At 27.6% G+C, this 131,400-nt stretch overlaps 14 protein-coding genes and 1 non-coding gene across 15 annotated transcripts; 7 read left to right on the plus strand and 8 right to left on the minus strand.

Moving 5' to 3' along the window:
- Positions 1-7,554: 7,554 nt before the first annotated feature.
- LOC133320724 (histone H2A-beta, sperm-like) lies at positions 7,555-8,061 on the minus strand. Its single transcript, XM_061529322.1, has one exon. It carries the CDS (start codon positions 8,059-8,061, stop codon positions 7,555-7,557), a length of 507 nt encoding a protein of 168 aa, XP_061385306.1.
- A 536-nt stretch (positions 8,062-8,597) lies between these two features.
- On the minus strand, positions 8,598-13,066 carry LOC133320725 (probable cyclin-dependent serine/threonine-protein kinase DDB_G0292550). Its single transcript, XM_061529323.1, has 5 exons — positions 13,027-13,066; positions 12,601-12,747; positions 12,002-12,126; positions 9,929-11,756; positions 8,598-9,427 (listed from the first exon to the last, which is right to left on the minus strand). The coding sequence occupies exons 1-5, from the start codon at positions 13,064-13,066 to the stop codon at positions 8,598-8,600; spliced, it is 2,970 nt and encodes a 989-aa protein (XP_061385307.1).
- A 6,651-nt stretch (positions 13,067-19,717) lies between these two features.
- Positions 19,718-22,005, plus strand: LOC133320726 (signal recognition particle protein-like). The gene is made up of 6 exons (XM_061529324.1): positions 19,718-19,846; positions 19,891-20,164; positions 20,792-20,916; positions 21,299-21,661; positions 21,697-21,756; positions 21,907-22,005. Exons 1-6 carry the CDS (start codon positions 19,718-19,720, stop codon positions 22,003-22,005), a joined length of 1,050 nt encoding a protein of 349 aa, XP_061385308.1.
- Positions 22,006-23,845: 1,840 nt separating this feature from the next.
- On the minus strand, positions 23,846-25,678 carry LOC133320727 (tRNA-dihydrouridine(16/17) synthase [NAD(P)(+)]-like). The gene is made up of 3 exons (XM_061529325.1): positions 25,530-25,678; positions 25,154-25,322; positions 23,846-23,977 (listed from the first exon to the last, which is right to left on the minus strand). The coding sequence occupies exons 1-3, from the start codon at positions 25,676-25,678 to the stop codon at positions 23,846-23,848; spliced, it is 450 nt and encodes a 149-aa protein (XP_061385309.1).
- Positions 25,679-27,493: 1,815 nt separating this feature from the next.
- Trnae-uuc (transfer RNA glutamic acid (anticodon UUC)) lies at positions 27,494-27,566 on the plus strand. Its single transcript has one exon. It is a non-coding gene; the product is annotated as a tRNA-Glu (tRNA).
- An 18,988-nt stretch (positions 27,567-46,554) lies between these two features.
- Positions 46,555-48,753, plus strand: LOC133320728 (uncharacterized). The gene is made up of 5 exons (XM_061529326.1): positions 46,555-46,953; positions 46,985-47,635; positions 47,669-48,007; positions 48,153-48,305; positions 48,423-48,753. Exons 1-5 carry the CDS (start codon positions 46,555-46,557, stop codon positions 48,510-48,512), a joined length of 1,632 nt encoding a protein of 543 aa, XP_061385310.1. The 3' UTR covers positions 48,513-48,753.
- A 6,252-nt stretch (positions 48,754-55,005) lies between these two features.
- On the minus strand, positions 55,006-56,427 carry LOC133320737 (uncharacterized). Its single transcript, XM_061529335.1, has 5 exons — positions 56,297-56,427; positions 56,079-56,261; positions 55,446-55,947; positions 55,175-55,412; positions 55,006-55,141 (listed from the first exon to the last, which is right to left on the minus strand). Exons 2-5 carry the CDS (start codon positions 56,232-56,234, stop codon positions 55,048-55,050), a joined length of 990 nt encoding a protein of 329 aa, XP_061385319.1. The 5' UTR covers positions 56,235-56,261; positions 56,297-56,427; the 3' UTR covers positions 55,006-55,047.
- Positions 56,428-59,495: 3,068 nt separating this feature from the next.
- Positions 59,496-60,414, plus strand: LOC133320729 (uncharacterized). The gene is made up of 4 exons (XM_061529327.1): positions 59,496-59,609; positions 59,734-59,958; positions 60,070-60,183; positions 60,235-60,414. The coding sequence occupies exons 1-4, from the start codon at positions 59,496-59,498 to the stop codon at positions 60,412-60,414; spliced, it is 633 nt and encodes a 210-aa protein (XP_061385311.1).
- Positions 60,415-63,734: 3,320 nt separating this feature from the next.
- Positions 63,735-64,919, minus strand: LOC133320736 (uncharacterized). Its single transcript, XM_061529334.1, has 3 exons — positions 64,133-64,919; positions 63,862-64,099; positions 63,735-63,828 (listed from the first exon to the last, which is right to left on the minus strand). The coding sequence occupies exons 1-3, from the start codon at positions 64,818-64,820 to the stop codon at positions 63,735-63,737; spliced, it is 1,020 nt and encodes a 339-aa protein (XP_061385318.1). The 5' UTR covers positions 64,821-64,919.
- Positions 64,920-68,547: 3,628 nt separating this feature from the next.
- LOC133320730 (uncharacterized) lies at positions 68,548-69,466 on the plus strand. The gene is made up of 4 exons (XM_061529328.1): positions 68,548-68,661; positions 68,786-69,010; positions 69,122-69,235; positions 69,287-69,466. Exons 1-4 carry the CDS (start codon positions 68,548-68,550, stop codon positions 69,464-69,466), a joined length of 633 nt encoding a protein of 210 aa, XP_061385312.1.
- A 3,351-nt stretch (positions 69,467-72,817) lies between these two features.
- Positions 72,818-87,076, minus strand: LOC133320731 (mucin-2-like). Its single transcript, XM_061529329.1, has 8 exons — positions 87,068-87,076; positions 84,974-85,107; positions 84,495-84,583; positions 75,240-75,382; positions 75,022-75,204; positions 73,256-74,888; positions 72,981-73,221; positions 72,818-72,947 (listed from the first exon to the last, which is right to left on the minus strand). The coding sequence occupies exons 1-8, from the start codon at positions 87,074-87,076 to the stop codon at positions 72,845-72,847; spliced, it is 2,535 nt and encodes an 844-aa protein (XP_061385313.1). The 3' UTR covers positions 72,818-72,844.
- Positions 87,077-103,791: 16,715 nt separating this feature from the next.
- Positions 103,792-105,724, minus strand: LOC133320732 (uncharacterized). Its single transcript, XM_061529330.1, has 8 exons — positions 105,653-105,724; positions 105,581-105,621; positions 105,481-105,546; positions 105,055-105,182; positions 104,839-105,022; positions 104,639-104,747; positions 103,943-104,018; positions 103,792-103,853 (listed from the first exon to the last, which is right to left on the minus strand). Exons 1-8 carry the CDS (start codon positions 105,722-105,724, stop codon positions 103,792-103,794), a joined length of 738 nt encoding a protein of 245 aa, XP_061385314.1.
- A 7,032-nt stretch (positions 105,725-112,756) lies between these two features.
- Positions 112,757-114,013, plus strand: LOC133320733 (pre-mRNA-splicing factor 38A-like). Its single transcript, XM_061529331.1, has 3 exons — positions 112,757-112,908; positions 113,499-113,650; positions 113,820-114,013. The coding sequence occupies exons 1-3, from the start codon at positions 112,757-112,759 to the stop codon at positions 114,011-114,013; spliced, it is 498 nt and encodes a 165-aa protein (XP_061385315.1).
- Positions 114,014-116,470: 2,457 nt separating this feature from the next.
- On the plus strand, positions 116,471-118,104 carry LOC133320734 (uncharacterized). Its single transcript, XM_061529332.1, has 5 exons — positions 116,471-116,605; positions 116,679-116,764; positions 116,892-116,946; positions 117,340-117,459; positions 117,913-118,104. Exons 1-5 carry the CDS (start codon positions 116,471-116,473, stop codon positions 118,102-118,104), a joined length of 588 nt encoding a protein of 195 aa, XP_061385316.1.
- Positions 118,105-118,447: 343 nt separating this feature from the next.
- Positions 118,448-120,273, minus strand: LOC133320735 (DNA-directed RNA polymerase II subunit RPB1-like). Its single transcript, XM_061529333.1, has 2 exons — positions 120,152-120,273; positions 118,448-119,519 (listed from the first exon to the last, which is right to left on the minus strand). The coding sequence occupies exons 1-2, from the start codon at positions 120,271-120,273 to the stop codon at positions 118,448-118,450; spliced, it is 1,194 nt and encodes a 397-aa protein (XP_061385317.1).
- Between the last annotated feature and the right edge of the window lie 11,127 nt (positions 120,274-131,400).

Genomic DNA, 131,400 nt, shown 5'->3' on the forward strand with positions numbered 1-131,400 from the left:
TGTTGGGTGTGTGATAGTATAAATATAATTTAATTAATTCTATTAAAATAAGTTTTACTAATAAAATATTATAATATAAGACCATTAAGATTTGACTAAATGTATAATTTTTATGATATATTAACTTTTTTTTTGTTACTTGACATAATCTGCTTAGCTTTACACATCTATTTTGCTATATAAGTTTATGCTTGTGGATATAAAAAACAACATATCTAACTGATATTACAAAAATAGACTATTTGTGACATCTTTCATATATATATATATGTATTCATAAATATGCTTGTTAAAAGTATTTACTTTTTATATATATATATTTATTTCTATTTTATAGTGTCTTTCTCCAAATTACCGTCCATCAAATTACACTGAGACTTCAAATGACTTAATACAATGGAGCTGTCCTGTGTGTCTTTATTTTCACGTTCATGAAAATTTAGACAAACGACGCGGTGTTCTGTTGAAGCTCAATTATATATATCCAGTTCCAGCAAAAGATTCTGACCCATACTTTGAAACCACTGGATCTATTAAGTAATTTATACACCAAATATATCAGAGACTAAAAAGAAATATATTTTACATATTTTTAGAAAAATGCTAGCCATCTCCTCTAATGTTAAAACAGCTATTATTAATAAACAAAAATCCAAAGAATTCAACCATCGCGATTTGTATAGAGAATCACACCACCACTATCTGTTTAAAGATATATCAAAGACACAAAATAACCACATTTTAGACGATATAAATAAGAAGAAACCTCAAGAAAAGAAGGATTTGCCACTAACGTCACAGGGATGCATGAACGTTGGCCCATCCTATCAAATACCCCAATTACCTATGTCATTTCTAGAGATTCAAGACAGTGAGCGCATAATCAATAAATATTATAATCAATAATTTTATTACTAATTTCAATAAATAAATGAATACTAATAAGTACCCGTAATATTTCTCATTTAAAGTATTAGAATATATTAAATATATATATATTTTTATGTTTTATAATATATATAAATAAATGTAAATTAATAATATATTATAATAAATATAAATCGATATTTATCAAACACTTGCTCAAGTATTATATGTAAAAGAACATGAATCATATATAAATTTTTTGAATATTTTTTACTGAATATATTATATAATATAAATTTATGTAATAATGTTTTAGTGGGACGTAGTTATCATCAATTAAATGATCGCTACTTGTCTGCTACACTTGATTCAAGAATAGTTTATTCTGCTACCGAGTGGAAACGTCTTGCTAACCAATATAAAAAATTTGCTCCATTTGAGACTTCCCAACAAGTTAATCAAAGCGATCAAAATGATTTATCTTTATTATTTATTTCTAATGAGACATCTCGTAAGTATTACTTCTTCAAATAACCAAAAGAATTACTAATCATTGAATACTTATGAATGTATATGCTCTTTGGTCTTTTAACTATAATGCTTTATTATATGATATATATATATATATATATATATATATGTATATATATATATATGTATATATCTATAAACGCGTATTAGTATATTTGCATATATGAACATAATAAAAATAAAAATATGTCTTTATTAATATCTGTGTTCGCTAAAACTTTTTTGCAGCTATTATTTTAGCTGATATTGTATATTTATTTAAATATTTTTTGTCATTTTATATATAAACTGCTTTGTAAATATATGCATACACATTATTCTGACTTGTTCTTAAATTATTATACGAATTTCATAGAATAGTTTTGTTTGGATTTGTATGTATATATATATGAGGTTTTTTTTTATGCATAAGCTAGTCAATCTAAATATTTCAATCTATAAATAGTACTTTATAATGCTTTTTCAGTTACAAAATTTTGTCAAGCTTTGTTAACCAAATGGTCTGCACGATGTCTTTGGCCATACTCGTCTGAATTTGCTTATAAAGTATTCAATCAATACGTTTTATTGTTTTAGATATTATATCACTACAAATTTAATGGTTTAGCTGCTCTTAATTGTTTTGATGATCCATCTTTTGATTTTTTCAGTAAGAGAAGATAATATAACAAATTCAGTTTACAAAATCTTTACTGAAATAATTTTTTTACAGAAGTGTGTGATCCTCCCGTCAAACCTTATTTGAATAAATGGAAACCAAAAGACAGAAGAAGTTATTTTCCAGGTAAATCTATCATTATTATATAGATCTGACATTAGCAACACCTTTTCCTCCTCCCCAACATTATCGATCAATTTATTCTGGTATTCGCACACACTAGAATAATTTTTTTTTGTTTGCATTAATAGTGTAATTTAAAATTTCAATGAATTGAAACAATCTGAAAAAAATTGAAGTTAAATTTGTTCAAAAAAGATATTTGCTTATAATAATTCTCCATAGCAAAAGGTTTATCTTTGTTATAAAAAAAAATTGAGTGTAATTATTTTCAATTTAATTTTATAAAATGTATACCTAGTTGACGGAGTAATGAACTGAATATTGATGAAACAGTTGTTAGTTTATATATTAAGACCCACTTTTTATATTTTTAAATTTATTCCCTTGAGCATCGTATTATCCATAATAGCTGGCGTTGCTCCAATATGCGTTGGGTACAATCTTTCGGTAGTGAATACGTCTTTTAATATTATATCTGGTGATTTACGCTGGTGCGGAACACCTAATGAATATATATTAGCCCAAAAATCCACCATTCGAGTACCTGTTTATTGCGATAAATACAATACTTACCAATTTCTCGTAGTCAGCACATTTTTCTTATGGGCAGGTAATCTTAATATTATTAATATACGTAATTTGATTAATCCTTAGTATATGTTTTTTTATTCATAAACTTTATATAATTTTAATTGTGAAAAATGCTTATAAACTATTCAATAATGGCTTCAATCTCTATTTACTAATAAATTAATTAATAAAATAATTATTTTTTTCATTCTTTATATATGTAAAGCTTTATTGAAGAAACTATTTCAAACTTAATAATATATAATAATTTGCTGTTTTAAGCTGCTGGGAGTTTGTTGTCGAAATATTTTTTGGCTAAATACGGTCGAAGGAAAAGTTTGATGTATATAAACGTTTTTTTTATGATTTCGTCTTTGATGGGAGCTTTTTCTAACAACTTAATCACATTATACGCTTACAGGGCTGTAACTGGGATACTTTCAGGGTTAGCCACAGTTATTCCAGCTATTTTTATGACAGAAATGGCCATAGCAGAACATCGTAATATAGTCAGGTAATAACAACACTTTATTCAAATAATTTAATAAAGCTTTATACCTCAAATCGCTACTACATTTGGAGTTTTACTTGGAATTATTGCTGGTTATCCATTAAGAAACCCTTTTTCAAGTATTTCTGCTGAAGAGTTTGTTTATTTGATCCCTGATTGGGAGTTTAATCAGTAAGATAATTCACACCTTTTTATAGAATCCTCAAAGATCTTTATTTAAAGAGGAATTATATTCATTTTTAACTTATATATATATATATATTGATATATATATATATATATATGTTTATTGATATGTATATATGTTTTTATATATGTGTCTATATGATTATATATATGTATATATATATGTGTATATATGCGTGTATATATATGTGTATATACATGTGTATATATATGTGTATATACATGTGTATATATATGTGTATATATACGTGTATATATATGTGTGTATTTATGTGTATATATATGTGTATATATATGTGTATATATATGTGTATATATATGTGTATATATATGTGTATATATATGTGTATATATGTGTATATATATGTGTATATATATGTGTATATATATGTGTATATATATGTGTATATATATGTGTATATATACGTGTATATATACGTGTATATATATGTATGTATATATCAATTAATATTTTTATTAATTAATATTTATATTTAATTTTAAATTATTTTTATTTAAAAAGTGTATAAGTCAATGAAAGGCGCAATAATGATAGTGTATAACAATTTATTGCATACTTTTAGTGTACATACTAGATGTAGGGTATGTACACTAATAAAATAATTGCTATTTAAATGTTATAGAAATACAATATTTTCATTATTTAACTCATTTATGCAGGCTTTGGTGGCGCATAATGATTGGGTTAATGGCGCCTGTTTCAGGATTAAGCGCATTACTGCTAATAGAACCGTTCTCATTTGAGACTCCAGTTTATCTAAAAGCTACTGGAAGACACTACGAAGCTTTTCGAGCGGAAAAAATAATTAGACAGCCGTATAATTTGCTAAACCAAGAGTCGACAGATATATCAAACGACGATTCGTTACCGTCAGTCGCACCTAACAAAGGGGAGATCGAGTTATCAGATTTAAACGTACCCCGATACAGTTTACCTGAAGACAGTAAGTTGTCTTCAACTTCTTTCATGCCCATAAAAATCGCTTTAAAAAAACATGACACATTACGCAGCAAGCTGTTGATAGGGTGGGTTTTTGCTATGCTGCAACAATTTACTGGAATTATGGCTTTTTATTCATCCAGTAATTATTTATTTGAAAAAGTCGGGTTGGCGCAAGACGATTTGACTAAAGCAAGTGTTATAATGGCTGTGTTAAGTTTGCTTTGTTCCATTGTTTCTCCCTTTATACTCAAAAATCTTAAGAGACGCAAGATGTTAATTTTTGGCAGCTTTGGTATATCCCTTTCGCTCTATGCTGTAGTTGTCGTAACCTCTTTTCAGTTTGACAATGCCAATGAACTAGCATTAATGTCTGTGTTTAGTGCTATTATTCTTTATGGATTGACGCTTGGTCCAGGGCTATTCATTTATTTGAATGAGTTATTAATAACCGAGATCAAAGTAATATCAATATACTGTTATAATTACTAATAATTTAAGAAAACATTATTTATTTTATAACAATACTATTTAAAAATGTTTGAATTTGATTTACTCATATGTGAATTATATTTATTAATATATATATATATATATAAATGTATGTAAATTTATATATAAATGTTCTTATTATATAAATATCTTTATATAACAGCATAATGAAGTATTTTCGCTTTCAAATTTTAACTTTTATAGACATTTATTAAATAAAAGTTTTAATTTTATATGCAACATGTTTGTACACCCTACTTATAGTTTTATTTAAATGAAAAAAAAACATAGAATATTGACTGTATTTGGCTAGTTTATTACATAGATTGTTAAAATAGTGTAATTTTTTTTAATTTGTGCGCTTTAAATAATTTAATAGATTATACAATTTATTTAATGAATTTCTTCCAATCAAATTATTTTATTATATGGATTGATTTTCATTTTTAGGATGCTGGTTTATCTATTGCGTATGCTCTAAATTGGACAGCATCTTTCATCGTATTAGCTATGACACCTTTAATGGAGTACGACTATTTTTATGTGTTCTTTTCAAGTAATAAAAAACCAAAAAATATGTCTATAGGTATTTGTTTCGCAACAACTTTGATTGCATTCAAATTCGCTCCTGAAACATATTTCGAAGCAAGATAATCTTAAAATTGCATATATTTGATATTGCTGCTTTCTTGAGGCAATTTATGATCTTTTACATTTGCTTGACTTTCGTAAACTGTAACAACTGAAGTTCTCACGCTACCCGAGACTATTCCAAATAATCCTAATTGAAAAGTGTTTTACTTTGTGTATTTAAAATTAATTTAAAATAATTTGTACTGTTTCATATTGCAATTTTTCATTTCGCTTCACTAAATATATTCAAATGAAGTTATATGTGTATTTTAATGATTACACGAAGTTTTTATACAGTTATAAAATTTATACTTGAGTTTAATCATTTTTTTACATATTGATATTCAGTTTGTACTAGCATATGAACATGTTGAAATTTAATGTATAAAAATATTTTACATATAATATTAATTGTATAAATTCATATTTTTCTACATCAATATAATTATAAGAGAATGCTTAACAAATATATTTTATATAAATGATGGTAAAATAAAATTGTTTACCAAGATAGTGCAAGCGAAATCTTGAGTTGCTATCATTAAGGACACCAGTAAATCGAAATGTTATTGTAGAAGCATTAGTAAATCCCTATAAGTAATATTACTTATACTTAGTTTTTTATATACTTGAATGGGATAAAATAAAGTACCACATGGGTCTTCAACTAAATCAAGTTTTTGTGCAGCTTTATAGCTATCGACACTAAAAAACATTAAAACACTAGGATTTTACTTGGAAAAGTCAATTTCATCACAAGTATTATACATATAAGCAGTTTTTGGTATCATCCCATTTTCTCCTCCAATAATTCTTACACTAGTTATTCTACAAGGGTTAGTTAAAGGAACTCGAATAATCTGATAGTATATATCTGATGAATTTTTTTATTTTATTTAAATAATATTTAAATAATATTATTAGTAATTTCTCAGACACGTTTAATATACACATAAAGTATATATATATATATATATATATATGTATATATATATATACTTTATAGATATAAAATTATATATATACTTTATAGATATAAATTTATATATATACTTTATATATATATATATATATACATATGATTATATTTGGTTATATATTTTGTGCAGTAATAATTTTATAATATTTTTTATATAATGTTTATAATACTGGTAAACGACATACACTGGTATATAATTTTTTTAAATATGTATAAATCTAATTAATTATCCAAATAAAGAGACTTTTTGAGTCTTACTAAATCTGGGTCATCATCCTCAGATTCACAAAACAATTCAAAGTTGGTAAACCTATTTTTAAAAGACTTGAATATATAGACAGCCGTATTTTCTTTTTTTTCATTAAGAGCTTGGATTCCATTTCTAGTTATATACGAAAATAAACAAGTAGAATTAACCGCTAAAGCGGCATCTTGCTCACATGCGCAATTGGGTCCATGACCAGAAGACATTATATACAATTTAATTGTGAGACTAATAAAATCTGGTTGATTATGCGTTAATAATGAACTTATAAAGAACTTTTAATTATTTATGCATTTTTATTACATATTTTTGTACATATATATGTGCATGTATAAGAAATCACTATTTACATATATGTACAGTCGAAACTTAAGAAAATTATATCTTATTTCTTAGGGCACACCTCTTATAGTTACACATACTTATACTAAAATATATCAACTTTATTTCAAATATACAGAAATATTTATATATATATATATTATATACAAGTATACTTGAATTATTGTAATCGAATAATATTTGGTATATATACTATTAAGAAAAATGTGTTGTATGTTTAATAAAGAAAAAGTTGATGTAATCAGATGTATATAGCATCAGAACTCATTAGGTATTTTATAAATTTTATTTATTAGTCATAGGGTAAAGTATCATTACCTTTAATATACATATATATTGTTAAGTGCATATGCAAATAGTTTAATAAAAATATATTAAATTATTAGCTTATTTAAATTATGTTATGAAAAATAAAACACACAGATGATAATGATTTTTATTCTTCTGCATCTTCTTGGTCATTGTCCATTTCATCATATTTATCAGTTTCATCGGGTCCTCCGGATTTAGAAGCTTTACTAGATTTTTCGCCACTGGCTCTTTTGACTTTAGCAGCCATTAATTCGTCGTGTATGCGTGGTAACACACCTCCATTTGCTATAGTTACACCCCCTAAAAATTGATTAAGTTCTTCGTCATTTCTCACGGCAAGTTGTATGTGACGTGGGGTGATACGAGTTTTTTGATGATCACGAGCTGCGTCACCAGACAATTCTAACACTTCCGCGCATAAATATTCTAATACTGCTGCAAGGTAAACTGCAGAACCTGCACTTATACGATTTGAATAACGTCCCCGTTTTAGATAACGAAATATACGTCCTACTGGGAAAGATAATCCTGCACGATCAGACTTTGATAAGGTTTTTGTTCTCTTTCGACTAATAGAACTTGCTGGCGCTTGTGGCGCTGGAACATTTTTTCCTGAGCTTTTAGAAGCCATATTATCTTATTTTATTGTTTAATATTCAACAGGATCTGTGCACCTGATAAATATAAACCAGTATTGTCTATAACATAATAATTGTGGGATGAATTTTCAAAAATGTCATAAAATCAAAAAAATACAAATTATAAAGCTAATCGGTTTTCAATTTAACTTTCAGATTTTAGAAAAAATAGTTTATTTTAAGATTAAAATAAGCTGCCTTAACTTCTTTACCAGATGAATTTACTTTACAAATCAAAATCAAAAACTGAGGTAAGTATAAGCGGCAAAAATAAATAATATGTATTGTTCATCTTGTATTAATTGCTTGAAAAATTAATTATATTTATTTATAAAAACATTTTATTTACAAATACTAACTACGTTGTACTATGATATACAAACAAAAATTATAAAATTTACAAAATTACATCAAAGCAATCTGTAAAAATATTAGACAAAAATTAGAATTATAAGTCAAATAATAATTAAAGATATATATTGTTATATGCGATAAAAAATAGTTTTTGCAAAAAAATAGTTTGATGCAACTACATAAATAATGGTCTTAATGGAGGTATCATCAGATTTGTATTTTTGATTTCAATTTTTGACTGTAAATCTCCTAGAAAATTAGAACCCAATTGAATGTTTTTTTTGTGACTGTATTTTGTATGTTGATTGTTATTAATAGATTCTCGTGTGATATCAATTTCTGAAAAATTATATGGCCGTTTGATCGAATTGGAATTTTGACTGGAAATTTGATGGGTGTTTTCTTTGGCTGAATCAGAATTACTTCTTTCTTTCTTTGGTATACAGGTGGTAGATTTATGTGAATTTTCATTGATACTTAAAGTTTCTGTTGTGCCTGCAAAATTTTGTGAGTTGTTATCCTCGGAATAATACGGTAAATTGAGAGAGATATTATTTTCGGTGTGATCGCTTTTTCCGTGTGAATAAAAACTATTTTCTGGAGAAATGTTAGTATTAATTTGTTCTCGGGTATCGTAGTTTACAGAATGGTCGACGGTCTGTTTATCTGAGTATGTAGCGCTGTGGTTATTACTATTTTTTTCGTGGTTTGGTGGAGCATCATTATTATTTGAACTATTTGAGTATTCACTCTCAATTAGAGGACAAACATCGTTTTGTTTGTGTGGAAAGTATTTTTGTGGATTTTCATAACTTATGCTTCGTTGTTCCATATAAACCCACGGTCTATCTGTTTTATTTACTATGTCTAGTTTATATGCAGGTTGTTGCACATTAACATAACTTTTTTTCGGTAAATCTACTATGTGGTAAGGAATAAGGCTACTTTTATATTGACGGAACTGTTTTTTATCAATATAACAATTTTTCTTGTACTTGGAAGTGTCTTTGACAGGAAAATATAATTTTTTATTAGAAAGGCCATTTTTACTATTGTCAATTGTCTTACAAAATTGTTTTTTTATTGTACCATTTAAATACATTTTATTACTTAAGCTTTTATTTTGGCGACCGTGATTGATATTAGCAGCTTTTGTATAATTTGATGAATGGTAATTTGCACTTTTAACTATTTCATTTCTACGCATTGTGTCAAGGTCATGTAAACAGCTCTTTTTCACGGGTACGAAAAACATTCCTCTATTTCTTGTGTTTTTAAGTAGAGGGTTAAATTTTGTGGATACGTTATTATATTTCGATATGTATTTGCCTTCCAATCTACCACTGTATTTGAAAGATTCTTGTTTATAGGGCGCTTTCACCTTATTTGGAAACTTCCTTTGCAAATTTTCATGAGAAATATTACAAACTACTTTGTGAAGGAGTTCGGGTTGTTTAAAAAAATAATTTTTTTTATATGAAGGTTTCATCAAATGAGGTATTTTACTGGTTTCTGTTTTATTGTACAAGTTTGTAAATTGTTTGGGTTTTATTTCATCATTATTGTGCGTATGACAAAGTTCTTTATAAGAGGGCTGAGTAAGCTGTTGTTCACGCTGTGTTTTGCCGTAGTCAAAATTGTTATTAGTCGACTTTTCATTGTGGTTTTTGAAATTATTTACATTTTCGGAGCTAATTTCTGATTCTTTGTCAGAATAATAAGGTACCGGTAATTCTTTCAGATAAGAGGAAGCTTTGCTGTAATAATACTTGTCTTCCTTTGATGGTAAATTTTCAGCTACTCTTTTGCCCCCTTGATTCAAATAATTTTCAGTATCTAAATCAGGATATACATCATTGTTTTGACGGTGATCTAAATTTTCCACACGGTTGTTTTGGGGGTACTTATAGACGTAGTCATATTGATTGTTGATTTTTTTCTTGACCATATTTCTATCGGCATTCTTTTTATCGCCTTTAATTTGAATAGGATGATTGTTATGGTTATAATTATATTTGTTTTTCTTATATTCGCTTTCATTATACTTGACATTATTGTGGGTATCACATCTATATTTATTAGTGTCATAGTTGGCGTCATTATAGTTGGCGTCATTATAGTTGGCGTCATCATAGTTGGCGTCATCATAGTTGGCGTCATCATAGTTGGCGTCATCATAGTTGGCGTCATTATAGTTGGCGTCATCATAGTTGGCGTCATTATAGTTGGCCTCATGATAGCTGGAGTCATTATAAATGGCGGCATTATAGTTGGCGTCATCATAGTTGGCGTCATTGTAGTTGGCGTCGTTGTAGTTGGCGTCATTATAATTGGCGTCATTATAATTAGCGTCATTATAGTTGGCGTCATTGTAGTTGGCGTCATTATAAGTAGCGTCATTATAATTGGCGTCATTATAAGTAGCGTCATTATAATTGGCGTCATTATAAGTAGCGTCATTATAATTGGCGTCATTATAAGTAGCGTCATTATAATTAGCGTCATTATAATTAGCGTCATTGTAATTAGCGTCATCATAATTAGCGTCATTGTAATTAGCGTCATCATAATTGGCGTCATTATAATTGGCGTCATTATAATTGGTGTTATTATAATCGGCGCCATTGTAGTTGGCATCATTGTAATAAGCGTCATTGTAGTTAGCATCATTGTAGTTAGCATCATTGTAGTTGGCATCATTGTAGTTGGCATCATTGTAGTTGGCATCATTGTAGTTGGCATCATTGTAGTTGGCATCATTGTAGTTGGCATCATTGTAGTTGGCATCATTGTAATCGGCGTCATTGTATTTGGCTCGATTATAGTTGACGTCATTATCGTAAGCTTGATTATAATTAGCATTATCGTAGTTAGAGTTTTCTGAGTAATTAATTTGGTTGTGGTTGGGTTGGTCTTCTCCATAATAATCTGGCTCATTATAATCATATTGAACTGGTTCAGGATAATCATAGTAATTTTGTTGATTATTCTGACCGTTTCTTAAGTATTTGTCTTGATAATCATTAGGATATTTCTCAGTATGATGGCTGTATCTCTTGCTACCTTTGTCCGAAAAATACATTTCATATACAGGGTTTTGTTCTTGATTATAGGAGTCATTAAGTAGCTCTGAATTTAATAAATTTGAATCACGATTGTAAGATGGTTTTTCTTTCTCATTCTTTTGAGAGGTTTTATTGTTTTTTTGTTTTATCTCAATCTGATCTTTTTGAGATAAAGACTCTGATGTACTAGTTCCGTTTATTTCTATACAACGTTCGACAACAAATTCCTTTGAATTTTCACTTTTTACTTTAGTTTTTACATTTTTATCCTAAAAATAAACCCAAACAATGAATACAAAATTAACAATTAGTTGAACTCATATATGTTAATTGGAATAGATATATAGAAGAAATCATTTTGATGATATTTGTTTATACACTCATATGCAATTAATAATAAATACCCCTTATTTATATTTTATGCTTTTCAACTCAAAATATAACTACCATGTATAATATTATTTAAATATATGGTAATCACATGATATAATTCACCTCAAGCAATGTAATTTACCTTAGTGTTTTGGGTAAACTCAAATTCAAGTTCTACAGGTTTGGCATCTTTATTTGGATGAACTGTTGTTAATATACATGGCATATCAGCTTTTTCTTTTTGTTTAGTTTCAATTTCAACATGAACTAAAGGATTTTTTTTTTTATCACATAATACATATTTTTCTAGACCATGAGATACATCATTGTCAAAAGGAAGCTGAACATTTAGACGATATTTTTGTGAAGAAATTCTTTTCTTCTTTATGTCGTTCAATAAAGGACGGTGTTTGACAAAAATAGCTCCAGGTGGACGCCAAAGTTCAGTTCCATCCGGTAAATGTAATTTTGTAGGCCATAAATCACAATTTTTGTTTTTGTTAACACGTAAGGGGTTTCTTCGAAAAACATGAGGTTTTCTAGATATGTTTTGTGCCCGAAAAGTTTTATTTACATCAAAGTATTCAAACGTATTTTCTGTTGATCTCGGTGCTTGGAAACATGTATAACGCGGTTTCTGTATATACAGATATGACTAAAAAAATGGTTTTACTTGATGAATTATCGCTGGTGCAGGTAATGGATTAAGGTTTGTTTTTAGTAAGGAACAAAAATCATTACATAATCCTAAAGTCTGAAAACACGCTTCTCTTGAATTTGATGCATAATTTTTTCTTGAAATTAAATTTTTTTCTTCATCTACTTTCTCCTCTTTTTCCTCTTTCTTAGTTTCTTTTGCGATAGAGCTTATACCGTTTTTATTCTCTTCTGAAGTATCAAAGTATAATTTACATTTTGATGAACTTAACTCTTGCTTATACGGCGACTTAATACATTTCACGTACTTGTATGAATCAAAACATGTCGTACATTAAAATACATTATATGTAGTTTAATATTTTCATATATATATATATATGTATATATACATATATAATTTCTATCTACGGATAACTGTTCCGTATAATAGAATTTTGCTAAGGATATATATTAATCTATATAATACAGTCTATAATACAAATATTCTCAAGAAAATTAAACTGATACCTTTCTCTTCTGGAAGAACTTCAACATGTTGTGCATTCATAACCCAGCCATAAAATTTATTTTTTTGTAGCAATTGGGATAAAACACTAATTGTAAAAATAGAATATTTAAGCAATACCTCCAACGATAGTAATCAGATTCTCTGGAGTATTCTAATTCATTAACTAACTCTTTTTGAGATACGCTTTCCAAATAGCGAGCACATATCATGAGTTGAATCTGCCAAATTAGTTATTGAAATTATATACAGAAAATTTTATATTACGTATTTAAACAGATTATACAAAAAATATTGCAATGCATCAGTATATAAATACTTAATGTTGATATATATATATATATATATATATATAAATTATCATGCATGAATAGTGTATTTAAAAACTTAGTACCAGATAATTATTAGTTTTGTATTTTTAAAAATTATTTAATTTATATGCAATATTTCTCATACAGTTTAACTAAGCTTTGGTATACTCTGATGTTCGTATTTACTTACTGATAGATTTCAGGTTGATTTTATATATTAATTATAGATAAGTAGTTTTGTAATATATATTGAAAATAAATCAATTAATATGATGCTTAGTTAAGTTTTACTTGTCTTAGCCGGTGAACAAAAGCTCGCATCCACATATATCCAGTGTCTTTTCGCGATATAGCAAAACAATTAGCAATAATGGCCCTAGCAAATGTAAAAATTTAAAGGTAATACTTTAAAAAAGTTGCATAAACAGTACTGTCCGGAAGCCTGATTAAATTATTAAAACTCAATCGAAAATGATTACGCGACATCATTTGAGGCTACAGTGAAAAAAGCGTATAAATTCATCCAGCACCCAGCGAATAATCTAAATGCAAGCGACTCTAGAAGTTCTTTCACTTTAGATTCAATCCAATTTTCTTTATTTACTTCGGCCACATTTAGCTCCTAAAAAGTAATTGATTTATAAATTTGCATACCTCCGCTAAACCATAAAAATATTCATATACAAAATACTCTATAATTTGCTGGCCTTCTGACGCTGCAGTCTGAAGCCATGTATACACTATACAATGCTATACTTGCTGATTAAAAGGATCATCCAATAGTTGTTGAATACGAGGAATAATTTTATTGTCTATAACACATGTTCAATGTACAACGTTTTATTAGGTTGTAAATTAGATTTAAACTACATATATGTATATATATGTAAAACACTTTTTTATATGATATTTCCATTATTATTAAAACATACAGAAATAAATTTCCTATAGTAAAAATAAATTATTTTTTGCTGTCCAATATATTTACATATACTAAGCGTTATAATTTACTAGATAAACCTATGCAATTAAATGATAAATATATTATCTGAATAATATACTTTCTTTTGTTTATGCTTATTTGAAGCATGTACGTTAAATAATATATATATATATATACATGTAAGAAATAAAGTAAATTAAAATTCTTTAGGTTGAAATAATAATTATAATTTATATAACTATGGATATTATCAATCCTTTTTCTAAATTATCAGTATAATCATACTATTACGTTAATGTATAATATTATACAATTTTTTTTATGCTAAAATTTTCAGCATAATTTGGTTTAACTTCATTGACTCTAACATTATGTCAATTTTATTACCCTAGATTGCTTAATGTTTAAGAGAATTTTTTATCAGGCAGTATTATTGAAACTTACGCTCATAACTAAAATAATTCTGCAAGTCTAATATGAGATCACTGTTTTCATGAACGTCTGTAAGTTCAAGCCTTTCCGACCAGTATAAATGTTCTACAAGAGAAGGCATCCATTCAAATATTTTCATAGATTCTTGATGTTTTAATTGAATGCCATAACCAACGCAAGCTTTTATATATTGAACACAAGCAGACCGATTTTGTAAAGACTGAAAAAAGTAAACTTTTGTTTATAAATTTATGATTCAATTCATTTAAAATAAAGAAATACTTGAACAATTTTTAAAATAATAAATCTAGACATTAAAACAAACTTCATATAATTTATGACAAAGTGCTATATATACTTATATGCTTGTATTATGTAGAAGATATTTATTCCTGATATAAATTAAAAAAATATTATGACTCTGTCATAATGTTAGTAAAATTTTCTTATTTTGTGTTAATATTGTTCTATTTTATATTCATAATTGATATCAAATAGCTCAACTATCATTTTACATTAATTATATTAGAAAAAAAAATTATAAACGTTTAATATTACGACATATTTATTTACATATATACATTTATAATACAATACTAGACCATATATAAAACCATATATACCATATATAATATTGATTAATAAATCCATTTTAATCAATTTGGTTGAAGTTTTGAAGTTATATACCTGAACAGGAGACAAATAGTATTTTCCGAATATATATAGCGCTTTAGGAGACATTATGCGCTCTATTTTTTTTTGCACCCAAATGTAACTTGTTAAATCTTCAGGTAATAAACGGTTATTTAATAGATCATAAGGAATTCCAGTAGGATCAAAATGTTCATTTACATAAACGTATGAAAAAAGTTCTATGCTTCTTGCCCCTAATACTACAAGCTTTTCATACATTCCACTCCCTCCATGAGCAATGTCTACAGTTCATATATTGATACGAATTTTATAATTATTTGAAGTTTTATGTAATATGTAGTTTAGCTATTGATTGAATGCATATGTTCCATATATATATACATTAATATACAAATTTAAGCTTTGTATACATAGACATAACGTGTATCCAATTGTAACATTATATTATTTTATGCTAATACATGTGAATACATATAACACATGTATATATATGATTAAACTGAGATGCCACTATTTCACAAATGAACGTGTACTCTAAAAATTTAATTTATGATTGTCCACACATGCAATAAAAAAATTATCGTAAAGTTATAGTTATATAGTAGATGCACCTGTAAAATAAGTTTTGAATTCCTCGGGCGGTAATTCGAGAGGTGAGTATCCGAACCAATTATGCAAATCACACCATAAAGAACAACGGCGGTCTGGGCATACAGAAAAATCTGAATACACTCATTAGAATGATCAAATAGTCACCATTGATAACATCGACAGATTTATACGGGCATCCTGATTGATGCTCTATGTTTTTAATTTTATCCATTTTTACAATATCCACATACTTCAACTATAAAAAAAATATAACTTTATATATTGTATCGATTCTCAGTGAGGTTTCTGTATAATAATTTGTTAAAAAGGCTGAATAACGTTTCGTTTCTGTTATTAGAAAAAAATTAATGGCATTATAAAAACTGCTGAATGCATTAAAACTATAAGGACTTTGAATAATCTTCATCACATTCCAAACATCTCGTTATTGATTCAGATAAATTATACCTATTTATAGATGTTTTAGTTACTGTCTTACGCATTAATAGCGCAGAATAAACAAACTGTTTGATTACAGTTGTAACATACAGACGTTTTAGTAGCGCACGATTTGCACATGTTTCGAGCACATCGTTCGCATTCATTTGTTAAGCAATCTAATTCTATATTTTATTTACTTAATTACCTAGTTTAGATGGACATATTTGGCAAATCTGTGATTTTTTATAGATCTTAGAATTGTGCAATATATTTTTTGAATGTGTAGCTCTCTCATTACGCTTATTTTTACAAAATAGATCGATAGTTATAGGCTGCTGCCGCTTCGTCATACAGTAATGTTGAGTTATTTCATTGAATTTTTTTTTCCAGTCAAGTTAGAAATATATCAGAATTTGCTTCATGTAAATTTTGCATTTAATACACATACTTTATTATATAATGTGTCATTTTACTGAAATTTGTTCGTTGATCTTCATTTAAAATAAAGTTAATTAGCTCGAATTTGTTGCATAAAGTTTAAAAAAAATGTAAAATAGTCATATTTGCTAGATTTTTTTTATTTTATTTAAGAAATTTTGAATACAAATGGAAACAAATTATACAGTTTTTCAAACACCTATAAAATCTATATTTAGTAACATAAGTGGAAGCAAAATATTGATATTAGACCTAGAAACGACAGGGATCTTAAGTGTATTGATTACGCAAACAGAGCTGCTGGAATTGGCTGTGATTAGTGTGCTAAATATATCTGATGTAACAAATACTGGAAAAGAACAATTAGATAACACAACAAAGTTTTTACCGGCTATTTGTATTTTAAGGCCAACAAAGGAAAGTTTTAAGCTATTGGAAAAACTTTTACAATTGCAGTTATTTTTCAGCTATTATATATATTTCACTTCTCCGTTAACTGAACGGCAAATAGATAAAATAGCTCAATTCGACACGCTTCAGCGCATACGTCATTTGTCATCTATTACATGTGATTTCCTTCTGTTGTCTCCTCAACTTTTTTCCCTTGAGTTACAGTCATGCCATGGATTATTGTTTCCGACGCATATAAATCATTCAACTTATGAATCATATTGCTTTGAAAGAATATTATCTGGTTTAGTATCCGCTTTGTGTACTTTCTGTAATTCCTCTTTCGCAGGTATCTGCTACTCAAAGAACTCTCAGCTCTGTCACATTTTTGCAAATAATATTGTAGCATATCTTCACACGTATGGAAAAACTTTGAAGCCTAGTATTTTTGAAGTCGATACTTCTGGTATATTTGCTATATATATATATATATATATATATATATATGTACAACTAAAACAGTAAATCGATAACCATTAATATGCATTTGAGTAATATTTATATAGAAAGTCTTATTCTTATCTACAAATTTCTCATATGATTTCATTATAACTATTTCTAAATTATTCAACATTATATGTCTAGATATGTCTCTACATAATTAAAATTGTAGCCATCAAAAATCCATAGTAGTTTAAATGTGAATATGCATGTTAAGTCATATTTATACATATACAAATATTATTCCTCGTTCGTGTACATAGAATAGAAATATTTGTTTTCAATTGAGTAAAGAATTATAGATTGTCCATATACACTATAAAAGATACAAATATACTTAGACATATAGTCATTGTAAACCTTTTAGTGAGTCAATAAATTTATATAATAACAGTATACAACGAAGATAATTTAAGCATTTTTGTACATTGTATAGAAAAATAATTATTATTATGCATCAAAATTAAGATTTACCCAGGTAAAAAAGAATCCAGCGTATTATGTATAATTGATCGCCGAGAAGACGTTATTACACCATTGATACTTCCATGGACATATGAAGCTATGATTCATGAATTTTTTACAATAGACCGCAATGTAGTCAACATCAAGCCTTCCTCCCATTCCCGCGAACAAAAAAAAATAGAATCAATTATTCTAAATTCAAATTCCGACAACTTTTTCAAAGAAAATCGTTATACATTATTTGGAGCTTTAAGTGACGTAATTAATGAGAAAGTAAGCGAAGTACAGCAAATAAGAAACGAAATGTTAAAATGGAATCAAGATTCAACTGATAACATTCAGAATTTAAAGAATATTATACATTTTTTTCCCGAAAAACAACAGTACAATACATTAATAGCAAAACACGTACAGCTTATTCACGAATTATCCGATTATGTTCAAAAAAAAAACTTGATACAAATAGGAAGAATGCAGCAAGAAATAATATCGTCTCCATCTTTGAAAAATTCGATATATGAAGAAATAGTTCAATTATTTAACGATAAGGAAAATAAATTAGCAAATAAAAGTATCAGTAATGAATTAGTTATACTTTGCATACTCTACATATTGCAGTATAGGAAGGATTTTAATAAAACTAATTATCTCATGACTCTGTTACAAAGTTCTGGGGTTGATACTTTCATAGTTCATCAATTATTATCTTATATTGGCCCTAATTTCGACACACATAATGAGTTTTCAACTTTTGATGTTGCAAAAGATGTGGTGTCTAGGAATTTACAAAGCAATAAGTCGAACATATTTTTATCGCACAAGAGTTTATTAGTAAATTTAGTAGATGTTCTCACAAAAAAAGGAACAAAATATATACAGAAACACAATTTTGATTTTATGTTTTACAAAGAATCGAATAAAAGTTACAATTATGCTCCTAAAAATATTATTATTTTTATTATTGGGGGAGCTACATATAAAGAAATTTATGATTTGCACCAATTTCAAACAGATTCAACATCCATTGTTCTAGGTGGCACAACCATACATAATTCAATTAGTTTCTTATCTGAAATAGCATTGGTAAATTCAGATTCAATTTTTTCTCCGTCTTCTTCTGAATTTGAACGAAAGCCGGCTGTTTTATCAAAAGTCACTGAAGAGAGTTCTACCAAACTTAAAAAATCATTTATAGATAGTTCGTGGTAATCAGTAAATATATATGTATTTAATCATGTTGTGCATATGTATTTAACTCGTTGATCATAGAGCACATATGAAATTATATTTTAATGTAAACCGAGACTCAATTAATTTTCAAAGTGACTTTACACGTTAAAAAGTTAACATAATTTATAGCGTAATGAACTATAATATATTTAATTATAACATATACTCCTGATATAACTATTTAAGGTATTTTGTTTATTTATCCAACCTCTGACCAGGTATTTTATGTATACAGGTACAATTTATATATATGTGTATATACATTAATTAAGCTTGAGTGTCAAATAATAAATAAAAATGATAGAAACAGCTGCAATTATAACAAAAGGCGGGGTTCTTCTTTGGTATTATACATTTAATATATTAGATGGAGTAGAAAAACAGCGTGACACTCTTCAGAAATTTATAGAAAAATATATTGTGGAAGTAAGTCATAATATTATTTATATAAAATTACATTTTTTCTATAGGAAAATACAGATTTTTTAGCTAAAGTAGACTACCTTTCAGTTGAATGGACTTCTATAAATAACATATCTGCCGCTATTATCGTTCTTTATGATACTTTTGATGAAATCAAAACTTTCGTTGAAAAATTGAAAACTGAATTCTTGGCTTCCATATCAGATGATTCAATTGCATCTTTGACAGACCCTACAGACATTGAAACTAAGCTTATAGATCTGTTTCAAAAGAAGAATTTTAATCAAAACTTTTTTAATGTATTAGATCAGTGCGAAAAAGGTATTACACTCAAATTCTATTTTCAATCTAGATAGTGAGTTATCTCAAAATCAGCAAACTTCCAAGAAAAGCGGTAGCTATCTTATTTGAGTATATCATGTTGATAGGAAGAATAAAAAAAAATTCAAGCAAATCTTTGCAAAAAGTAATGATAAATAAATATATACACAACTTTATCTCGTGTAAACATAATATCTTTCATAATCTTGCTTTAAATATGTGTTCTCATCCAAGTAGCTGGAAAAATAAGTATTTATAATATAATTATACAATTCAACAAAATATACTACTGTTTGTTTGTAATAAATATTTATTTCAAGCTCATAATAGGTTTTATATACACGTGTAAAATATTATATATAATTTGAGAAAAGTTTATTACACATTTATTTAGGATTCTGGAAGGAATAATGAGAAAAAAAAAAAAATGCATCTGAAACTTTAGACTATTCAATCGACACAAGAACTGAACGGGCAAACCCGAAAAGAGATGGTACTATGCCTCTAGATATGATGCAGTCAATATCTACCACTGTAAAAAAAAACACTTCTAAATTCTTTAATAGTAAGAGTATTATTTTTTTTTGAAGAATGATCAAGATATCGTTACTCGGATACACCAAACAGTGACTTCAGTAACTGGCAATCAATTGATTGATACAGAACTTTTGAATCCTGTTCTTGAAGAGCTCAAAGATCATTTAATAGGCAAAAATGTTGCTACAGACGTAGCAATTCAGATAACAGACTCTGTGGGGAAATCGATTATTGGTACAAAAACTGCATCTTTTACTTCAATAAAAAATGCAACAACTGACGCATTATCCAATACAATAAAAAAAATTCTTTGTCCATCTACGTAGGGTGTACGGTCTTTAAAACTTTTTTCAGTCAGGTAGATATTATCAAATCTATTCACGATGCCAAACAACATGGAAAGGTTTACTCTATTTGTTTCTTGGTATCAATTCGTTAGTATATGCAAGCATTTTAGGGAATTAATGGTGTTGGGAAAAGTACCAATTTAGCGAAAATAGCATATTATTTGAAAACGGTAATAAAAATATTTATATACAAAATATTGAAATATATTATGCTTTATGTGAAAAATTTGAGATATATGTTAACATTTAGAAAGGAAAGCTAAATGTAATGATAGCCGCTTGTGACACTTTTCGTTCTGGTGCAATTGAACAATTGAAGACTCATGCAGAAAATCTCGATATCAAATTATTTCAGCAAGGATATGGAAAAGACCCTGCTATTACGTGCAAATTAGCGTTAAAACATGCACAAGAAACCAACATGGATGTTGTACTTATTGATACGGCGGGTCGCATGCAAGATAATGAGCCACTTATGCGTGCTTTGGTCAAACTAATCACTATCAACAATCCAGATCTTATTCTTTTTATAGGAGAAGCTTTGTTTGGAAATGATTCTGTTGACCAGCTTAAGAAATTTCACAAATGCTTGATAAATTATGCTCCTTATAGTGTTTGTAATTTCTCATTAAATTTATTTTATAGGAGAAAGAACCTAGAAGTATAGATGGCCTTATAATAACTAAAATGGATACCGTAGACGAAAAGGTAGTTTACTATATTTTATGATTTAAATTCAAATGTACATACTAATGAGTACTTTGAAGTAAATCATGTCATTATATATTTGACGTACTGCAATTATTGTGAGGTGCACAGCAACGAAAAAGATTCTTTACTTTAATTTTCAATTCTTAGATTGGAACAGCATTGACGATGGCTTATGTTTCTGGAAAGCCTATTGTATTCATAGGAACTGGACAAAAATATCCGGACTTACAGCCTCTTCATGTATGAATAAAGTATCAATTTGATCATTTTATAGGTAGAAAACGTCATTGATTCACTGCTGAGTTGAATCATCTTTTTTTATAAAGACATGGTTTCAATAGCTTCCAATCTATTTTTTTCTTCTTGTGAAATTCGTAAACATTGAATTCAAGTATTGTAAAATAACTTTTCAAATCCATCTATAAAAATCGCAATATCAAATGCATCAATTTTATTTATGTTTGTCCGGGAGGAGTATTTATCATAAATTTAATTTATTTTTTATTCAAAAAATTTTATTTTAGTACTCTGAAGCTAATTATTTAAATATGCAAATATTATTTCAATCTGAGTATCTTTTATGACACCATAAAATGTATATGGTGTCATACAAAGAATATATAAATAATGATTCGGTTATAAGATTATAATAAAACTTAAAGTCAAAAGTTTACCTCTGATGTGCATTTAGACCCCAAAGATTCTATTGATTTTTTGAACTTTGGTATACTAATAAACCTTGAACTTATTTCTGCTATTTTTAACTTTCCTCTATTATGTTGATAAATATAATCATAATATTTTACGGTTTTTTTAATATGCGAAAAGCTTCATATATAAATTGAGGCCAATCTGAACCCATTATACTTAAAGAAAATATAGCAACATTAACCAGGCTACTTTCAAGAGGCAATTTGGCAAGATTTGCAGCAATTACGTTATTTTCTGGATTAGCTATCATGTCTACGCTGTATATTTTTCTATCAGGAAATGTTTTAGCTATAAGAGCATTTCCACACCCTAGATCTGCAATACTAAGTAGTAATATTAATAAATATTCTGTGGCTCCCACTCGTCAAAGATTAAATTATATTAATTACACTTATATATAATTGTAATTTATGATATTATTTTAAAATTATAAGAATTACATGTGATCTTTAGGGACAGACTTCTCAATCCAACTAATTATTTCTAAAGTAGGATTTTTTATCCACGTAGCAGCTTGCAAATCATATCCTTCATGATATTGCTTAAATAAAGTGGGTTCACTTTGAAATTTTTTAAACATCGCATCACTTGTTTGTGTGTAAAGCATTTCATTTAATTGACGAAACCTTCCGCCAATTAATTTTGTCCTCATAAGTTCTTGTGATTTGGTGAATCGTTTCTTACTTGGCTCCTAAAATATAATAAAAAATGAGTATGTATTTGTTTGAGCTATATATACGTGAATTTAGAGTTTATTCATATGTTTGTTCATAAAGTATAGAGATAATTTGTTATTAATGTTTGAGAGATAAATTTACGCATATTATATTCAGCTATTATATAAGTGTGAAGTAAAGATGTGTTTGAAGTATAAAAATTTACATTTTAAGTGAAAATAGGGTTTATTTTATCACATAAAATATTTAAAAAGCATATTATTCGTAATCTAGATAATAATAACTTTAGAAATATATACGTATAAGATATTTAAAAAGATTTTTCACGTATAAAATATCATAACTATCAATTGATTAATTAATATTACATTTTCTTGTTTCGGATGATTTCTTTTCATCGTCAGACTTCAGGACCTTATGAGCGGAAGAAAAACGCGGTCACGAAAAAATCATTATAAATGGCTTTTACAAACTGAAAAAGAAGAAGAAGAAAAAAGACAGAAAAATAAGACAGCTCAAAAAAATGATACTTGTTCTGTCAAGAACAAAACTTCCAATGTAACATAAAAAAATAAGCACCCTAAATTTTTCTTCAGGATAAAATAAGCTCAATGAGTAGAAAAATATTTAAAAAAAAAAGACATTTTGACAAAAAAACAATGCGCCGCTTACGTTGTAAAGGTAAAACAAAAATGATGTCAATAAACGGTTTCAGATGTCAATATGGGTCGATAGCGATTATACCACCCTAACTTCTTGTAGTAAGGCTCACCCTTCCGTCTATCCTGTAACTTTAAAACCACTTTTCTAGCTTTATATTGTGATATTGTCTACGAAAATTTACTTAAATAATTAGCATAGATATTGCATATACATAAATATATATATATATATGCATATTCATAATACTAATTCATTATAAATTGAGTTTATTTGGAATAATTGATCTTTAATATTACTTTGCTCAAATCAGTGCGCAAATCAGTATGAACTTGGAGACCAGTGTATAACATGTTGAACAAATGGGATTTAACGCATAAATAACTTGCTTTATATCTTAGTATATTTATGAAGTGCAAAATGTTTTTACTTCTCAGCGTAATCCAAATACTCCAAAGCTAATTCATCGATGTCTATATTTTTTCCTGTAAATCAACTTTAAAATACATATTGACATATAAACATTTAAAGTTTTTACGTTAAAATAAACTGAGACTAAATAATATACTTTCTTCAAATTGATTATAAATTTTTTTCTTACCCGAAAATAAAGCAGGATTCTCTAAAACAGCTTCAGCGGACATTACAGCATCGGCACTATTATCATTTATTAAACAATCGTATTAAGATACCCGGTTTGCTCTAAACATTTATTCGCGTCTGTTAAATTTGCAATTCCCCCGTTGGCAATCACTGAGAAACTTAATATTAATATAATTATTAATATTATCATTATTATTATTATTATTATAATTATAAATATAATTATTTTTATTAGAATAATTATAATTATTATTATAAGTATTATTACTACTATTATAATAATGATGATATTACTTTACCCGGTATAGATATAGATCTTTTAATATATGATATCAATTCCCAATCACATTTTCCTACTAAATCTTTTTTTTGCTCCTATACTACTCTTTCGTCACATATCATAACAAACTTTAGTACGACCATGTATACAAACGGCGGTACAGCCTCTAGCTTCAATTGCTTTGCAAAAATTTAAGGTAGGTTGATAATCAGTTTCATTTATTTTCCTTATTTTGCAAAATAAAGGATACTTTATACGTTTTACAAGTTCTCCAATCAAATTTCTGCATATATTTACATAGATTACATGAATTACATGGCATAATCAGTATCATGTAATAAAAATGCTCCATAGCGTCCCTTTTTTGCTATTCCCTAATTGTTTATATTCAACTTTGTTTTGATTAAGTTGCATGTGTATATATATAGGTATGCTTAGTGAATAGTCGTTCATAAGTACTTACTTGGGGACAGCCCAAGTTTATATCTACTGCGGCGACTGAACTATCCAAATAATCTACAGCTCTCGTTATGGTATCGACCTCATTTCCGCAAAATTGAGCTACAAGTGGCAAATCCTCATTACAAGTTTGAAAACTCGTTTGGCGGTATGAAGAATCAGTTGAAAATATTCTAATATAACGTAATAACTAAGATTAGTACTATTATTATTCAGACAGATATATTATTAATGAATATTATAAAAAAAATAAACTACTTGACATGGAAGTGGAAACATACATATGTCTGTGCAAATTACAACTAATTAATATATGTATATATATATAAATATATAATTTATTAATGCTATATTATAGTAAGTTTTATAGGAGACCGTACCTGCTATGTAGCATAGGTGTGTATGCAAGCTGTACACCATATTTCCGACAAAGCATTCTGAATGCTAGTTCGCTTTGATTCACCATAGGAGCAAGTACGTATTTTGGTGAATTGATACTTGTCCAAAACTCCCATGGATCTGTTACCATGATATTGTGCCTGTAAAACCGATTGTGTATATATATAATGTGATGTTAAAAAACCGCAAATAGTTTCCTTATTATGACAATTCACTATTTAAAAATTAGTTTGAGATAATTATCTATTAGTTCCATGGTGGTTCATCTCCTAAATAACTCAATTTATTGAGTTTATTGTTATGAAGCTGTTCTATCAACGGTTTCAAAAATTCCAAAATAGATTTTGTTATTTCATCAGCAGTGATTGTAGTATCTTTTATATCTATAACTTTCCAAATAGACATTTGATGGAACTTTTTGAATTCTTCATGTACACTATTCAAAACGTTCACTTTCTCATATTTTTCTGAACCTAGAACATATTCAAAATAATGTCAAAACTTGCTGTGGTATAATATATAATTAGTATAATAATTAATCTGGGTATTTTTACTGAAGAAAAAATCTATAGATACAATTATGCATATACTCATTTATACAGTGAAATAACATGAAATCTATCTAATTACAGAATTGTATTTAGATAAGATTGAATTATATAATCACGTAAGGCATACGTTGCTTTATATACATTGCTTACCGTAATTTGAGCGCTTAGATGCATCTCCAGGGGAAATTTGAAGTTGAATCACTAAATCTGGCTTAGGCAAGCCGCGATCTGCGCTCAGGCACCAATGAAAATCTAATTTCTGTCATATATTAGTAGCTATTTATATATTACCTCTGCACCAGCGGAATATGCACTTCCTGAAAACGCATATCTATCACAAATAATAGAAACTCCATCTTCCAATAAACATTTGATTTCATTACTGCAATACATTATTTATTTTGCTTATCCTCTTCACAATGGTTTTAGCATAATTTAATTATGAATATAAGTATGAATAATATATTTTATTTAATAGCATTATATTATTGTTCTTTATTGGAAAATACAAATATTAATTATGATATTTTAGTAAAAATATACAAGTTTTAAAAATCAAATTTAAGTGCTTACGCCCGTTCCCATCTATTTCCACTAAATAATAAATGTAATGAATTTGGAGATATTGCGTTTTTATGCTTCAGATAATCATCTATGAGGTTTCCAATCAAAGTTTTCCTATCTACAGGGAAACAATCATGTCAGTAATTTTATATTCAAGTTTTATAATTTGTGAATGGAATAATATAAAACTTCAATGCAAATATAAGATAAGAACTTTTATAAAAAAAATATTTTTTTATAATATACTGTGGAAAATAATAATAATATATGAGAATCAGTGTGCTTCGATTATTTTAATATAACAGAAATAAATTTATAATAAGCAATTGTGAACATTGAAAAAATTGTTTGTCTAAATTTTCTATAAATAAATTATATTCAAGCTATGTAATATAATATAAAATTATGTGTTTACTGATGTATCGTATGAATTACAAACCAGGAAATGATATAGAAACGCAGCTAATTTGTTGCTCATTAAAAAAATCCAGAATTCGGCTTATTTGTGTAGATTTACCGGATCTATCAAACAAAATTGATGCACGTAGTAAATTTACCTATCTATACCTTCCAACACAATAAAAATTCCACGGCGCATTTTTCAAATTATTTTAATTTTAAAAATATTTATTCAAGATACTATAAACTTATGAAAGATGCACTTTGTTTTTACTCGTTTTCAATTATATAAGCGTCAGAAAATAGTTAAAATTACGAAAAATATATTTTACAATAACAAATTATTATTAAAACAAGTTTAACCTTAAAATTAGGTTCTTAACTCAACAAAATTTAAGTGTTATCACAGTCAAAAATATTTCTTGTTATATTCCCATGTAGTCTAGTCGGCTAGGATACTCGGCTTTCACCCGAGAGACCCGGGTTCGATTCCCGGCGTGGGAGTTATTTTGTTGTAGATCTTTATATTATACAAGAAATATTTTATTTTGTATAGTCAATTCATTACAGGGTTTTAGTAGATTATCAATAAAATAAAATATTTGAGTAAAAAAACTCATGGAGTATCTAGGGATTTTTATACTTTATCAAAAATTTGGAAAAATCAAACCAGTATAAGGGTTTTCGTAAGCGTTCATTTACAGCATTATGAATGTTGACTGTCCATTTACAATAATGGTAACGGCTAGTTAAATTAGGCTTATTTTTTTGTATTTCAATGAGTATATTTCGACTACAATCCATACAAGGATATAAATGAAATAAACTGTTTAGCCAATTAGTCATTCTTTTTTTCTCCTCTTCATTCGGGAACTCAGGAAAGTTTACTGCAGCAGAATGAATAGTTAACCAGCTTGCACGCCCCAAAATCTCTTTGCTAGGGGCTTGATTTGGTAAAGCGTTGTTACTAGGATTACAAAAGTGGCTTGGGCACTTATTTAATTTCTTCGAAAAATTTTCAATATACTTTATCATCAAGAAAAATATAATTTTTGTATGTCACAATTTTGAAATCTTTGATTACACTGGGGACATTTGCGGTTTCGAGAAGTCAGCGTATCTTTCAAACACTCTAAGACACAGTTTTTCAATTTCATTTGCTTTCACGCTTCAAAGAGCATGTAATAAATTATATATGAATATTTGATGTGGTTATGTTTGTATCAAATATATATAACTTTTTTTTACATATATGTATATATACGGGTGCTAATAATATTGATCTGTATATAATTTGTATAATTATAACGCTATTTAAACCATGATTTTTATAGCTAAATACCTTCACAGAAGACATGGCCGCATTTACGAACACAACTGTCACGAAAACGTTCATTACACAGAGCACAAATGTAACATTTCTACGGGATTATATTAAATTAATTAATTTTACTCTTAATGCTTCAAGTTCTTGCAAAAGCAAATCATTTTTTTCTTGTTTCTCGTTTGTATTTGGGGTATGAACTAACTCAGAGAAAAAACTTATTTCTGGGACCTGTTTGATTTCAGGTTCATTCAGCAAATCTTTTAACATCTGAAATATGTGCACTTTAAAATATAAACAACATTTAAGTAAACTATCATTTTATCGCATTTACCCACACAGTGTAATTTAATAAAAACGCTTTTTGAAAAAATTACCTCACAATGGAAAGATTCATAAAGTTTTTTTATTAAAAGAATTAATTTTTGGATTTTTTGTTCAGCAATTTCCAATTTTAAGCTAGTCTCAACATCCTAATAATTACATAGCTATACAAACAAATTACGTTTTCAATATTTGCGCACTTCATTCCCTCACTCTGCATGTTAGTTACAATTTCCTTCTGACGGAATAACTATCATATAGTTCATCTAGAAATCTGTTTTATCTATTATAATAAATATAAGTATTCGTTTATATATATACATGTATATGTGTACAATTGTTTATATACTCAATATGTTTGGATTGAGATTCAGTTCATTTTTGTTAATACATTATTAAATTTATGTTCGTATTACCAGTTCCTGTAATTGCTTGACATGAAGACTTGTTATAGACTCATTAAATTGCGATTGTGATTTTAAATTTTCTAAATCTTCTTTAACTTCTGCAAGCTAAACATATGTTTTTTCAGAACAATACTACACTATATATATTATACCATATAATAAATATTTTCAATTTTGAAGAAAAACCCAATAAACAAATGTACTATATAAAAATATTGATTATTACATAAAAATAATATTGTAAATTAATACAAAGACTAATGTTGAATATATCATTAATTCAATATTAATTTAATATATAATTCATGGATGAGCGTTAAATTATATTTGTATACTTGTAGTGATAGAATTTCATTCTTCGATTTATGTTGTACAATTTCTCGAGTGTATGATAAAGATTCTGATGCCAACTTTGATAGTAACTGGGATCTGTAAAGAATTGCAGTTAATGTTGGACAATTTTAAAATTATGTCATTATTTAAATATTTATAGTATGACTTTTCTTCTGCACGGTTTTCAAGTTTCGATATCTCATCCATTTTCACATTAAGTAACATTTCGTAATCATCTAAATCTGCTGCCAAGCGATTACGTTGATTTATAAGAGATTGAATATCTTTTGTTTCATTTATGACCTATTTCATGAAAGTGTAGTTAATGCAGTTATATAAAAATAATGGAAATTATATATAAATACACGTAAAACCAATTAAACTGTTTATCATAGAGCAAATATAACTATATTTATTAACACATACATATATGTGTACTCACACATACACATATGTGTAATTTATTAAGTAAAAATAGTAATGCAATAAGTTTTATGTCTGGTATTGTATTTTGAAAAAAAATTTACATTATTATTTTTATCACATAAAATATAATATATATATATAAAAATATATTAAAATTATCTTTAATCTAATTTAATTTAATTAGTAAATTAAAGTAATTTTGTATGTTATATACAATTTTTTTTTTTTAATAAAAAAAACTTACTTCTTTTGCACTATTACTTTTTTCTTTTACGAGTTCTTTCTCTAAATTTTTAGCAAATTCTAAGGATTCTTGTGCTTTTGCTAAATCACTTTTCAGAGATTCCACTTGAAATTCAAAATGATTATTCTTTAATTGAATGGGTTCAAATATATATATATGTTACTTGATTTTTAAGTTGTTGCAAGTTTTCGAGTGTTTCTTCAAGTTTTCCTTTCAGATCCATTTTTTCATTTTTTAATGAATCACATTCAAGTCGTAAACTGTTAAGAATTTGCTGGTATCGATCACTAAGTTGTCTGAGTTGGTTTGTAAATTGAGTTTGCTGTAGATTAAGTTGATTCAAAAGGCTTTGCTAACAAAAAACATCTTTTACATGAGTAATAAAAGCATTTACAATTAAACTTAAAGTATAATTAAGAGTTGCAAATAGTTCTTAACCATAAACATTATATTTTAATGGTATATATGTATATATATGAACTCACTGCAATATAAATAGTATAACAATGCAATTAAATCTTATTTCTAATATTACACGCATTAGTTTTGGACAATATAACTAATATATGAACATAGTAATAATCATATACCTTCCCTTTCTGGTATTCTTCTAAAGTGGAATTATCCAAAATTTTTTCCAAGCTTTTTTCAAAAAAATTTCCTTGTTTGATTTTATCAGCAACATTTTTAAGTTTTTCCAACCAATTCACCCGGCAATTATATAAGTGCTTGTTATCACGAATCAAACGAGAAAGCTTAATTAACACATATTCAAAGTAGGAACTTTCATAACGATTTTCTAAGAAATAAATAAATCGAAACAGCTCCCGTATTATACATAATTTATAAGCTAAAATAAAAATTGTTAATTTTACAATTTTATGTAATACGTATTAAGCAATTATTTACAATATTAAATTATTGTTGAATCTGAACAGTTTCCAACATTTTTCTAGAAAAATAAAACAACATCTTATAAGAGTTTAACTAATAATACTAATATTTTAATTATGATCATTTACTTCGAAAAATTTATCAATAAATCCAACTTAGATTACCTGCGTATGAATTAATAGTACACCATATATTAGAGTCACGAGATAAATAAGCTGTCATCTAAAAATATTATGTGACAGTATTCTTACTTTGTTACGAAGTTGATCAATATCACATTTGAGTTGATTGTTGATTTCTTTATATAAATTTACATCATCAACATTTGATGTATTTTCATGCGGAAAAGAAGACAGTTCTAATATCCGACTGCATTCTTTACTTACTAGCTCTTCAGAATTTTGAGAAAGCTGAATTAATTTAAACACAATTTTCGGATCCAAACATAGTTTTTTTGTTACGAGAAATTTTATTATCAAATCTTTTGTATCAACTTTTTTTTTTAACTCTTCGCACTCATTTTCCAATGATTTCAGTGTAATATGTAAGCGAACAAATAATTCACGTCGAAAAAGAGGAGTCTAAAATGATTCATTATATAACAGCTATATAATTTTAAAATATTTTGAGTTATGTTCTTTAAACTCTGTTCAGTTAAAACACAAAAAGGCATTAATTTAAGCTACTATAATAGTTTTTTTTCAATAAATAACCAACTTCAATTATAGTTCATATGTATATATGTATATATATGTATATATATGTATATATATGTATATATATGTATGTATATGTATATATATGTATATATATGTATAAATGTATAAATGTATAACTGTATATATATCTTTATACATATATATGTATAAATATATGAATAAATTTGGATAATTTATTTATATGAATAAATAAAATAAATAAATAAATATTTACATATATGTATAGATATATGTATACATATGTATATATGTGTATATATGTATATATATGTATAAATATATAAATAAATTTGAATAATTTATTTATATGAATAATGTAAAATAAATATTTACATATATGTATAGATATATGTATACATATGTATATATATATATATATATATATATATATATATATATATGTATATTGGTGTAATTATGTATATCTATGTTTATAGATGTATATACATACACATATATGTATATATATGTAAGTATATATATTTACATATATGTAAATATATATATTTACATATATGTATCTATATATTCATATATAGATGGATATATTTTTAAGGTTAAAGTCAACACATGTATTAACCATACATCTAAAGGTAAAATATTCTCTTGCACAACTGTGTCCAAACTACTTTTACATTCTTTGATCATTTGAACAAAAAGATCATCAATAAAAGATGCATTTAGTCGTCGTTTCTTTTCATGTATCATGAAAATAAATTACCAAAAAAAAAAAATTATACGGGGACTGGAATGCAGTGCATCGTTTCAAATGTTTTTAAAGCTTCGTTATAATGCGTTTGTAATAAATTCTAAAACAAAAAAAAGAGTAATGATATATATACAACATCAAATTATATTCTTGTTTTTACAAGAATAACATATATTTAAATATTTGAACATTATAAAAATACAGTAACATATACAACTATCATTTATTATCAATAGGTATATATATATATATATATATATATATATATATATATATATATATTGATTGGTTATTAATCACAAACATTGTTGTGAAGAATTTCATGTATCAGAATTTAGCATATATAATATATCTATTTAAAGTATTTTACCGTAATTGGCTGGGATAATTTGGAGTGAGCTTTTAAGTAGTACAAGTTTTGAATGATTTTTATATGGCAGTTAGTGGTAAATTGCAGCTTGTTCTCAATCGCTGTAAATAATTCTTGAATAAGAGACACATCTTGTCCGTCTTCTTTTAGCATATTTTCGAAAATCAACACTGTTCATTATATATAAATAATATAATATTACATTGTTTCAATGTATAAAATCCTTCTTCTGTGTTTTGAGAATACATCATCATTTTTGTCCATAAAGATGTTACAGGATTTGATTTTTCTATTTTAAAAGCTGCTTCGTCAAACATTTTATCTATAACTCCATCTAAAACAGTTTGAACGGGCTTCGGATAATAAGTGGATTGATAGTCTAAAAATTGAATAGGTATAATAACAATAAGTAATTCTATATAACCTTAATTAGTGATTAACAGTCACAAGTTTAATTTTTTTATATGATTTAATTATGTATAACCATTCAATAATAATTTTAAGTACGATAGTAAGGAATCGAATAAACACTTGAAAGGTTATTTCAGTACTATTAGGTTATATATCTAGCTTAATGAGTTAACTTACATCTTAATAGGTAAAAAGTTAAATATGGAAAAAGATCTAGATCGATGATTCCAAACCTTGCAATTTTGAACAATCTGTATAAAGCTTGTATCATTAAAAAAGGTTGTTCTATGTTCACAAAAATAGTCTTAATAGATCTATACCTTGTTTTTTGTAGTACTCAAAAGCAATTTGGTGAGATTTTATCCATAAAGGAACTTTATTTGATAATTTTTCAACAATCTCTTTAACCTTAGCCTATTTGTCATAAATCAGTTAACTATATTATATACTTCAGATATCAATGAACAATGTTTTGAACACTCATACAATCTGGCATTTGTTAGATAATTATACCTAAAATTAAGATGAAAATTTAGAAAATTAAATACTATGGAGTATTTAACAAATTTGTGCTCTTGAAATTGAAGATATAGTTTTATTATTATATACTCAAGAATATGCAAATTAAACTCACTCTAACAGCAAACTATTAGACTTTCAGTGAGAACTATTCAGTGATTAAAATATTGCAACATTTTCAGAGTAAAGGTAATATTTCAAGCAAAAACCATTACAAAGGTATGGTTTTTAGCTCAAGTATCCGTATTAAGATATGTAGCTTACTTATGGTTGCATGATCGTTCCAACATTTTAATATTTTCATACTCAATTCTTAATTTAAAATTTCGTATATTGTATACATGAAAATCTGAAAACCCATCACATATTGTTTGCAGTTGTTCCTGAATTTTGTTGTAATAAAACACAGCCAATTCGTAGTTACATAACCGCATTTGCGCATCTCCCATACGAAGCTCATATCTGAATTATAATAATTTATGTTTTTGTTGATTACTCCATGATCTGATATTCGAAAAACTGTTCTCTAGTACGTTTTCCCGCTAGTTCAGCAAAATTGCGAACACTCTAAAAGTAATTATTAGTAGACATAAGCACTTAATAAATTATATGAAATTATATAAAAAACACAATTTAATATAATAGTAAAAACAAATGAATAAATTAATTAAGTAATCAATAAATTACCTCGTCGGCTTCATTAGCTTCTAAAGTATATTTTAGCCACTGTGAACCAATATTGAGATCATTTTTTTCTTGCATAGCCATATGAGAATATTTTTTTGCTTCTAAGAATAAACCACAACGATGGAAAACTTTCGCAGAAAGTAATAGAACATCAACATTGATAAAGTTCTCATCTGCAAACTGAAGCAAATTAAAATTCAATTTAAAAATTTACTAATTATCATTGTTATACACAGATTTACGGGAAAATAAACAAGAAGTGATACATTATATTATTTGTTTCAATAATTTACTTTTTTAGTATATTCTAATAACGGACTACGCATGTTAAGATAGTAAAGTAATTGGATACATGTGAATTTGATTTCGTCAACAATAAAAATTGAAGGTTTGTTTAACATCTTTTCTATTGTGGAGAATATTGATTTTAATTTCAATTTAAATACCAATTAAAGGTACAAGTTTCTCGACATAAGCAATAGGTAAATATTCTTTGCATATGTTGATTATGGAAGCTACTGATTTGTCCTTAGATGTGTTAAGATGCGCTCCTATTTTTGATACTATATCTAAAATTAATTTTCCCTAAAAAAAAAATAAATAAATAAATAAATTAAATTGTTATATATAGCAACATTTTTAAATTATTAATTGTAGCTACATAATTACAAGCTTTGGCTTTGTTTTGATAGATTCCTTAATCCATTTTATTATATAGAAAGCCCCTGACCCCAATTTAGAAAATAGTAATCGTAGAAATAGATATAAAGGGCTTATATTATCTTCCAACAAATAGATTCCAAAACTCAACATTAAATAATTTGTTGTTTTTTCGGTCAATTCTAAAAATTATAAATAAACTTATAATCACAATAAACGATCTTTCAAACTGATTGGTATAAATATAAAACGTCTTTTTCAATGGAGAATTTGAAGCTATAAATTATTACTTTTTGCTACTCAATGATCGTTCTGGTTTTATTATAGTATTTTGCTATTACTATTTTTTTCAGTTAATGTGATTGTTACTAAAAGAACAACATCTCAAATAAATAAATGCTCTAGTGACGGTAGATGCTTAAGTGTAGTATAAGTAATACAATTGTTTAAATGAACCAAAGTTACCATTTGATATATATTGTAATAAATCATCGGATTCTTTCTCCGTAAAATCTCTAGTTTTATAAAAAATGCGCTGGTATACAGAGTACGATTTTGAAGAATATTTGAATTCTGGATAACGTTGAAAATATAAATGCGGGGGATGAGATAGCCATCCATCACTTTCGTTTCTATTATAATCACTATGACTTAAAGCGTATGGTGAAATCAGAAACAGTTGAGAGTTTTGAGTAGGTTTTTCTTCGAAAGTAACTAGTTCCAAAGAATTTTGAAATACGGGACTGGTTAGCACAGAGCACACCATTGCTTGGCGATCGTAAATATTTATGGAGTATAAAGTTTTATAAATCTCATGTGCAAGAGAATAGTTTTTCTGGTACATTGCTATTCTAGCCATTGTCTTCCATAAATATTGTGATCTGAATGTTATTTTCTAAATAAGTGCTTTACCGAATTTCTACAGGTATTTGTAATATTTGTTGAACAGTTAAATCGTACTCTTTTTGCGATTCAAACAATAAAACTAAATATTCATAAATCTGTGCTAATGTTGGCATTTTCAAATTTTGTTACATTTATCAACGGTTTAATATTATTTTTCTTTAAATTTTCAAAGTGAAATAATTCTAACATACGAACGATGAGAAGTCCAGCCTTTTTACAATCTCCAACCTAATCATTATACAGTAACTTTAAACATATTGCATTAAAACGTGAAGCAGTAGAAGTAGTATAAATGAATTGTTCAAAATGTTCAGCTAATTATAATAATTATATAAATATATATATATATATATATATATATATATATATATATATATATATATATATATTTATATATAATACTAACAATAATAATAGTGGTAATTGCATATAACGCTAAAAAAAATTTTCTAATTACTCATTAATTAAAGATATATAAATGAGAACTCATGTTATTTATCAAAAACTTACAAGATGTTGAGATAATGCGTATGCTAACCAATTTAATTTGAGCAAAGGAAAATTATTAAATATTTGACGGTAGGATTCACGGAAAGCTTGCTTGAACAAAAAATTACGGTATTATAAAACTTACAAACTCAAAAAAGTTCAGCTGTAAATAAGCAAGCTCTTCCAAAGCTGGAACTGAAGCTCCCAACTTAACGCAGGCAGAGAAGCAGCTTTTCGCTTTAGCTAAATTCCTGTGATTTAAAAATATTTACATTCAAACGAATGAATTGCATTTATGCATTTTTGAAGTGCATGGAAAAATTTTTTTTTTGGATTTCAACTTTACCTTGATTGCTTAAAAACAGATCCCAGCACATACCAACAATAATGGTTTTTCACGTCATAATTCAAAGCCTAAACATTGATTAATGGGCAACATATAAAAACAGAACTTCTCACACGAAATATCTTGACTTTTAGAAACTTCAATTATATATTTATAATCTTTTAATGTATTTTCAGTATATATGTAAAAATTGCAATTACCAACAAAAATAAATATGTAACTTATTAAAACTAATCATTGGTTACAATGGCTACAAAAGCTTACTATAACTTTAATAATAGTATTGACATTTTAGCCTATTGTAAGAATTACCAAGTATATAGATAAATATAGATATTATGAATAATATTACACATAAACAAATAAATATACCAGCTTATATCAAGAAGTATACTTGTAAATTTTATTGATTGAGCGTTAAAATTTTTCTTTTTATTATCATTCACTTAAATGTATGTATAGATTAGTCAATTTGTAAAATTATAATTTTTTTTTTTTTATTCTACAATTTTACTAATATCATGAGCTGCTAAATAAAAAAAAATTAAATTAAATGCATATATAATATTAACATCATTATTTACAGATGTGTAAACATTTATAACTTTAACCTTATTAGCGACTTCTGTAGCTTCGGTTAACTTGTCTTTCAGATCAAGTAGTATAAGAGCTTTTAAAGAATATAAACCTCCTATAGTGTTATATTGAGATATCAACTGGTCAATTAGTTTAAGAGCTTTTTTAAATTGTTTGGACTCATAAAATTTCTAAGCATATATAGATAATAAAATTTACTCTTACTTTCAAAGTAGCTAAAGAGCTAGCGTCTTTTACTTGTAAAGGTTCACTGGTACTTTGAATAAGTCCATTAAACATCATTCTGTAACACGTATGCATAACAAATCTTTCAAAGTATATAATAAGTATATGTTTTTTAAACATGTATCATACATGCATATTTATGTCTCAATGACACTGAAATTAAGAGTAGTGTAAACCTCTGTAGATATACGTATTATTGTTACTTTATTTCTTATCCAAACTTTAAAATGCTCAATTTAATTTTTTTTATGAATCTTACTTATAAAACCGATATGTTTCAGGACAGTTATTAATATTTGTAGTTTAATAGTCCATGGCGTACGCTATAGCACATTTTAAGACAACATTTCATAAATTTTAATCAACGATGCATTCAATATTTTTATTTTGTAATATAATTAATCGAACTCATTTGTTATTGAGTGATTGACAATATTTAACGATATTTTTACACCAGCTGAATGCGTGAGTTATTTGAAATTACAAATGTAGGTAGTATGTCAAAAAATAACAAATATTTTAAATTAATTTATTTCACTTGTTTCATATGTTTTTTTAAATCTATATATGGTATTTGCTTCAATAAAACTGATGACCTATCTCATGTTTTAAACTTTGATGAAAAATTCAATACATCTATTCAAGTAATGTGAATCATCTCAAATAATAAAGTTTTATTTAAATTTTATTTGAAAAAAATAGATACACTTTAAAAATTTTTATCAAAAATACAGATGATTAAGCTTTATATACTTATCTAATTTAATTTCTCATGTTTTAGGAGTCTAATTTGATATTTGAAACGTAATACAAAAAAACTAATACATGTTTAGTAAATTTAATGATTTGACGTCATGGCGAGAAATAAGTATTGACAGAAGTGAAATGAAAACGGACTGGAGGATAAACGAAACTATAATAAATGAAATAGAAGCAAGTACAATTATACCGTTGAATTCGAACAAACCCTCGGTAGCAATAGATCTCATACAAAGCAACAAAAATTACATTTCTTCTCAAGAAATACCTCAATCATTTCTAATACAACAAAAATTTATGCTTCCGTAATGCACAAACATACGAAATAAATTTCTATACTTATATAAACTTTGATATTATTTTATTTAATTGCAGATCTGGTTTTATTGCTACTTATATAAAATTTCTGAATTCCCAAGGTTCGGCAGGGGTACAGCATATGGTTTCTCATCTTTTTTAGGTAGTTTTCAAATTCCAAAATTACACCGGTAACTATAAGTTATATTTGTCAGCAATTTTAGAATATGGGTTTCTGCTTTTACGGAAAAACGCTTCAATGTCTCCCGATATCTTTACTGTTTATTCTGGTCATGTCAATAATAACGTCTTGATAAGTTTTCCTACTGTCACGGTTTATGCTAATACAACAGGGTATGTATACATATAAATGGAATATATCAAAAATTTATTAAAATATAATCACATTATCATTGTAAAACCATTACATAAGGTTAATCAGATTTAATTTATTGGGAGTTCAGTACAGCTTATCAGCACTCAAGTAAAACAAATTTATTTCAAACCTGTCTAAGTATCTATTTAAATGGGCTTCAAGTTATAAATTATCATTTTAAGGATACATGGGAAGGAGTTGGCTCGTTTGGACTCACATGCTTAGAAAGTAGTGTTTCATTTCGTAATCTCATTGGCGGGTACATGCAAAGCCCTTTATATCCTACATCTATGAAAGCATTTGAAAATGCAAGTGACACTATTGCTAAAGTATTTTAAAATTTCAAGAAATTGATTTTAGAATATATCACAAGAATCTGAATCTAAAACAATGAAAACTTCAAAAGTTTCAAAAAACCAAATCGCTAAACAGCTCGAAACTGCTCAAAAAATAAAAAATGATTCATGTTCAAATTATGCTAAGACTACTCCTGATTTAGGGTAATAAGAAACAATAATGTTGAAAAAAAAATAATTAGAGATTGGCTAAATGCTAGATCCTGGGTAATTTTGAGAGATAAATACGAAAAAACATTACGGATTGCACCTACACAAAGGCAAACATCTGAAACAATATATCCTTTAGTTTTGAAAGTATACAATCAATAAATTTCTGTCACAAATCAAACAGGGTTTCAATTGTAGTAAAGCTGCATTGTCAGTTCAGTTGATATTCGCAGTTGATTCAGAAGGAGGTTTTGTTGTCTTTTATAAAAACCCAGAAGAATTTTATTCGGTTACAATTGACACAGCGCGGAAAGCTGCTCGCATTCGGCAGCATATTAAAGTAATTCATCTAGCAAAAACCAAAGTTGCAAAGCTTATCTAATCTATTAATTTATCTAATAACATAAGTTATTAATCGAATCTTTGTATACACAAAACTGATTAAATTACAGAAACTTGTAATAATATATTGTAATTACGAAAGCACATTAAAGTTGTATATGTTTATATATAAGCGTCAAAGATTATTATTCTGATCGTTATTAATATATTCATCAGGGTTTCGGAAAATTATTAGCATTGATAAACCTTCCGAATGCATGGGAAAACGAAAAACATTTATTGGAAGCGACTTATGACAATAAATCATATCTTCTTACGGTATAACTCAATATATTATATTATTTGTTAAGGTGTCTTTTAATAAGCAAAAAGTTTTAGAATATAACTATGGCAAATTCATAAAACACTTAAACTATAACGTAGGGTTATGGTCTTCAATAGGGTCTGTACAATTTGCAAATTTGACCGTGTCATCTATTACGCACTAAATTTTCAATATTTTTATTAAAATTTTAAATATGCACGTCTGAAAAAAATTTAGATCGAATCATCTGTAAAATTGATATTACCAACTTTAGACTGAACTGCTAGATTTAATTATAGCTTTATATGTGACTACATAAACAGCCAAAATTATTTCGATTAAACGTAAGCTTATATACTTGTGAAAACGTTTCTGCACTCACATTTCTATTTTTTTTGTATCAAAAAATAGAGGGTTTTTTTTGTATAAAAAAATGTTATATCACACAAGAAATACAGATTTTACCATTCATAATAGGAAATCTAATGAGGAGGCATTGTTGAATAGCAGTAATATCAAAATTCCTACGTTCGCTGAAATTTCTGAAAGAAGATCTTTGGTTCTAAATTTAGAGAAATGTACCCAATTTATTAAACACTCTGTAAGCGAGTGCGTCCCCAATACAGCATTTGAGAATAATTTTCAGGATTATGCTGCTGATTCTAAATATAGAAGATACACTGCAGCAGTAGATTTGATACCGTACAATGACGCACAAGAATTTTCGATTTCTGATGGTTCTATACCCTCAACTATAAATAACAAATTTTCTTTGCCGTCAAATGGTCGCTTAAGTTTTCCAGGTTACACCAGTAGTACATATCCCTTTAAAGATGATCGCAAAATTATTGAAAATAACGATGTATACATTTCGGCTCCTTTCTATTTCATACTTAAAACAAACTATGGTGATTCGGATAAAACAGATTATGAAAAAATTTTGACGTGCAAGTGTATCCCAATAGATAATATATGGCAAATTATGGACGCCAATGTGTAATTAAATATCTGTTTAATCAGTATATATTAAATTGAAGTTTTTTATATAGATGAAGTTTTATTGTGTCAAAAGATCATACACACGAATAAGATAATAAATATTTTGAATTATATAAAAGGTACCTGAAATATGCTTGTTCTTATATGCAATTTTATATATCAATCCCAAATGATAATAAATTCTGTGTGATTAAAAGTTTATTGCATGAGAGGAAGTACTCATTCAAGTTACAGGGTTCATACTCTATTGATACTGATCAAATATGGAAAGACATATTACGATGTAAAACATACATATCAAGTCCTACTATACAAAAACTGCACATAGTGCACTATCTTATATGTGATGTTTTTGAAAGAAACAAAAATTTTGGTATTGTTTATACTCAAGGAATTCATGAACTTTTTGCTGTAATAGTTCAACTTTTTATATTTAAGCGTACTTCTATTATTAAGTTGAAAAATACAGATTCAGGTAATATTTTAATTCATGTAACCCATAATCTAGATGTGCATTTTGTACGTGTGAATATAGATAAGGTTGGTAACGTGGAAATCGACATCATACTTTTGAAAAACTGGCTATTAAAACAAGGCAGTAAAAAACAGAATATTAAAAATAATATATTGATATCTAAAGTGAAATGTAAACAAAGATCTATATATAAACAATGTTTACTCAAGCATCCTGTCTCTTTGTTCAATTACGTTTTGAAATATCCTTTATTACCTATAGTTTCATTATTTATTGAAAAATTATTACTTAAGTACTTAATCAATTTCATTAAAGGTTCTTTATATGAAGAAATAAATTTTCGGTTATCATGTATTGGTTTAGTACTATGGGTAATCGATCGCTCATTTTTCTGTTTATTAACGCTTTCATCAAATGAGACTTTAGGATTTGATAAGAAAAAAATTCGTAAATCACTAACAAAAAAAAAATTGCAATGCGTTTGCAGAAATAAATCTTGCTATGGCCCAGTTTACACGACGGACTATTCTGAACTAAAATACTTCAATTGCTTATTAACATTTCAATATTGTATTCCTTGGTTGATCACTCTTTTCTGCCATTCTGTATGTGATTCCAAAGTATTTAATGTAATCCTTCAATTGATTATAAAATCTTCTCCCATGTACTCTGTATATTTTATAGCAGCGATTTTACAGCAGCAACGAAATGAACTTTTTCAGATAGCTTCAAAGTATGGAATCAATGAGTGTTTTGAGAACAAAGAGATGACGCCAATAATGTTATCTCCGAAACTTGCAAATAATAATAGAATTCTATATCAGCGTAAAATAAATTTGAAAAGCACAAATTTTAAGTTGTATTACGAAAATTTGTATGATTCTTTGAGTAACGAATTGACAAAACATATGCAAGAAATTTTCAAGAATAAAGATCCAGATACTCTAATAAAGTTATTTATTGAAGCTAGTAGTGTTGCGAATTCATACATGTATGGATACTATACAACACGAATACATAAAAGAACATTTTCTATTCCTTGTAAAAAATATAATAATTTACCGAAAATTTCTTGCAACGATGATTTTATGTTTTCCCAATTTCATATTTGTACAAGTTGCTTAGTGCTAAGTTTACATGTTAAACAATTTTCTGAAAATCCTGCCTTTCAGTCATTTACTGATTGCAAGGTATGGCGTGCAACTCTACATGGTGATTTTCATTTGACGCATTTTCACAGAAATGCCAAATTGGATTATAATATTAATAAATTACTTACAAAAATCAGTCGAATTTCTTGTAGCAAAAATTTAAACGGATTAATTCATTCAAAAATTACTAGTTATAGTTTATTGCTTCAATATATTTTTATAAATAATAAACTATGGTTTGTTTTCTTATTTATTTTTTATACGTTGATCATGAATTCATAAAGATTTTTATTTGGTATTATTATTTTCTATTAATAAAATTTTTATAATTAAAATGAGGAAGCGAAAATCAAACAAAAATGTGCGCTAATAATTTTGGTTATTATGGTATATTTTTTTCTAATATGCATGAAAGAAGTTATTAATCAAGAAGATACTATTATTCATCTAATAATATTCAATAAGATTTTTTGCATATGAACATTTAGTATAAACTTTCAAAATATCAAATGAGTTCGAATTCCCCTACACACAAATTAAATCCAAAACAAAAAAATTAACTTTTTTTTTTTATATAAATGCTTTATTGTTTTAGTCTGCTGTATATAGTTTTAATTATAGGTATACATATATAAAGCAAGTTTTTATGTATAGGTTATGATTGCGCGTTCGCACCAAGCTTGAGTAGATCACCATTAAATAACGCGTTATATATGACGCCGTTTATGAATCCATGTACTGGTGATATGTGCAAAGCCCATAAAACCCATTCATTTGATAACAAATTCGTTGATAATAGCAAGCCTAAAGGAAAACATTCCTATGAAATAGTTAATGAAGAAACATTTTACGAAACCCTGGATGATGAAAATACAATAGAGTCACCAATGGATGAATTCAAACCTCCTCAAAACTTAAGCAGCTTGAGAGATGTCAAAAGTGCAAATCCCAAAAAACACAGAGCGGCTTTTTTTATTGCTAATAGAAAAAAATTTCGGACGGATGACAATTCAGATGAGTCGTTAACAAGTAAATTAAAAACTTTAATTTAACGTTCAAATCAACAAGTAAACATCATAGATCAGAGATTTTGCATACGTATATTTATTTATAAATTTATAAAAATACATCTGGATGTTTGTAAATATATTAATATATATATATAGTTTGCAATAAATAGACTTTGTCATTTTACTGATTTTATTATCACCGTATACAAACCTTTATAAATTTTTTCAAGGAAGGGAAAAAAAGCAGATGAAGAAATCTTCTAAAAAAGATAAAGAAAAATTTCTATTTGGAGAATCTGAGAGCTTTCCTTATTATCCAGCTGTAAACAATTCAAAGAGAAACTATGCAAGGTTAAATTTATTTTCGGTTTTTCTAAGTTTATTCAAGACAGGTTACTTATGGAAACCAATAATGACTCACAATGCTTTTGGGCATATGTTCTTTCAGGAATTGATTGTCTTCACAAAAGTATGTGACTGCATAAAAAATTTTAAGGGTTAATGAAAAATATTTGCATAGTTGCAAATAATAATTTCAAAAGATATTACTTACCAGTACAATAAGTTGTGATGTATTGTATTCAATAAATAGAAAAATTATTACAGACGTAATAATTTATAATCTTTGAAGGAAAATATTTTATATTTTTGTTTGAATAATAGTTTAGATGAGTTGAAGCACCGTTTAAGTTTTAAAAACTCTGAGATAAAAGTTGGATTCACAGGGAATAAAAATTTAAACTTAAATACAAGCCGTGACTCTGATTAACGTTTTTTACTGTAAAAAAAAAAAATCCATGAATTTGCCAAAATGTTTTGACATTATACGGATTGTAACAAAACAAGCCGCATGATTTGATTAATAGACACCAGAATTTATAATTTTCACCGAAAGTTAACGGAATTAGTTTTAATGATAATCAACACCGTTAATTCACAAAAATGCGTATTCCAACTTTTTGCAAAGCAGATTAGAGTTTTTAGTTTTTTAAGTGACTTAATGAAAGTTTTTTTTCAAATGGTACAATAACCTATCAGATTACATACAGGAATTAAAGTTACATAACAATTTTGAAATAAAGCTTAAATTCTTCCATTTAAAAATTATACAAATAAACCCCCATCAAGTGTTTTTTTCATATCTGGCGTCTGTTTGAATGAAAGATCCTGAAAACCTGATTTATATTAACAAAAACGATAAAGAATTGGAGGTATGCACCTTGATTGACGTTAAAAAAGAAAAAAAAAAGTATGAGTATTTAAGCTCTCAAACATCTATTTTTTATCAAACATGTGTTCTTCCGGTATGCAATTTAATCATATCACTGTTTATTCCTCGATGCATACCTCCAACTGCTATAACTATATTAGGATTAATATTCGCTACGGCAGCTTATGTCTTATTGGTGTTTTATGAATATCATTTAACGGCAATTTTATTATGGATATTGTATGCCACTTTTGATAACTTAGATGGTAATTGTTTTTCGGGGATACTACATGCAACTTTGTGAATATTTAATTTCAAAAAATTGTCTTAGGTTTACAAGCTCGAAAAACAAGAACATCAAGTTATGCTGGAGAATTTCTGGATCACACAGTGGATTGTATAGCTTCAATTTACGTAACTTACATTTTTTTGCACGCCATGGACGTTAAAGACGAAACTCCATTATCAGTTTCAATTCATGTATTGTTTTTTATCGCATGCTGGGCGAATCATTCTGTAGGGAAACATTTGATAGGTGGAAATTTAATGAAGAAATCATTATTAACCGTAAGATAACTTCAATTAAATTTTTAAATTCCATATATATTGTCATGTAAAACAAAAGAAATTTACATATATATAAAAAATTGTATACATGCAAATTTCCATGTATATGAATATTAATATCATTGTAATGCTCAAATTTGAATTTGATAAAAAAATTAATTATAGTTACACGATTGTAAATACGTGTCTTTTTTTGGATAGGTTGATGAAGTAAATTACATATTCGTTCCATCAGCGATATTATTAAGGAAATATTGTAGAACTCTTGTGAATCGTAGTTGCGGAAGTTATCTTTCAATATCTATTGGTTCATTAATCATTGCTATAATAACAGTGTCTCTATATGTATATTCGTTTCTGTAAGATTATAAACTTCAAGTTGTTTGCACAGACTTTTAGTCAACTTGTGCCCTTTTAAAGCAAAAAGGCTACTAAGCATCGGACTAGCTGTAGAATTACTTGTAAGTTAAAATTATTAACGTAGGAAAAAATACTGTACTTAAAATACCTGAAAAACCATAGAACTTTTCTAATGAATCAAAATATTCAATTATGTTTATATAATCAATTTCAGGGTTTGACGATAAATTCAAATATAAAAGTCATGCATGTATCGTACTGCTTACTTTGTTTTACAATATTGTATACACATATATACAAAAAAGCTAATAATCGAAAATCTCGTTTAATATGGCTATTAATAATTCCAATTATTCTTAATATTATAGGAACAAAACAAAATCACTTATTTAATAAATATGGAATCCATATAGAAAAAGCATATATAGGATTTTTAGTTGTTGTATATTTATTTCAATATGTAGTTTTGTTTCAAATTTCCAATAAAACTTTGTTAACGGTATAGCATAAACTTTAAGCACATTACATGTTCATACCTGGTATTTAATGAAGTCTTCAAAAAAAAGAAAAATTTCGGAAGAACGTGAACATAGTGATACTAGAGATACGAAAACAGAAAATTCATCTATAATAATTAATGACAAGGACAGCAGTTTTATTGAAACTTCAATCAGCTCTACTTCAAAGTCCTCTTCTAATTTCTTCAGTGATTTTAAATTTGTTGATCTTCCGATATGTGACCCTATAAAAAATGCTATAACTGAAAATTTGAAGCTGGAAACACTAACAGCGATACAAGCAAAATCAATTCCATATATACTTAAAAATAAAGATATTTTAGGTTCAGCAAAAACGGGCTCAGGAAAAACATTAAGTTTTTTGATACCAGCTTTAGATCTTATGTATAAAGTAAAATTTTTGCCCAGAAACGGCACTGGTTGTCTTGTAAGCATTTTGAATATATACATGTACAAAGGTTATCACGCCAACAAGAGAGTTAGCTTTACAAATCTATGATGTTGCTGTAGAGCTTAGTGCTTTCTTACCTCAAACACATGGCTTAATCATGGGAGGTGTTAATAGAAAGCAAGAAGCACAAAAATTACAAAAAGGAGTTAATTTATTAATTGCTACTCCAGGCCGGTTACTTGATCATTTGCAAACAGCAGCTGGGTTTATATACAGAAATTTACTGATGCTTATTATTGATGAAGCTGATCGTATATTAGAAATTGGTTTTGAAGAAGATATGACTGCAATTTTGAAGCTATTACCAGCTAAAAGACAAACTTTGTTATTTTCTGCTACACAGACGTCTAAAGTTTCTGATTTAGCACGTTTATCCCTCAATTCTCCCGTATTAGTAGAAGTTAAGAATGAAGTGGCTACTGTTGAAGGATTAGAACAAGGTTATGTAATCTGTGCAGCAAAAGACAGATTTCAATTATTGTTTACATTTCTTAGAAAAAATCGAACGAAAAAAATTATGGTATTTTTCAGTAGCTGTATGTCAGTGAAGTTTCATAATGAATTATTCAATTACATTGATTTACCTAATTTATGCATTCATGGTAAAAAAAAACAAGCCGCCCGAATGAGTACATACTACGAGTTTTGTCAGCAAGAGGTAATTTTGATTTATTTACATTTTATGCATCAGTCTGGAATATTACTTTGCACAGATGTTGCCGCTAGAGGATTAGATATTCCCAATGTCGATTGGATTGTTCAATATGATCCTCCAGATGACCCCAAAGAATATATTCATCGTGTAGGAAGAACAGCTCGTGGAGCAAATGGCAAAGGTCAAGGTCTTCTTTTTCTAATGCCCGAAGAAATTCTATTTTTACAGTTTCTTAAACAAGCAAATATACCTCTAACTGAATACACATTTGATATAAAAAGGTTTTCTGGCATAAAAGATCAACTTGAAAAATTGATTGAAAAAAATTACCATCTTCACAGAGGATCTAGAGAAGCTTATCGTAGTTACTTACATGTAAAATACATACATACAAAATAGGAAGTATTTACTAATATACCCACTAAGATAACTACACGCATAAAATGAAAATGAAGATACATATTGCTCATGTATTGTATATTATTGCAGTTGTAAACATAACTCATTGGTGTTATTTTAGGCCTACATCTCTCATGGATTAAAAGATATTTTTAATGTTCACCATTTAGATCTAAACCACGTCGCTGCATCCTTTGGATTTGCAAACCCTCCAAAAATAGAGTTAAATTTGCGAACCGTTTCTTCAAATAGAAACAATACGATGAAAAAACATGTAAATTAAATAAGTACATGTAAAATGCTATATATCATTATCTTATGCATAAATTCCTATTATGTATATAAACTTCTTGTAATATACTAAATTTAAAAAACAACTTCTGTGTTTTAGAAAAGGTATCAAACGTCTGGTTTGAAATTTTCGGCGAATAATCCTCATCGAATCCGACAGGAAAATAATAACCGACAATTTTGTTATTAAAATATATTTTACATGGAAAATTACTGTAATCTATGCTAACGTTTGAAAGAAAATTGAGATACATGGTTAAAGAAACGTTATACATAAAAAACTCCAAAAAAACTCATCTAAGACCCTGGTTTAAAAACATGGTATACAGAGTATCTGAACTCTATCCAAAAAACAAAGTTTCTAAACAACTTTATTAAATACAATTTTTTCTTTCTTTCAAAATAAATCATTTACAAAGTTTCTTGTTTAACTTCTATGTTTTCCCCGCTTGATTCTTTTAATTGGTTGTCTCCTACTGTATCTGCGGCACACCAATTATAAGTTATCCCAATTTAACATATCATATAAATTATTCGGTAAGTATTCGTAAATGTATGTGATTTCATACTACAAACACGCAATCAATAAACTGAGAAATGAATAATACAAAGTCAATATATGATATTAATTTGACAAGATTCAATAGTGTACATATAAATTAAAATTATCATTTTATTTACCCGACGCTGTAGTTGTTTGATGAGGATCTTTGACGTTAGAAGAAGGAAATGGACCCCAGTTCTTTATAATATTATTATTATTATTATAAGAAAAATCATTGTTAAGATTTTTAGGCGCATTTGAATAAGAGGTTGCTCCTGAAGATGTTGTGGTGCCAGTATACTGCATACCAGGCAAAAAAATACCGGCGTTTGCATCAAAAACACAAGAAGATTTTGTATCTTTTACGTCAGCTTGCTCTAGGTAACTTTTTCCAAGCACTGCCTTCTGATTGTTCCCAGAATATTTTAAATATTCAAACCGGTTGTTATGTAAAATTGGTTGCTGTTGATGGTTGGGGTCCATATTCCAACCTTTGACATTAGAATAGTTTTTTGCATAAATATTATCTGGATGGTATAAATTAAACGTATTTTGGCTGCATGGTGTTTGTTGTTGCTGTTGTTGAGATGAACGCATACTAGAATAATTAATTTGATTTGCTGAGGGTGGTGGCATGGAAGATTCTGCTGTCAATCTTCGAGATGTATTATTATAAGAATTATTTGTTTGGTATGCTGGGCTTGCTTGCGGATTGGACAGCTGCTGATAATACAATAATAACTGTTGCGCGGCAGCTTTTTGTTGTGCAGGAGGTAAATTAGCTATTTGCAGTAATATATCAGTATTTATTATTTTTTGGGATGGATTTATCTTATTATTAGATTTCAATCGAATATCTAATTGCTTTAAAAGTAATTGTAATGCATTAGATTGGTAACGCTGTTGCTGATATGGTACTCCTTGAGGAGATGCAGCAGGATTTTCATTATAGTGTTTCATATAAGGTGAACTATTACTAGGGTTTTGTTGATGTTGATGTTGGGCTTTTAATCGATATAAATGCTCTGGTGTCAATATATTATGCGCATTATTATTAGAGGATAGTTGTAAAAGTAATTTTTGTATATTTTGATAACGTAATGCATTATTTGTACTTGGATTATTTGTGTTAATATAGGGATGAGAAGAAGGCTGTTGTTTATTATAAGAAGATGCATCATACAAATATTTAAGAGGGTAATTATACTTACTTGGTCCAGATTGCTGTTGTTGGTCATTAGAGCACTCTGTATACATTTGCTTTTGGAGAGCGTTGATTATTGATTGCTGCGATGATCTTGAATGATCATAATGGTTACATTTCATATAATATCTATCTGGAATCTGCTGGTCTAAATTATAACGTTGTTGCGCCGCTGGCGGTGCTTGTTGCTGTTGTTGAGGAGGTATGCCACTTGTTTTAGATTGTTCCAAGTTTTGAAACGCCTGCAATAGAGCAGCTATAGCAAGATTTTGATTATTATATTGAACGCTTCCATTATTATATTGCAAATAAGCCTTTTCATATTTATTAAAATTCATAGGTATTACCTGAGGAGGGGGCATTTGAGGAAAACTACTTTTCTCAAATCCTCTTCGCATATTTAAAGGATACATATGAGTTTTACCCATATCGTGATGTGGGTGAACATACATTTGGCGTTGACCTAAAAATTACATGAAATCATAATCTTATTAGCAGTTATCTAATACGATACTCAAATAAATCATCTACGTAGCTACGAATTTGCAGTGAATCATTGAAATCATATTGCATAAGAAAAAGTGTTTGTGTGTACATATATGTATATTTAAATTTGTACCTTCGATTGACGTCCCGCTATAAGAAGATTTAGAGTCTGCAACTTGAACTATGGCAGGATCAACCAAAGGTAAAGCATTATAATTTTCATTAAGGTCAATACCATGCTGAGCGGCTAACGCTAATAGTCTTGCACCAAATACTTTTTGCTGATCAGAACTTAAACTTTCAAAAGCGGGAATCTATATAATGAGTTGACAAGTAAAAATTGCTACCATTTTTGAAGGTTCTTGTTTAGCAGTTAATTTCTGATTCGGAAATATACGACTGTGAGAATTTTCGGAAATTGGCTGCTTAAATATTTGTTTTAAAAAGGTTGATTCTTGAGATGAGTCAATTTCATTATCATCAAAATCGTCTCCAAAAAAAAGATTTGATTGGTCTTTTCCAAGATATTGTTCGTTTACTTTACTCAATTTATTAGACAATGCATCAAAGTGTGTTTCTAGACTTTCTTTTTGGATTTTTTCTGATTTTTCAAACGCTTGTTTAGTATCAGATTCTTTGTAATTAGTTTCTCTTTGTGGTGTTGTACTTTTAGTTTTTGAACACAACTTATCTTCCATTTCTGCTTTAAAAGAAATACCAAATCGACTATTTTCTGAGTCACGTATACTACCAAGGCTGAAAATTCCTTCAACGTTACCCCTTACATAAAAATTTAAGTCATGGCAAGTATACTTGAACTATCTAGGAGTGTTATTCGATATTCATACATGATACAAATGTGACAATTCATAATTATATTAATTACCAAAAAAACAAGTCATTAACATGATATAGACAAAAAGGCTTACTTTTGATAAGGGCCATTTAATGGATCATCCCATAAATCGCTAGCTTTAATGTCATTTTTGCTAACATAATCTGAACTTTCCATTCCGTAGTGTCGTCTTGGTTCATCATACAAACTACGTTGATATGCAAGTTTAGATTTTTGATGCATTAGATCTAATTCGTTATCTTGTACCGATTTTCGTACTGAATATCCATATTCATTTAAATTTTGACGAAATTCTAAAGAAAATGTTTTATACACAACTCAATAAAAAACAAATATTATTAAACCCTATTATTTTTTTAAGTACGGAATCTGTATATATTATACAAAAATGATATATATATATATATATATAGAGACAGATAGAGTGACACATAAAATTCTTACGTAGATTGCTGATATTATTAGGATGTTGTGACCTGTATATCAAATAAACGTTTGTTATTATAAAATTACCCTATATCAAACTTATTGCTCAACTGATTGAACTGAGTCTGCTCGACATTTTTTCGAGTACTTTCATAAGATTCTGATATCGCCTGAGGTTGTTTTTTCAAACTATTATTTTGGTTATTTTCCCTGTAGTTGTCAGGTGAAACACCCATATCTGATTTTGCTTCAACTTTTCTAGGCATCAAAACAAGTCCCTCATAGCTGCTAAATACTTTTTCCCCACTAAAAAATGAATTATATTTTGTAAATTATATTATGCTAAATAGCTATGTATTAACAATTATAATTGTGTACCTTCCAACTGATGAAACATTGTTATTATGAGGATTAGGAATTTGACGGAATCGCTGTAACTGTTCAACAGTATAACGTTTTCTTTGCTCAACATTTCCAGTGTCCCAAACGGACTTTTTAAAACTTTTTGTACAAACAGCTTTTTCTTCTGATCTCCAAATGCGTTGATTATTTGATTTTTGCAATAGTAAATTATTGCAATTTCGTTTAGAATAAGCATTAGAATCTTCAGAAGAAAGTACAACTGAAGATACAGGTAATGCAACAGACAGTTGTTTTTTGGCTGAAGCATTATTATAAACGGCTAAGCTTTTATTACGTAAGCAATGTGATAAACCCCAACTTTGTGCACTTTTCTGCCGCATATTATCTGATGTATTGGGCGTGGCAGAAGGGGGCGGTCCGGCAGCAAATGCAGATGGCGAAGAACTACTAGAAGAGGAAGAAGATGATGATTTTATTGCTGTTTTAACCTTGTTGTCCTCCAATGCAGTAAGTAAAGGAGAAATACTGTTTTTTTCATTGCTATTACTAGTTGTGACGCCAGGCGTTTTCATGTATATTTGATGAATAATAAAACCAATAAAGTCAATAAGCTAAAAAAAACTCGCTAAATTACTAAACTTATATAAACTTCAATTTTTTGAATCACTAGATTAAGAAGAAAGAAAAAATAAGGGGATCAAAATGTTTGTTAATCTAAAATTACTATGAACTAAAACCGACTATCAACAAACTTCGTACAAAGCGTTGTAAATTGTGTGATATTATCACATACACATAAAAAAAAATATAAATAATTAAAGTTTTTATGTGTCTAACATAAAAAAGTCCCAATATATATACAAATCTGTCCCATATGGAAAATTTGATATTTTCTTTGTTAAAAGAGCTTTTTTTGAAAGCTTTGTATATTGTCTTTGCAGAATTTTCGTCTATGACTTTATCTTTATAATATATTTTTTTATAATTATTTTTTATGTGTTATTTTTATATTTAAACTAAATTTTTTAATAGTTTGTCTCGAATACAATGAGACTTTTACTGGTATTGAAGCATATCATCATAATATACATGTCTGTTTGTATTCTAACATTGCATGCTATGAATTGGCTCACAACTAAGCCTTACAGCATTTTATATTGAAAGTCTGTTTACAGAATCGTAAGTATTCCTTGCAAAAATATGATTTTATTGAAAGCATACAAAACTATAAAATGAAGATTATTATAGTGCATCATGATCGTAGCTCTGAAAAATATGAAATAATCTGGTGAATAAAAACATGAATTTACTAGCATGCAACATAATTTGAATAATGTTTATTAAAATGACAATTATAGAGAAACAAATTATTGATAAATATGAAATCATTTTTCAAAAAATTCAAATCATATGAAAACCATGTTGTTGACAATTTAAAAATTAAGATATTAAAAACAATGGATTTGAGTTTATTTAATATAATATAAATAATAAATATCAAAAATACGATTTGATTAGGAGAAAGCGACTTAATTATATTTTGCTTACATAAACTAATTGAAATTGTTTGAAATTAAAGCCTATTGAAAAAATGTCAATAGTTTAGTTCGTTCATACGTAAATTTCAAACATAAGTTTATTTGACGCGATCAGAAAAGCAACTGAAGTATAATGTCTTTTGAACACAAACTGACATAAGTCGCGTCTAAGTAATTAAATTGGTTTTTAATATTAAAAATAATTATACAAATCTATGTAAAAACTGTTATAAATTATATGACCGCATTTTAGCTATGAATAGTTGTGTATTACTGAATTAGGTACTTTTTGTTATATACAGAAAATTAATAGTTTTTACCTAACAAATCCTTATAAATAAAAACTAAACTGCTTGCGAGTAAAAGCTTATTACTAGAAACTTCTAGTTTGGTACCATGACATATAAATGCTCTTTAATAGGTAAAATTTAAATAAGGTAGCGATTTAATTTAGACTATATTATATATAATAAAAAACAAGGTTGGTAAATATATTTCCTTATTTTTTTTTCATTATTGATTTTAGTGTAACATTGCTAATAATTATTATTTCGATAAATTGAAGTTGGATATTATAAAATTTTACTATAACTAGCAAACAATTTTGTGATTGTGATTTTGAGCGATATCTACATTTTCTGTGACATTTGACTTATAACAATTATTTTTGAATGTTCCTTACTGTGAGCTTATGGTTTCTCTTTCTGTGATGCGCAATACTTTGACACCAATACGGTGATTTTCTGGGTCATATAAAACCAGCCGATCTCCTTTATAAGAAACTATTTGGTACTTGGGAGCCAAATCAAATTTAGAATCACCTAATAAACCATGACGTTAAGTTCTTAAGCAAAATTTTTACAAAATGATTGGTTTAAATTGAATGAGCACAAGTTGTTTCCATTTCTTGCAATAAATTCTTTTCTAAAAAATTTTTACTGATTAGTCCATGGAACGTATCGAGCAGTGTGGCTGTGGGGCAAGTTTGGTTCGTATACCATTAATTGAAATAAATTTTGATCGACATTGCCGTCATTCTGTGTAATGATTTCTTCTCTAATATTAGGACATATTCTTAAACTCAAATAGTGACTCTCATCTGTATTACTACTTAAATTGTTGTTCTCCATCTAGTATTATAATTATTTATTATGTATAATTATTTACGATTCCAAAATCTAAAAAACGTTTCTTGTATTCATATCGATTAATGTATGTTATAAGTAATTAAATTTGAAATTAGTTTGTCTAAATTTGAATGTTTTGAAAAATAATTGATACACTTGTAAAAAAACGGTTTTTATAAGATCAGAGAAATGCTTCTGCGTCAATTTTAGCTGTTTGCTCAACGTTATTTTCATTTAAATCGTTGTCAGCAAAATCTTCTTCTCTTGCAGTTACACTAAAAATTGTAAAGAAGTTTGTGAAATGCTACCTAGGACTTGCGAACGAATATGCTGAGTATCCAGCAAAAGCTAATGCTGCTGCTCCTCCTGTTGCAGATAAAATAGGTACTACAATGCCTGGTATCTTTTCTTCTTTTTCTTCATTCGGATTTACAGGCTCATCAGGAATATCCGGAGATGGTGGTATTTCAGGGTTATCGGGAAATGTTTCTTCAGGTGTACTTTGTGTAGGTTCTACTGGAACCGGTTTTGGTGTTAAAGTTGTATCTATAATAAATTAAATAAATGAAAAGATTTTACTTGGATCAGGTGTAGTTGTCGGCGTAGTGGTTGTAGTTGTCGGCGTAGTGGTTGTAGTTGTCGGCGTAGTGGTTGTAATTGTAGTTGTCGGCGTAGTGGTTGTGGTTGTAGTTGTCGGGGTAGTGGTTGTAGTTGTCGGGGTAGTGGTTGTAGTCGTCGGGGTAGTGGTTTTATAAGTATAATCACATAGATTGAATTTACCTGTAGAAGGGCAAATTTTTGGACCACTAAACTCATCATCACTTTCACGATATGCACAGCGCAATCTTTCACTACATCTCAAACAACTCAATCGTTGCGTCATACACAACGAAAATACGGCTGCGTTGCAATATTGATAGTCATAGCCACTTGCGTGATAGATACCTGGTTCTGGAACCATTGCATTCATTGTAATCTCTATCTGATTTTTTGTATAAAGTAGGCAATTTGTATCTTTTGGATTGTTAATATATAAGAAATTATTCTTCCAAGCAAAAATGAAATAAACGCAATCTTCTGTCTAAAATACATTGTGATAATAAATATTAAATGCAACTGCTTAAAATCACATGTTACTAGTAAAATAATATATATTAAAAACAGTAAGAACTCTATAGTTAATTTATATTATATTCTTTGATTGAAACATACCTTCTGGCACAACAATTGACACGCTCCAATATCTTTAACACGCACAAAATTAGGTCTCATAGGATAAAGAAAATTAGACGCTACAATCCATCGAGAAAAACATGACTCAGGTGAATCTAAAAAAGCTTTCGACCGTAAAGTTTCGTATCTACACATCTTCGATAGTAAATGCCTTTTATTACTCTAATTTTCAGCATATTTTTTAGGATTTCTTTTACCAGACATAAATTAATACAGTCTTCATTTGTGAGATTTTCATTTACTGAAAGATAATATCCGCAAAAACCCAAGTGGGCATGTACAATCCGATTAAAACAAAAGTAAGATATAATCCAAAAAATAATGAACATAATATAATTCACTCAATTTTATTATGCATGCATATTCATTTTTATATATTATATTATTTATAATAATATATAAAAAATAAGATTTTCTTGATTTAAAATATTTTATTTATTAACTAACAATTTAAAAAGTTATATATCAACTATTTGGCTGACGATGGTAGTTATATATTATTGATGCCTAGATTTATAAATTTATTCTTGAAAAAGTATATTACAGATGAATTTTAAACGAAGCTCTTATTTATAAATAAGTATTTTTTGAATTTCAATTATAGATTAAGACTGTAATACTGAGAATTATATCATGGATTCAACATAACAAATTTAAAAAGATTATATATAAGAATTTTAGCAAATCACGCATTGCATGTTTATACAAATATGACCAAATTATACACAAAAAAATAATGATTTTACAAAGTAAAAGAGTTTAAAATGTTAATTTAAATCGAAGCAGTTTTTTATTTTTTCTGTAAAATAGAACAAAACCTTTACAAAGACATGGTAAATAATTTTGAAATCGTGAATTTCGAGCGATATTCACATTTTCTGTGATTGCTAATCATTTCATCGATTAAAATGAATAGAACCGTGAATTTCGAGCGATATTTACATTTTCTGTGATTGATAATCATTTCATCGATTAAAATGAGTAGAACCGTGAATTTCGAGCGATATTTACATTTTCTGTGATTGATAATCATTTCATCGATTAAAATGAGTAGAACCGTGAATTTCGAGCGATATTTACATTTTCTGTGATTGCTAATCATTTCATCGATTAAAATGAATAGAACCGTGAATTTCGAGCGATATTTACATTTTCTGTGATTGATAATCATTTCATCGATTAAAATGAGTAGAACCGGGAATTTCGAGCGATATTTACATTTTCTGTGATTAATAATCATTTCATCGATTAAAATGAGTAGAACCGTGAATTTCGAGCGATATTTACATTTTCTGTGATTGCTAATCATTTCATCGATTAAAATGAGTAGAACCGGGAATTTCGAGCGATATTTACATTTTCTGTGATTGCTAATCATTTCATCGATTAAAATGAATAGAACCGTGAATTTCGAGCGATATTTACATTTTCTGTGATTAATAATCATTTCATCGATTAAAATGAGTAGAACCGTGAATTTCGAGCGATATTTACATTTTCTGTGATTGCTAATCATTTCATCGATTAAAATGAATAGAACCGTAAATTTCGAGCGATATTTACATTTTCTGTGATTGATAATCATTTCATCGATTAAAATGAGTAGAACCGGGAATTTCGAGCGATATTTACATTTTCTGTGATTGCTAATCATTTCATCGATTAAAATGAATAGAACCGTGAATTTCGAGCGATATTTACATTTTCTGTGATTAATAATCATTTCATCGATTAAAATGAGTAGAACCGTGAATTTCGAGCGATATTTACATTTTCTGTGATTGCTAATCATTTTTAGTATACCTTTTTGTTTTACATTTGCAATAGAGCAAAAATACAGTTTGTGCAATTTTTTTTGAAGTCATTTTACATTATTAAACCCCGAATATATTCCCCAAAAGCTTGAACTGCTTTAAAACGATGAGACATTTTATTTTTAACGGATGAATTCATTTCGCCGTATGTCAAATCTTGACCGATCGGTACAAAGATTGGATCCCTACAATTTTGTTTAAAAATACACGTATAAATATACCACCCAAAACTTTCTCCTCTAGGAGGACTAACGATTTTTCCCTATTTCACACATAAGTATTGCATGCAACTATACCCGACTGCATCCTGTGATTACTACTGGTTCGTCAGTTTCATTCCAGTAACCCAAATGCGTATACGCTTTGGCACTTTGACACTATAAACTAATATTTATTTGTTGTAATTATGGCAACCGATTCAGAATCTAAAATTTTAGACAGCTTTTCTAGTCCAAGAGATTCAACAAAATATTTTCTGCAAAATTTATAAAAATATTTATATTATTACATGTAAGGCCCGGGTAAGTCGTTCCATGCATCAAAGCTTAAAGATGTATCTTCGACTAAAACAGGTTTTTTTACGATACTATATGCTTGTTTGCATTTTTCTTTACAGATTAATACTGCATCTCCTTGAATTTCAGTCACTAAAATTTATAAACTGCTATATACATATATAAATAAAATTCAAAAGAATCAGTGTTTATTTAAGTACAAACTACTTACGCTCTAAATTTACCCGATTGAAATGAACTGTTTCGATCAAATCAGGAAATAAGTCTGTAAATATGCTTATTAATTCCTCGTATTTATGATCGTTAGTAGAACAAAAATTAATTAACATAATTGATTTTCGTGAAGATTTGTTCCAGTTGACTATTTATTTATTCCAATAGGTGTAAGAATTAATTATTAGTTTTTTTAAGAAATATCAATTAATGAAGTAGTTTGAACGCAAAAGATAATAAAAAAATAGGGTGATTCATAAATAATTAATTTGTGTCATCATCATTATTTTAAGCGATTTAATTACAAAAGCATCGTATATTATCTTCACAATACAAAATTGGTTCATAAAAAATAGATAGTAACATTTGTGTAGTTTTGTTTGACTTGCACTTTTGATTTATATAATTAAATAATCAATATGTTATTAATTTCGCACTTTACTTATTTAAAATGCTGAAAAACAAAAAAAAACTATGTTGTGATCATAAAACAGAAGGTAAATTATCTAGTATTTACATTCTTAAAATTAAGGAATTGATGATGTGCTGTATTCGCTTATGCATGAAGTATTATGTGTACGACGACAAAAAGATCAACTCAATACAGCAGCTATAATTCAACAGCCTTTCAACATTAAAACATTTAAATACTGGAAAAAATCTTCTCTCAAAGAATATACTCCATGCTTCACGGAACAGCATCATTTTAAAGTAAATAAATAATGCATATATATTTAAAGGAATCCTCTAAAATATTTAATATCCCTTTTATACAAGATGACTTTTATCTTAAATTATTGGACTGGTCTTCTCTATCTGACTTCATTGCGATAGGAGCTAATGAATCCGTAATAATGTGGAAGCCAGATTTGAATAGTCAAAACACAATTTCGAGTATTCCTATGAATGCACTATATATAAAAACGATAAACGAAGATAAAGTTTCTTCAGTCACATGGAATAATCAGGTGATAATTTATACATTATTTTAGCTTATGTAAAAAAGCTAAACTAATGCATTATAGCGTATAATTCAGCAATTGATTTTGCAACACGTTATTGTATTGCTCAATTGATTTGTATTACCTAAAGGTTGCTTCTACTCTGGCTGTTGGTTATAATTCTGGAGAAATAATTATCTGGGATGTTGAAGTTCAAAAACCTATTCGGACTTATACAAATCATGAACAACGCGTGGGAAGTTTAGATTGGTTAGGACCTCTTCTTACATCTGGAAGCCGAGATAAATCTATAATTTCAAGAGACTTACGTTGTCCTTGTCAGACCATTTTTAAATGGGAATACCATAAACAAGAAGTAATTTGTAATACTACTTTGAAACAGTTAATAAAAAATGTTGCTATCTATTTATTAATCTATTTAATCCATAACATTGTTTATATATATATCAATATTTTTTTGTTAAAGGTATGCGGAGTATCATGGAGTCCAGAAGGTTGTGGAATGGATGGTCTTCTAGCTTCAGGAGGCAACGATAATTTGCTTTTGATATGGCGATTGGGTTATGATCAGCCTATTTTAGTACTTAAAGAACATATTGTAATTGATTGTTAGTAAAATGTGTTATTTCAGGCAGCTGTAAAAGCAATAGCATGGAGTCCGTTTCATGCTGGTATTCTTGCTACAGGAGGTGGTACAAATGATAGATCTGTTCGATTATGGGATATTAAAACTAACAATTTCACTAAAAATATAGATGCAGCAACATCAAATGTGAAAGCATTTACTGATACTGGGAGCCAAGTAATTTAATAAATAAATTTAAAAAGCTACTGATAGATTTGTAATATACTATGGTCAAAAACTACCCAGCAATTGTTAACAACACATGGGTTCACATATAATCAAATAAATTTATGGAATGTTTCATATCCAAAATGTACCCCTTATAATCTTGAAGATTTTGATTTAACCAAAGTCTGTTTTCGCACACATTAACATTAATTTATTTAGGCTGGCGTATTTGAAGGTCATACAGCACGAGTTTTGTACTTATCAATAAATTATAGTGGAAACGTAAATATGAATAAATCTATAAAATATTCAGTATGTCGCGACTGCTGCGGGTGACGAGAGTCTGCGGTTTTGGAATATTTTTCCATCTTTAAATACAGAAATGGATGAAAATAATCAACTTTTTGGTAATTATAATCTTTTATGGAATTTTATGTAAACATCAAAACTTTGAATAAAAAAAATGGTTTTAATTAAAACAATGTTTTTTGTATATTTGCTTTTTTCGAATCCAAGGGATTTTTGGTTGAAACTGCTGTAAGCTTTTTCATAGAAAACACGCATGACTTATCGCAACACTCTTTTTTTTTGCTATGTTTAGCTGAACGTTGACAGCTCAAATTATATGTGATTTGAAATCCAGCATCTTCTCATGATATAAAGTTAATAAATTTACCTTCGTAAATTTTGTTCGTTATTTGCATTCTTATACGAGGATGACTTAGCAAAGTGTTCAAACTTGGTCGATCAGCGGGATTCTGTTTATTTCACAATCAAAATTGCTATAGCTATATACAAATGCTTAAAGCAATAACGTCACTTAATTATAGTTAGTTTATTGATATCATAAAACTTATATAATTCAAAATTATTACCTTTTGAAGTAAAGCTTCTATGAGAAATTCAAACGTTTCACTTCTTTGGGAGATGACAGAATTATCGTTTTTGGGTCTGTATAATTAAGTATGTGTTGTCTACACTGCTTCGGATCATTTTCTGCACTTATAAATGGCATTTTCCCGTATCCCATCAAATATAAAATTATTCCCAAGCTCCAGATATCACTTTTTTCATCATAGTCTAATCTAAGATAACCCTAAAAAATAGATTTGAATTTATCTATTAAGTTTATAATTTACCGTGTCATCCGTTTCAAACAACTCAGGAGCTGTAAACTCAACGGTCCTTGTTAACTTGATGGTATTGGAAAACTTACCCTGTAAAGCCCATGCGTCCCTTATTTTTTTCAAAAATTAACTGATTTAATCAATCCAATTACATTGAATTTACTTCTGATGTTCCAAAATCAGACAAGAGTGCATTAGTTGTCTAAAATAGATATTTAAAGTTTTAATATAACGATAGTAGTTATTAATAAAAAATAATGCTTACAGGTTGACCAATTAAAGTGTCTAATGTGCATTGCAAAAGAATATTTTGAGGTTTTCTGAAAAATATGTGAATAGGTTTTCAATTATACAGATCTCGATGTAAAACCCCTTTATGATGTAAATGCTTTAGTCCATTTGTTATGTCACAGAATAACTTCCTACAAATAATGATTGGATTTAGAGCTACCAAATATGACTTTCTGGCATTATTTCAGGATCCACTTCATTTTCTACATATTTAAAAGTTTAAGAGAATCAAAACATTCAATAAAATATTTATTTAAGACAATATATGAATATTCAAAGTAATAAAGTTAAACAAAACCTGGATTGTAAAGGTAGTTTTGTGACTGAAGATATTTTTCAAGATCGCCACCGTTGCAATACTCCATGAGTACGAACAACCAAGGTATTATAGGCATAGTGATTGACGGGCGATACATCTACTGTCAAAAAAAAAATATTGAATATCTCACCTCGAGCCAGCTATGTTTATATTGGACAATATTAGTATTATGTAAACATTCTCGAATTCTTACTTCACGTAAAATCTGAGAGTTTAAGATAGTAAATTATTTTGAATTTTACTTTTTGTAACCAGGATCGATCATCACCTACAGGAACTTTCTTAACCGCGTACTCTCCCTATTAATTTTTGATACTATACAATTTTTACTAAATATACGTTATCTAATAAATGGTGACACAAATATACTTGTCCAAAACTGCCACTTCCTGTTTTCATATTTATTTTTAATTTGAAGATACCAATTTTTTTTATTTGTCGAAAAAAGTTTCTATAATATCCAGTAATAAAAAGACCCGGTGGTAAATTCTATTTAAATATCTATATTATTGATTACCCGCCATAAAATTGTCTGTAATTACTGTACTCAAACTATTCATTAAAATCACTTTTTTATACAGATTGTGAAATTCACACGCATTTATATAGCATATGATTGATTGATATGTTACACTTTAATTAATACTTTAGGAACTTCAAATTCATCATATTTAATATTCTTTTTGTCAACAAAGGGGTTTGAATTAGGTGATTCAGATTCTATATTTTCAGATGAAATGGACCAAGTTAGTTCGTTATGATGCGTTTTTTGAAAGGTAGTTTTAGGAATATTCCCAATATACATTGAATTCATTATGACGTCCTTTATTAAAATTAATCTAACACAAATTATCACCTGTAATATAAGAAAGTAGGATTGAGCTTCAAAGGAAAAAACGTCTACGTCAATTGGTTGACCACACATCGGGCATACAGACATTTGACTTATAGCAATCATTTTTGAAAGTTTCTTACTGTGACCTTATGGTTTCTCTTTCTGTGATGCGCAATACTTTGACACCAATACGGTGATTTTCTGGGTCATATAAAACCAGCCGATCTCCTTTATAAGAAACTATTTGGTACTTGGGAGCCAAATCAAATTTAGAATCACCTAATAAACCATGACGTTAAGTTCTTAAGCAAAATTTTTACAAAATGATTGGTTTAAATTGAATGAGCACAAGTTGTTTCCATTTCTTGCAATAAATTCTTTTCTAAAAAATTTTTACTGATTAGTCCATGGAACGTATCGAGCAGTGTGGCTGTGGGGCAAGTTTGGTTCGTATACCATTAATTGAAATAAATTTTGATCGACATTGCCGTCATTCTGTGTAATGATTTCTTCTCTAATATTAGGACATATTCTTAAACTCAAATAGTGACTCTCATCTGTATTACTACTTAAATTGTTGTTCTCCATCTAGTATTATAATTATTTATTATGTATAATTATTTACGATTCCAAAATCTAAAAAACGTTTCTTGTATTCATATCGATTAATGTATGTTATAAGTAATTAAATTTGAAATTAGTTTGTCTAAATTTGAATGTTTTGAAAAATAATTGATACACTTGTAAAAAAACGGTTTTTATAAGATCAGAGAAATGCTTCTGCGTCAATTTTAGCTGTTTGCTCAACGTTATTTTCATTTAAATCGTTGTCAGCAAAATCTTCTTCTCTTGCAGTTACACTAAAAATTGTAAAGAAGTTTGTGAAATGCTACCTAGGACTTGCGAACGAATATGCTGAGTATCCAACAAAAGCTAATGCTGCTGCTCCTCCTGTTGCAGATAAAATAGGTACTACAATGCCTGGTATCTTTTCTTCTTTTTCTTCATTCGGATTTACAGGCTCATCAGGAATATCCGGAGATGGTGGTATTTCAGGGTTATCGGGAAATGTTTCTTCAGGTGTACTTTGTGTAGGTTCTACTGGAACCGGTTTTGGTGTTAAAGTTGTATCTATAATAAATTAAATAAATGAAAAGATTTTACTTGGATCAGGTGTAGTTGCCGGCGTGGTGGTTGTGGTTGTAGTTGTCGGCGTAGTGGTTGTGGTTGTAGTTGTCGGCGTAGTGGTTGTGGTTGTAGTTGTCGGCGTGGTGGTTGTAGTCGTCGGGGTAGTGGTTGTAGTTGTCGGCGTGGTGGTTGTAGTCGTCGGGGTAGTGGTTGTAGTCGTCGGGGTAGTGGTTGTAGTCGTCGGGGTAGTGGTTGTAGTCGTCGGGGTAGTGGTTGTAGTCGTCGGGGTAGTGGTTGTAGTTGTCGGGGTAGTGTTTGTAGTTGTCGGCGTAGTGGTTGTGGTTGTAGTTGTCGGCGTAGTGGTTGTGGTTGTAGTTGTCGGCGTAGTGGTTGTGGTTGTAGTTGTCGGGGTAGTGGTTGTAGTTGTCGGGGTAGTGGTTGTAGTTGTCGGGGTAGTGGTTGTAGTCGTCGGGGTAGTGGTTGTAGTCGTCGGGGTAGTGGTTTTATAAGTATAATCACATAGATTGAATTTACCTGTAGAAGGGCAAATTTTTGGACCACTAAACTCATCATCACTTTCACGATATGCACAGCGCAATCTTTCACTACATCTCAAACAACTCAATCGTTGCGTCATACACATCGAAGATACGGCTGCGTTGCAATACAGATAGTCATCGCCACTTGCGTGATAGATACCTGGTTCTGGAACCATTGCATTCATTGTAATCTCTATATGATTTTTTGTAAAAAGTAGGCAATTTGTATCTTTTGGATTGTTAATATATAAGAAACTATTCTTCCAAGCAAAAATGAAATAAACGCAATCTTCTGTCTAAAATACATTGTGATAATAAATATTAAATGCAACTGCTTAAAATCACATGTTACTAGTAAAATAATATATATTAAAAACAGTAAGAACTCTATAGTTAATTTATATTATATTCTTTGATTGAAACATACCTTCTGGCACAACAATTGACACGCTCCAATATCTTTAACACGCACAAAATTAGGTCTCATAGGATAAAGAAAATTAGACGCTACAATCCATCGAGAAAAACATGAATCAGGTGAATCTAAAAAAGCTTTCGACCGTAAACTTTCGTATCTACACATCTTCGATAGTAAATGCCTTTTATTACTCTAATTTTCAGCATATTTTTTAGGATTTCTTTTACCAGACATAAATTAATACAGTCTTCATTTGTGAGATTTTCATTTACTGAAACATAATATCCGCAAAAACCCAAGTGGGCATGTACAATCCGATTAAAACAAAAGTAAGATATAATCCAAAAAATAATGAACATAATATAATTCACTCAATTTTATTAAGCATGCATATTCATTTTTATATATTATATTATTTATAGTAATATATAAAAAATAAGATTTTCTTGATTTAAAATATTTTATTTATTAACTAACAATTTTAAAAGTTATATATCAACTATTTGGCTGACGATGGTAGTTATATATTATTGATGCCTAGATTTATAAATTTATTCTTGAAAAAGTATATTACAGATGAATTTTAAACGAAGCTCTTATTTATAAATAAGTATTTTTTGAATTTCAATTATAGATTAAGACTGTAATACTGAGAATTATATCATGGATTCAACATAACAAATTTAAAAAGATTATATATAAGAATTTTAGCAAATCACGCATTGCATGTTTATACAAATATGACCAAATTATACACAAAAAAATAATGATTTTACAAAGTAAAAGAGTTTAAAATGTTAATTTAAATCGAAGCAGTTTTTTATTTTTTCTGTAAAATAGAACAAAACCTTTACAAAGACATGGTAAATAATTTTGAAATCGTGAATTTCGAGCGATATTCACATTTTCTGTGATTGCTAATCATTTCATCGATTAAAATGAATAGAACCGTGAATTTCGAGCGATATTTACATTTTCTGTGATTGATAATCATTTCATCGATTAAAATGAGTAGAACCGTGAATTTCGAGCGATATTTACATTTTCTGTGATTGATAATCATTTCATCGATTAAAATGAGTAGAACCGTGAATTTCGAGCGATATTTACATTTTCTGTGATTGCTAATCATTTCATCGATTAAAATGAATAGAACCGTGAATTTCGAGCGATATTTACATTTTCTGTGATTAATAATCATTTCATCGATTAAAATGAGTAGAACCGTGAATTTCGAGCGATATTTACATTTTCTGTGATTGCTAATCATTTCATCGATTAAAATGAATAGAACCGTAAATTTCGAGCGATATTTACATTTTCTGTGATTGATAATCATTTCATCGATTAAAATGAGTAGAACCGGGAATTTCGAGCGATATTTACATTTTCTGTGATTGCTAATCATTTCATCGATTAAAATGAATAGAACCGTGAATTTCGAGCGATATTTACATTTTCTGTGATTGCTAATCATTTCATCGATTAAAATGAATAGAACCGTGAATTTCGAGCGATATTTACATTTTCTGTGATTAATAATCATTTCATCGATTAAAATGAGTAGAACCGTGAATTTCGAGCGATATTTACATTTTCTGTGATTGCTAATCATTTCATCGATTAAAATGAATAGAACCGTAAATTTCGAGCGATATTTACATTTTCTGTGATTGATAATCATTTCATCGATTAAAATGAGTAGAACCGGGAATTTCGAGCGATATTTACATTTTATGTGATTGCTAATCATTTCATCGATTAAAATGAATAGAACCGTGAATTTCGAGCGATATTTACATTTTCTGTGATTAATAATCATTTCATCGATTAAAATGAGTAGAACCGTGAATTTCGAGCGATATTTACATTTTCTGTGATTGCTAATCATTTTTAGTATACCTTTTTGTTTTACATTTGCAATAGAGCAAAAATACAGTTTGTGCAATTTTTTTTGAAGTCATTTTACATTATTAAACCCCGAATATATTCCCCAAAAGCTTGAACTGCTTTAAAACGATGAGACATTTTATTTTTAACGGATGAATTCATTTCGCCGTATGTCAAATCTTGACCGATCGGTACAAAGATTGGATCCCTACAATTTTGTTTAAAAATACACGTATAAATATACCACCCAAAACTTTCTCCTCTAGGAGGACTAACGATTTTTCCCTATTTCACACATAAGTATTGCATGCAACTATACCCGACTGCATCCTGTGATTACTACTGGTTCGTCAGTTTCATTCCAGTAACCCAAATGCGTATACGCTTTGGCACTTTGACACTATAAACTAATATTTATTTGTTGTAATTATGGCAACCGATTCAGAATCTAAAATTTTAGACAGCTTTTCTAGTCCAAGAGATTCAACAAAATATTTTCTGCAAAATTTATAAAAATATTTATATTATTACATGTAAGGCCCGGGTAAGTCGTTCCATGCATCAAAGCTTAAAGATGTATCTTCGACTAAAACAGGTTTTTTTACGATACTATATGCTTGTTTGCATTTTTCTTTACAGATTAATACTGCATCTCCTTGAATTTCAGTCACTAAAATTTATAAACTGCTATATACATATATAAATAAAATTCAAAAGAATCAGTGTTTATTTAAGTACAAACTACTTACGCTCTAAATTTACCCGATTGAAATGAACTGTTTCGATCAAATCAGGAAATAAGTCTGTAAATATGCTTATTAATTCCTCGTATTTATGATCGTTAGTAGAACAAAAATTAATTAACATAATTGATTTTCGTGAAGATTTGTTCCAGTTGACTATTTATTTATTCCAATAGGTGTAAGAATTAATTATTAGTTTTTTTAAGAAATATCAATTAATGAAGTAGTTTGAACGCAAAAGATAATAAAAAAATAGGGTGATTCATAAATAATTAATTTGTGTCATCATCATTATTTTAAGCGATTTAATTACAAAAGCATCGTATATTATCTTCACAATACAAAATTGGTTCATAAAAAATAGATAGTAACATTTGTGTAGTTTTGTTTGACTTGCACTTTTGATTTATATAATTAAATAATCAATATGTTATTAATTTCGCACTTTACTTATTTAAAATGCTGAAAAACAAAAAAAAACTATGTTGTGATCATAAAACAGAAGGTAAATTATCTAGTATTTACATTCTTAAAATTAAGGAATTTATGATGTGCTGTATTCGCTTATGCATGAAGTATTATGTGTACGACGACAAAAAGATCAACTCAATACAGCAGCTATAATTCAACAGCCTTTCAACATTAAAACATTTAAATACTGGAAAAAATCTTCTCTCAAAGAATATACTCCATGCTTCACGGAACAGCATCATTTTAAAGTAAATAAATAATGCATATATATTTAAAGGAATCCTCTAAAATATTTAATATCCCTTTATACAAGATGACTTTTATCTTAAATTATTGGACTGGTCTTCTCTATCTGACTTCATTGCGATAGGAGCTAATGAATCCGTAATAATGTGGAAGCCAGATTTGAATAGTCAAAACACAATTTCGAGTATTCCTATGAATGCACTATATATAAAAACGATAAACGAAGATAAAGTTTCTTCAGTCACATGGAATAATCAGGTGATAATTTATACATTATTTTAGCTTATGTAAAAAAGCTAAACTAATGCATTATAGCGTATAATTCAGCAATTGATTTTGCAACACGTTATTGTATTGCTCAATTGATTTGTATTACCTAAAGGTTGCTTCTACTCTGGCTGTTGGTTATAATTCTGGAGAAATAATTATCTGGGATGTTGAAGTTCAAAAACCTATTCGGACTTATACAAATCATGAACAACGCGTGGGAAGTTTAGATTGGTTAGGACCTCTTCTTACATCTGGAAGCCGAGATAAATCTATAATTTCAAGAGACTTACGTTGTCCTTGTCAGACCATTTTTAAATGGGAATACCATAAACAAGAAGTAATTTGTAATACTACTTTGAAACAGTTAATAAAAAATGTTGCTATCTATTTATTAATCTATTTAATCCATAACATTGTTTATATATATATCAATATTTTTTTGTTAAAGGTATGCGGAGTATCATGGAGTCCAGAAGGTTGTGGAATGGATGGTCTTCTAGCTTCAGGAGGCAACGATAATTTGCTTTTGATATGGCGATTGGGTTATGATCAGCCTATTTTAGTACTTAAAGAACATATTGTAATTGATTGTTAGTAAAATGTGTTATTTCAGGCAGCTGTAAAAGCAATAGCATGGAGTCCGTTTCATGCTGGTATTCTTGCTACAGGAGGTGGTACAAATGATAGATCTGTTCGATTATGGGATATTAAAACTAACAATTTCACTAAAAATATAGATGCAGCAACATCAAATGTGAAAGCATTTACTGATACTGGGAGCCAAGTAATTTAATAAATAAATTTAAAAAGCTACTGATAGATTTGTAATATACTATGGTCAAAAACTACCCAGCAATTGTTAACAACACATGGGTTCACATATAATCAAATAAATTTATGGAATGTTTCATATCCAAAATGTACCCCTTATAATCTTGAAGATTTTGATTTAACCAAAGTCTGTTTTCGCACACATTAACATTAATTTATTTAGGCTGGCGTATTTGAAGGTCATACAGCACGAGTTTTGTACTTATCAATAAATTATAGTGGAAACGTAAATATGAATAAATCTATAAAATATTCAGTATGTCGCGACTGCTGCGGGTGACGAGAGTCTGCGGTTTTGGAATATTTTTCCATCTTTAAATACAGAAATGGATGAAAATAATCAACTTTTTGGTAATTATAATCTTTTATGGAATTTTATGTAAACATCAAAACTTTGAATAAAAAAAATGGTTTTAATTAAAACAATGTTTTTTGTATATTTGCTTTTTTCGAATCCAAGGGATTTTTGGTTGAAACTGCTGTAAGCTTTTTCATAGAAAACACGCATGACTTATCGCAACACTCTTTTTTTTTGCTATGTTTAGCTGAACGTTGACAGCTCAAATTATATGTGATTTGAAATCCAGCATCTTCTCATGATATAAAGTTAATAAATTTACCTTCGTAAATTTTGTTCGTTATTTGCATTCTTATACGAGGATGACTTAGCAAAGTGTTCAAACTTGGTCGATCAGCGGGATTCTGTTTATTTCACAATCAAAATTGCTATAGCTATATACAAATGCTTAAAGCAATAACGTCACTTAATTATAGTTAGTTTATTGATATCATAAAACTTATATAATTCAAAATTATTACCTTTTGAAGTAAAGCTTCTATGAGAAATTCAAACGTTTCACTTCTTTTGGGAGATGACAGAATTATCGTTTTTGGGTCTGTATAATTAAGTATGTGTTGTCTACACTGCTTCGGATCATTTTCTGCACTTATAAATGGCATTTTCCCGTATCCCATCAAATATAAAATTATTCCCAAGCTCCAGATATCACTTTTTTCATCATAGTCTAATCTAAGATAACCCTAAAAAATAGATTTGAATTTATCTATTAAGTTTATAATTTACCGTGTCATCCGTTTCAAACAACTCAGGAGCTGTAAACTCAACGGTCCTTGTTAACTTGATGGTATTGGAAAACTTACCCTGTAAAGCCCATGCGTCCCTTATTTTTTTCAAAAATTAACTGATTTAATCAATCCAATTACATTGAATTTACTTCTGATGTTCCAAAATCAGACAAGAGTGCATTAGTTGTCTAAAATAGATATTTAAAGTTTTAATATAACGATAGTAGTTATTAATAAAAAATAATGCTTACAGGTTGACCAATTAAAGTGTCTAATGTGCATTGCAAAAGAATATTTTGAGGTTTTCTGAAAAATATGTGAATAGGTTTTCAATTATACAGATCTCGATGTAAAACCCCTTTATGATGTAAATGGTTTAGTCCATTTGTTATGTCACAGAATAACTTCCTACAAATAATGATTGGATTTAGAGCTACCAAATATGACTTTCTGGCATTATTTCAGGATCCACTTCATTTTCTACATATTTAAAAGTTTAAGAGAATCAAAACATTCAATAAAATATTTATTTAAGACAATATATGAATATTCAAAGTAATAAAGTTAAACAAAACCTGGATTGTAAAGGTAGTTTTGTGACTGAAGATATTTTTCAAGATCGCCACCGTTGCAATACTCCATGAGTACGAACAACCAAGGTATTATAGGCATAGTGATTGACGGGCGATACATCTACTGTCAAAAAAAAAATATTGAATATCTCACCTCGAGCCAGCTATGTTTATATTGGACAATATTAGTATTATGTAAACATTCTCGAATTCTTACTTCACGTAAAATCTGAGAGTTTAAGATAGTAAATTATTTTGAATTTTACTTTTTGTAACCAGGATCGATCATCACCTACAGGAACTTTCTTAACCGCGTACTCTCCCTATTAATTTTTGATACTATACAATTTTTACTAAATATACGTTATCTAATAAATGGTGACACAAATATACTTGTCCAAAACTGCCACTTCCTGTTTTCATATTTATTTTTAATTTGAAGATACCAATTTTTTTTATTTGTCGAAAAAAGTTTCTATAATATCCAGTAATAAAAAGACCCGGTGGTAAATTCTATTTAAATATCTATATTATTGATTACCCGCCATAAAATTGTCTGTAATTACTGTACTCAAACTATTCATTAAAATCACTTTTTTATACAGATTGTGAAATTCACACGCATTTATATAGCATATGATTGATTGATATGTTACACTTTGCCAATAAAATTGTATATGTATTTTTAATTAATACTTTAGGAACTTCAAATTCATCATATTTAATATTCTTTTTGTCAACAAAGGGGTTTGAATTAGGTGATTCAGATTCTATATTTTCAGATGAAATGGACCAAGTTAGTTCGTTATGATGCGTTTTTTGAAAGGTAGTTTTAGGAATATTCCCAATATACATTGAATTCATTATGACGTCCTTTATTAAAATTAATCTAACACAAATTATCACCTGTAATATAAGAAAGTAGGATTGAGCTTCAAAGGAAAAAACGTCTACGTCAATTGGTTGACCACACATCGGGCATACAGACATTTGACTTATAGCAATCATTTTTGAAAGTTTCTTACTGTGACCTTATGGTTTCTCTTTCTGTGATGCGCAATACTTTGACACCAATACGGTGATTTTCTGGGTCATATAAAACCAGCCGATCTCCTTTATAAGAAACTATTTGGTACTTGGGAGCCAAATCAAATTTAGAATCACCTAATAAACCATGACGTTAAGTTCTTAAGCAAAATTTTTACAAAATGATTGGTTTAAATTGAATGAGCACAAGTTGTTTCCATTTCTTGCAATAAATTCTTTTCTAAAAAATTTTTACTGATTAGTCCATGGAACGTATCGAGCAGTGTGGCTGTGGGGCAAGTTTGGTTCGTATACCATTAATTGAAATAAATTTTGATCGACATTGCCGTCATTCTGTGTAATGATTTCTTCTCTAATATTAGGACATATTCTTAAACTCAAATAGTGACTCTCATCTGTATTACTACTTAAATTGTTGTTCTCCATCTAGAATAGTATGATTCAGGTGACAGCTGGTACAACTTGAAAATTTTTTTTGTATAATTATTTACAAGTCTAATTTCTAAAACATTGTTTCTTGTATTTATACTATTAATCAACATTTATAATATATAATTTAATTCAGAAATAATTTATGTTAATTTAGATAATTTGAAGATTAGTTGATACACTTGTAAAAATTTTTTTTTATTAAATCAATGGAATGCCTCTGCGTCAATATTAGCAGTTTGCTCAACATAATTTTCAGGGGCTTCATTTAAATCGTTGTCAGCAAAATCTCCTTCTATAGCAGTTACACTAAAAATATTTGAAAAGTATTAGAAATTCTACCTAGGATTTGTAAATGAATATGCAGCGTATCCAGCTAGAGCTAATGCTGCTGCTCCTCCTGTTGCAGATACAATAGGAATTACAATATCTGGCCCTTTTTCTTCTTCGTTATCTTCATTTGGGTTTACAGGCTCATCAGGGATATCAGGAGATGGTGGTTCTTCAGGAGTATCTGGAAATGGTTCATCAGGCGTATTTGGTGTAGGTTCTATTGGAACCGGTTTTGGTGTTGAAGTTGTAACTATAATATATCAAATAAACCAAAAAATTATTACCTGGAATAGGTTTTGTTGTAGTCTTTGGAGTGGTGGTTGTCGTTGTAGTCGTTGTCGGGGTGGTGGTTGTCGTTGTAGTCGTTGTCGGGGTGGTGGTTGTCGTCGTAGTCTTTGTCGGGGTGGTGGTTGTCGTCGTAGTCGTTGTCGGGGTGGTGGTTGTCGTCGTAGTCGTTGTCGGGGTGGTGGTTGTCGTCGTAGTCTTAAGGGTGGTGGTTGTCGTTGTAGTCGTTGTTGGGGTGGTGGTTGTCGTTGTAGTCGTTGTTGGGGTGGTGGTTGTCGTTGTAGTCTTAAGGGTGGTGGTTGTCGTTGTAGTCGTTGTTGGGGTGGTGGTTGTCGTTGTAGTCGTTGTTAGGGTGGTTGTTGTCGTTGAAGTCGTTGTTGGGGTGGTGGTTGTGGTTGTAGTCGTTGTCGGGGTGGTGGTTGTGGTTGTAGTCGTTGTCGGGGTGGTGGTTGTGGTTGTAGTCGTTGTCGGGGTGGTGGTTGTGGTTGTAGTCGTTGTCGGGGTGGTGGTTGTGGTTGTAGTCGTTGTCGGGGTGGTGGTTGTGGTTGTAGTCGTTGTCGGGGTGGTGGTTGTGGTTGTAGTCGTTGTCGGGGTGGTGGTTGTGGTTGTAGTCGTTGTCGGGGTGGTGGTTGTGGTTGTAGTCGTTTTCGGGGTGGTGGTTGTGGTTGTAGTCGTTTTCGGGGTGGTGGTTGTGGTTGTAGTCGTTGTCGGGGTGGTGGTTGTGGTTGTAGTCGTTGGCGTGGTTGTTGTTGTGGTTGTAGTCGTTGGCGTGGTTGTTGTTGTGGTTGTAGTCGTTGGCGTGGTTGTTGTTGTGGTTGTAGTCGTTGGCGTGGTTGTTGTTGTGGTTGTAGTCGTTGGCGTGGTTGTTGTTGTGGTTGTAGTCGTTGGCGTGGTTGTTGTTGTGGTTGTAGTCGTTGGCGTGGTTGTTGTTGTGGTTGTAGTCGCTGGCGTGGTTGTTGTTGTGGTTGTAGTCGTTGTCGGGGTGGTTGTTGTTGTAGTCGTTGTTGGGGTGGTTGTTGTTGTAGTCGTTGTCGGGGTGGTTGTTGTTGTAGTCGTTGTCGTTGTCGGGGTGGTTGTTGTTGTAGTCGTTGTCGGGGTGGTTGTTGTTGTAGTCGTTGTCGGGGTGGTTGTTGTTGTAGTCGTTGTCGGGGTGGTGGTGGTTGTGGTTGTAGTTGTCGGGGTGGTGGTTGTTGTGGTTGTAGTTGTCGGGGTGGTGGTTGTTGTGGTTGTAGTTGTCGGGGTGGTGGTTGTTGTGGTTGTAGTTGTCGGGGTGGTGGTTGTTGTGGTTGTAGTTGTCGGAGAGAGAACATAATCACATAGTCTGATTGGACCTCTTTGAGGGCAAAATTTGGGACCAGCATACATATCCCACGCCATAAATGCACAGCGAAAGCTTCCTTCACATCTCAAACAATTATATCCACCTCCGTTACACATGTGATTCATACCAAAGTTGCAATATTTTAGTTCATTGCCATTAGCTCCAAACATAGGTTGATTTCCGGGCAGTTGTATACGAATTGCATTCTCTATATCATTCTTTGTTTTAAGTAAACAATTTGAACGAGCTCCTGGTAACTCAGAAGAGAATACATGAGTTTGAGAATAATTGAAATAGACACAGTCTTCTGCCTAAAATAAACCATGACAACAAACTCAAAATGTAACTATTTAAAATCACTTATTTCTACTGAATTCATATATTTGTTTAAGAGAGTACAAATAACATACTTAATTTGTATTATTTTTCTTTAATGAAACATACCATCTGGCAAAGCAATTGACATTCCTTGATATCTTTAACCCGCAAAACAGCACCACTCAAATAATCATAATAAGAATACCCTGCAATCCATCGAGAATAACATGAATTAGATGCCGTGAAACCAGGTCTCATTACCGTAGTTTCGTATCTACAGTTTTGACCCAGAGAAGTCTCATTTTTACTCTAATTTTTAGCATATCTCTCAAAACTTCCTTTACCTGACAGATTTTTACACAGTCTTCATTTGTGAATTTTTCATTTACTGAAACATAATTTTTGCAATCGTTTAAGTTGGCATGTACAACCCGATTAAAACAAAAATAAGATATAATCCAAAAAATGATGAACATAATATAAATCACTCAATTTTATTTAAGCATGCATAATTATTTTAGAATCTATTTATAATTATACATAAAAACTAAGATATTTTGTGATCTAAAATATTCTCTTATTATCTTTATTAACTAACAATTTCAGGAAATGTACATCAACAATTTGGCTGACAATGGCGATTTTTTAAGATCAATAGCTAGATTTATAAACTTTATTGATAAAAAATCATATTACACATGAATTTTAAAAAAGGCTTTATTTATTAGTATTTTTTAAAACTTAATCATACATAAAAATCATAATAAAAAGAATTATAACATGGATTCAATGTATCATAAAAATTAGTGCAATTGAACTGAAAATACAATTTTATGGCTTACCTCAAAAACCTCATTGGAAACTATAATAGTATTCCAATAGGTAAATTATATGATAAAAAGTTTAATTTGGATGATAAGTTGAATTATCAATTAGTTTGAGTATCATGCAAACAAAAAGTCATTAAGTACTAGGTTAATGCATGTATCAGACCACTTTTGATTTAGAAGTTTTCGGTACATAAATTAAATACTAGGTTACTTTATTCGTGACCTTTAATCATATTACTTTTTATATTAAGTTATTAAAACCCTATCCAATATCTCTTGACAATTTTCTTATGTTTTTCAGTTCTTGAAGTTGTTTGTATTCAATACAAAATAGACGTCTTATTATATAGTTGATTTTGACAATGAAAATGTTATATTGAGTTCTGTTTAAAGGCTTGTGACGAAAAATACGAAATGATTCGATTATAGCAGATTTAACATCTGGCTTATACGGTGATTTTGACATAGAGTCACAATATTTAAGCATCAACTGTCTTAATTCATCCATACAGTCACTATTAGTTTCTTGTTTGGATTTAGTCAGATAAAATCCTGTTTTGATGCTAATATGCTTTGTACATAGTAATATTTGTAACTTTATCTTTCTCACTAGCGTACGCTCTTCAAATAATTGCTTATATTCATAGCATTCAATGTATTCTGGTATTGGAGAATTACTGTTCTATATATTATAATAATATCTCAGTGATTACCTCTTCGCAACCAGGAGGTATACGCTGACCATCTACAAATGAGCATTGTGAACATAATGAATAACAAATTTCAAGTATTTTAATTAGTAATATGTAAGTAATGGCTCATCTAATTGTTCACTCTAATTAAAAAATGTTTTTAGCTATATAATTAGTATCAAAAAAAAATTTTATTCAAAATATTTCATACTTATTTGGACTGGAGTTGAATCACCACGATGATAAGATGGATGTTTTGGGTTAAATGTGTTTAGAAACGCTATATTACTTTCAATTATGTTGTATTTTGTAATAGTCATAAATAATTAGATGTAGTTAAAGATACATTCATACATAAAAAAAACGAAAATAAGACCAGAATTTTGAAAAATCACATATTTAATTTTTATATAACAGTAATTAGAATTGGATTTCTTTCAGTGTTTATAGTAATTGAGAAAACAAGAAAATAATAATTTTTTCAAAGTAAAAAAGTTTGACGTGTGATACTTAATCAAAGCAATTTTTGATTTTTTTGTATGAGAGAATAAAAACTTTACAAAGACATGGCAAACAGTAATAAATAAATTTACAATGTTAGAAAATTTAAGGTTTCTTTTTTTTGCATATGTGTCAGTTGACGCAATATAAAAAAACTGACCTGATTTGAAATGTTATGAATTATTTACGTAATGTTGACTTTCTTACAAACGTAATTGCGTGATAATCTATTAGCTCGTGTTTATAAGAACACAATTAAGAAATTTGATCAATTAGCTATGTTTTTTTGAAATACAACATTGCTATTTAGCTAATGAGTTTGGCTAATCCAAAAATATGACAGTCAAATTTATTGATATAAGCGAAGCCAACGCGGCTTGAACATCCTTTAGAATACTGATTGAGTAAATGTATTTTACAACATAAAATGTTACAGTAGCTACATCTATCGTATTTGAACTGTTATCGTGTAAGTCTTGGCAGTTCTTTTTGTTATGTTGTGATCCGCATTCGCAAAAGCTCTTTCATAACTCTTTTTAATTGTTTAAATTGCTTTTTTACAACTAATATAAATACTCATAAATCTGCATTTGTGTAAATTTCTATATTTTGCAAAAAATATAATTATATTAAAGGATAACGATCACACTCATTAAATCAGATGATCTTGTCGCGAAAGATGTCTATAAAAACTTGTTCATCGTAATAAACTTTAATGAATTTTTTTTTTATATCTAAATTTTTCTAAATGACAACATCCAACATGTTTTATAAAGATTACACACAAATGGAAATAGCATCATAGTTTTCATATTTTGATGTATTTCTTAAATTTATGTGTATAATATGAAGTACACTTTTTTTTTAAAAAGATGTTCATTTTCTTAGTTAGTCGCTTTTTTTTCACAAAAACTGTACATTTAAAGTTCATGCATCTGAAAGAAAAAAGATATTAAATCATTTATAATTACAAATTTAAATATACTTTGCTGGATATACTGTTTAACTAAATGCCTATTATTATAAGATTAGAAAATGTTGTATCGTCAATTTAATAATAGCTACAACATAGATTTCTTGCTTTTTATCGTCTCAAGTTTTTTTAAAATTCGCACTTAATCTAAAATTAAAAATTCTCGAATTCTATTATAATGTTTGCTTACATTCTTAATCAATGTTTTTAATTAAATTACCAGGAATACATTTGAAAGTTTTAAGCGCAGTTTGTATTATAGCTGTTTTTGACACTTAGACTAAACTTAAGCTGAAAAAAATCCCTTTATGGCAACTTTATGCTCTGCATTTCTGGCCATATTATCAATGACATTAATAGAATAAGTGTGAATTCGAACATGAACTATTTTCCTAGTTTGGTGTAACAGGAACTGACGCCGTATTATAAATACGTTCAACTTAAGAAGCTATTAGTACTATAAATTAATTCAAAGGTTGAGATCTATACATGAATTTGTAATTTATTTTATCATATAGTATTAAACACACATTTTTGCAAACCTGCATGAGTTTTAATTGAACTTAAGTGTTTTTCCATGCTTCAAATTGATTTCAAAATAAACAAAAATTCTTTAATTCTGTTTTTGCTCGTTAGCGTTGCTGTTGTCGTTGTTAAAACATAAATATAGTAATGTAAGTTCAATATTGTATAAATTAGTAAAATCATACAAGTAAATACATAAGCTTATGTATATGCTTATAATTACATGTCAACAGATACGTCTTCATACAAAAAAACGTGGGATTTACTTAAGTTTGCTCGTTCTTGTAATGTTCACATTATTACAAATAAAACTCGATAAAAACCTTTCAGAAAATTTAATATTAAGATTTGAATCAATTAATATAATTGATTAATTCAAATTGTATAAAATTGCTGTGATGTATTTGTTTAGTCTTAAGTGATCAATTATGGTTCTTTAAATTTTCAAAAATTCGAACTGAAGGAGATCTAAAATCAGAACTTACCATAAAGTTGAAAAAAACAGATACGCTCCCATCATCCCAAAATTATTTAATAAAACCATTATTGTCAAGCCGGGAATTTTTTCTTTAAAATTACTAAAAATTTTCTTTTGTAGTTAGCTTCTTAAATGATATCCAAAAAAAAATACGCTAATCTGAGAATTCTATCAATTTTCTACAATAATTTCTGTATTTATGCAAGTTTCACATACTTTTGGAAATAAGGTGGGAATGTCATAAAGAGCAGCTTCAGTGGATACAAAAACTTAAAGTCAAAAAATTTTTTACGGAGTTTGAATAACTGTACAAGTTAATAAAAATTAATTAACATTAAAGTTTGTATTTGAATATTTCAATAAATGAGAACTCTTCAGCGCCGTGGATTATATGAAACAAAACATTCCAATAATTTCTTTTTTATAGTCAAATTCATCGCGCGTTCAGTCTTAGTGACGGTGCTTTGTGCTCTAGCACAAATTTTTGCTGTACTTTATTTTTTCTTAAGTGATGTCTAAAGCTTTTGGAAAGATAGATGCTGACGTTGCTATCATTAATTGGAAAACAAACTTGAAAGCATTGTTTTAGAGTTATCTTTTATACTATTCAAAAGAGGGACGATATGTCACTTGCAATTTTTTTTGCACAAAAAGTACTTATTCTACTGTTGAACTCTACACCACAAATATAATTACACACACTTGTACTTAAAAGTGATGTTATTCTTCAAAATAGACTCATAAAAGGCTTTCAACTTTTTTTAATAATAGATTAGTTAAATAATAACCTTTTACATTACACATAACGAGAAAATAAAAAGATTATTTTATAGTTTAATTTGATTACTTTTAACTCAATATAATCAGCTGTTATCTAATGGTCAAACTGTTATGACCGTAATATATAACTTGGAATACGCATAAAAAATTAGATAAGATGTTTAATATGACTTTCACAATTACATTCAGTAAAAAAGAAACAATTATTTTGTGTAATCTGAAACATATAGTAGGCATTAACAAAACATTTATTACTAGAGTTATAAATAAAATGCATTCAGCTAATTAACTGTATTCTTATTAAGGAAAATTTATCATAAAAACATTCATATTATTTTGTATCAAAAAAATTAATGAATAATATAGGCATTTATCTGTAATTGATATAAGAAGGGTTTTAAAAAAATCAAGTTTACAATAAACCAGATATGGTACTGTTTTGTCCGACGTGTCATAAAATTTTGCTATTGCAAAAAGATATAATGATAATATTTTATTGTTCAATGTGTCCTTACAAGCTGCCTGTATCAAGTCAAATGACTCGCACTATTTATTTAAAACCTAAAAAAAAAAGTGAAGCCATAGGCAATCAGATGGAACAGTTTGGATCTCGTACACAAGGTATGACATAATTTCAAATTATATAAATTTAGCTATATGCCCCAATTGTGGTTACAATGAGGCATATTTCAATCAAATTCAGTTGAGATCTTCGGATGAACCAATGACAACTTTCTATATATGCTGTGAGTGTCAATTCCGCTGGAAAGAGCAGTAATTATATGTTCTAAGCTTTCCTAGAATTTTTCAAGGTAATTAAAATTGTTTCTAATAACATGATAATATAATTATTTATACAAGCAAACTTTCAAAAAATAATTTTTTTGTAGATTGCAGAAAAAGCAATTTTTGAGTGCTATATCTGTTATTCTGACTTATATACTTTGTCGAAAATAAATGGATGTTATAGAAGGAGTTCTCAATGTTCAGAAAAATTTATAGAAAGCGAAATTTCAAAATAACGTATATCAACACGGTATTTCTTTGTCGTGGATCCCCTTTATCAATATACTTTACATATTTGGGAGGTCGTCAGTTTGATAAATTTTAAATCATACTTTTGGATAATGGTTTTATGGCAATTTGGTTAGAACTCATCTATCAATTATATACATTAGTTATATTATTAACTGCTTCACTAACGTCAATCTCAGCATGGATCGTCTTTTAAATCAAGCAGGCATTCTATAATGTCCTTATAGTTACATTTTTATCAACTGAGACCAGATGAAGCGAATCCTTGCTATATCCAGCTTAAAGAATTATTTTATTTATTTAAACAGTTTGAGTATACTGATTGTTGACATATTATTGAAGCAATATTTGAAAGGTCATTAAAAACCGTCGCATGATTGTAAAAATTATATTTTGTAAGATAAGTAAATACCAAATGTTTGAGCATAATGGTTGACAAAATTTATTAGCTAGCTGTGATGTTTTTGCCTGTAATTATTTCCACAGTAACGTAGTTTTGGAATTGCGTTTGAATTAGGCAAGAGAGTATAAAAAAGGAAGCGAAATTGAGCATACACAGGTTTTATAAAATATTTTTTTGAGTTGCAGCATTAAAATTAACAAATAACTTTTTATTGATTGAGCGATGGGATAGACACAAACTCTGTGCATTATTCTGCCACTTTTTATTTGATGTATCGAATGGGATGAATCCAGCAGCAAATATCAATGGCGTAGAAATAGAAAAGAATACAATAAATATATTGTTGCCTTTTTTATTGTTAATACCAATAAAGTTGCCATGTTATTTAAACTAATACAGTCAATAAGCTTGATACAAGTCGCTAAAATATTACTTTTATATTTGCCTTTGACTTGTTGTTTACTAAAGAAAAAATCAATTGATATATTGTCGACCGTCTATAAATACTAAAAGGTGAAACTGACTTTAACAAACTGTGGGGAAAACGTTTTACTTTGTGAATAATGACACATACATATCGATAATAATAAGCAACTAAGGTTATTAAATGACCAACATATGGAAATCCCAGTGTATATAAAATCCTCGCCCCGATAGATAGATTCAAATTTTCTGTATTTTGAAAGCGTTTTTATAAAATTTCTCTTATTTAGTAATATAGATTTTTTGTTTTGAGTTCAACGATTTCATATAATCTTTATTCAATAATTAAATATACACAATTCATTTATAATCAATTTAAGTTATTATATACGAATTGAATAAGACTTTAATTGCGATTAAAACTCATTATTAATGTATACATGTTTGTATAGAATTCAGTATTATATGCTAAATTGCAGGGATACTAAAATTATTTTGAAATAATAAAATTTAATCGGTAAATACCCAAGAAAAATTGATTAGACAATTATATAAAAGTACTGTTTGAGAATATTATAATTTCCATAGTACTGGCGGTTTTATATGTAAAGATTTATCACATCAATTACTAATCTATTTTGTATACGTAATCAATTAAAAATACGAAATACTAGAAAATCAAAATTTAATGTTATTTTGTCTAAATAAACTCACTAAACTCAATTAAAACTGAGAATTTTGTTCTAAAGATGGCAAAGATTGGTATTTTTCATAAATCTGTTTGAGAAATTTCACTTGGGACACTCGGAATAACATTGTTAACTGGAATATGTTTTCTTCTTGATTGTTAAATATCGATTTACATATTTCTTCAATATTTATGCTTAAACGGTTGAATGCTTCTTTATACTGAGAATGCAGACACGTTTATTAAAATAAATTTATGAATAAAATTTGTCTTAATAGTCTATGTTTCGTGATTATGTATATTACTGTGTAAAATAAATTAAACAAAAATTTATTATAATTTGTAAAATACAAACATGGAGAGAAAACGTATAATTTTTGTTATATTATTTTTGTGAATTGTTAAGACATAAATAACTTTAAATATCATTTTAATTACTTACAGATTTAAGTTTTGCTGATTTTTCTGGAAGACGAGGATCTTTTGTTTGAGCCGCGATAGTCACCTTGGTTTGATAAATTTTGTCACAATTTTACCTTCTTTTCATTATCTCTGGTTTTACGGTACATGTTCACCCTTTGGTCAAAAAGTTTTAGAGCTAAAAACAAATGCTTCGTTACTATGAATGATCACATTATAATTATTTAAAAATGTACATTTTAACGAATGCATACTATTTTGATCAATAGGTGACACTTCATATATATGTTTGCTTCAAACAATGACATGAAATATGCTTAGTTCATAAACAGTGCTTAAATAAATTTCCTGTTCTATATATTTGTTACCTTCATCAATCGCTATATTTATGGTGCGTATTTTATCAAGTTGACACTGAAGCTCATCTTGAATTGATTTTGCTATTAAAATCATTCAGAAAAAACACACTTTACAGTCAAAAGCAATACACGTGTGCAAATTAGAGTAAGAATTGAAATACAGCTGTAAATTTGCTAAAAAAAAGTTGAAGTGACATATTGAGTACTTGGTAAACAAGCGGTTCGCATGTGAGAAGACAATTCTAACGCAAAAGGCTCTTTTTTGATGTATTCTGTAACAATCTTTAAAAACTGCTCAATATCATCTTTAAAACATTTTAATGTTGTTTGATAGTTTAAAATGTCTTCTTTTAATCGGTTTAACTCGTCATTCTAAAACACCCAACAGAGCTAAAGGTAAACGAAAATATTCAAAAACATACACAAAAATTGGTCAGTAGCTTTATTATAGCTTGTGTAAAATGTGAATAAGATAATACAGAACTAATCAATTATTTTACATAGGTTTTAAAGCAAGTTCCTCACATACAAATAAATATATATTTGTATATGTATATATATATATATATACATGTTGAGAATATTTTATTGAATAATAAATAATTATTTATGGAAAAAACTGAATTATCTGTACTTTCAAACAATTAAAATTTATTAATTTAATTTTGATACAGAGAATTACTGCGAAAATGTTTCTTACAGCAAATGTACTTGGTTTAGGGAACAATGAGTCTCGTGCCCGATTTAACTGTTCTGTAGTAACTTTAGAAAACGAACGATACCACCCTTTAATTTTAGACGTATCAACGAGATTTTCAGTTTTCATGGTAACGTCTTATATATATTAATTGATTATTCTGCTATTTTGCAGGTATGCAAAAAAGAAGTCCAATTTACACAAATCCAAAATGGTCAACTAGTTATATGAATCTTATGTGTATTGTATACGTGTATAGCTGAATCAAACCTGATTTATTGCACATCAACTATTATAAAACGTTACAGTAACTAAAAAAAATTAACTGAATGATCAACTCATTGTGTTATTGTTAAAGTAGAAGAACTATGAATTTTATAACAAGAAAATTAAGGGCAGCGTCGGAAAAAAATGCTTGCTCCGTGCTCTTCATAATCTAATTTTGATATAACGTATGATTTAAAGATTTCAGTTGAACACAAAATGGAGGCTCCTATGAAACCTGCATTTCTTCGAGCAAAATTATCTTCTGTAATAATAAAACGCATATTCGCCTGATATTGAATATTATGAATCAGTTAAATTACGAAGTTTGAAGACAGTGACTTTCGTTTTTCTTCATTGATTCTTTCCGAAAATCCTTTAAAAATAGAATTGCCTCCAGTAAATACAATAGCATCCAAAAACTCCTTTTGTCTACAACTAACTTTAAAAAAAAAAAGATGGCAATTTACTTTGGTTTGTCTCCCATTTTACTAAGACATTCTAATATTAGAGACTTTTTGAATTACTTACTAGAAACCATGGACTCAATACCATCAATTGAAGCTGTATTTACAAACTTTGAAGATAAATTTCCACCAACAATTAAAGGCTCAACTAAACTAGAATTAAAAGATTCTAAGCAGAATTATTATTTTTACGTAATGAATGCACGTACGAGTGTTTATTGTAGTATTGTCTGGTAGTTTATATGTCGAGCTATAAATATATTAAATATAATTGTAGGACTGACGAAGATGAATCTTTTTCTTGACAGCAGTTATAAAAACACAGCTGGTTTTTTAAATCTTCTACATAAGATTCAACAGCCCAATCCCAATATGAACCAGACATCTATATTGTATGTATTTCATATAATTTTTCTTACAAATGTTTTATTGAATGGCCCTTTTGCAAAAGAGGGCTTTAAGTTAACATTTTTCATTTTATTGATAATATTCTGCAACTCTTTAGTCATGGCATATCCGCCATAATTATGGGTTATAACGGACTTAGGTACTGTATAACCCTTATTAACAGCAGAAATAGTCGTTTGATCATATCCTGAATCCCACACTAAACCAGTGATTCTGGCACAACCAAATGCAGCCAGTGCTGGATGTTTGTAAAATGCTAATTCTTTAACCTATCAACAATTTCATAGTAGTTATAAATGTTACATTTATAGATTCGAATAAATGTTTGCTTAAAACATTCCGGTATTCTCTAAATTACCCAATCTTACAGTTAAAATCTGTATACGTGTTAGTTAATGCAGGCTCAATAATTAGAACAGAGCTTTTTGACATATTTGATTTCGATAAATATTTTGCACCCGTTGTAAATACAAAGTCCAAGGCATTTTCAACAGCATCCGTATTCAAAACTGATTATCATAAGTTATATTTTTCAAAACGATTTATAGCATATAGGCTTAGTGATATGTCAATTTTTAGTTTATAAAACTGTGCTCAAATTACTTTCTAATTTTTGAGTATTTTGATTAAATTGTACTGGTTTAATAATCTCTGTATCATTTACGGCTTCAAAAGGATTGACTGGATAAACAAAAACATTCTTCTTGGAATGTAGTGAACATTTAACAACTCCGACTGCCTGAACATCTTTGATAACATTTGAAGAACATCAGGTTCTTTGTTGATAATTCCAGTGTAATAACTCATTTATTTCTAAACTGTTGAATAGCTATGCAGATTATCCATTCAATTCACATTATTTGATTTATCAAGTAATTTGTTATATTATATGGTATACTATTTTATTCAATTTAAATAATTTAACAAATTTTAATATATATATATATATATATATGTGGACAACAAATTACATATAAAATTATACATATATTGATTATACATAATAAAATTAATATGAATACGTAAACATATATATTTGACCAAATGCGTATTAACCACATTTTACCGTATATTTTAAAAATATGATATTATATAATTTGAGAAATATACAAAAATTTATCAAATAATATACAAAAGCTGTCTTAGAGTGTATATATATATGTGAAATGTTGAAGCATATTTTTATACCGTAGGAATTTCAATTTGAGGATCTAATTCTCCTGCGCAGCCAACCCGAAGAGAAAGGCTACTCAGCTCAAGTATAATAGGACTGTCATTGTGGCATTCTGGTGTTAATTATACTAAACTATTATCTAAGCACCTGTTTCTGTTACAGTATCTTTAATCATAGGTCATCTGGTCCTTTTAGCTGGCAAAAATCAGTATATTAGATAATATTTGTTGATACTATTATATAACATTGAGTAAATCAGATTCAGGTTAATATATGTTTTAATATATAGTAATAACCAGGGAATTTGTTATTTTTGAAATTGTACATGTCAAATAGCTTTATTACGCAAATTTACCATAATATATTATAAAAACAAATTGATATTTTATGCTCACGCTTTAATTGATAAAACATTTTATTATAAATTAATAACATTAACATCTTGACAATCATCATTAAAACAATCAATTCTGTGACAGAATGCAGAACACTATGATAAAAAATTTTCACAATTTCGATACATTCCATCAAGATATTATTTACGATATTTTGGGTAATACCATTACTCTGTACTCTATAGTCAATAACAAAAACCTAGCTAGATTCAACCGAATAGCATGTTTTAACGTAATGTATCACTGCAGAATTTTTGTTACCGGAAGAAATATTAAAATTGGGGCGACTAAATTATAATCTATATAAAATAGTTTTTAATCCTGATTTATGGGAGCAGCGTCTTTTAAAAAAATATTACATTTATGATCTTCTTGAACCTGCACGTGGTAAACAAATTATTTCATAAACCCTCGTATCTTGATATACATATATATATATATGTAACTATAATTGTTATGCGAATCGGCTTACACTTAGAATCTGATCTTTTTTATAATTCAGAGCTTATTGCTGATCGAAGGTCTAAAGGTAGAGTAGAATTAGCACATCTGAAAGGAAGTAGAAAAAAAGTAAATAAATATAATAATTCAACGTATAATAGTTTATTGTAAGAACAGTGTCTCTCGAGACAACTAATGCTGGTAAAAATGATGGTGTACCAACGTCATGCTTACGTAATACGGCCTTGTTATTGAAACTCAATGAAGAAAAAATTATAAAGTAACGGAGTTACGTATTTTTCCTAATAGGCCAATAGATGCTATGAAGCATTCCTTCGAAATAAAGAATTAATTATAATAACCGAATATATTGGACCTAGTTTATACAAATACTTATCTTCAAGATCAAACACAGCTAAATTAATAGAACCATGCATTATCAAGGTAATCAGTCAATTATTATAAAAAAAAAATCATCTAACTTGAACTCTAAATAAAGTCTATAGAGCATTATGAAACAAACGTTTCAAGCCGTTAAATGTTTACATGAAAAAGGTTTAAATTTATTCTTATTCTTAATGACGTGATAGGAATTATACATCGCAATATAAAATTAGAGAATATTGTCCTTGGATCTTCAACGGATGAAAATGAGTTTTGCACTGTAAAAGTAATTGTCCACATTTTTGATACGTTCAACACAGCTTTGTGATTTAGCGCTCGGTAGATTTGTAGACATCCCTCTTGGTATTTATACCCCAGAAGTAATCACCTATTTGCTCTCACATAAGCTAGTACCTTAACATACATCAAATTTATTATATATATTATATATATTATATATATTATACATATATTATATATATTATATATATTATATATATTATATATATTATATATATTGTATATATTATATATATTGTATATATTATATATATTATATATATTATATATATTATATATATTATATATATTATATATTATATATATATATATATTATATATATTATATATATTATATATATTATATATCTTATATAATATTATAAACATCAGCGTTTACGTGTAAATCACACAATTTATTCTGGTTATATTATAATTTATGCGCGTTTACAGGATCCAAAAGAAAGAGATAGATCTTTACGAGAAAAGAGACGTCTCTATAATCGCGCTCCAGAGTTAATTTTAAGACAGCCGGTTTATGGTTTTGAAGTCAGTAAATATTTATGAAATTATGAATAGGTGGATATGTGGTCTTTAGGATGTGTATTATTGGAATTAGTTTTGGGAACGCCTCCTTTCAAACATGATTCCGAAATAGGTCTTCTTTTATCAATGCTCCAGTAAAGCTTCATTTTGATTATATGATTCTCAACATTATAATAAATTTTCTAGATACACTATCGAATAATGTGGCAATATAATGAATACAACAATAATATAATAATATAAAACAATTGCTTAGAATAATAGCACTTTTCTCAAATAGCAATTATTATTTAAATATTAATTTAAATATTTCATTGTAAATTTATTTTACATGTTTAGTATTTACTATTTCAACGACCAAAATTTCTTTAGATTTTGTGGAACACCGGATGTAACTCAATGGACTTGTTTCAATGTAAATGTAAATTCATATTTAAAACTTCCAATATGGAGCCCCATTGATTTTCGGTATATTGAAACCTATAATTTTTTTTTAGTGAGGTCGCTAGATTTGTTGCAGAAACTGATTTGGACTTGAAGTCAAACTATTTAAATAGTCTATTAAAAAAATACGATACAAGAAAAAATGTCATTTATGTAATATTTGAAACTTTATATTGAATGTAAAATTAGTCGTTAATTCAAGTAGGAAAGGTTTTGGGAAACGCTGCCCTTCACTTAATAGAAGTAATTTTAATTGTGACAAATAATCGTGAATTTAACATAAAGCAACTTAAACTAGCTTATACAGTTAGTAAATTATGAATACATTAAGAAAATAGGTCTTTAAAACAATTATCACTCTTGATATTTTTATATTAGAATAAAAAAATTATTTATATTAATATCAAATATTAATTAATAATAATTATTAATATCAGACGAAATTCTAAAAAATGGATAATTAAAAATAATATTTGGCGATAATAAATTTTTGAATATATATATATATATATATATTTAATTATTTATATATTCATATACATTGTATAATTTTTGGTTTTTAGCGTGTCTTAGTTTTTTCTGGATGCCTTCGTGTAAGTGTATCTGAAGCGCTTACATTTCCTTTTTTTGATCCATCTGAATCAAATAATGTTAAAGTCCAAGAATGGATAGAAGTAATCAAAAAAAAACTAAAATCAGAGTATTTAGTCGTTTGAATATTCAGCTGAAACGCAAAACAACTTTCAAATACATCCTCACTATCATCGTTTATTAGCATCCTCGAAGGAATCGATGAAACAAAATTCTGAGAATAAATCTGAATTTTGGAAACTACTTGTCAATCTTTCACAAGAACGGGTATGATTAACGTAGTATGATTATTTATAGTTGTATATAAAACTACTTAGCTTATATAATTTTTTCATGAACACTAAATAACAGATTATATATAAATTCTTATTGATTAAATTATATTCTATTTACAATTGTATATCATAGTTAAGTAAAATTTTGAAAATATTATATACACGTATTGATATTTAAGCTATATTGTTATTTTTTTTTTACGAAGTTTGAACCTTTGTCGGAATTTATTGATATTGCGGCTATACAATTTGATTACAACAATGAACTCGAAAAAATATCGGATCTTTCAAATGTAAAGTTTTCAGTATCAAATGCTGAAAAACTTCCTGCTTTAAATTTAAATATACAGGAAGCCACCACTGGTGTCAATTTATTTGATCCGTTAATCAAGTATTCAACAACAATAAATAAAAAAATTAAATTCTCAAATGGTATTTTTGAAGACAAGTAATATTTTAGAGGATAATTATTTATTAAGATCGAGTTATAAACTTTACACACGACCTATTGCGCGTAATTTACCGAAAATTCTCCCTCGTACGAAAATTGATATAGGTAATTTTGGGTCAACAAGACGTCAAATAAATAGTAAATTACATACTTGGTATTTGTCCTGAGTTCATGCTACGGTCTCAAACCATTCACCTCGCTGTAGCTTATTTTGACAGGTAATCTGTATAGTAATAGTTCAGTTAATATGGCTATAAATCTGTACAATTAATTAATTCTAATACTGGAAAAAAAGCTATACATGTCATTTGCTGTTCATAAAGAACAGTTGTATATAATATAGCATTATATATACAAATATATATATATATATATTTATTATATACAACATACATTTCAATACTTAAACTTCAAACATATCAAATGCCATAATATTCATAGTTTCGGTTGCAGATATGTTTGTCTTTCTCCAGCTTTTTATATTTGTTCTACTGCTTTGTCTTTGGTAGCTACGGCTTTAGCTTGTTTGAAAATTGCTGAGTGAGCGTAAAACTTATAAAGCTTGTGCAGTCTATTTAATGAAAATTCAAAAGAGTATTACAAACAGCAAAATATTCAAGAATACGCTGATTTTTCTCAAAACCTTCCATCTGCGCAATTTGAAAATATGCGTGATGAAAACGGAGTTCCTTTCACGGATGGAGCTACTGATCCCGAAAAAGTATTATTATAATTAATCAAAAAAATATAACTATAAAGTTATAATTATAAAAATGTAATTTTATTGTATAATTTTAGAATTGTAGAAATATAATAATAATATTGTCATAAAAACATAATTATATGAATATTATAATAATTATATTAGTTACAAATATGTAACATATATAAGACAGTAGTCAGAAAATAATTAGGTTTCAATATTTATTTGCTTTTCTATGTGTTAATGTACAATTTTATCAGTTATTAGAGTTAGAAAAAAATGTATTAAACACCTTGAAGTTTAAGATGTTGATTCCTACTACTTGCTGGTGATATTTTTTTTTTTTTATTTTGAATTATGTTATAAAGGTTTATTGACGCATATCTATCCGTTGCAAAATTGCTTCACTTAAATAACGTCGTTAATTTTTCTCACGTAAGAACTTTCACAATCATTAAGTATGGGTAAAAGGTGTATGCTAGTTTGTTAAATATCAATGTTTACCAGTTAAAACGTTACTATTTATGAATATATATATACATATTCATATCATTATAAATATACGTGCAGTTAAAACGTTAGTATAGTTAATTTATGAAGAGATTGTTTAATAGCAAATAAAATAAAACTAGTAATATGCTTCTCATAACTTTAAACTTATATATAAGGTCGACGATTATAAACATAACCTATTAATTTAATTGACTAATAATAGTACCAGATATTTCTATAATTATGGTTCGTGCAGTACTTATCTGACATTGGGTTGCACTCCCATCAGCTACTTATATACAGTCCCTCTTTGCAAGCTCAAGTAATTTTTTAAATATCCACATGTTTGAAGGTTATAATAATCTACAGTTGCTTGATGTTTTTTCGCCCCACAAAAGAAGGCTCCGACAAGCAAAGTATTATAAGCCTGATTAATACATAAATAATTATAGAAATAGCATTGAATATTAACGATCCTGAATATATAGAGGTAAATCAATTGGAACTCTCTATAAATAAACACCGAATATAATTTTAAATGAAAATATGTATACCTAGGCTTTTGAGAAACTAACAGAACATTTAAGGGCCAAACGTGACTTATTATGTAAAAATAATAACTGTAAAGTATATTTATTGTTTATGCTGCGTCTAGTATGGGATGTTTTTGACTGCGCTACAATATACCGTGTATTGCTTATTGATGGTCGCCGTTATTTCAATGTAATTAACGTATAAGTATTATAATAACAAATAATTATCTATCTATAATTATATATATATATATATATATATATTATGAGTTTGTGTATTTATGTATTTTTGATAAATAGAAATCAAATACATTATTATGTGCTGTATGGGTCTTATATGTGGTAGTATTATAGTTACCTTAATATAATGTGAATTTACCCAATCAATTTTAAATTGAGTGTAGCACTCACAATAAGTTAAGACCTAGATGTAGAATAAGTAAAACCAAAGTTCGGAACTAATAATATCACTGTTACTGTACATAAAAGAATTATGAAAAGGTTTAAAAGTCATACGTTATTAGGCGATTGAAGCGAGAACAGTAGAGCGTTTACATACATGGGTTGGTCGTTTAATGTTGCCTATTCCCGTTATACCGTTAAGATTTTTTCAGTGTATTATTCCCAATAACTTGGACGAACAATTAAATCTAGTTTTAGCAACATAAATTTTCGGCTTCAAATAATACCACTTATCGATTTTTTATATCAAAAGTTTGGGGTTAAATAAAAAAACATTTTCAAACTATCAAATAAAGATATCAAATTATTTAATTAGACTTAATTTTTATCAACAACTTAACTGGCTTTCCAGTTAATATTCAAAAACATGAGTAATATATGTGTACATAATTTAAAGGGGTTTTTTAATTTAAATACAAATGATTTCGACGATGAATTAGATAAGTTTCTGTCAGGGATTTGTACTAGGTCATTAGAAGAAAATCAAAGAGTACTTGTTAGTGTTTACTTACACTGTCAATGATTATACAGGAAGAATTAGATAAAGAAGTAGAAGTTCACAATAAAAAAATTGAAACTTTTATTTTTGAATATGATAATAAATCAAAGGAAAAAGCTGTATATATATACAATATACATGAAAAAGTTGGATAATGGTATTTAATTCAGTTATAGATGAAATATGCATCACAATGTATTTCTGAATTTCAAGAACTACATGCTAATTATTTAAAAGATAAAAATGTAAGCCGTGAATTTTTCGTTATTATATTAAAAGGCTCTTAACAAGTTAAATATTCAGCATAATGAAGTTCAAACAATCATAAACCATTTTAAGCTGAACAGTTTCAATTATTACATAGTAAATTATTAGTTGAACTTTTAATATACAAGTTCTTAGATATTAAATGTTAAAGAAATTCTGTTGAAGAAAGCCAAAGACAAGCATTTTTTTATGGTTCTTGAATCTCTTAATATTTTGAGTCAGGTATTGTTTAATTAATTTCATAATTTATAATATTTAGCGCATACAAATATACATACATAACATATTAACTGATATTGTTTTATGTGTTTAAATAAAGCTCTTAATTTATTGCATAGCAAATTTTTTAAACATTAACTGCAGATACTATCAAAAAATGTGTGCAATACTGAATATCTTGGGTTTTTTCGCCAATTTATTAAAGAGTGCTTGATCAATTTAGTAAATCAATATATTGCAAATATCAATATACATATTGTAGTAATTGCAGCAGAAATTATTAAGTAGGTTTTTTATATATAAATATACATTTAGTGCATTAGAATGCTTAAATAACAGTTTTGCTGCGAGCTTTGTAAATTTTTCACTAAATGTACCTGAGAAAGTTATTCAAAAACCTCTCAAATTGTTTGAAGTTAAACGATCTCAACTAATAAATTCCAATAATGATTTAAGCGGGTACAAATGTTTTAAAGCTTATATTTTAATTAGATTAATACTGGAAGCAAGTGAATTATTGCGAGGAACATTATTTCATTATGGATCAAGTTTGCTTTCATTATTTGAAATGAATGAAGATGCTCAGTTATGGATATCAAATGAAGTAATTCAGCTTAGATAATTAAATCTATACAATAGATTACAATATCAAATTGATTTGAGCGGGTGTTATAGTTTTTAAAATTATAAATTTGATACAATTTATAGAAAATGATAATTAGTTGACTAAATACATTCAGATTCGGTGGTATTTATCCTTAATCTCGTCTATAAAAACCATAAATGCATCAATAAATTTCCAAGACCTTTACTTAATTTATAACGAAATACAAAAAACATTACTATACTTCGATTCTTTCCAAGCTAATTGCTTCATAGTAGCTGATTCGTTTATATTCGAGTATTCATGGAGATACGTTAAAATTATTTTGGAGTCTGCTAAGCAACACGTGTAATAGAATTGAAATATATCAAATTTACTTATCATGCACTTACTTTATGTAGGAAGAAAAATTTGATCATAGAAAATATTTCAACTCCAAATAATACTGAGTCCAAATTAAATTACACAGCATTACCAAATATTTGTTCTTATATAACCAATCTACCTATTATGGTATCTGATAATATATATATACATTTAAATTTTTATTTGTAAAATATATACTATTATACTCATTTCAATAATCAAAATAAAAGTTCATATGACAGTAATTATATTAATTATACAATAAATTATAATAATTATAAGATTACAGTAATAATTATTATACTTATATTTATATAATTGAAAAGTTATATATAAACAGAGCATTATTGTAAATTGGGTTTTTTACTTGCTCAATGAATTACAAGAATTCCCTATGGTGTCACTTGCAAGTGTCATAACTCAGTAAATATTTTCTAATACTTCAATTTTATGCTTAGAGATATTACAACATTTTTTAATGAAGTTATAAATTTATTAATAGATTTTGCTTCAGCCCAACCAACTTTTAACACATCCTTAATAAAATATCGTGATTATAAATTAAAGCATTCTTTCAATTTAGTAGAATGCGTTTCAGATTCTTTGATATTAACATGTGCAGTAAGTCAACCAATAACTGCAATTTCTTAGTTAATATATACTGAGCTTTCAAAATTTGTTCAATTACGGTTATGTAAAATATATTCAACGTGTGAAATTCCTCCTATAATATTGGTATTAGGCTTATAATATATTTTTTAAATAATCAGATGGATTTTGAGAACAATTTAGTAGAAGCAGCCAATAAAAAAACAAAATCACTTTTGAATAATCCTCAAAATACTTCAAATTTTCATTTTGTGCGACCTCCACCTCCTCCTCCCCCCTTCTTACCTACAGAAAAATAAAGTGATCTTTAAATAGAGACATAATTATTACATGTTCATACTAAACATATATTTATAAGTATATATTATACACTTGTAACTTTTTTCTTAAATTATTAAAATAATTAAAAAGCAATTTTTGTATTTAGCTATTTGTGACGGTATACAATAATGTTTATAGACATCGCTGCTAATCTACAAGATTCTAAAGTACTCTTAAATACTTATTATTTATTATCAAATTTTAGTTTAAGGTTGGCTTATGTTGTTAAATCTCAAGTTAAGGGCATTTATTATGAAAAACAGACTCACAGCCCGGATTTGGACGTGTAATATTTTTCTTTTTAAACAAATTAGCTTTATAGCGTTCTCACTCGAGCTCAAAAATACTCTGTAAAAAAAATAATTGCTGTGTCTGGATCACTGGAGGAGTTAAAAGAGGTTATTGATATCTGCGAAAAATACGGTAATAACAATAACTATGATTAACCATACTTATTTTCAGATCCTGACAAAAAATATTTATTCTGCACGGTGGGGTATCATCCAACGAGGACAAACGTAAAATATATATATATATAACTAATTACATAATATTAGCTTTTGGAGGGAAAATGGGACAATATAAAAGATGATCTTGTAGATTTTGCTAAAGACAATTTGGACCGTATTGTTGCAATAGGGGAAATAGGATTAGGTAATACATATTTATATATATATAATCTAGTTTTATTAATAATAATTAATTTATTTTTCAAATGCATTATAATGTATTTTTACAGATTATGACCGTTTACAGTATAGTCCAAAGGATGTCCAATTAAAGTAACGCAATAATCAATAATACTTTACAATTTAGATACTTTGAATCTCAATTAGAGTTTTTATGTTCAAAGTTAAAACTTCCTTTATTTCTTCATTCAAGAGCAGCTCATAACGATTTTAAGAGTAAAATATCATTTTTCGATAAATTTTTTATTGATAATAATAATTTATTAGTTTATTTGCACGTTTAGCAAATGGCGATTTTCAGGCTTACTTATAAAATATAAGCATTTATGGGAGAACGTTGGAGGAGTTGTTCACTCTTTTACGGGAACTTGTGAAGAGAGTAAAGAATTGCTTGATTTGGGACTCGATATTGGTATGAAATGCTTGAAGTTCAAATATTTTTCTCATTTAGGTTTAAATGGATGTTCAATAAGAACAGAGGATAGTTTGAAATTAGTGTCCCAACTGCCTCTTGATCGTATACATTTTGAAACAGGTAAATTCTATTTCTTTTTATAAATGACTAGATTCCCCTTGGTGCAGTATTAGACCCAATCATCCTAGTAGCAAATATGTGAAAACTCACTTTGAAATGAAACAAAGTTTCAAGTTCAAAAATAACCAGTTTAAACCTGATGACATTCTAATAACTCACCGAAATGAGCCTTGCTGCGTTGTGTAATCTCTAATTTAGAATTTAAGCGTATATTAACAGAAATGTAGCTGAAGTCGTTGCTGGAGTTCACTCTGAGAAATTGCCTTTTGAAGACTTATGTGCCATGTAATTTTCTATATAATCAATAATTGATTTATAGAGTCTATAAAAATACTCTACGACTATTTCCAAAACTAAATTTATAATAATTTGTGATTCAAGATCTGATTATCTGAGGTTTTTTTTTTATTTATTGTTTATCAGACTTTATATCTATATTTTTCTGTGCAACATTTTATTTTGTATCAAAGTATTTAACGTATAATAACGAAGAAAACAAAAACTAATATTCGTTTCTCCTAATAACAGATAAAATGCTGTAAAATTATAAAAATGAGCGAAATTGTAAATAATTTAATTAAAGATAATTCAATAATTCCAAATAATATAACCAATGATATTTTTTTAAATTGTAGCGATTTTGATGTGATTATTGAAAATTACATCAAAATATCGAACAATAAACGACCAGAAGATATTTCCAATGAAGTACAGCATATGTGGTTTGAGTTGTTGAAAGTTTTGCAAAATGTAACGTGCCCGTTTGAAATATATATTTTTAAATGTATTAAAGCCGCTCACTCAATAAATATGCTTATCAAATATTACGATCAAGTTGAATTAAACAAAGCTGTTTTATATAAAAAAACGGAGCAATTGCGTATAGAGACTATTGATTGTCTAATAAATTTCGCTCAAACAATTACTGCTAATTTAGTCCAAATTGACATACCGATATTTTCTTTGGTGAGTTTGTTTTTTATGCACAATTATTAGTATATGTTAATTCATTATTAACTTACAAATTTTATTTTTTAGAGGCCTGTATTTTATACAATGTATATTGTATTTAAAAACATATCTCTGACACAAATACGTACGTATAATATTTATACCTTAAATTATATTTATATTAATTTTTTATTATTTTTTGTAAAAATTGCTTAAAAATGTTGATTTGCAGATTTCCCATATTTTATTATTAGCAGTTGATGTGATAAAGACATTAAAGCTTACAAGAGAAAACCTGCAATCTATCTTGAGCAAACTCTATGATATGCTATTAAACTATGAATGGCCTCAAAATGGGGTAATAATATTATTATGCAATATACAGCTTAGTCAATATAGTGGTAATTTTTGCAATTATTTAAATAAAATATAATTTCAGAAATTAATGCTTCAATTAATCGATATTATAAATGATAGTGATTACGATCTTTGGTATATTTACAATCAGCAATGTGTTGAGGATATAGAAAAAAGTAAAAAATTATAAAATTACATTTATCATGTCATATATACGTTTATTATACTAAAAAATGTATAGGTTTGAGTTTATTGTGTAAAAAAGAAGAACCGGTTCTTATCGCCTCTTTAAGAAAATTGAACAATTTAGTTCATTTTCTAGATTTGTTATTATTAGCCTTTTATGACAATCCTCAAAAAAAACCTAAGTTACAAAAATATCTTTTAATCACTGCATTGGATACTCTATGTTCCTTACTAGACAACTATATGAAAACAGTAGAGTACATAATGGAAATGGATTTCAACCCTGATAAAATAATATCGAAATGTTTGATTAAGTGTTTTGAATGTTTAGTAAATTACATGCATCGCTTGAGTGAAAGGTAATTCAGATTCTTTTGTTAAATCTATACATCTATTAATAGATTTTTTACATAATTGATATGCAGGGTTCCCAAAGCATATTTCCTCATATATTGTCAAAAAGTATACGAAATTATAAATATCATTAAATTTGAAAATATTCAAAATGAGTCTTTTCTAAAAGGTCACTTATTTCTCTCATCCTCTCTTTTACAAATACACCAATGGTTCGAAAACACTATTGATAATAAACAATTTATTCCTTTTTACATATTATCGTTAGTAGAAGGAGATGGTGTTGCAATAAACTCAAAAAATCTATTGATAAAAGTGAACGATGAGGACATTATAAAGATTTTTGCAAACAAACTTGACTTTGAATCGCTGTACAAAACTTATGTTGAATGGTGTTCTATCAATAACTTTCCTTTCCTATTAAAATTAATTATTACAAGAATTAAAAAGTAAAATTAATAAAGGCCACCATATCATACAGATTTATTGATCTCAATGTTGTAACGAAGCTTGACGACGCCAGGTTTTGTGCTGCTTGCTCTTTATTGCTAGAGTTGCTTAAAAGTTAGTAAAACTTATTATTTATCAAATTAAATTAGCTCACCCTGCATTTTTTGAATTTATATTAATGGATATTCTATCTTTAATACAAATTCTCCTTCAAAAAAAAAACTCTTCAAGTAATCTAAACGTCTATCAAAATAAAGCAGAGTTAAAGGAAATTGCTTCAGTTATATACAATTTAATTGTGTACATCCCCTCCCAAGAAAAATTTGAAATAAATTTTTCATTGATTAATTTATGTACCAATGAAAAATTAAAATCCACCGTAGAGATCATCCCAGATATATTTGTTCCAAAAAATCAGGAAGGTAATTTAGAAATATTTATCAACAAATTTTATGTATATAATTTTCACTGCTAAATAAATAAATAGTTCATAGTCATAAAATCATAATAATAGTAATTCTGTATATTCATTATTTATTTGATTATAGTAATAAGTATACATAAAAGCAAATAGCTATTTTTTGATGTATTATGAAACTTTAAGTCATACAGATTTTAAAGCAAAACCCGACATGTAAATTTGTTATGACCAAAACTAAATATATCGTTATTATACTTAATTAATGGTTTCACTATATTGTAATATATACCTAGAAATATATGGGAATATTTCAAATACAATTGGTTATATTTTAATCGTTTTTTTTAAAGAGTTACAAATATTTATATTTAACTACGTGATTAAATACAATTTATTGTTTGAGCTAACTTCATACAAAATTTTATCATAAATAATTTTTATGTTTTTTTAAGATGTTGAAGAAAAATCAAGCAATTTATATTATTTGAAAACAAATAATATAAATAACGTGGCAGCACACGATAATAAAGTTGCAACTGATGCAAATACAGTGAAAAAATCGAATGATTTAGAATCAGTAAATGATAACTCTATAATTCAAGATTATCAACAACCATTTGTTGATAATATTTTATCAGTAAAAAGTGAACATGAAATCGATGTAATGATTGACAGTAAAGAAGAAATTGAAGATACGAAACTAACAAACTCAAGTAGCAACAGTTCTTTATTAGCTGAGAACACAACAGAAATGCATATTGAAGAAATTACTAGTCCTAATGATTTCAATGGTGCGGAAATTGATAATCTGAATAATATTTTGCATGACAATATAAGCTCCGAAAAGCCTTATGAACAAATAACATCGGACAATATAAATAAAAATGAAGATACAATATCAAAGGATAACCAAATTTGTACAAATGCTGATGAAGGTTTAATTGGTACTCCCTCAAATAATCTCTTACCCGATTATAATGATGAACTTAGTGATTACTTTGCTGTACTTAACTCCATGAACAACAAGTTGAAAGATACAAATTTCTTAGATGAAGTTGGATTATGAAAGTAAAGAAAAAAATTCTATCTACCTATTTTTCTAAAGTTATAAAAAGAAAATTATAAATTATGCTTATTAGCGGATGCTTTAGCTTCATGCTCTTTCTGCTTTGTGAAACGTTGAACACGATCAACAAAGTCAGACATTTCTTTTTGACGCTCTTTTGATGCTCCGGATATTTTATTTCTCATATTTTCTGCCCATTGTTTCATTTCTTCAGTATGATTAGCTCCTTCTTCCGATTGCATGTATCGCTCAAATTCAGACTTTTGTCTATCAAAAAAATTCTCAACGCTTTCATAGGCAGCATCTGCTCCACTTGAATGATACATCTCTTCTAACTTATGCATAAATGCATGGTAATTATCTTTAAATGAGTTTTTTGTTTTTTCCATCATTGTTAATTATTGAATGTTCTAAATTAAATATTGCGTGCACGTGTATATCCACTTATGAAACAAATTGTAATTATTCAAAAAAAACCAATAAAACGAAAAATTGTTATTAATAATATTTAACATAATAATTTCTCAAATTGTTATCTCAAGAAATATATTTATTAATTTAACTAAATATGCTGTATAATAAGAAAAAAAAAAATTTATATAATAAACCTTAGTTAAGTAACTTCGTCAATATTATACATTTAATTTTTTTGTCAATTTTAATTAGAAATTATAAGTATTATTCAAAATAACGTAAATTTATATTTTTTCATTATAATTAATAATTTAACAAATAAACTTTAATCAATTGATAATTTAATAGCATCGTGTTAAATGCTCCTGCCTCTTGGTGAAAATCTGCTGCAACAGAGAATTAATGGCATATTGCAAACTTTTGAACAATTTTTCAATACACAAAAATGTGTATAATCAGCAAGAATGTGTAAAAAGCATAGCTCGTCCTGATTGCACATACAAAGTAAAAAGCTCAACATATTTAAATTGAAGTACAGAATCTTTCGCAGATGTTTGTTTTAGGAAGTCAAACATATTCTCAACAATATTGTCAACTATATTTTTGTCGTTATCATCAACTAGTAAACAGATTAGCTCAAACGTATGAAACAAATTGTCTACATAAATTCCCACTACTTAAAAAAATAAGAGACGTCGGACAAAGCTCGAAATTCCTAGTAAAAAAGAATATTTTCAAATTATTCTAATACTAATAATTTTATCTTAGAGAGAATACTGTACTATAATTGGTATTTTATATAAGGATATGGCTCTGAAGCCTTCTGTACTAAAAGAATACACCAAAGATCTTGATATTGAGGTATTGATACAAACAAAAGTTTGCTTATGTGTATACATTTCAAGACAGCTACAAAAAGTTACTTGAGCAATTCTGATTTACTATACTTAGAAGATGATACTGTTCGAATTTTACTCATAAATTCAATAACTGCAGTTAAACCTCTCCCAGTTGATGTGTTGATTACTGGATTGGTAATTATTTTGCTGATAATTTTTATAATATGTAAGGTCATAGCGGTTACTGGATGTCGTACGTCAACGGGCCATTTTGAAGTTATTGATTGGACCTTACCAGGAGTACTTCTTCCAAAGCCTATTGTTAATACAACTGCTACATCTAAATACATAGCTTTTGTATCGGGTATTACATTGACCTATAATAAGTGCATATTAGCTCTAAAATATCACTTATAACAAAAATAGTACAAATAATAACGTTTAAAAGATTTTATGTATATATATATATATATATATATATATATATATATATGTGCATATACATGTATATACATATATATCTTTATAGGTACTTATATATCCATGTATATGTGTATATATGTATATATATACACATATATATACATAATTATATACATGTAAATACATAAGTATTTATATATATATATATATATATATATATATATATATTCACAGATATTAAAATTGATTTATACAGCACAGTAGAGAGAGATAATAGTGTTATCTAAAATGTCATCTTGTTCAAGAGATTGAATAACCAAATTTAATGAAACTTGAATATATTCAGTGCATTGCATATTTACCTGATTATTTTCATAAACTCATTTTTGAATAAGATCTAGGATTTAATAGTAAAAAAGTAAATCATGCTGCGCTATTAAGATTACAAGAATTTCTCATTGGCATAAATTTGTAATAAAAAGAATACTTTTTCAATTTTTAGAGGATCTGATGATATTAATAAAAAAATAGTTCGATTGATCGTAATTGGCTCAACGATGTCAAACCCACTTGACCAAAACAATATTGATTCAATAGATAAGGTTTCATCAGTTACACCTGTAAAGTAAACTTTGCAATACCGATTATAAGTCAGGATATTAAATGATGCTGATACATACTTTGCACAATTAACAGCATCTATAAACATAGACTTAGTTCCTGGTAATTTCTATAAGTTTTTTAGTACTCAATAAATAGGCGAAAATGACCCGACTAACTACCTTATTCCACAGCAACCTATACATCCATTAATGTTCCCCAAATCCAAATATTTTAAATCATTTCAATCTATTACGAATCCGTATAAATTTTCTATTGATGATGTAATAATCTAACAATTTTGTGTGAATAAATCCTATATAGGTTAAATTAGCTAATCGAATTATATGAATTTTTGCTTATTCCCTATGTGCACCAATATATTGCTTTTAGTATTATAATAAAGATTCAAATTTAATAGTTACCATAATTATTAAATAAATTAATGGATGCATAAAATTTATTTCATTTAGTAACTTAAGCCATAAATCTAAGACTTTAAGTTTATTTTTACCAACTTTATTGTATTTAATTTAACAATAGGTAAATTTTATCGGTAGTTCGGGCCAACCAATTAAAGACATAATCGCATTTTCCTCAATTGAAAAACCTATAGGTTAATATACACTAATTTTTAGTGAAATAAATTAGACGCTTTAACTCTCACAATCGAAGCTCAGTGCATATGTCCCACTGCCCCGGATACATTAGCGTAATTAACTTTTTTATTTGATGTTTTCATAGATGTTATCCTTTTGTTGAAAATGATCCATTTGTAATTACTGAGCAAGATGCTCCACACGTCTATTTTTCCGGAAATCACGATACGTTAGATTATAAATACTGGAATGCTAAAAAAAATGTATGGAGTAATGAGCCTAATAACACTGGACCTCTCGCTCTTTGCATTCCGAAATTTACAAACGATAATCTTCACTCTTCTAGTCTTATTTTGGTTGAAATCGATTCTCTTGAAGTCAAAGTTATTAAATTTGAATAAAAAATCAATGGATTTTGAATCAAATTTGAAATTTTATGAAATTAATAATTTTTATTTAATTAATTTAAATAGACTCGAATTATAAAACATATTTTCTTAATTCTCAGTATCCATGGTTTTACTTATTCATTCTATTGTCAACTGATAAAATATGTTATAAAGCAACTGAACATAATGACTTTGTTTTGTGAGATTTGACTCTTACATCGACTTTGTCAGTTGCTTGGTATAATTCTCAATAAAAAACAACTAATTTTGCGCTTTAATTAAATAACAACAATAAAGTCGTTAAATTAGATAAATTGCTACATTCAATTTAATTTTTATTAATTAAACTGAACAAATAAGTAAAACCGTTTATTTTGAGCAAGACGAGTAAGACTAAAGATTTGGCGTGAACAAAAATTTTTGACAGCTAAATTTTTTTTAATAAAAAGAAATTTTATTCCTTTTTGTAGAAGAAAATTAAATTTTTTATAAAAACGTATAAAACTACTTTGTAGTGTAAATTCTGATATTTGACCATATCATTGCTTTTATATATAATATATATGATGGTATATGCGTCAATTGGCGCACTTCAAAAAATATTATGAACCCGATTGATACAAATTTATTTTTGTGCAGTTGATTTTCTTACAAATTCTACTACGTCATCATCTTCTAGCTCGTGCTCTGAAAAGACAATGCAGCATAATAAAAAATAATTTAAGTAGCGGATTTTGTATGATGGAAAAAATTTGTTAAATGAGTTAAAAATTTACCTAGTCCAACAATTTGAGGATTAAATTTCACTGATGTACCCCACACTAGCGCACTTTGAACTTCTTTCAGTAAATCCTTCAAAAATAATTTCGATTAATTATATTATTACACTATGCACTTTAATTATGGCATCTTCTATTGTATACTTCGAATTATTTTTATTCAAAATTAAAGGTCTGGAAAAGTCGGGAGGCTCTCCTTTTTTTTTGGTTATAACGCGTATAAGCTGAAGTTCACTTAGAACTCTTCTCAATAGCAAATCTAAATTCCATTCCTCTTTACAGCTGATACAAACACTCATAGGTCTGCACAAGTTTGTAAATTTTTTGGAACTACCTTTCCGCAAGATACTTAATTTCAGTAAGCGTTAGCATATCACATTTATTATAAACATATAAGCATTTCATGTATTTAATTTTGCCGCACACGACATCTATAAAATCTTGTTCCTAAACAATATTATTTAATAAAAGTCATATTACAGATAAATTTTCCCGAATAACAACATCTACGTTGTTTTTATTTAGCTCCATAAGAATTCCATTGAGCGAATTAATGTTTGTCTATACGGAATCCACATTTACATATATGATAGTGAATATATTGAAAGTGAGCGTCACAATATATACTCATATATTATATTCTTTATTAGATTTAATTATATATAGTGTATGGATAATGTAGAGTGAACCTACTTTTGTAAGAGGGACTGTTGTTGATATTTTGATTCCACCACTTTTTTTTACGGAAACTTGTGCATCTGGTCTCCTTTTATTTAAACGGATGTTTAAAGTGTTCAATTCTCTAAAAAAAAAAAAATTTATAATAAATTTATAATATATATATATACATACAGGCAATTTTTAATTCAATATATAACATTTTTAAGACATACTTTTCTAGTAAGCGTCGATTATCATGAAGGTTAGAAGTTGTGGGATCAAGTATCATCAAAATTATATCTGCCGATTTAATCGTAGATATAACTTGTTTTCCTCGCCCTTTATTTTCTGAAGCTCCTTCTATAATTCCGGGTAAATCAAGTATTTGGATTTTTGCATCTTTGTAATACAATAAGCCTAGTTTTTGAGTAATATTTATAAAAATTTACCTGGAACACACGTTAACGTTGTGAATGCATATTCTGCAACTTGTGTATTAGCTGCTGTTAGAGACTGGACTAAACTAGATTTTCCAACTGACGGAAGTCCTACTAAAGCAACTCTAGCATCTCCAGTCCTAACAAAATGTAATAAATAAGAACTGCTATTATATTATACTGCAATTTAATCTACTGTATATATATATTATTTTTTTTCTTTAAATAAATGCAAAAAAACATTGACTTTTTGTTAAATATATAATTTTTGTTTTATTAGTATTTAGGCTTGAAAAATTATTAATAACATGGACTATGCCAAATGTGTGTATTTATGCATAATTTTATGATTTATATTAAAATATGACTTAAATTAAACTCCATAGCAAATTTTTGTAAGTTCGGGTTGATTCCCGTAAATTTATTTGATTTGATTACCTTGCAACATCAAATCCGTCTTTAGGACCACCTGAAGCCTTTTGACTTTCTTCTATTAAAGCACCCCTTATAATTAAATACAAATATAAATATTACCAACCTTAGTTTTGCTAATTGAGCCTTAAGTCTGCCTAAATGATACTAATGATACGTTACAAAACAAATTCTGTACTTCTGTAGCTTTATTTTTCTGTGTACGCTGAATTTCAGCTTCAATTTCTTTTATCCGTTCTAATTTAGCCATAAAGCAAAATTTGCTTAAATATTAATTTATTTAAAAATAATTAAGATTATAAAAGAAAATGATTTAATTTTGACATTTTGATTTTTTATATTTCTTTCTGGAGTTTCAGGAGAGTTGCTCTACGGTAAATTTTACACTCTTTTGGAACTTTAAAGAGATTAGTTGCAATTTTTAAAAGTATTAAAATTTGAATAATTAATAGAAGTATGGAAGTATTAAATAAAGGATCTCTTATGTTTATTTATAGGTGCAATAAAAGTAAATTAACTATTTTGATAGCAATCACATTACTGATACGCGAAATTGAATTAAATGATTTACTTTCTTAATCAAGTTTCTCGTTAATTTTTAAATAACATATTACCTGGGTTTCTGACTACAGAGTTTTAAAAATTTATATCTTTTGTCGTAATTAATTAGACTTTGGCTGTTGTTATTATTGTTGTCGTTGATGATGTTACTATATATTAATTTATGTATATGAGTATATGTTTATCATATATATAATTATATTAAAATATATATATATATATACATATGTATTAATTCATGTATATAAAGATATGTTTATCGTATATACAAATAGATTGATATATATTATATATATATATATATATATATATATATATATATATATATATATATATATTTCTACAAAGTCGTGATTTTATTAGTTTAGAGGTTTTTAAGGGTTTATCAATTATTCTTGTATCTAAATTTGATTAAATAAATTTGTTTGTGTATTAATTTTTGTAAAGCTAACGACTTCTCTAGAAGAAATTAGTAAAAACGTTTTAGTTATCTTAGCAATAAGATAAATGTGAATAAAGATAAAAATAAATTTTAAGAATATAATGCTTTTAATTCAAGCACCAGCGATTAAAAATGATTCTTCGGAGTTTTCAGAATCTTCGATTAAAACAGAATAACAATCAGGGTGTATCATGGAAGTTACAACACCAGAATGAATAACACTATCATCATCCTAAGACTATTTAACATACTCAAATTATTACTATAGAGCCGGGTTTTCTTTTGTCGAATTCATCATAAATTTTTTTCTGGATAACTTCTTCAATAATATCCTAAAAAGAGAAGTTGTATTTTATTAATATAATTTTATAATAATTCTAATCAATGATAGTAATAATTAATAATATAATAGTAATTAAATAATATAATAAATAATATAATAATAATTAATAATATAATAATAATTAATAATATAATAATAATTAATAATATAATAATAATTAATAATATAATAATTAATAATATAAGAATAATTAAATAATATAAGAATAATTAAATAATATAATAATAATTAATTATATAATAATAATTAAATAATATAATAAATAACATAATAATAGTTAGATAATATAATAATAATTAATAATATAATAATAATTAATAATATAAGAATAGTTAAATAATATAATAATAATTAATTATATAATAATAATTAAATAATATAATAAATAACATAATAATAGTTAGATAATATAATAATAATTAATAATATAATAATAATTAATAATATAAGAATAATTAAATAATATAATAATAATTAATTATATAATAATAATTAAATAATATAATAAATAATATAATTATAGTTAGATAATATAATAATAGTTAGATTATATAATAATAATTAATAATATAATAATAATTAAATAATATAATGATAATTAAATAATATAATAAATAATATAATAATAGTCAAATAATATAATGATAATTAAATAACATAAGAATGATTAAATAATATTATAATAATCAATAATGAAATAATAGTGAAAATATTTGATAAGAGTATTACCTCTAATGTTGCGATTCCCAATATTTTACAATCATCCGTAAGAGTTTCAAAGTTACTCAAATAATTGATATACTTTTTATATTGAACTGTGACAAATGCTATGTGAGAATAGCCCTAATAAATCAAATTATGCTTGGCTCATATACCTTTCGAAACTCACTGAGTATGTCGTAGAGAACAGCTTCAGGGGAAGCAAAAATTAAACATTTCACATTCATTAAATCTCTTACAGTTTTCTCTGAAAATAATGATCAAAACTATTGCATTTTTACTGGCACTCAAATCTAAACCTAAAAGGTGTTTAACTAATATAAGGCCCTCAATGTGGTGGATGTTTTTTTGATAAACTGGTATACGGCTATGCCCTTGTGATATTATCAAGTCAATTAATTCTTTATTGATTATTTGATCAATTTCAAGCATATAAACTTTTTCAATTGGAATTAAAACATCTAATAATGTTTTTTTAGCCAAGTTCATTGCTCCTTCAATAATTTTAACTTCGTCGTGTCCTAATACAGATCCTTGCTGTACTCTACTTTCTAAATAAGTAATATCTATTGGACAATATTACTGTCTGTGTCATCTTTTTCGTGTAATTTTATTAATGTTTTTAAGTGGGATCTAGCATATCGGGTTCCATCTCCTTCTCCCAAAAACTTATCTAGTATACGAGCGATGGGCCATCGAACCGGGAACATTAATGTCATTATAATTTGTACAATAGGAGCAAAAAACTATTTATGTATTATTTAAACTATTTTTCAAATATATACCATAGCTAAGGGCAGTTGAACAGCACTCAAACATAATGCTTGAGGTATAACCTATCATAACTTGTTAATATCATGAAATCAAAGTTACTTCTCCAAAAACTAAAACTAGAGTAACTGAAATCATGACAGATATAGTGGTTGAGTATCCTGCTTTCTCAAGAACAACAGGTAAAGATTCAATAACAAGGCAGTTCGACAGTAATAACGTAACTAATAAATCATGATGGTTTTCTATTAAATTTAGAACCCGTTGTAATCTGAAAGAAAAAAAAAGCTTTTTTTTTTTTTTTTTATAAATTACTTTTTTTTTCTAGATTTTGACGCTTCTAGTATAGAGGTGCGTATTTGAATAGAATCCAGTGATAAATACCCAACAGTTAATCCTGAAGCTGTTCCAGATATTAAGACTAAGGCTGCTATCAACAAATGTATTAGCACGATTCCTAGAGTTGTCGTAGGCCCCTCTTCTAAATTGGTTTAAAACATGTACAAAACAATACATGCATTCCGCATGCACAAAAATACTTCTATTGATTATTTCTATATATAATATGTCATTATTTAGAGAGTATTTTATAGTCCAAACTATAATTATATAAGTTAATTTGAAACCCCTTAAAACATTTTTTGAGTATAGAATGGTCTATAATTAATCATTTACATCAAACATTACTAAATTACAAATAGATTAGAATATGTCTTATATTGATTACCTGTCATCTTAAACTCAAATTAACAAGGTCTACCTGTTTCCCAATGATCATACTATTATAACCCTAATATATATACAGGTACTTTCAAAAAATGCATAGTTTAGATATCCGAATTATATTATATACAGTTTAATAAGTTTAACCCTTTTGTCTACTCAAAAATGCAATGTAGTAATTAGCTACATGTCTACTATAATAATCAGTAATTTAATCAACTAACGTATAGTTCACTAATGTATTGAAATTTTATTTTTATAAATAAACTGTGAAAGTTCTATAAAACGCTAAAGCAAAAAGTTTAAACATAATAAATCAATATTAATTGTTTTCTTGAAATTAAACGTACAGTGTACCAGATTTTGTTCTGTTTTGTCGGACGTATCATAAAAATTTGCTTACGCGAAAATAAGTTTCTTGATTGTTGAATGTTACTCACCAATTACCTGTATTAAGGCGAAAAGCAAGCATGATTTATTTATAGATTGATAAAAAAGGTGTGGGTAATAGATTTATTTAATAATAATGTAGCTATTTACTTTAATCGTAATCGTAATGAATTAATTTTTCATTGTGAATATTGATTGAAGTATAGACAGTTATTTTCAGTTGCCATTAGTGTGAATAAAGTTCGGAAAAGCTGTGGGATTTTTTTTTGAATAAATTTTTTGACTTCATTAAAGGTAGTTAATATTTGCAGTTGTAACATTGTATTGTTTAATTTATTTGTACAAACAAATTCTTAACGAACGAAATGATTTTTTCAATTATCAATCGAATTATAATAAATCGAATTGTAAATTAAATGTTATAAATTAGAAATATTTGACATTTTTATTTTGCAAAAAATGTGCAAAAATTTATGTTTGAAAAATATATGAAGTTTTTAGTTTTCAGAAGGTATAAATGGAATGGAAATGTCGGAATTGGTTATATCAACAGGGTATTTCTTGACGGTTGTGTATGCTCTTTTATTAATTTGTTTCACAATTTCGGGAAGATCGTCACTATAAACTGTTTTATTAGTTCGTACGTTTGGATGATGAGTGGAGATTGATGATTTTATGGCAAATTGGTTAGAGTTAATCTATAATTTGTATAAACTGATTTCAATATTTACTGTTTCATTGTTGTCAAATTCATCATAAATTTCCTTTTGAATAAGTTCTTCTATAATGTCCTAAGAAAGTGTTAAATTTTTTTTGAAGATCTAGGCTTACTTCTAACGTAGCAATTCCCTGCAAAATACAACTTGAAGGAGGATTTTCATTTCTATTAAGACACTGTGTATATATTGCATGTTGACATGTTACAAAAGCAATATGTGAATGGCCCTTATTAACATTGTATTATATGAAACTTATACTTTTTGAAATTCATTTAATAAGTCATATACTTTAGCATATGGGTCAACAAAGATTATACGTCTGGCCGTCATAACTTCACTAACCTTTTTATCTGAAAAATCTCTTTACTTAAGAAGGTATATAATATAAACATGTTCATGCACATAAATTATATATATATATATATACAAAAAAATTTATTATTGTAAATTAGTTATATAACTTATTATTAATTACAATAATTATAACACAAATAATAACTATAATAAATATTATAATTATAAGTGTATTAAATGTATAAATACTTATTTAAAGAGAAAAAAATACAGCTTATTATTGAATTATTATTATTATTATTATTATTATCAAAGTATTCAGACAATATCACGCTATAAATTAATATCACGATTAAACTTACTCAAGTTAGAATTAATAGTTAATAAGGACTTAACAAGAATGATTCCTTTTATATTGTGTTTATTTCCTTGGTATATTGGAATCCGACTATGACCTGTTTCAAGAATGGTTTGAATTGTTTTTTGGTCTAATAAAGTATCATGCTCCTGATGAAATATATTACTTTAGATTGAATAGTTACCAGCATAAATACACTTTCTAGAGGAACCATAATATTCACTACGTACTTTTCTGCTAAATCTAGAGCACCTAGCATTATAATATCAAAATACTAAATTTTTTATACCTTCAATTACGTTTACTTCATCTGACCCCAGAGTGTAATCTACATTTTGTATTTCTGTGGTTTTTTTGTTTTCTCTTTCATGTAGGCGAATTAAAGCTTTCAAATGAGCGCGAGCATAATAGGACGGTTGACTCCCATTCCCAACAAAATAGTCTAATATTTTCGCTATGGGCCAAGTGACCGGGAGCAAGACAGTCATTAATACTTTGATTGTAGGGGCCGCAGCCTGTAATTTGGAAAAAAAAATTACTTATGCATCAGATGCATAACTAAAAGTGTTACTTTGTATATGTAATAATCAATTTCATTTCAAAAAAGTATATTATATATATAAAGAATAGCAATTTCGTTTTTTTCAAAAAATACCATAAATTATACTTAAATTATTTAGTATACACGTCTTTGATTATATTATTATATCAGTTATATTGTAAGAATATCATTATACTACTTATTCTAGTAAAATACTAGTTCATACTTTTGCTATGGGAATTTGCCATTTTCCTAAACAAAAAGCTTGAGGAAATATCTAAAAAATATTGTTGAATTACTCAAAAAATAACTTCAAAATTAGTAATCAGTAATGTGTATTTACTTCTCCGAAAATAAGAATCAAAGTTACGGAAAAAAATACGGCTATCCATGGACGTACAAGACGCTCAAAAAACACAGGAAGCGCTTCCATAGCAATTGAATTGACCAATAACAGCGTTACGAGTAATAAATGATGCTGCAAAATCAGTTCAATTACAGATTGAATTCTAGGCTGGGGTTTTTTTTTTTTGTTTTCTTACTGTTTACGTTCTTTTTCACTTCCTTGTACTTCATAGACTTTAAGTTGCACAGGATCAAGCGATAATAACCCTAATGTCAACCCAGAAGCTAATCCCGCGGTAAGTACAAGAACGACTACCATAAATATATTCCATAGAGTATATAAACTTGATGGTTGTGAAGAATCAGGTTCCACTGGAAACAATAGTTGATAACTAAATTGAATACTTCTGCATACCTAAGCTACTCGTTATATGTAAGTTAACATGCTTAGTTGGTAGTGTTGCTGTCAATGATTCAAAAGATTTATTATTATTGCTTAAAGTCAAACAATTGATAAGTTGGGTTATTGTGTACAAAATAAGATATAAATTTACTGGTCTCATATTTCAAATATGATAACTTTAATTAGTTACGATGCCTTTCATGTGTTTATTGAAAGCATGCAATTTCAAAATTAGCATATTTAGCTTACCTATTTAAAATAAGATACCACAGAACAATATCAAATAATTTATTTTATTATTAAATAAATGCTGAAATATGTATTTTTTTTTTTTTAGATATTCAGCTTAATTTTATATAAAGTATTATTATTTATTTATTAAAGTATATGTATTTTTTTTTTATTTTAATTAACTGATTTTATCAATCAAATAATAAAATCTATTCGGTTTAAAACATCTATAAACTTTGTAGTATGTAAAAAAATACTTTGTTATTGCACCTTGCTAGATTTGAAATTAAACCATCTTTAATCGATCTTGTTTCCAAATTTCTTTTACATGATAACTATATAGTAATCTTAATAGTTAGACAACTTTGCATATAAAAATATACTAATGTAAAAAATTTTGTGAATTTTTTTTTTGTATCATGTGATTGACAAACAAAAATTATGACTTACATAATTGAATGTGAAAATGAAAATGAACAAGAGCGTATGTGTAAAACTGTCAAACCGATATCTCGGCGTTCTTTTGAGGATATCGGAACAGTGTCAACTGCAAGTCAAGCAACAAATCAACAAGAACCACAATTTACAGAAAAGTACACAAAAACTAAATTAATTTCTCATATATCAACTCCCCCAGTATATAAAATAAATAAATTGCATAATGAAATTCTTAAAAACCCACAAAACCGAGACAGTACCTTACTAGTTAATCATATTATACCTCCAAATATCATGTCATACGAACTTAGAGATAATAGGATAAGAACTCGAGTAGATAACTGGAAACCGAATGCATATATTGCACCAAAGTTTTCTGCGCCATTATACATTACAGATGTGCATGAAACTACCCATCATAAATTTGTACATAATTTAACTCCAGAAGAGTACCGCTTTATGTATACTAGTAAAGTATCTTGCAAAACTTTGTCTCCGCGATCAATCAACAGTAATCCAATGTCTCAAAATACTTTAAAAGAAGTGAACAAAAGAAAAAAACAATCATTGTGGTGTAGTTGTTAGTAACGCATCTTTTCCATTTAATTTTAACTGTGCAATAATAGCTCACGTTATTTTTTTTTTCTAATTTTCTAAATTGGCTATAATTAATTTTTAAGATGTACAATATTATAAAATTATATTGTTATTATTATAATAACGTCTAGTAATCCTATTATTTCAGAAATAATGATTATATTTTAGTAATGGCAAATAGAACGGATCCGACATGCCGTGCAATTCACAACTCAAATCCACAATATCTGATTAGCAAAATAGCAAGATCTTGCATATATTCATCGTTGTATTGGAAAGAAAAATGCTTCGGTCTTACAGGTTAAAGTCAACAGAATAAATTTTATTCAATACACTAAAAATATATTATCAAAATAAATATTTAGCTATGTATATTCCAAGCTATATTTTATTATTTTATTTTTTCAAATTAACATTATTTTAAATTAATCATAATTTAAATAATATTGACACATATATTTATTTTTAGCGGAATCGATAATTGACAAAGCTATAGAGCTGACTTGTGTTGGAGGTTTATACGGAGGTTCTGCCAAGCCTACAGAGTTCTACTGTTTACTATTAAAACTTTTACAGATACAACCTCCTCTAAGCGTGGTATTAGAGTATTTAAATAACGAAGAATTTAAATATTTGACTGTTTTGGCAGCACTTTATCTGTAATATATTCATTGATAATTAATAGAGATTTTTGAATGCTTATAAATGACAGTCAAACGATTATTATTGCAGAAGATTTACTGGTGACGGATTAGAAATCTACTCCAATTTAGAACCTCTTTTAGCTGATTATAGAAAAATCAAAGTTCGCAACTTAGATGGCCGTAAGTACAAACATTAAATACGAGAATGAGTTATAAATGTTGTCAAAATTTCATTATTATTTACTATTATTCAGTGTAAAATTAAAAATATTAATAATAATAATAATAATAATAATAATAATAATATTAGTAATAATAAATATATATATCTTGAAAAATTATCAAATTATTAATATTTTTGTAAATATAATTGTAATATAATTGTTATTAGAGTTTACAATAAAGTATATGGATGAGATTATCGAAGAAATGCTAGAAAAATCTGTAATCTGGGGTATAGAATTACCTAATTTGCCCAAAAGAAAAGTTATTGAGCAAAAATTTGATTTACCAAAGAGAGTCTCTTCCGTTAGAGTAGAATATGATTTATTGAACGGAGCAATAGGTATATAATTTTTTTTTGTTAATTTGACAATTTTTTTTTTGTATTTTTCAGATGACGTTATCAATGATAAAATTAAATCGTAAATAAATCTGCTCTTTCTTTTAATTTAAATTAAAATTGACTTTTTTTCAACGAGATACCACAAAATTGGAAAGACAATTTTATTTTATATTTCAAATATTTATTAATTTAAATTTTTATATACTGGGTTTTATTGTATACATGTAAACAGATAAAAATGTGGGACAGCCCTTTTGCAGTTACACTAAAAGATTTAATTAGCATTTCTGTGTACGGTGAAATATTTGTTTCATAAGTTCCATCGAAGGTGAAATGCAATATTATAAAGGCATATTTAAGTTCAACAAACATATTCTGTGAAATTTGTTAAGTAGAACTTATAGCCAATAACATAACACGTATATTCTTATAATATGATGATAAATATTTGCGATGGTCTTCAGAGGAGAAAATATCTTCTTCGTTGATGTTAAGCACTTTAATGGCCTTTAACCAGCCATGTTATCTGATTACAACTCATCTGGCAATTTATTTTGTTGCTGATAATTATTTAAAACATCTTCGGTAGATTGCTGTTGCTGATTTTGCTGATGCTCCAGTGAATTTATTGTAGCTGCTGTATCTTGTGGTGGCGTCTGATCAGCAATTTGTTGTTGACCTTGCTCGAGTTGTTGAGTTGGATTTGCATTCGAGTTATCGGGAGATGCAGTCATGGGCGGCATCTGTTGTTGATTTGATGCCATCATTCTATTTTGTCTGTATGCATGGGATACCTAATTTAACTGTATACGTATATGATATTTTTACTTGAGAAATTGTACTGCAGTTCCCGCATCTCACATAATTAATGCCGTAGGGTGCCAAATTTGTTGTATGACATATTGCACATAACATACTTAAGACCTATCAATTACAAATATCCTTGATTACTTTATATACAACTTTTTATAGTTTATTAGAATATACGATTGAAAGATTAACTCGTCGTATAAAAAAAAGTACGTGTCTTTCATATTATTGAAGCTTCACAATGAACTGTATCTATTTATTATAATCTTATATATTATATGATATATATCATAATATATATGTATATACATATATATACATATATACACATTTATATAATATAAGTTATATAATATATCTTATATATATTTATATAATATATTTTATATAAATGTATATATATGAATTATATGTTATGTTATTGGTCTTTTTTAAAAATTTACCTGGCCTCCAGTTTGAGAATTAGCTTGAACAGCATTCATGGCTCCACATCCGAAACACTATAAATATAGTCAATTATATAAATTTACATATTTTTTAATTTTAGACAACAGACAAAAATAAGATTATAATATAAATATACCTGGACGTATTGAGCGCCAGCATCATACTCTAATAATCTTTCACAGCTGTGGCACTGCAAACGAGCTTTGGGAGCTGTTTGCTGAGATAGCTGTTGTTGTATTCCATTGCTTTGCATCATGTTATTTTGCAAAATATTATTTTGCATCATTGGCTGCCTTTGTTGCGGCAATGATGTCGAAAGTTCTTCTTGATTCGATGAGCTCATCCTGCGACAGTTAGACGATTCCTGTCAAGTAATTTTTTTTTTTTTAAATTTGTATTTATATATAACAAATAAGCAATTAACTTCTTAATAAAGAATTTATAAGTTATAATATTCTTTTTAGTTATAAAAACAAAAAAGAAAGGTTTTTTTTTTTTAATGTTATATAAAATATCTCTTATATGTCTAATATATGTAGAAAACTAAATTGTTAGTATATAAGCTGTACTGATTTATTTCTTGATTCCTTCAATAATTAAAATACAAATTTTATGTGTATTGAATTAAAAAGCGGTTTTCCTACTTGAGAAAGTATGACTAATAATAATTTGAATACGTGGAATTTAAAAATTCCACGTATAGAAATAACCGAACTAACTAGAAATCATGTTCATTTTGTATTAAGAAATAAAGATGCAAGTTTTGCCAATGCATTAAGACGAGTTATGGTGCGTGCAATTGTACACAAAACCCTGCATAGATTTTAAATTATTATTTATTTATATCCTTTTATTATAACAGATAGCTGAAGTGCCAACCTTAGCTATTGAGTTGGTAACAATTTACGAGAACACGTCTGTTTTACATGATGAATTTTTAGCGCACAGGTATTATATAATCTATATATGCATATATATATTTATATATCTATATTTATATATACATATATATATATGTGATAGATTAAGTTTACTTTAAATTAAAATGAAACTGAGTTTGATAATATCTTATTAGATTCGGTTTGCTGCCAATAGATTCAAATAGAGTTCGAGATTTTAAGTACAAGAAGGTATATATAAGTGTATATGAGGGAATAGTAGGATTGTTCATGCTCTGACCGCTGCCCTAGCTGTAGTGTTGAGTTCCAATTAGACGTAACATGCCGAGATGATGAAAATCTTACTATAACCCATTTAGACTTAACAGGAACAAACCCGTCACGTATTTATATGTGTTTGCGTAAATAAGAATATAGCTGATAATCCTATGCCTGTTCCTCGTTTAGAAGATCTAACAATGCAAAATGGTGTAAGATTTTGTGTTTTTACACGTAATTACAATAATTTTATATGTTTATATATAAATATGATATCTTTATATCGAGTGATATAAATAAGTAAAAATTTGTATAATAAATATTTATATAGTTATGATTCAATAAAATAATCAATTTTTTTCGTAGCACCCTATTGAAGTAGCTAAACTTACTAGAAACCAACGTTTAAACTGTCAATTAATAGCAGTAAAAGGAATAGGAAAGTTGCATGCAAAATGGAGTCCAGTGTCTAATGCAGTATTTCAAGTTGGTTATTACTTTTCATTGAAAGATTATTTTAGTATGAGCCTGAAATTACAATCAATGAGAAACTTCTTGAAACTGTTCCACTTCCAATACAACAAAAAATGTAAGATTCCAGATAGATTTTAGTTCTTTTTAGAGCTGATTCCTGTCACAAAAAAGTATTTACATGTGAAGGAGATGCTTTCACTCCTTCAGCTCTTACACTTTCAAATATAGACGCATGTGACTTTACCGATGAAATTATAAATGTAACTCGTGAACTAGGATATCAAGATTTAATTAAAATCTCTCACAAACCAGACGTATTTAAGTTCATTGTTGAGGTAGCTAAAGATGCTAAATGTTATATAATACAATATTTCGTTACACGTATAATACTTAATTATACACTAAATATTTTTTTTGTAAATATATACCCTCGTAATTACTGCTTTTTTCTAATATATTTTTTAGTCAACTGGAGCGTTATCTCCCGAGCAAATTGTTGATATGGCATTTGAAGTTCTTGAAGGAAAAACTGAAACACTTTTGATTGAATCATCCAAATTAGAAAGATTCCAAGTTGATGATATAACAACTCGCATCCAAGATGACAGACACAGTCGAACTTCCCAAAAAGAGAATTTTATACTAAATTTAATGTAATTGATATTCAAAGCATTTGAAGAGAGAAACATATAAAAAAATAACAAAAACTATGCCATAAGTAATGTAACAAAAAAAAAGGTTCATTAAATTTAGAGTTACTCCCACCACTCCTTCTATAATAAACTTATTATTTTTTTATTACTATATTACTTGATTGGGAGTTAAATTTGGAATACTATAATTTGTTTTGTACATTTGTTGCCTGCTTTAGTTCGAATCAAACAATTTTGTTATTGATATTATCAATAAAAAGCGCAATTAAATATCAATAATTAATTTATTGAAATGTGTATATTCAATAGTCTAATTATTGAATCTTTACGTAAATTTATATTTGTATCTAATTTTGATTTAATACATACGTTTGCACGAAGGGTTGTTGACCACGCGTGGTTGGAAGAGATTGTGGGTCGCTATAAATCATGTTTTTAGCGTTTAAAAAAGGATTTTTAGACATATAACGATAAGAATTGTCTTGATGATTATTTGTAAGGTAAATGTTAGGAACACTACTGGGATATTTCATTCTAATATCACTTGTGGAATAAAATCGATCTTGAAGTCTATCAGACAAATATCTTTGCTGAAGTTCTGGAGATCGACCCGGCGTAAGAGACCTAGAGCGCCGATGTTGGTCGAAAGGTTGGGGTTCTCTTACTGTTGAATGTCCGGGGTTTTTAGGAGCATTGTATATATTGTTTGTATTAGGATAATTAAAAAATGGTGGATTATTATACATGTTCTTATTACTTGAAGCGTACATAGGATGAGGAGCTTGTTCAAACATAAATGATTTAGAATTAGGATATGATTTATTGTAGGGTTCCATATATTGTGGCACTTTGGTATATTGAGCATATGCTGAACTCATATTATTTAAATTATTTCCATTAGGTTGTTCATATTTAGCTTGAGGTCGGTATGATCTACCAAATGAAGAATTATCATACATGGATTTGGAATAACGATCTTCTGGATATGAAGAATTTTCTAAATATGTAGGATTATAAGGATATGAAGGGTTATCTGGATATAAAGAGTTATCAGCGTTTAAATTATTTTCAGCATATGGAGGGTTTTTATAATATGAAGAATTATTTATATATGACGGGTTTTCAAATTGAGAATAATAGTCTGTTTGAGGATAATTTACAGGCTGAGAATAAGGCATGCATTTAGCAGTCTGAGGAGGATATTTGGGTGTGTTAAGGCTGTTATATAACGGACTGGGCTGCGAATAAGAAGACGGAAAATTTTTTCCATAGCCTGGTGGAGAATATTTAGGCGCCTTGGGTATATGGCCAAAATTTGGATGTTCCTGCTGTGCAAATCCAGCGTTCTCAAATGAGTTAGTATTTATTTGATCTTGCTGATCAAATGATTTATTAAAACCTTGTTTAAATGCATTTTCACTATCGGTGAAAAAATTGTTAGATTCATTATTTTTACGTGAACTGAACGTAAGTCTAGAAAAAAAATTACTTACGGAGGTTTAAAATAAAGAGGTTTATTATCATCTGAGCTTACACTACGTGAATCATTTAGCTTAGCTTTTCTGCTACTACTTTTTATTTTGCGTTTCGATCCACGATTTGAAGATTTTCTAAATTATTTTTTACAGAAAAATATATACTATATGTATTTTTGTCTAAGCAACCTTATTTTATTATATATAATCAAGAAACCCAAAATTATGCGGTTATTTCGACTTAATATATATAAATTTAAATATAGTGTATATATATGGTTGTATTGTAAACTTTACCCGTATATAACAAGAAATAATTCTTATACTATATATATATGCACAGGGACAATTGTGGAGAATTAAACATTGAATTCACATATCTACATTATGTTATTATAATTTACATTGGTGGTTCATATCGACGAATTAATTTTTGAACCTCAAAGCTACCAAACTGGTAACAACCAATTTCCTTCGAAGCCCTGTAATCTTTTGAATGTCTATAGCATAAAAATTGTAAGCTTCCAGGGTCAAAATGAGTTGGATCCTAAAGAAACTCTGTTCAACACCATTTACCTTACAAGTCTGCATTTTGAACACGTTATATCATTATTTTGAATCAAGTCATAAATTTTTTCAAGATTGATTGCATCCTGATACTCTTTTTCACTTATTCCTAAATCTGCTGCTGTGGGCATTTTTGAATTATGTCTATTTAATAGCTGTGTTAATGAGAAATTTAAACCTTATTTATATAGAGCTGATGAATTTGTTTTGAATAAAAATCATATGTTTTAGTCCCAGATATAATCTCACGACATATATAATCATACAGTTTTGTAAAATTGAGAGAAAAATTTCATTTCCTTTAATTTTCAACGAATAATTGAAAAAAAATAGCGAGTCTAATTTAAGATATTCTTAAAAAGTAATGAAAATATAGTCTTGTACAATTTTGGAACTAATATTGTTCTTCATTGATTTTATGATGTTATGGGTGTAAATCCACTATTCGAAACACAAGCAGCTAAGTGCCATAAAATAATAAGTTTTTCAAGTTGATAATCAGTAGTATTTCCAAGCTGATAATCTTTATTATTTTCTAGTGAATAATCTGTGCTATTTTCCAACAAATAATCTGTAGTATTTCTAAATTGGCAATCTGTTGCATTTCTAATTTGAAAATCTGTAGTATTTCCAGAGTGATAATCTAAAGATTTTCCAAGCGGATAATTTACGATTTCTTTGACTGAACAGTTTGATATATTTTCAAGTGGATTGATTTTAGTGTCATTCTGCGATTTTAAAGAAGGTTTGCAGATCATAGTAGGCGTATCAAATGTCGGTGGGGGAATTGTATTACCATTTGGACTGAAATCGCCTCCTGCGAGATACCAAATAACTGCTCTCCTGACCTATGTTGAACAACAATAAATAGAATGAATATCAATTTAATCACTGCTCAAAGAGAAATTAAGCAATAATAAAATCATTCAAATTATTTTAATTAAATAATCTCACTTCTTTCAAATTGTGTGACAAAAATTTGACGGCTGGACACGATGTAGACCATCTAGAATAAAATCCTTCATACGGCCCACTAATCCCATATTAAATAAAAGTTATGATAATTACCAAAAGAGTAACAAACATTTCAAATTTTTTGGGACTTCTTTCATGTACGCATTTCCTAATAACTGCAATTCTTATTTAACAAAGTAGCATTACATAGAAACATGCGGAAGCAGAGCACACACATATTACGGGTTTAGAGGCTTTTTCTGTGTATTTGCTTAGTTCAGCTTCAGTGCTTATTTTCTGATCAAATTTGCTAAGCCTGATATAGTTACTTGAACATCTTCAACATAAAATTTTTTTAAATCTTCTATCAAGCTTGAACATACACTATCGCTTAATTTGTTCGTAAATATTGAAACACAGTATGGAAAAATGTACATATTTTGTACTTTCGATTCAAGAAATTTTGTACACCCGACATAAAAACTTTAAGAAACAAATATTAAATTTCAATAATCTGTTTAATGCTAAGTAAATCTATTTGAGTGCTTCATTGAAGTTAATTATAATTTTATGTATTATACACTTTATTTTTAATTTTCTGCTGAATAGGTGGACAAAATCAAAACAATGAATTAAGTTAAAAAGTTAAGGATGGAATAAAAATGATTTCCATAAATCGAAAACGTGATCGTATTTCTTATGAAAATTCAAATTATGACGTAAGATCCTTATTAATCAAAAATTCAATTAATTTTTTTGTTTAGCCTAAAAGTATTCTTTTCGATTCAAGTTTAATTGAGGATAGAGATGAGAATGGTTTCATAAAAAGCTTATCACAAGACATTAATTATATCGATAGCGTTAATAACTCACAAGATCTTGAGAATCTTATTAAAGCTCAGCTTAAGTCTACCCGTACTACAATAAGGGTATGGCATGTATTAATTATAATAAGCAATTATTTTATAACAAATTAATTACCGGATTAATTATAAAACATTACTTGTCAAATTTGAATAAAATTCATTTTATAACTGTAAAGTACAATACACATATTATATTTATCTAATTCATTAGAAATTATCATTTTGTCTGAAAGAATTAGTTTCAAATGATAGTTCATACATTTTTTTTTAATTAGAAAGTTGAAGAGCTTGTAAAGCGTCGTCAAAGTGTCAAAGATTCATCGTCACTAAAAAACAAAAATTATTTCCAAACATATATTCCTCCTGTGTTTGGTTGCCCAGATATAACGCCTTCATACATGCCGAATTTTTCGGATGATGAGCTAAGTGTTGATAAAGAGTTGGTTGAACCTCAACAAAAACGCCAGAAAAGACATGAAACAACATATAAAAGTTCTGTATCAACAGAATCCATACCTCGAAGAATTTTTGGTTATTTTGGGTCTTTATTTTCATTACCAAAACCATCTTCTTTAATTTCCCCGCATAATTTAATCAAAAACAATCATTTGTATCTATATTTTACTTCAGAAAAAAAACCCATAGATCAGCTAGAAGATACAAAAGAGCTAGTTACCAAGTCATCTATAAATAGTTTTAGTAATACTAATGCCAGCGAAGGTAACGACAATAATTCTGTTACTTCCGTGGAATCAACTGTTGAAAGTGATCTTGATGAGAATGAAGAAGAAAGTGAAGATGATTTAAATAATAAATTTCTTATTCCTAACACAATATATCCACGTACCAATCTTTGTGAAGTTTCTAATGGTAATATATAAATCTAACATTACTATTTATAATAAAATCAGTACAGTTTTACAATATTTCGTTATTATGCTTTTTTCTGCTTAGATGAATATGAAAATGATGAAAGTGATATAGTTAATATGTCACAAGAACTTTACAGAACGCCAACAAATGTTCAGCTTAGTGCAAATTCAACGGATTTGACAACTGATTCAAAACATGACCTAAAGCTTACAGGTGACTATATTTATTTATTAGTATAGTATATCTAGACACAAGCAATGACACAACAATTATGATTGAATCTAAAATTGAATCTTCTGAAGCATCAAAAAGTGATCTTGTCACTGAAAATGACGATAAAATTTTATTACAAACTGATGTAAATGATGCTGAAAGCTTAGGAAATGTTTACTGTGAAAATCAAACTGTTTTTAATATAACGTGATGCCGATGCGAATATAATTACTTATGAATTTAATTAATGCACTAAAACATAATAAACGGTTTAATTTATTTTAACCTCCTGAAAGTCTAAAAGCAACATGTATATATATGATAGTCAATCAGAATACATAAAGATTGTTGATAATTAGAGTTATAATTTGATTTTCCTTTAATCTCAAAAGAGAATATATACCTTTGGAAAAATGATCCTGGATATCGTAATGAATTCCTAATCATTTATTTTTTTATAATTTTTTAGTCATGAATAAAAAGACACCAAGAAAATTCAAAATATCTCAAATTGATGAAAAGTACCAGGAATCTTCATCAGAGGCTTTGGAAACAGCGTTTCAAAAAGATACAATTGGGCTAATATCCGCAGAAGAATATAGAGAGAAGAAAAGAAGATTGGCAGAAATAGCTAATAAGTAGTTTACCACTGATTGTATATTATATAGACCATAGATATGTACAATATTACTCGCTGTTATTATAACCGTATATTAATAGTATCGAAATTTTACTTTATTTTTTGTAAACATACATATATATCTTATAAAATAAAGATAGCTTAATGTTAATATACTGCAACAAGGCTTAGTTCAAGCTAGTTAACTAGTAATATACGTGAATGTTTTATATACTATATATACAGTTATTTAATTTAATTAATTAAGTAAAATAATTACTAATTAAATAAATATTTAAATATTATTAGCTATGAAGTTCTTTATCAAATTTTAATAAATAAATAGTTGTGTTTAAAAGTTCCTTATATGCCTTTTTCCGCTTTAAAATAAATTTTATTTGGTATACATGTTTGTTTTTATTTAATACTAAGCTTTTAAAAAATTATTGGGTTTACCAGAAAACCAACGTCTTCTTCTTTACTTCCTGAATGTCCAAAAAGTCATGTAACTAACAAACCTTTATCAGTTCAACCCACCAAGTTATCGTTTCTTCAAGACTCTTCAGAGGATGAATTCATTTCAAGTTTGTCTTCACATTTATTTCTATCTTTCCCTATAGAAAAAAAGTTACCTGGAGAAAAAAAATTGTTTAAAGTATTTACAGATCCCACTGTTAAAGATATATTAACAACGGTACTTCTTTATCTTTTAGCCTTTGTATTATTTATATAAACAATATAATTTACAAATAATAATAGAATGTCTCTGAAGAAAATGAAAAACCAACACTCGAATTAGATGAAATGAAGCTAAAACAGGAGCTAGTTAAAAGTAAAATAACGTGTAATTTTATAGATAGCAGATAAAAAAGAAATAATATACTACACTTACTGGGATGGTCTGGAACATAATTGTGAAGAAGAAATCATTATAGGGAATACAGTTGGTGAATTTCTAGCGAAATGCAGAACTAGTCTTATGAATCTCTTTAAGCAATCAGGAAGCTCCTTTCAAATGATAGATCAACTTATATATGTCAAAGACCAAATAATAATTCCTAATGTAAGTCAATTCTATATCTATTATTAGTAATCTTATTATTATATTTATTAGTATTATTGTATTTATTATTAGTAATATAATTATTATAATTATTACTAGTAATATTGTTATTACAATTATTATAATTATAATTGTTATAACAATAATTATTAGTAATATTATAAATTGATTACCTCTTTACTTTAATAAATTGCAGAATGTGCGTTTTTATGATCTATTAATAAACGAGTCTAGGGGCGTTAATAATAAGAAACTTTTTACGGAAAATAATGTAAGAATATTATATTCATATGCCATTTATTTGTCATTAAAATAAATTAATAAAATTTTACGTGATAATTAGAAAGACCGTGGTATTGTTGTACAAAAAAAATGGTACGAAAAAAACAAGAGTATATTTTTACTTTCTCAATGGAAACAAGTACAATTGTTCTTAGATCCATGTAATTTATTTAGTACTGTGTTAAGGAATGAGTGTTTGTATTTTATTATCCAATATGTCGGTTGTTGATTTTTAGGATATTTATGTTAAATATATCTCTTCAATTTTATCTTCCTCTTTTATTTATAAATTTTATATATAAAAAAGAGCTATGGATGCCTTCAAAAATAGCAGCTATATACACATATGAAGGTCTTAGTTCAAATATGCTTAACTAATAATCCATAAACTTATGCGGAAGTGTACAATGTAAGCAGTGATATAATCAAATCATTGAAATTATTTTTTTTTATATACAAAGTGTATATATAATATATACTTGGAATTTTATGAATAAATTATCTGCGTATTTATTCTTCAGTTAATATCAATTAAAAGATATTATTAAAAAGTTTAAAATATTATATTTCATAACATTTGATTGAAAACAAATTATGAGCTGTAAATAGGAGATTAAGTTAACAGTGGTTTGATACATATTTTTCCAAACCAAGTTGAAAGGAAAATTGCTGTAAAAAAGAAATTATATGTAATACAATAGTTATATATACCTGATGTTAGAGTTGCCAAAGATATATCTGCACAAGCCATCTTAATTTTTTTTATCTCTGTTTGTAACGGTGCGGTAATAAAACCACATGTTAATAACCATCCAAATCTATATAAAAAAATTCGATAATATATAAAAATTACGTGAACGCAAATGATAAATGTAGAGGATACACGAAATATGCATTTTTCCAAATGGAATCAATTGGTTTTTTTGATATTATTAAGTATAAAGGAACATAAACGAAGAATCGAATTAAGGCCACAAACATTCCAGGGCGTTGTTTAATTGTCGTCCAATCAACAGAGAATAATACACTATTAAATATTTAATAATTATTAAAAAAACAAACCGTCCCATGAGTTCCCCAACTTGTACTAATCCAGTTAAAACGTGGAAATTCAAATAAGAGCGCTCCACAATTAATTGGATTATAACCGGATAAATAATTGATAAGCTTGACATCGTAAAAAATATATTCACAAAACTCGGTAAAGATGTTCTAAAAAGAAAAAATAATTACTTCGTCATTGATTACTTGATAGCTGTTAAAAGAGATTCTCGATAAGTTATACCAGTAACTTGTATATCGCTTTTTGATTTGTATATGTCGCGACTACTTTTTGACTCTATATACTAAAAAAAAACTAATTACGTATATATATATACTTACGATTACTAAACAGAGCACAATTACTGCCAAACACGCTGCTATAACGAATACAAATATAACATATCGAGTAGGATCTAATTAAAGCATACACTATTATTATTATTACTAGTATGAGCTAAGATTTGAGCGTGCAATATCCATTGGAAAATTCCAGATATTGGTAATGCTAACAATGCTGCCTATCAAAATTTTTTTTTTTTCCTTTCTTAATACCCCTAAATAATACTCTCCAGTTGAAACAACAATTCTTTGTATAAGAAATTGATTGTTACTCAGAACAATTTGATGTAAACAAAATATTATAACTAAAATCCATGCAGTAATTTTATTAGGGAAATTTGCGAGAATTGGTACGGAAGAAAGCGCCACTATTTGGACTACCAGCATGACATATAAAGTTTTGCGCCCCAATGCGTCACCAAATAATAAAATGATAATCATCGAAATAATTGAACTAATAGTTGAAGCCAAGGCCACATTGTCAGTAAATGAAGTTTCGTGGAACTACAATTTATAGATATTCTCATTATAAAAACTATTATATAAAATTTATATAGTATATTTTATGGTATAAAATAGTATTAAATAATAATATTATATTAAGAATATAGTGTAATTATCAATATTATATCTAATACTTATAATATATATAGTACTAATAATTAATATACTACTAATAATATATATATAATATTAATAATAGATATAATATTAAAAATACATATAATACTATTAATATATATAATATTAATTATAATGGTATATAAATATATAAACGTCAACTTCATAGGAAGTGTTTCTTAACATACAATATTTGTGCTCCAGACACTCAAAGATAAGTTAACAGAATAGTTACCAGCCAACAAAGAAAAAAACATGATCATAAAAATGATCTGTAAGATGTAATTTTTCTTAAGTTTTTTCTCTGAAGGGACATCGGGAACATTTGTAATAAGTTCATCTAATTCTGTTTTACTAGCTCGCATTTTCTTTAGCTTAAAATGTCATAGAATTCTAGGGAATTATTATATATTTGGAAACTAAACAGGTGCTGAAGACTGTTAAAACCGTCAATAGTACATGATCATTATAGAAATTTTATTTAAAACTGCTATTATACTAAAAGTACTTATAATAAAGCATAAAACAGAATTTGTATTTTTTTCAATTCCATTAGTACATGTAATATCATGTCTTTTTTTTTATAGCATATTTTTCTGCGTATAATATTTTATATTTTTACAATTAAAAATACTGGGTGGTAAACATGCATGAAGTGCAAATTTATTGTACTTCTCATATAATTATTTTTTTAAATATATTTATACATTAAGTTGTCCGTTTCCCTCAATTTTTTTCATATAATTTTTGACGTTTAATCCTGTAAATTTATCAATTATTTTAACTATCATACTTTGTGAAAGTAGTGGGTCAGATTGCTGTAAATAAACTAATATATTATACAGATATTTCCCAGAATTTTTTACCGAGTCTATAGTGTTTAAGACGATAAAAGAAAATATTGTTACCTTCTAAGCACATATCTGTATTTGCTATATATGCCAGCTGTTCCACGCATAATTCGATTGCTTTTGCTATATATTCAATAGAAAACTCCTTAAAAAATATTATTTTAGTATATATTACAGTATATATATATATATATATATATATAATATATAATATTATATATTATACATACAATGTGTAGTATATATATTTATATATATATATATATGTATATGTATATGGTATATTTTATTTAAACAATATTTGAATTAACACTTATAGTATGAATATATACTTAGTAATATCCTGACTAGTTTACTTGATTATTTTTCTCGTAGTAATATATATACTTCTCAATAATATCAGGGAACAAGTATATGTCAGAAAGAGTGCATTGTAGATTATTTATAGTAATATGCATGCACTCATCAAAGCATTCTTGGATCTTGCCATAGTGGCATTTCGAGTTCTAAAGTGATAACTAACGATAAATTAATACCTCTTGTGAGTCCCAGAATAAATGTGTACAGTATAAGATAGACATACATTGGTCAGATGGTTTAAGCAACTTAGATGAATTTTTTATAAGTCTCTCGCACTGTTAAGAAATTAAATAATACTCTATATAAAATATTTTTATGACAAAATTAATGCTTGGAACAATATATATATATGTTTTTTTATTTATAGAATTGATACATATGCGCACAAATAAGAAATAATAGACAATTTATATAATTTATTAGTTAAGTTATTTATTAGACAAAAGCATATATATACACTATGCGATAATTAATGGCTTATATTGATACTGTAAGTTTACCAATGTTTCTGCAAGACTCTCTTCATATACAGATTTATATTTTGTAAGGTGTATAATTAAATGTATTAATGCTAACAAATATTATTGAGATAAATGTTCACCGTGTAATCTTATTTTATCTTCAATTAAATAATCTTCATAACATAGTAAGGCTGTTCGTATAAACTAAAAGTAATATAAATTATTTTATTTTACTTGACTAGCAAATACATGGAATTTTTCGGGAAAAAAAGACACCATCTCTATTAGTTTAGAGGCTGCATCAACTATCAAGTAAAACGCGGATTTGGGATGCAATTCGTTTAAATCAATACAAATCTAATTTTATAAGATAATTGACATTTTTTTACATTATGCAATAATTGTATTATTTTAACAATTTGAGAAAAACTTTCACCATCAATTTCGTCACATTTAACGGGTTTCAAGAGATACTTTGTATCGCTCGGTTCTTCAATATTGCTCAAATTAGGAGTTGACTTGGAGGGTGATCTAGGAGTTTGAATTTTAGATATTTCAGCAGAATTGTATTTCACAGAATTCTCTGAAATATTAGCACTGTCAGGTTTTTCTTCGTCTTCTTCAACAGACGGAGTAATTGCCTTAGAGCTATTTTCGTTGTATTCATAAATTTTAACACTCTTTGAATAAATTTGCCATAAATTTTTCAGTGAATGATAACCAAGAGCTGTTAAAGTTATCCTTTCATAATTCGAGGTTTTCAAAAATTTATATATAAAGTTCAATCGATAAAAGATTTCATTGGGATCTGGACTCTAATAATTAAATATTTCTTATAATTAAAAATGATTGAAACCTTGTATTATTTAAATAAAACACTATGCAACTTTATATATTAGTTTATAATTTAAATACATATTTATTTTTGTAAAAGTATTGGTGAATTTTGCGGACTTATAATAATAATTTATAATAATTATTAATAATAATAATAATAATAATAATAAAAATAATAATAATAATAATAAAAATAACAAAAATAATGTTTATTTAAAATTAATTTTATACAAACATTCCATTAAAAATGTCAATAATTCAGCAATTACCTCAATCAAATGAATAAATGCAGCGAAAATTCGGTTATGTTCTTGCTGTGATTATTTGTAAAAAAACTCACTTTACCATAATTTCAGAGTTTGTACAAGGACTTGTTGGATATAATTTAAGAATAGCTTGTACAAATGTAAAATCTCGGATATTATTTTCTTGAGCGATGATTTTCTTGAGAATACTTATAAAAACTAAAAAACTCAGTCGTAATAAACGAAGTGTATTGTATGATGACTTTCATATAGATATTTCTAATCACATGAACTTTATCCTATAAATTTCTATAGGCCTTATTATTACTATTACTATATATATATATATATATATATATATATATATATAAAATTATAAGATGTTTATAGTAATATATAATCATATATATATATATATATATATATATTTAATGTATATAAGTAAGTTTATATAGAAATACAGTTACTATTATTACTGCTTAGGTTCAAATTAGGATTTGAAAAATTTTCCAGAATATTGACATATGCGTTAGAATGGAATAAAAAAATAGCTTCAGGGTTTGAAAAAGGGAGAGCCATAATTTGATTAATAATACTAAAGTTAGCATTGATGTCAACGTTTTTAGAGAAACAAGTGAACATTTCGTAAAATTGACAAATATGTGATACATTTGCTTCAAAACTTATCAATAAATCTAAGTAGTCTTTATACATGCCTAGTAAACTAGAAATGGTTAAAGTGAGTTCTGGTGTTTTTATATCTGGAAGAAACGTTTTTATATAATAAATCCAACATACTTGAATGGACTGGTTCTTTTGAATCATTTTCATGAATTTTGTCTTGTAATTTTATCAAAAAAGAGCGTATATTATTCAGTAATAACTCGATAAAGGGTTTGCTGTAATCAAATATTTCTTTATTTTCAAATAAATCTTTATTAAGCTGAGATGGAGATGTACTTTTTTCTTGTTCTTTTTTTATGTCATCTTCATTTGAACTGGACAATATTTCAGGCTTCTCTACTGTAATGTCCGTTTCTGAACTGGGCTCTAACTCTAATTTTAAGGGTTCAACTGGACTAATTATGAGGGTAGGTTCCATAGTATTTAAGACTCTGTTTTTCATTTTAACCTTAAGGGTTTTCCATATAGGCTGTATATTCACTAAGAACATTAACAAAAAAAAGTATTTTTTTTTTTTTTTTTTCATTAAACATTAACTTTTTATCTATTATAGATAGAGTTTTCAATTATCTATTTAGCTACAATTCAAACAAACATGTTCCTTTTATACGCATATAGATTTTTAAGGGTACACTATATTTTTAAAAAGAAAGTATTTATTTAGCTGAATTTGATAATATTTATAGTTACGCACAATTTTATACAATAAATTGAAATGAATTAGTCGAAGGAAATTACCTCCCAATTGAGCCATCTCAAAGATAGAAAGAATTGAGGAAAGGTTTGCTAAAAGGAAGTCAATATCAAAATCTGATTACATTCTGCATTCCCTTAATATCACTTACATTCAATTAAAGACTCGAGTATATATTCCTGTCCCAAATAATCGTGAGTACATTTAAAATGCTCTATTATTTTTGGTAAAACAATTTCTTTAAACATTGAC

This window comes from Danaus plexippus, unplaced genomic scaffold (genome assembly GCF_018135715.1).
Source record: "Danaus plexippus unplaced genomic scaffold, MEX_DaPlex mxdp_53, whole genome shotgun sequence".
NCBI lineage: Eukaryota > Metazoa > Arthropoda > Insecta > Lepidoptera > Nymphalidae > Danaus > Danaus plexippus.

Coding starts and splice junctions, on each gene's coding strand:
- LOC133320724 (XM_061529322.1), bottom strand. CDS start 8,061: ATGGCTTCTAAAAGCTCAGGAAAAAATGTTCCAGCGCCACAAGCGCCA.
- LOC133320725 (XM_061529323.1), bottom strand. CDS start 13,066: ATGAATGCACAACATGTTGAAGTTCTTCCAGAAGAGAAAG. Junction 12,748..13,026: donor AGTTCTTCCAGAAGAGAAAG/GTATCAGTTTAA, acceptor TTGATACTTCAG/AAGAGAATAAAAACGGTATA. Junction 11,757..12,001: donor AGTTTACCCAAAACACTAAG/GTAAATTACATT, acceptor GTTTATTTTTAG/GATAAAAATGTAAAAACTAA.
- LOC133320726 (XM_061529324.1), top strand. CDS start 19,718: ATGATAGAAACAGCTGCAATTATAACAAAAGGCGGGGTTCTTCTTTGG. Junction 19,847..19,890: donor TAGAAAAATATATTGTGGAA/GTAAGTCATAAT, acceptor TTTTTTCTATAG/GAAAATACAGATTTTTTAGC. Junction 20,917..21,298: donor CAATTCAGATAACAGACTCT/GTGGGGAAATCG, acceptor GTTAACATTTAG/AAAGGAAAGCTAAATGTAAT.
- LOC133320727 (XM_061529325.1), bottom strand. CDS start 25,678: ATGGTAACAGATCCATGGGAGTTTTGGACAAGTATCAATTCACCAAAA. Junction 25,323..25,529: donor ACACCTATGCTACATAGCAG/GTACGGTCTCCT, acceptor ACGTTATATTAG/AATATTTTCAACTGATTCTT. Junction 23,978..25,153: donor TAAACTTGGGCTGTCCCCAA/GTAAGTACTTAT, acceptor AAATTTTCGTAG/ACAATATCACAATATAAAGC.
- LOC133320728 (XM_061529326.1), top strand. CDS start 46,555: ATGAAGTCTTCAAAAAAAAGAAAAATTTCGGAAGAACGTGAACATAGT. Junction 46,954..46,984: donor GAAACGGCACTGGTTGTCTT/GTAAGCATTTTG, acceptor ACATGTACAAAG/GTTATCACGCCAACAAGAGA. Junction 48,008..48,152: donor CTTATCGTAGTTACTTACAT/GTAAAATACATA, acceptor GTGTTATTTTAG/GCCTACATCTCTCATGGATT.
- LOC133320737 (XM_061529335.1), bottom strand. CDS start 56,234: ATGTGTAGATACGAAACTTTACGGTCGAAAGCTTTTTTAGATTCACCT. Junction 55,948..56,078: donor GTCAATTGTTGTGCCAGAAG/GTATGTTTCAAT, acceptor AATGTATTTTAG/ACAGAAGATTGCGTTTATTT. Junction 55,413..55,445: donor GACAACTACACCTGATCCAA/GTAAAATCTTTT, acceptor AATTTATTATAG/ATACAACTTTAACACCAAAA.
- LOC133320729 (XM_061529327.1), top strand. CDS start 59,496: ATGTGGAAGCCAGATTTGAATAGTCAAAACACAATTTCGAGTATTCCT. Junction 59,610..59,733: donor CAGTCACATGGAATAATCAG/GTGATAATTTAT, acceptor TATTACCTAAAG/GTTGCTTCTACTCTGGCTGT. Junction 60,184..60,234: donor GTTATGATCAGCCTATTTTA/GTACTTAAAGAA, acceptor GTGTTATTTCAG/GCAGCTGTAAAAGCAATAGC.
- LOC133320736 (XM_061529334.1), bottom strand. CDS start 64,820: ATGAATGCAATGGTTCCAGAACCAGGTATCTATCACGCAAGTGGCGAT. Junction 64,100..64,132: donor GGCAACTACACCTGATCCAA/GTAAAATCTTTT, acceptor AATTTATTATAG/ATACAACTTTAACACCAAAA. Junction 63,829..63,861: donor TATTCGTTCGCAAGTCCTAG/GTAGCATTTCAC, acceptor TACAATTTTTAG/TGTAACTGCAAGAGAAGAAG.
- LOC133320730 (XM_061529328.1), top strand. CDS start 68,548: ATGTGGAAGCCAGATTTGAATAGTCAAAACACAATTTCGAGTATTCCT. Junction 69,011..69,121: donor GGGAATACCATAAACAAGAA/GTAATTTGTAAT, acceptor TTTTTGTTAAAG/GTATGCGGAGTATCATGGAG. Junction 69,236..69,286: donor GTTATGATCAGCCTATTTTA/GTACTTAAAGAA, acceptor GTGTTATTTCAG/GCAGCTGTAAAAGCAATAGC.
- LOC133320731 (XM_061529329.1), bottom strand. Junction 84,584..84,973: donor AAGGGTTATACAGTACCTAA/GTCCGTTATAAC, acceptor TTTTAATTCTAG/TTTAGTTGAGCCTTTAATTG. Junction 74,889..75,021: donor GTCAATTGCTTTGCCAGATG/GTATGTTTCATT, acceptor GGTTTATTTTAG/GCAGAAGACTGTGTCTATTT.
- LOC133320732 (XM_061529330.1), bottom strand. CDS start 105,724: ATGGCTAAATTAGAACGGATAAAAGAAATTGAAGCTGAAATTCAGCGT. Junction 105,547..105,580: donor GCTCAATTAGCAAAACTAAG/GTTGGTAATATT, acceptor TTTAATTATAAG/GGGTGCTTTAATAGAAGAAA. Junction 104,748..104,838: donor AATCGACGCTTACTAGAAAA/GTATGTCTTAAA, acceptor TTTTTTTTTTAG/AGAATTGAACACTTTAAACA.
- LOC133320733 (XM_061529331.1), top strand. CDS start 112,757: ATGACTTACATAATTGAATGTGAAAATGAAAATGAACAAGAGCGTATG. Junction 112,909..113,498: donor GAACCACAATTTACAGAAAA/GTACACAAAAAC, acceptor CTATTATTTCAG/AAATAATGATTATATTTTAG. Junction 113,651..113,819: donor AAAATGCTTCGGTCTTACAG/GTTAAAGTCAAC, acceptor ATTTATTTTTAG/CGGAATCGATAATTGACAAA.
- LOC133320734 (XM_061529332.1), top strand. CDS start 116,471: ATGACTAATAATAATTTGAATACGTGGAATTTAAAAATTCCACGTATA. Junction 116,947..117,339: donor GAGATTTTAAGTACAAGAAG/GTATATATAAGT, acceptor TTTTTTTCGTAG/CACCCTATTGAAGTAGCTAA. Junction 117,460..117,912: donor TGTCTAATGCAGTATTTCAA/GTTGGTTATTAC, acceptor TATATTTTTTAG/TCAACTGGAGCGTTATCTCC.
- LOC133320735 (XM_061529333.1), bottom strand. CDS start 120,273: ATGCCCACAGCAGCAGATTTAGGAATAAGTGAAAAAGAGTATCAGGAT. Junction 119,520..120,151: donor TCAAAATGCAGACTTGTAAG/GTAAATGGTGTT, acceptor TTTCACCGATAG/TGAAAATGCATTTAAACAAG.